Source organism: Malurus melanocephalus, unplaced genomic scaffold, assembly GCF_030028575.1.
Source record: "Malurus melanocephalus ecotype Western Australia unplaced genomic scaffold, MMel_1.1 scaffold_111, whole genome shotgun sequence".
Classification (NCBI taxonomy): Eukaryota; Metazoa; Chordata; class Aves; order Passeriformes; family Maluridae; genus Malurus; species Malurus melanocephalus.
Window position 1 is genome coordinate 1,181,682 of NW_026623343.1, and position 101,479 is coordinate 1,283,160.

General features: G+C 39.6%; 1 protein-coding gene and 1 long non-coding RNA gene across 4 annotated transcripts; one reads left to right on the forward strand and one right to left on the reverse strand.

Moving 5' to 3' along the window:
- Positions 1 to 25,429: 25,429 nt before the first annotated feature.
- LOC130575537 (uncharacterized) lies at positions 25,430 to 57,162 on the reverse strand. Of its 3 annotated transcripts, XR_008965577.1 has the most exons (5): positions 57,062 to 57,162; positions 55,738 to 55,848; positions 44,383 to 44,463; positions 39,886 to 40,084; positions 25,430 to 25,841 (listed from the first exon to the last, which is right to left on the reverse strand). It is a non-coding gene; the product is annotated as an uncharacterized LOC130575537 (long non-coding RNA). The 3 variants fall into 3 exon arrangements; XR_008965576.1 differs by lacking the exon at positions 39,886 to 40,084 and having other exon boundaries at positions 25,436 to 25,841; XR_008965575.1 differs by lacking the exons at positions 39,886 to 40,084; positions 44,383 to 44,463 and having other exon boundaries at positions 25,442 to 25,841.
- Positions 57,163 to 57,167: 5 nt separating this feature from the next.
- Positions 57,168 to 91,666, forward strand: MRPS9 (mitochondrial ribosomal protein S9). Its single transcript, XM_057369467.1, has 11 exons — positions 57,168 to 57,273; positions 64,087 to 64,266; positions 72,707 to 72,769; positions 72,861 to 72,891; positions 75,146 to 75,225; positions 81,708 to 81,790; positions 84,475 to 84,550; positions 87,229 to 87,397; positions 88,813 to 88,921; positions 89,778 to 89,947; positions 91,339 to 91,666. The coding sequence occupies exons 1-11, from the start codon at positions 57,184 to 57,186 to the stop codon at positions 91,428 to 91,430; spliced, it is 1,143 nt and encodes a 380-aa protein (XP_057225450.1). The 5' UTR covers positions 57,168 to 57,183; the 3' UTR covers positions 91,431 to 91,666.
- The last annotated feature ends 9,813 nt before the right edge of the window (positions 91,667 to 101,479 follow it).

Sequence of the window (101,479 nt, forward strand, 5' to 3'; positions counted from 1 at the left end):
TCCTCTCCTCTCCTCTCCTCTCCTCTCCTCTCCTCTCCTCTCCTCTCCCTCTCCTCCAAAAGAGTTGTATTTCTGTGGAATATGAGATTACATGGTTGACCAAAACTCACAGTAAAACTTGATTGAATCAAGGGCAAAAATTTATTGGCACTATAACTAGGTTTGTATTGTAATGAATTCAGAAGTGATGTGCGGACTCAGAAAAAGCCATGGTATTTTTTTTTTTTTTTTTTTTTGTAATTAAACAATTCCTGTTAGTTAAAATACCCGTTAAAAGTCAAAACAATGTCATTTTGTATATGATCACAATTATAAGCACATGCTATAAATATTGAATAAAGTTCTATGAGGAAACAGCCCCCTTGGTATACATATTTCTGAGTTACGCCTCTAGGTTTAACAGTAAATTAGGTGAAAGGAAGTACTGGCCAGCCATTGAAAACAGAGTGTTAGGAGTGAGTTGTTTCTGTATCTCGTCCAGTTACCAGTCCACTCTGAATTTCAGAAAAGTGATTTCAACTCTCAGTATCTGTAAAATCAGAAATGTGCTAATATTTTCTGTCCTTCTGGGCCCACAGAGGGTTCTTTGACAAATCCACAATACACTGGCATACATGTAAACCACAGCTGTTGAATAAYTGTGATCAGCATGGCAATAGACCTTTGAAGACCCGAGGTAAGTTGGCCATTAACCACATTTCAGTCAACCATCTCTGTCTACTCAGAGACCACCCTCCTTAAAGGGGTTTGAAGAGCATGTTTCAACACCCTGGGAGGATGTTGGCTCCCAGGGCTGCAGCTGAAGGGCTGTACGGTCCACAGGGTAATGTGTTGCTCTTGTCTCTTCTGGCCCACCTGAAGAGAGGCTCTGGACAGCTGCAGATGGCTGCTGAAGAGTGAATATCAGAAGTTCAGAGAGGCTGAGTCTCTCTTTCTTTAACTTTAGCTTAGACATGCCACTGCAGCTTGATGAATTTTATTTCCTACAAGTGGCTTCAAAAGTTTCCAGCTGCAGGATTTCCCTCTCAGCATTCTCCCTAGACAAAACATTAACCTACCTATTTTTACTTTTAAAGGCTGAGAAGGAGAAACCCAACAGAAGAAAAAATCCACCCGTCCATATTGACTAAAAAGATACTGCTTCTGGCTCAGCTTGTTCTCTAGCTGTTAATCACTACAAGCTATGAGAGTGTATCAGAGAACAACGGCTGCATTTTTTGGCTTTGTAATTTTTCCYAAACATCTGCTATTAGTCACCATCAGAAGCAAGAGTCTAGAGGGATGTGGTATTATCCAGTATGACCATTCTTACATTTTGATATTACATTCTGATAATTTGGCCTTACACAGCCTCAGGAAGCCAAGCCATGGTAATATCTGGGCAAAAGGGSATGAATCAAACATTGCTGTCAAAGMCCATTCACTAATATTTTGGAATAAGCACATAATAAAAATGATGAAGAATCCACCCTTCAGCTTGGCTGTTTGCAGCAAATATTATAAGGGTATTAAACTAAACAATGGCTTGTACTCATCTGGCTCTCCAGATGTTTTCTATGACTCTTATTTTCTATCAATCAGTTAACCACGGTTTTTGCTTTCCTTAGCAACGTATTTCCAAATCACAATCAAAGAAACGAACGGCAAATAATAAGGGCTAGATTGTATTTGATTGCTGCTAGTTGCTCATGGGAAAGGAAACTGCAAGAAACACTGCCAATCCTTCACAGTGGCAGACCAGCCAGGAACACTTCCAGCCCCCCTGACTGCCCCCACAGTGCGCTCCGTGCCAAAGGGGCTGTGCAGCGGTCGCGTCTGATGGGGAGACCCTACGGCTGGCAGTGGAGGGAGACGTGCCTGATTGCTATACAGGACAGGAGATACAGAATAATTTATTTCTCTTTCCACTCAGTCCTTTATTACATCCTGCCCAGCACACTCGGAGACAGAGCAGGCTTCAGTCATTTAGAGTTTATCAGTGGGTGTTTTTAGCCTGGTTCCATGAGGAAGCGCAGTTCATATAATTGCTCTGTATGTGTGTGCATGGTTGTCTAAAAACTTTTGTGCTTTTTTACCTATTAGGTAATTGTAGCTGAACCTGGCAGAAAGGTAGAGGCTTCAGAGATAATCAAGTTGGTAAGTTTTCACGAATATAGAAAACTGAAGAGTTTTGCTACCAATGGAAAGGCTGCAGCCCACRCTCAGTTTTTGTTTGACACAGAGAGAATCCACCTGGGAAAGAGACTGGATGYATGTGAAGGAAAGCTTCAGTCAGAGCTTATACCTTATTAGATATAAGGGAATCCACTCTGCAGTCAAGGCATCTCTCCCCTATGGATTCTCCAGTGTCTGATAAGGGCAGAATTCACAGTGCAGCAATAGTATAATTCATTTAAAATGTCAGTCAGTCATGAAACACTAACTCCATTGGAAACTAGGCTTCCGCAATAATTCTGGTATTCATGGAAATACTTGTTCCCTCACATACTGCAAAGCTCCAGGAGGAATTATGGGTGTTCCTCCATTGCTTCTAGTCTCCAAGCTAGCTCTTTCAGCACTATCTCTGCCCAACAGTAGACTGGGTCTTTCTAGTGCCCACAGCCTCTGGAGGCTTCAGAGAGGAAAGCTGTACTTCACTTCTTCCCTCAGAGCCAGGCTCATCAGGCATAACTTGTCTGAAGAATCTTATTCACAAGACAGCTCCTCGTTCCCTTTTAGGCACAGAGAAGGGGAAAAAAAAAGGCCAGCTTTCTCAATGGCTTCCTGGCCAGAAAGAATTGCTGGCTGCTGAGCACTTGTGGAAAAATGCTCTATTGAGAAGTGTAAATGAGAATGGAATCTTTCTGAAAATCTGGATCCAACAGGGGACTATTGGCACTTGAAAGTTTGGCCCTCATTTCTTTTGAAATACATAGCTCTTAAATGAGCAAAATCAGAAGTGACTTTTCAAAAGTCTCCCGTCTTCATTTCCCCTTATTCCCAGGTAGCACTGAAAATACTTGTGGTATTGATGTCAGGCATTATGCTCAAACCAGAAAAAAAAAAGAAAAGGACACATTTCAGTTGTTTGAGTGCTCAGGTTTCCTCTAGATACTGTTTTAATAACAGGCTCATTAGGAAATTCCCCAATTWTTTGTGTTGTCTTCCCATGTTAAAAGACAGAATGTGATTTCTTAATTTCAATATTGTTATTGAATAGGGATAGCTATTCCCTGCAGAATGAATGGATTATTCCAATCCACTCAGGGATCAGCATTATTTCTGGCTGCTACATTTCCCTGGGAATGCATACTAATGCCATGATAGGTATTTGACAGTGGTATTAAAAAAATATGAAAGGAGAGAGACATATCGAGTCATTCGATTAGTGATAAGGAATGAGTGGGAGAGCACCTAGAGACACATGCGAGCTCTCCCATCAGAGAGAATCCCATGTAAAACGTAACATATATGATGCCTGATCTTAGCAGAACGTAAGTCAATGCTGATTTGTCACACATCTGCATAGGAGCAGGGCTTCAATGACAAAGAAAGCAAAATTTATTTMCCATATAGCTACATAGTGCTGTTTGACTTCAATAGGCTGTGCAAATACGTGCTGGGAGTTAGACCCTGGCTCTGCTAAAAGTCAGGGTTGCAGGAGATTGCACTGAGATTGTAGGCAGGACAGATCAGATACTACACAAGCAAGAAGGAAATACAAACCTTGCAGAATTAACATATATTGTCACATTCTATTAAGGTTTTCTGTAGGGCCAGATCAGATTAAATACATTGAATCACAGTCATCCTGCAGCATATGAAAATATTGTCATGGATAGAATTTTTCATTAGTGAATAAAATGCAGAATAATGAACAGTAGACAAAAAAGAGAGAAGATGTAAAGCCAATCAAAGGAAGGGCAGATGTTTAAAAAGTCTTTTGCTATTCAGGATTGTGATCCAACAAAAGCAATTATGTTTCTGCTTTCTCAATTTCAAAACAGCAGAAAAGAGCTTTGAGGTTTTTCCAGTGCTTATGGCCTATCTCCACACCGTTAACTGAACAGAAGGTAACATAATACCAAACATAGCCAAAGGCAACTGATTCCATGCAAAGCTTATAATTTGGGACATCCACTGAGTTAAAGGGGATCGTAATCAAGAAGGAGATAGATATATATATTCAAAAATTGCCAAAGAAATCTATAAGAAGCCTAATTAAATTCTCTTATAAATCTGGAAGAGGACTCATAAAAAGAAAATGAAATCACCGCCTACAGGTGGAAATTTCACTTGGTAACTGCCCTCTGAACTCATGAGAAAGATAATGTGTGGAATTCTGTTGAGGAATGGCTGGCATGTGACTGCAGAAAAACTGTAGACTCTCCTGGCAAAATACTGAATATTATTTTTGCTCAAAATGTTATTGTATTATTTTTAAATGGATAAATATCTGAGCTGTAATTTTAAATACAGTCCACCACACTTCTCCAGTATCCTTAGCCATGCACCTAAATGAAAGTAAGTGAGACTGAATATGGGAATCTTCACTGAATGCAGTATATGAATGGCCCAATATGCAATAGAACAAAGAGGAACGTGCCAGTCATTCAACACTGTAAGAGAAAAACTTTCTTAATAAATTATTAYACCTGTATTGCCTGATGCAGGTCTGCTATAAAGAGATGTTGCTTGCTAGTCAGAGTAGCCCCCTAATAAAAATGGTGAAGGTCGCATTCCACCCTTTACAGTAGTTGYGCACCTTACTGAGACTGTGCCGTTGAAAGGGGACTGTGGTGAGGCACAAGGACATGCAGCCATCGAATGGAAAGTTATTGAAGTCTGTGGAATTTTTGCCAGGGACTTCAGGGGAGCTGGATGTTTCCCWCAGAGTTTGTCTTCTCTGACTCTTGTTCTGCTGTGCTACTCAAACAATACACAGTACCTCTTTCTTCCTCGGCTCCCTCACCAATGGAGGAGGAGGACGCATAAAATCTCATTTTTGCAGGTAAGCAGGCAGAACTTCTTCAAGGCACTGATGAACCTGGGCACAATCCCAAACAGCCTCTTATATGCCTAAAATGCAACTTAGGCAAAATGTAGGTGCATAATGAAGGTCACACAGGAAATCCTGCAGATAGTGACTAGGTGTCTCCAAGACATGTATGTTGCTGGGTGGCATTTTCTTAGGTGCCCAGTACAGTTCCACTGAATGTGTCTCCACCCACAGCCACTCCCACCCACAGCCAGCTCAAGTAAACAGAAGTGTAACTGTCCTGCCGGCAGAGGATTTGGAGGCTTKCTTTCCTATGCAGCAAAAAATGCTAAGGTACAGTGAAAGCAAGGACAAAGCCTGGAGCAGGACCTGAGGGCTCAAGAGAACAAGACTCTTTGCCTTGCCAGAGAAATAAAGAACCAGAGGCACCAACTGCTGCCCCAAGACACAGGCTTCTGTCTCATTTTCCTTTACTCTATCTGAAGCAAAGTAGTGCTATCATGTTTTTGTTTTGGTTGGGCTGGGTTTAGGGTTTTATTTTGCATCCTGTGGCAGAAAAAGCAATAGCCTGCTTGTTTTACATCTTGAACTGCCCTGCTACTGGATTACATAGTTGAAGCATTCCTATTTCCTTCCACTAGCTGGGCCTCCCTACCCATACCCTGTTAGGTCAGAACCAACAAGGTTTGCCCCGAAGATCCACAGGACCATAACATGGGACTACTCTGGCTTTTGACAGCAGTTGAGAATCCCCCTGCTTGTTTTCTGGTTGCTAGCTAGAAGCTTTTGAACATGAAGCAGTGTAGTTTCCTTACTCAGGATCAGCTTACATTTAAGCAGTTCCCCATCTGGCTTGGAAAAAGGACAAAACAGGCTCACCTTCATCAGCAAAAGACCATGTCAGCACAGTTGCATACACTCGTGTTCTCAGCATTCTCAGCCACTTCCTTTCAAACACGACAGCTGCTGTCTACCCTTTGTGCAATYGCCTGGCAGCTTAAACGCTTTGGGAAGTAGAAGCTTTCAGTTCTCTTGGGTTTGAAGGTCCTTACAGAGACTCTCATCGACAAAGAAGTGGTAGTAAGGAAGAGGACCACATCCTACTTGGCACCGAAATGTACTACAGTGCAGTCAAGGAGTCTGTAGTTGCAGAGCTAAATAGAGCAAAGGTGAGGTACTGCTTTTACATTGCATGTAGACAGGCATGGGCCAAACTCCAGGGTTCAGGGCTTCTGATTCTCAGTGAGAATACTTACTACCTGCACCACTCATGGCACTCCTTTCTGCTGCCTCTGGCTCTATGCTCTATCCTTTCTGCTGCACAGCGACCCAGCTAGCAAGGAAAACAGAAGCACTCATCACTATTCCCACTCTCACCTATATCCTTCGGCTGGAACCATTTACTACTATACATTATTGTACAGTCTGCTGAGATAGAGGTGGAGTCCCACTTCTGAGGTACATATTCAACTGGCTATTAGCTAAAAGCAATATCACCATGAGCCTCATCCTGAAAGAGAAAAGAGACAAGCCACCTCTCTTCAAATATGTAACTAAGATAGCTGAACAGAGGACAGCTTTGTTCAGAAGCTGACATTCAAAGGCACACTTAACTAWGGTTCTGATGGGGAGCAAAACTCCCCTTACTGGAATTTCTTATTGGCTTCAGCAGCATACTTAGCTTGCCATGCCCATGCTTAGGGTATAGTTACATTGGTGAGTATGGACAGACATGTCTGCTCCATCTGTGATCCAGGCCAAATGAATATATGGCATTATGGTCCAGGAATATGGTCTTGTGAGCCTAGGTCCAGAACTGTAGCTGTATGGGTATCCACGGGAGCAGGCAGAGGTGTCACTGTACCCATCTTCATATGGTTACTTTTTGAGTGCTAGATTTCCCCAGTCAGTGTCAAGGGAATTTAAGATTTATCTGCTTGTRTGTTGCCTATACCTTCACCAATGCTTGTGACGTAACCCAGGAATTTACTCACTGCTGATATTTAAAGGCAGAATGCCACTCCCTAGGCTGGATCTTCAAACTGTTGGGTCAGTGGAGAGGCAGCCTATGTAGACACGTTTGAGTTCTGTTGAGGCCCAGCTGTTAGCACAAGCAGAGTGAGAGTGAGACTGACCTTTGCCCTGGTTATAATGGTCTATTATAAGAGCCATTTAACCTGTTCTATGTCCTTGAAGGCTAGGCTGTGTGATGACACGAAGTGAGAGGTCAGAGTATACATCAAGGAACCTGCTGCTCCTCCAAGGATCAGCAGTCATCCCCCCAGTTACCCAGAGACAGCAGCATCCAAGTATGGCTCTCCGACATCTTTTGCTTCTTCCCCTCCCCTCTTACAGCTTGAAAAGCCCTGGAGACCTGGTCTGCTTTCCCTTCCTTGAGGCAGCAAACCTGGATTCTGGGACACTGCAAAGCACCTTGGTTTGTCCCATGCATAGTGTGGTATGCTGTCATACTCCAAATGTGCCAGTCAGAGGCTTGGACTGAGAGACAGAAGCAAATATCTGAATGGTGGTGATAAAAAAAAATACAAAGAAACAGCATGTCAAGACTCTCCCCCAGCACACAGTCGCCACCTCAGTGCTAAGATAGGTTGATTCTGTTCCTGTTTCACTCAAGGGAAAGGGGGACCATGCTTCACCACCATCCTGCCTGAGAAGGACGTGCTCCTACTCTCAGGTGACAATGTAACAAGCGGAGAAGTGGTTTAAAAAGCCATCCCTTACTACCTCTCAGGTAACAGTTGGTGCCTCCAAGCAGAGAAACCTGCCAGAGCATGTGCCATTTGGATCACAGCGTCAGGAGAGTCACAGAGCTCATCAGGACAAATCCATAGGCAAACATCCAGTGTACACAGAGCTTTAAGGGTCTTGCTCAGCACTGTGAATTTTGATTCAAGAGCTAAGCACCCCTTTCCAGGTATCACATAGCTGGCTGTGGACCGCTGTTAGGTGAGCTCGTCTGACTTCTGATCAGGGTAAAGAGGTGGATGCACTCAGCTGTGTCCAGAAGTTTGAACCCTTTCCCCTTTTCCCCCTTTCCCCAGATTTACTGTTCAATCATTTTTGCAATTTAACTCCTTGTCTGATTGTTTCTTGACKTCCAGAAGGTGATTCAGGTAAAAAGAGAAGAGCCTTCAGAGCCGGTCTTGTCTGCATTGCTTCTTGGATTATCCTAGGCAAATTGCGCTGGGTAAAGCTCAGAGGAACAGCTAGAGAATTCATTTTAGCTTTCTGTTTCTGGGATTCATGCTGCACTGTAACAGATTAGCTATTGCCTCCATGAGGGTCTTGAAAAGGGAGAAGAAAATACAGAAATACTTCAATTGCACCCCTGCTCTGCCCCCACTAGGCTCTTCTAAATGGTTTCTGCAGGAACAGATGGCACAGGAATTGGCTCTGTCAGCTTTGTATGAGCTAGGAACTCCCTCGTGCCAAGGGAATCCTTGAATGGGGAGATTCGGCAGCTCCCCAGCTCTTCCGAAGTGGGTCAAAATGATTTAAGAATCTGGCCCGTTGCAGCCTCATTTATTCTGTAAATTGGACTAAATTGAGGGGATGATGGGGTGGTGAGAAGATAGAGAATAAAATTTCAAAGAGGATCAAAATATGCCATTTTAGCTTTTGTAWGTATAAACATGCATAATATGACATTTTGTTTAGACAGTTATTTAAAAAGAAACTTACAATCTTTTTAATTAACACAAATGCARAGGAATAGGCTATAAATATGAACACAGGAAGGTAGGAGTTGACAGCACACAGCCTTCCAGACAATCTTTTTTTTCAGTTGTTACGGGGTATAATAAAATTTTGTTTTCCTTTGCAATTTTTCCGTAATGTTTATGTTTGTTTTAGGTAACAAATTAACTGCAGGTGACATTTTTTTTTCCCATATATCATGTCATGTGTTAGAAGCCCTCACCTTACAGCTAAAGTGGGAACACTGRATGAGACTAAAGGATGAAAGAGAGAGTGAGATCACCATATGTACCACCATACCTGAGTGATGGATGCGTTATACCATCTACATTTATGCTGCTGCCACTATTAAAACATCTCCAGCACTGTCTCATTACCTTACCTCACCTTACCTCTGCCATTCCACTGCTGCCCACATAGTTTTACCTCTGCTCCCTGTCTGCCTGACTCGTGAAATGCTAAACAAGTTTTGATATTTACCTGTTTATGATTAAATTGCAAAATGATCTGTTTAGTTCTGTTCTAAATTAAGGTCTGCATTAAATGTCATAGCATTTATCTTTCATAAAACGAGACAGCAAGGACACTAATTTCCCAGGCACTCAATCACTGCCCGGTGCCACCGGAGAGAGTGGCTGTGGAGGCGCGTGCCCGCCGTTCACAGCCGGCTTGACAGCGCCCAGGCGGAATCATAAAAGTCAATTAATCATTAAAAGCTGTTACCAGCCCATATTGAACTGCTGTGGCACAAAATGTTAATCAGCCCCACATCAATACCATAAATTCCTGCAAATTGGAGCGGTCGATAACGCCGAGGCCCGGCTGGTCGATGGGAGGGCGCGAGGCCTCTCCGCCAACATGGCAGCCGGGCAGCCGCCCTGTCCTGGCCTGGCCCGCTGGGGCCGAGCAGGTGCCGATGCATCACTGCCCTGATGGCTCTGTCAATAACACCGAGCAGGGGAGGGCAGCCCTCACCGTTTAATCGCTCCAGGCGCCGTGTGTCGCTGCATATGTGGCAGCTTATAAGCAGGGCCAGGTCAGTGGCTGCCCTGGGACRGGATGGGGCGGCTGGCGCCGTGCGCCATTAACCCGGGCACTGCTGCGGAAGGAGTCACCTGCAGCTCCCCAGCCTAGACGACTGTTCTGTATTGAGTTATAATGTTACTCATGAATGGCCACGGAGTTGTTCATTAATCCCCTCCAAGCCTCAAGACTTTGTTTTCCTGCAGCCTCTGATGCCCTGCTGCCAGGCACCCATGAAAGGCCGCACATGGARGTGTGGGCAAAAGGAGAATGTCGCTTCTGCGTGGGCACCTGCCTAATGCTTTTCCCCACATTGCTGCTGCCATGGAAGCATCAGCAGTACGAGCAAACTGCCCCTGCAGAGGAGAGCTGCCCCTCTCAAAGCAACCCTGCATCTTTTGGCCCTGGCTGTGCCCAGACCTGAGGTGGCTGCTTTGCCACCCTCATCCCCAGGGCCAAGGAGGACTCCTGGCCCTCCCACCCAGATCTGAAGGGCAGAGTGGGACAAGAGGAAGAGCCTCCAGCAGAGAACTGAGTGCCATGGGAAAAATTACATCCCAAGGGAGAAGGCGTCAGTWCCCTGAGTCTGTCCCAGCAATGCCACTGCTGCCTTCTGCTGCTGCTTCTCCGAGCAGGGGAGAGACCCCTACCTACCATCCATAGGGCTGCCAAAGGCTCAGCTGAGCSAAATCCATTTATCTGCTGTTACTGTTATTAAATCTGACCTGCAGTGGGGGAAAAATAGCATTTTTAGGATTGCAGGATATTAAGAAGCCTCTTTAGAGATGGAAGAAATGCCGGATACCATTACTCTAGGGAAGGATTGTGTTCCACTGGTTTCATTGTCATTTAACGTAGAACATAAAGGTTAATGCTGAATAAAATAATACCCATGTTGATTATTTTAATAGCCTCAAAGTATTACTTTTTCCCTGGACTGCAGTTATCTAATCCATGTGCTGTACATGCACCAGCAGTATTTTGTACTTTTTCATGGCACAGATATGATGGTTCCATTAAGTTCAGTGCTGAGAAGCTATTGTGTGTATCTCTAATGCAATCATTCCATACTCTATGGAAAATGGAAAATATACGGATCTACAGACATGCTAATTCCCAAGATTTGTACATTTTTAAAGATTAATAAAAAAGTCTATCTTATTATCCGTGTTATAGGAAACATCAAAATAAATTAGGAATCCTGGTGCAAAGAAATCCCCTATTCAACATATCGAGACAGGATGATGTTATGAGTGTTCAGACAAAGGTAATACAGTCCCTCTATTTAATTGCCCTGACACCTTGCTCAGTTCCTCCAGCTATACCCTGAGAGCTAAACCCCCCCCCCCCCCATTGTTATTAATTGTATTCCTTTTTAAATGTAATRTCATATTGCTGTGGACTGAGCTAATGAAACATACCCGTATTACCAAAATAGGTATATTTCTTTTTGTACAATACATTCTATCAAAACTGTCTGCTAAAGACATTGTGTTAAAGACCTTTCATAGAGCTTTAGAAAGAATATCTCAGCTACTTCAACATTTCTATTACATGATCATTAAAATGCCCAAGAGGACTAAACAATATAGTGTGGATCCAGTTATCATTTAAGACTTTAGAAATATTGTTAATTCCTGCCACTGATTTATGTTAATACTAATGCTAGATTACATGCTATGGCTACTAAACAGCCACTGAATACCAATTCACACAAAGACAGTCCCCATCCTCTCTGTGAAAGCTGCACTCTTCTATTATAATGAGAACCTGAATTATTTATCTCTCTTTACCCTACAGTAGTTCACTTGGCTACAATCACTTTCCCCCCACCCCTGTTTCTACCACACATAAAWGCATGTAAACATGACATAATAACAACTATTATCTTTGCCTATTTCAGCCACATGAGATCAGTCAAAGGATGGAAGCAAAAGTATTGCCCAGTGCTGAGCAGGTATRAGGATATGATGTTGCCTTAATAATACCTTCCCTGAGCTGTCTTCAGTATTTTTAAATAAACGTCCAGTGTAAATTACAAACTGAGCAATTAAACTTCCTTGCTGATGGTTTCCACTGCTGGCAGATTGTCTCAGGTGCCCACTGCTTTTCGCAGCTCTAGCTGGGTGTGAACAGCTCCCCCGCAGCACGTGCACGGGCTCTACMCTCTCTCTCTCTGAATGAGACTCCAGGCAAAGCCAGCAGCGTGGGTAGGATCAACTGCTGGTCCATTTTGGATGTTCATRCAAGAAATCAATTGCAGAATATTCTAAATCACAGAATATTCTGATTTGGAAGGCACCCACAAAGACCATGGAGTCCAACTCTTAAGTGAATGGCCCATACAGGGATCAAGCGCACAACTATGGCRTTATAAGCACCATGCTCTAACCAACTGAGCTAATTTCATTTTCTTCCTAATCAAGAACAGATATGTGGCCAAAGCTCTTCTACATGAGGGGTGAGTACTGCATCCACARTATTATTGAGCAGTCTGTGGCATTTCTGTGGGAATAATTTTAATATGTCTATAACCCCTGTTCTGCAGTCTTTAGTGCTGGGTTTATGCATTATTTGTTGGAATCTATTTTGCTCCCTTCATATGTGGCACATGTAAGTTGAATTCCCTCTGCGATATTTTTATGTTGCAGCCCCTTCTTCTGTCTCATTCGGCACTTTGACTGGCCTTGGCTCATCCAGAGGATGGGAATCCAGCTCTGCTGAATTAGTTCTAAGGATCCTTCTGGAGAGTACTTTGGGGAGGGTCTGTTTTCCTGTTTCCAAAATAAAGAAACCCACACTACATCTAGGACACTTCTACATCAGTAAGATGCCAATAATCTCCCCAGTTCTTCCATGTCTTTTGCAAGCAGAAGTGAAAGTTATGTTCTTGGTCATGGCAGCCATCCTACAAGTATCAACGTGGGGRCGTGCAGATTCCCATGTACTGCTCTGTGACCAGGCTCCAAATGGAGTTCACAATTGCATGCTTCTTGCCATAAGAAGTTACAGAATGACGTTTTACCTGGTGGCAGGACAGGTGTGAACTTGATCTGAGCTGCTAAGGACCAATGATGGCAAAAGAGTTACCATGCTGTAAATGGAGGATGATCAGCTATGGAAAGAGGGAAAAAAAAAAGCATTTCATGTAAATTTGAGCCACATCTCATCTGGCAAGGAAAATTACTATTGTKATTCTCAGGAAATGCTGAGGAAAGGGTTTAAAAGGTTATTTAGAAATGGACAACCTAAATCACTTTTGCTAGACAGTTTCAAATGGGAATAATGGAAAATAGCAAGATAGTTCACAAGCTGGCATGTGCCATTTGGAGTGCTCTGATACTCTGCTACCTGTTGGTATCAGATGCAAAAACCTTGGACCCTATCAGAGCTTTTAGAGGACCAATATCACAATCTTCTGTATTCTTGACCTCTCCGTTACAAATTAGTTGAGAGGTATGTTTTTCCACTCTGCTTTTAACTGTTGTTCACTGAACTGTTTCACTGCACTGCCAGTGCCACTCTCTAATAGGACAGCCCACACTAGGTTTTCCCACTGCCCTTTCTTGTCCAAGGCTCTGAGGGTACCTTGGTTGTCCTGGCAGAGAAACCTCTCAAGGTCAACAGAACCATCATGTCATCCACTATCCATCTTAGTGACTCTTCCACCTATATTTCAGCCACCATCTAGAGTGCATAAGCTTTCACCAGAAAAAAACTGGAGTAGAAATAGGGTGTGATTTTTTTCAACATCCCTTCCCCCCCCTACTTCCTTTAACGAGATTGATTAGGCACAAGCAAGTATGACTGAGTGGATGTTTGAAACCACAGAAGTGGGTATATGTGTGTTATTAAAAGCCGGGGTCATTGTAAGGACTTGAATTTCAACAAGAACTCTGGTGGTAAGCTCTGAAATACTTCCTTCACTGGAACGATGAGAAGTGAACAGGGCTTTCACTGTTKGGCCACAGGAGAGGGGAGATCAGAGCCCAGGTGTGGAATCTGAAGATGGAGACTGTTTGGCTGTGCTGCTGACCCACACTAACTCTATCTTGCCTTTTTCTGCATCTGGTTTACTGTGCACACATTTTCTTGGTAAGCTAGTGATATCTGCTGGCTAATGACCTGAAGACTCCGAAACTGAAAGGGAAGGGAGCAGGACATCGCTGACAGGGGTGCAGAAATGAGTGAGGAGGGAGGAGCAGGAGTGGCCCACAAACAGTATGGCTTCCCAGGTCTGTGTGCATGGGAAGACTTCAGAAGCAATGCTGACCATATACTGTGAACCAACTCTCTTTTATAACCCAGGAAGCCTAGCCCTGCACTATAAAGTTAGGTTATTGATATGGTGTCTCAGAGGTGGACCCTGAATTCCAATTAATTGTAGTAATATTAGTAAAGTTCAGTACCCCAAAGATGGTATTTTAATTTAGGAAAACAGAAGGTTAGATTTAATGTATTATAAATTAATATAACTCCAAACCCTTCAGTACTACAGTATGATTTCTATTATCTGACACACTAGTTTTGTTTGCAGTGGTTTCCATGACAAACCATTTTTCTTTTGGGGACCAGAGGTGTAGAGGTAGACTTTAACCTTTTATGGCAGTCTAAATCTGGAGTAATTATATTGAGTTTGAAGTATTTACACCAGATTGACAGTGTAAGAAATGAGGTCAGAATCAAGACAGGAAAGCAGCTCCATTTAGCATCTATCAGATTTGATGTGGGCTTACCTTGTAATATTTAAAACCATGGGTATTTTAGTCAGATAGGGAAATGCACTTTCAGAGTCCAATTTAACAAAGTCTAATTTCAAAAACTAAAGCCCTGTTCTCCTAATCTGAGTGACTTTAGATACATATGGGAATATCAAAACATGATTGCCCTGAAACTCAATCTTCTTCTTTTTAATTAAAGAAAGAATCCTATCTTAGTCACCTGAGAATCTGAAAGATAGTCTAAGTATTTGCCACTCAGAAAAACTTTTAACAGATAAATTATGATGACAAGACAAAAACTACCATCAACAGTAAAAGCAAATTTAAAGTAAAATTAAGGATGCTCTAATAATTTAGGAAAAAAAGCTAATCAATCCTGATCTTCAAATTCTCCCTTCAAGCCAAAAATAAACGTGTTGCAGGAATTAATTTAAGTTATAAAAAGTCGTGACTGGATCTCAACTGTTGTAAATGAGCAAAGCTCCACTGATTTCAATGAAGCTGCACTAAGATAGGTTAGATAAGAATCTGACCCTCAATTGCTTTGTAACTTTTTTCTTATCAACAAACAAAATACTGCTTTTAAGTTAATGTAGAATCATAGAGTCCTAGAATGGTTTGGGTTGGAAGGGACCCTTGAAGGCCCTCTAGCACAACCTCCCTGCAATAAGAAGGCATCTTCAGTTAGCTTAGGTGACCCAGTGCCCTGGTCAACCTGACCTTGAATAATTCAAGGGATGGGGCATCTTTAAGCTGTTCCAGTGTTTCACCACCTTCATCATACAAAATGTCTTCCCTGTATCTGCTCTGAATCTACTCTCCTTGAAGTTAAAACCATTACCCCTTGCCCTGTGGCAACAGGCCCCACTAAATAGTATGTTCTCATATTTCTTGTACCATCTCCTTTAAGCACAGAAAGGGTGCAATAAGATCTCCCTGGAGCCTGCTCTTCACCAGGCTGCACTACCTCAGCTCTCTCAGTCTTTCCTCATCGGAGAGGTGCTCCAGCCGTCTGATCATTTTGTGGGGAAGGGTCTCATTGCAATGGAGCGGAGCAGCCCATGACATCATTGGCTTTCTGATCTGCAAGCGCACCTTGCCAGCTTATATCCAGCTTTTCGTCCACAAAACATCTGTCTTAAACCCTCGTTGTTCCTCAGTCATAACCTGGTATTTCTATTGTAGCAGTTCTCTCAGTTTCTCTGTTTTAACAGTTTTAGAAGTAAGAAAAATCCTAGAGAAAACACTTTATTTAAATCAAGTTCTGCAACCTTGACAAAGTATGTGTCTTACAACACAGCACCAGCTTCTCCTGGCTTTGAAGGAAGAACTAGGCASTGCTAAAGGATTAATCTTCTCYATAATTTTTCTGGTGTCATTCAAGCTAACACGCATAGCAGTGCACATGCAGTCACATACCCTATATTGTTTGACAGGCTTTTGCTGGAAAAGTTTTACTGGACGCATCCAGCTTTTCCRTTTCTTAAGTGCGTTCACCCCCAAGAATGTTGTATTGAAAGAACAGAAATGGAATACAGCTGAAATAAATAGATCACACTAATACTAACACTCCTCTGATCTCTGCAGGCAAAAGCTGAAAACACATTTCAGGCTCTGGGCTGATGCTGTGAGTGTTGTGCAGAGACTTGTGCTTCCAAGGAGCAATGACTGATGCAGATCATAGTTCCTCAAGCGGTCCTTCAGTGCCAGGACTGGAGTCCTGGTCAGTGCTGGCAAAACTGCCTCCACAGCCAAACAGCGAACCCTGTGCGGGATGTAAGATCAGCTTTTTCCCACCASATGAATTCCCTGAACTGCTGTACTTCATGGCCGCATAAACACCTGGCTAAGCAAAGCATTGCAATGACGTGGAGCTGGAAATGAGTAGTCAAGGGGCTGGAGGGTCAAGAGCTACCTAAGGCCATCTAAATAACACCAAATTTGTCACCAAATAAGAAGCCACACAATCTGCTACACAATCTGCCACACCATACCACACTAAACTTTCAAGAGCCGTTCCACAGCCTGAATTACAGACGAGAAGCAAACAGGAAGCWCAGACAAATGGTGGAGCTCTGGCATCCTGTGCCAAACCAATTAAGCAGTCAGGCCCATCGGTAAAATTGTCTGGGAAGCAAACAGCTTTGTGCCCTTCCTGAGTACAGCACAAAGAGAACTGGGAATACTGCAGGGCTGGAAGGAGACCCAAGCCAACCTGCAAATTGCAGTGTGCTGGCTACACTGAGTTCTGTCCCCTCAGTCCACTTGGTTTTACAGGTGTAAAGGTCCCAAAATAACTTCCTAATAATTTTTCACTAAATGCAATGAAAATGAAACCCATGTTATTTTTCTCTCGTTGAGAGTGGAGCTTTTAAAATTTGGGCATATAGATATGCAATCCTATTTTGTGCTATATTCTTTTCCTCTTGCAAGTCTGGTTTATGYTCATAGCAATGGTAGGAAAAGGATAGAATGTCCCTTATCTTTTAACCATCAGGCTGCCATTGTGAACATTAAAGAGCATCCTGTCTGCTTCAAAATTAAAAGCACCAGCAAATATTTAATGTTATAGAAAAATTAGGAAATCTGGAATTGTGTCTCATTCGTTAACCTTAATCATATCAACCTGTTCACATACATGAGTGTATCAAATGCCAAAAGCCTGCTGGGAACCCATCCCTTTGCCAGCTGGTTTGTACTGATCGACTCTTTTTTGTATGGGAAGCAATGAAAGAGCACCCACAGCCATTTGACAAAAAAGATGAAAACCAGCAAACACAACTGGAATTTTCAGAGAACAAGCACACACATTGWGTTTTCATTAGTTTTCCCACTAACAGGGAGATAGACAAGAGGGTGCAGCCTGTGAAAGCCATGCTTATCTAGGACAATATCACTGAGGCATAATACATTACAGCAAAGAAAGCACATGTACTTCCAGTTTTCACCAGGAAGAGAAGCTAACAGTCTGAGTACACAGAGCAAGACACATGGATTGACAAGGAATTTTGTTACCAAATGTTCATCACCCCTTGAAGAAGTTGTGCGCTTTGCTGCGCAGGGATGTTATTTTTTTCCCCACAGAAAATGGAAAGAAATTCATTACAGTGGAGGAGCAGATCAGTAAGCAAGGGGCCCAGAGTTATGCCTACAAATGTCCTCTGCAGCCCTTGAGAGGGAAAAGGGAAAGGGGGCCTGTTAATGCTGCTTGCCTCATTATACATTCTTTGGGCCATCCTGTTGAATGCTTTTTCTTCCTGTAGCTGAGTCATTTGATTGAAAAAGGAGTAAATTTTACACTAGAAATGTTCTTTTAAAATACAACATTGGTGAAATACAAGTGGGATGACACATGTTATTATTAGTCCTTCAGTCTGAAGTTAAATTTAAACACACGGGCTTAAATTTTCTTCTCACTTTACTGATCTTGCTGCTTTCAGCTTTGCCCGCTGATTTTGCTCCTGACCAATATGCCAGCAGCTATTTCCCTTCTATTGCTGCTTTTCCCTGGGTAGGTAAAGTGAGGTCTCTCTTAGCGCTGAATTCTGCACTAAATAAAATTCTGTCTTTTTAATAATGAATCCTTCCTATTGTCTCAGGGGCCATGCACACAATTAAGAACAATATRAAATTTAATTAACACAGGATAATAATGAGGGTATGAATGTCATAGGGGGCTCTGAATACAGACCAGCCACAGCAAATAGTTTGGGAACTAGAGTGAAAGCCAACTGCTAWTACTCAGGTCCCAGATACCCAAGTGGCATTTCAACACCTGACCTCAAGTATCAAGGTACTGGAAGGAAAGAAAGGATGACTACCAAGCAATTAGAACCCAAGTGCTACAGATCTGTATAGGGTAATGTTATAACAGGGATTTATACCCGTAGGTGGTGACGAAGGGACTGGAGTCTGGGCACTAAGAACTCTGAATGCCTGCAGCCTGCCTGAGGCACCACCGGTGGGGGCACCACGGGTCACATAGAAGGAACACTTCTCAAAGGGTAGTCCTGTGCTAGTCACTRTGATGGTCATAGGCACATCCTTTAAATTGCAAAACACACTTTCTGGTCACATAAGGTGTAATCTGTTTTGCCATGTGTRTCTATGTACAGAGTGTATTCTGCAGTCCTGGAGCACCTTCAGACATTATTTGGGAGCACCAAAGAGTRCACATTAAGTGGCATCACAAGTACAATTTTTATTACCAAAACAAAAAGACAACTACAAGATAAAAGGGTAGTGTGCAGAGAAAGGAAAGAAACAACTGACTACAGAGAGCATTTCCATTAGGGGAAAACACTCACTTGCTAAGATTTAGATAAATCTTCATTACAAAATCCAAGCACAAAGGTAGATATCTGAAGTGTGGTTAAAGTATTTCCATCCTCTTGCTTCTCCTGTCTTTTTCCCTCTCCCCAAGGAGCCAACACAGCTCTGGCAGTGCACACTGGCTGAGAAATGGGCTTCTATTCCTTAGACTGCAGTCATGTGCATGTGTCTTCTCATTTAAGCTCTTCCATTCTGTTTCTTTCAGAGGCTGAGAAATCTGCTTTTGGGGAGAAGAAAAAAAAAAAAAAAAAGACGTGGGGAAGCTCATTAGCAATTTGTTTAGAATTTGAATGTCAGCATAGTCACTTATGTCTAAGTGACTAAAAAATGTATGCGAGTACTCTGACTTTCAGCAAGAGATACAGCGTTCTAACATCAGAATGAACAATATAATTACTGTGTGTATGAAGACATATTGGTCTCCGTATAATGAGGTATTCAAATCTGCTCCACTTGAATCAGATCACAGAGATATATTAAACACACATGGCGAAAGAATTCAGTGTAAGGGTAACCATGTGTTCTGCCAAGTCTTTCTATGCATGAATGGGCTGCCAGGGCACCATAGGCTACAGACAAAGTACAGGAGAGCTGTGTTCAGAGGTAGGGAAGTGAGGTTGCAAAGGTATTTCCTCTTCAGTCGTCCCTCGAACATGTGAGTGTCTCCCATTTCTCTTCCTCTTTCACAGGCTGGTGCACCTCAAAAGCAATTCCACCAGAATTTACTGTAACATTACTGTATCATGGTTCCTTGGTACGGTTTATTACTGTGTATTTACAGCACCCAAGAGTGAGCTGGCTGCCTGAGAGGGGTAGCGATTGCAAAGGCTATTCGCAGTTTCGGTTGCAGAATTGTTTTCACGAGTTCGCAACATTGTGGAAAACATGCCTCCTTTTCCAGCGCCGCTGCAGCTATTTGCAAGCTGAGGTGCTTGAACTCGCTGGCTGGCGGCAGCGTGTGTGTGCCTGATAGGTGCTGAGGATTGATTGACACTTTAGGAAGCCAAGGCTTGGGCCCCTTGCCGCGCCTGAGATCATGTATTACAGAGTATGATCAGGAGCAACCATTGTCAAAGCATAAAATGTCAATTTTTTGGCAGTGTTATTTCAACATCTAGATACTATGAAAAACATGGTAAGATGAAAACAGTAGCTGTTTTGCTTACTCGTAGAATTGTTTAAGCGTGGATGCCATAGCAGATTGAGTTACACCCAGCTGCCAAAACAGACACGGAGAATGTTTCTGTGGGTCACGGAAAAGACTGAGCATGCCGTTCCTTGGGTGGCTGAGCTACTGCAGAGACCCCAGTGCGACAGATCAGAAAAACACAAATGAATCAAGGCAGTGATTTCAGTCTCTGCCACTCACAAGTGAGCCTGTGGTTAGACAGACAAGTTTCTCTGCTCAGAGTGTTGACTGATTTTAAAGGAAATTTTGTCTTGCTTTTTGTTCCCAGGGCATGTGTGATATTTATGATGTACTAAAAATGCTTTTCCTTGGCTACAGCTGCTCATATGTCTGTTGGGTACGTGGGCATTATCAGAGGGTGCTTCTATTTTCCATATGTTGACAGAGGCAGAATTTCAGGGTGGCAGGAGCAAGCTGGGAAAGCMGGAGGAGTCCAGTCTTGGCAGACACTGTCAGTGCTCTGCAGAGCACTTACCAAGATGAGGAGGGTAACTCACACAGAACAAAGGTTCTGGAGAGAAAACACCACTTCATGTGGCTGCCAGTAATACAAACCTAATAAGAGATTTATCAGGAGAAGCCTGTCCATTTTTAGGAAGGGAAAACTCTCTGTTTTGAAGCAGAAAAGAGCGTGAGACCTCTCTATCTCCTCAGGGCACCATGGCTGCCAGAAAGAAGGGGCTCAGATGTGGTTATCAAACCAAACACTTTCAGAGGTATCAGTGGAATCTGGGGAAGGGGAAGAGTGGAAATGGTTCAATGGGAATAGCATATTACAACATCTCTTAGAATAAAGCTCAGGCCTTGTATTTTATTTCACTTACAGATGTACTACGGAGTTTATTTGTGCAGAACTGGTGAGTTAAAGCTGCAGTTTTAGAAAAACCAAACTGGATGGTTCTTTTGTTTTATACCACTCATTGAAGTTCCTAGCTCAGTTTTTAATGCACTTTTGAATTAATAGCTCAAACATGTAGAGCTAGACTACTGGAAACCTTTYTTCATAGAAATATTCTAATATTGAGATCGGCTACAACCCTATAACGCAGCTCCATTGAAAGGAAAACATACACTGCTTTAGACTGAAAAAAGACACATTCTTGCTTTTTAAGAGCAAATGTAGTAACATTTATTTAGCACAATGGTAGACTTCTTCTTTCCATGGCATGAGGTGGCCTTTTAGTTTCACCACTTGTATCTGAAGGGTGTGTAAAATCAAAAAGAGTTGAATAAGCAGACAGTTAAGCTGGATGGGTAGATTGACTTCATCAGAAAATGTTTGTCTGGCTAAAAACTCCCTTTCATCATTTAGTCAGTTCATATCCTCACCCTGTGGAAGCGGTTAGCTTTTAATTCATTCAAGAGATGTTATCAAAAAAGAAGGAGGTATTTTTTACAATCCCAACCCCAAAATAATACTGCTAAACAATACATAATTCATATCTCTTCAGAATTCTGAATGTGGTCAGAAATAAATAGCAGCACAGGCATTTAAGATCTATTCTCATTGAAAAATGTAATTAATTGGTGTTATGCACAAAATATTTCTTTGAGGGGGGAGCAGCATTGCTTTAATTACAAGTAATTGTTCTCAAAATCATGCAGCTCATAAGTTTTGCAGGCTAGACAGTGATTATGCATCAATACACTAATCTATCACCTTCATTATTTTAGTCATCTGGGTATGATCATCAAACTTTGGAGTGTAACCCAGACAAGAAACCAGACATATCTCATGCTTATATTCTTTCCAAATCAGTTTGTTTTAGAAGCAGTTTGCACTGGCCATGCAAATTTCAATGCTTTTGTTTCAAATAAAGATGGGAAATTAAATTAAATTTCCCTTTGTRTGCTATTAGATGATGACAAAAGAAAGGATATTCTTGTGACTGCACTATGGCCTGGAGGGCATACAGGAGACCCCAGTATTACTACATTTTGCAACAGACTGTCTTTGTAGCCAGGATATTTCACTTTATTAATTTTGTTCAAACTGCTCAGTGAACATAYAGGGAATCAGCTACTAGAGAGATCAAGCAAGCTGTCCAGCTCATTGCTCCCTTGATCTTAGACACCACAGTGGTGTGATCCCCTCACTGTCCATATTTAGGTGCTCTGTCACCCTGGGAGAATGACCCAAACCTCCTCCCAGCTCAGGAATACAGAGAGCCTTAAATCATTTGTGTTTGTACAGCTTACTGTATGATCTATTTAAATGAAAGTAGCTACCCAGASTCAAATTATGGTTGCTACCATTATTGCTATTAACATTATGAGATGAATGCAGAGCTGAATCTGTTATTAATTGAGGCAGGGCTCATCCCAGCCTTTAGTCATCCCTACCCAAGATACCACATAAGCACCCATGTAAATCAAAGTTAAGCAGAGGATTAAGTGCTGTCCTGCATAAAGATGGTTTAAGTACATGTTTCCTGAATCAGGGCATAAGCTGTTATTTCACTGCTGTCTCTGCAGTACTGCTTTTTCTACCTCATTAGAATGAGAAGATGCTTGCATAAATTCCTCATATTGACACACAAGCCTATGCCTGTCTCCCTGAGAATTTGGAGATTTCTTTCCCTTTCCCCCAAATTAATAAGTGCTGTCACCTGCATCGCTAAACACCAATTTGCTGCTTACCGCTAACAAGACCTCCACGTAATGTAGCTAACAGTAGTATTTCAAAAATAGAKCTCTCCTGTTCCCAGCATGTCTGACAAGAATACATTAGAGGCACCTGTCCCTGGCACCAATATTTTGTTTTCTCTTTCTCCACATGGGAAGAAAGAAGTCTAATTTGCCTTGAAAACAAAGCAAATGTGAGCACAGGAATCTGTTTTCCCATCCTGCATCCCCTCTTTCCATCCTCTCCAATTGTATGGAGATTTTCAGAAGTAAGTAAACACTAAAAACATATCCATTTGAGTGAAAAACTAAAACTATCTCTTTCTTAATAATTTTAATTTGAAAACAATTAGGAAGCAGGAAATATTTTAATTACRTTTGAAGCCATGAGACTGGCTTTGTGCTTACCAAATCAAAGATATAAATATTGCACTACACCACAAATATACTGAAAATATCATCAAGCTTAAAGCAAATCCATCATACTAGTTATTTATCCAGGTCAAGATCAATAATAATGGTACAATAGAAACTCAGAACTGTAAAATCTAGATGTTCCTCACCTCAAAGAATATGAAATGGCGCAATGTGCTTCTATATCCTTTCTCTGTATTGCAAGAGTAGTTCTTGTCCTGGTTTAAACATGGATAGAGTTAACTTTCTCTCTGGTAGCTGTTATGATAGACTGTGGGATGGGTTACTTCAGCCCTTAGCTTCAGACATTTGTCCTGTATACTTTGACACCTGAGGGAGATTCCTTGGATCCCTTCAATGCCCATAGAAGGAAATCAGTGCCTTGAAGACTCGATTCATCTAGTCAGATGTAAATGCCAGCCCTAGAAGATTCTGAGTAGGTACCTCCTAAAAAATGCCTGGTTTTATATATTTACTTCAAAAGGAGCCTTAAATGATGTAAATGTCTGCATGGAAACAACTGCATTTAGTTAGATGAATGCCAGGATTCTGGGTGCTCAAATGAATCCTCAGACATGTCTGCTCAGCTGCTTTTAGTAGGCTCTACCTTTGTCCATCTGCATTAATTTTGTTTGGATGTCTTGTATTAGAAAACAACTGGTTTGTGCTTTAATCCCTGTGACAATGATGCTGTAAGCTGACAAAGCTTACTTTTATGACATGAATATCTGTCCTGTCTWGGATGGTTTGTGAATTCCTTCCAGCACTTGAGCAGCAGATTTGAATAATCCTAGACATGGCTTTAATGCTAGATCTGACTCAGTGGGGTTCCCATTAAAAATACCTAAAACATGTCCATTGACCAACAAGGAGACTGTATTGGGTCTCTTAAGCATGCTATCAAGAAGACAGCCAAGGCAGCACTGTAAATCAATAATATTCATTTCGATGAAATCMATTGACAATAGCTGGGAATATAGATGTAAAACTGTTTCCTTTCTTATTCATCAGAGAAATTTTACATGCTATACAAAAGATGGGAGTACCCAAACAATATATTTGTGGGGGTTTTATCCTATAATTTTTTTGGTGTTGCTGTCATGTGAAGAGACAGAAAGTCTCCTCATTCTCCTTATGATTTATGWGATATTTCAAATGGGATCTCTTGTTTAATGTTCATTATTATCCCAATCMAATGTTGGGATACAAATAACCATTTTTAAAAAGAAGCAGCAAAACATATTGACTAATAAAATCTTCCAAAAAGAAGTGTTTAACACTTGTTGCAATTAATTACTATTTTATTATACATGTTTCTGCTCAGCTTTCTAGTCGGATTTTCAGACACGTGGTTTTCATGAACCTGGCAGTCCTAAGACACTGCACAAATTTTGCAGAGGTAGGTCGGATAAATCTTTGCAAGGTAACTATGTAACAGAATGACCTCAGACTGAAGTTTCCTTCTTGCCTGTTTTCTTGAGTAAGGATCTAAGTTTGAAAAAGCTGCCTTGTTTAAATGAGGAGTTCACTTTATAAATAATAAGGTTGTATCCATTTTCTTCTACCAAGTTAGTCATCCTTTGACTATTTCATCTGCCCCTAGATCATGTAGCAATAAGGAATAAAGACACTTTATGGACCTAATTTTTCAAACACTTACCTCACTGTACAGCAGGAGTAACKGCCTTGTAGTCATTAAGTCTGATTTCTCTCATACTTCATTCCTGCTTAGCTTCCAAAAAACATGRGGCATGGGAAGCGGCTGGGGAGCTCTTCTGTGCCTCTCCTTCTCAGGCTGCTTTAASTTGTGGCTCACAACAGTGTTGCCAGCCTAGGGGTGCACACAAGTGGAATACAACAAGCATAAGGAGCCCCAAGCACTGGAGAGTTCCTTTCTAAAATTACATACATGTTGTACAGTAACGTTAAGTCTCACTGTGAAGAGAAGAACCCCACCAATTGAAATTGGCACTGGTTTTGTTCATAATCTTTTATGTTTGCAGTTTTTAAAGAAAACAGGTCAAGTCTTCGCAAAAAAATGTTTGCTGGGAAAAGAAAAAACCACAGTGAAGTGACACTTTGATTATAATTAAAAACTTTTCAGTTTGTTTAACCATTCACTTTAGGCATTTTTTGAGCAGTGGAAACAGCAGTGCTTCAAAGATAATGAACATTGTATGATTGCTAATGAAATCCACATATGCATATACATATATATACATTATATTATATGTATATWTGTACACATTCTATAGATATATACCCAAACACACACTATATATATATTCTTTATGCTATACATTTATCTATCTACTACACAGATATAAGCTCTTATTCCTTAAAAAGGAATAAAATCAGAGGGAAAGCACATCTTTGAAATGTGTCTCTAATTGTCTTTTTAGAATGTTCTATAGATCATTACTGATTGTTTACAAACCTTGTGTGGAATGACATTATGGCAATAGAGGGGGTAACATACCTTCATTGTTTATAAAATGACAGCTCCTAATGGACCATATTAGCTTTAACACAAACTATTAAATCCTTTTCATTAAATTATTCTGCACTCTATTTTGGAATCTTGTTAGCTCTGGGAAGTAGGTGCAAACTCCTAAGGAAACATGAGCACACATTGAGACTATTATAGATAATGTTTATTAAATAAGCCTCTGAGGATGTTTTTCTTGGGTTGCTCTCAAGCATTTTGAAGGAGTCGTGTTCCATGTTTGAGGTCCCATGTTTCTTCCTCTTAAACTATGAGCAGCTGTAGCACATGACCTACTTCTGTAGAACCCTGTAATGATTTCCTTCCTTCAGTGGCTTCAGGAGTCCCTCTTCTGCCCTGTGAAAAAAAAAGGGACAAATATTTTAATCCAAGCAAAATGCTAAAGCAGGTTTTGTTGGTTTCAGGGAAGAAACTCAATACAGCTACATCACCGAGCGTAGGCCTCAAATTGGAACCATCTGGCCTGCAGAAGCACCATGAGATCTTTGGGAAAGGCATGGATATTTTTGCCTTGGGCTGTAACACATACACCTGCAGAATGGGTAGACATGTTGGCAGACAAGCTGGACTCGTGTAGCAATACAAACCTTCCCTCAAAGCGCTGTGGCAGTGCCGGAGTTTGGAAATTACCCTGACATGTTTAATAAATGCAATCCCTGTACTGCATGCTCTCCAGATAAAAAGTATTCATCTGTGCTTGCCATTAAGTTAATTCAGACAGGTCTGCACTCCAAGGCCCCTGTCTTTTTGCCCTTCTTGCACAGATAGTTCCTTTGAAGACAAAATAAGGACAAGGAAGAAAAGATGGTAAGCACAAAATCATGCACTACATSTTAAGGCTGCCACTTACAGGAGGTAGCCTCATGTGATATTCATGTGAGCTGGATTAGATTGAGAAGAGATTCTTGTTGGTAAATATTACAGCTCTTGCAGAACACAAAAGAATGCAGGACTCAGAGTAATCTGGCCCCCTTGGTGGGAGATTTGTAAAATCTCTAGGCTGGATGTAGAAGGAACAAGAAGCCACACACAGACTCTAAAGGTCACRACTCCAGAAACTGTCAGAAAGAGGCAGCATCCAAGCCCATCCAGAAAATGAAAATGCATTTCACACAAGCAGGGGGACATACTCCTATGACTGGAATGTTATTAAACAATTAGGATCACAGGTGTTACCAGAGCTCTGCACAGTGCCCAGTTTTATGCCTGCGGGCTGGTGGATGGCAGAGCAAAAGACCAGAACRTGGCATTTGCACCTTTGTGATCTGTAGTTGCAAATACTATTTTGCACCTGCAAWTTTGTACCTTCCCCTACAGGCACTCTTCAGACAAAACTCCAAGCAGTCCCTGGGGGCTAAAAGGTTAAGACCTATAATAGCTGGACATTAATACCATGTTATTCTTCTTTCAGCAGTATAATGTGTACACAATATCCAAGGCAGAATATCTGCTGCTGGGTTAGAGAGCGCGGCTGCTCACATTACGCAGTAAATACACCACAGGGGAGCAGGTTTCCCCTGGCTTGCTCTCACTCCACCTCTCACTCCATGCTGACTGTCTCAAACTTTCAGTGGGGAAAGTTTACACCCYGAATCTCAATCTGTACTTTCCCATACTCCTGAAGAAGTCCAAAGAGAACATTTTGGCCCAGCTCTGCTTTCAATGTACTCTATATTGCTAGCATCTGGAGTCATGTACGTGGGCTATCCCAACTCTGAGCCAGGGAATAAAATAGACAGMATGTGTGCAAGATTGCAGTCTAGTCCTTTGCAACGCAGAATTCTGAGCACTGCTAGTTCCCTAGTTTTCTTCTCTTTGGGAGATGCTGAAGTGTTTTCAGAGATAAATCCTCAAGGTGACTTTTTAATTGTTTCACTGAGAGTTAAACTGGAGGAAGAGATAAAAAAAGACTACGTCCAGTGTGTAAATATCAGGTATAAAATCTCTAATTTGCCTCTCCTGCACTCCTCTGTAAATGTGAAGCAGCTTTATGGAAGCCTACAGAACAGTGCCAGGGTAAAAGAGATGGTGAAGGGAGCAAAATATTTCTTTCTGAGATCTACAGAGACATTATAGAGATTTGTATGATATGTCAAATATAACAGGAATAAAGGTGGAGCTGTCTCAAAGGATAGCTCTGAAATGGCCTCCTTAGTTTACGACTCACTCTTGCCTGATTTTGGAAAAGAAATCTGACGTTATGTATTGACACGTAGGAAGGATGGGATACAGTATGTATTGCTGTGGACAAACTTCCTTCTGGAATCATATTTTATTTCCTTTTGCTTTTCACCATTTCACCTCAGSTCGCAGCAGCGTCTCACTGCCATCCACACAGGCCAAGGCAGCTTTGCCTAATACACATCTCCAACAGTTTCCAGTGCTGTTTCAGCAACAAGATGAGAGTTAATGAGGCTCAACACACTTCCTACCATACTTTATGGGGAAAACCCCTTGAGTGAGAGCAGGAAATCCATCTTGTAGGAATTACAATGTGGTCTCAGTTCCTCAACTAGAAGCTGAGGAGAATATTGATACTTTTCAAAATATCAAATAGTAAGCATGGGGGTTCTGCAGCCAAATATCCCTTTGGTTAAACAGGGYAATTTTTCATTTCAGTGTCATTTAGATTTCTGAAATAATTTATTATATACTTGAAGAATATTGAAAATTTCYCCAAAACAGATTCTACTACCTCTGTTTTTGCAGGCTGTGCATAGACAATCCCACTGCTAACAGGAAGAAAAGGTGCTGTTTGCTGGGAGGCAGGGAGGAAAGGATCAAACCCTTCTTAAAAGCCTTCTGAAAGATGGGAAAAAGCAAGAGGGCCCAGATTTCACCAAGGGCATTTTGACAAATAACTAAACTGCCTTGTGATCTCAACCAGTAAACCAGGCAGGCTTACCACAGCCCTGCTGAATGCCTTTAACAAGAAGAAATTCCTCCATCACATTCTGGGAATTACAATTAAAAAAAAAAATAAATCTTTATGAGAGGAAAGCAAATGCAGCTGTGAACTTGGGGGCCAGGTAAAAGGATTTGCAAGAATATAAAGAGAAAAGTACTTTCTCTTAGCAAGATTTTTCAGCCATCTGGCTCTTCCTSCTCTCCCCTCCCCAGTCCTGGGGGTGATGGTCCTTGCAGTACACTTTTCCAGACACACACCAAACCTGACACATGGGCTGCAGCCGCAAGCCAAATGTCTGTTTCCAGATGTGCCTGCCGGCCCCAGTGGAGCTGCTCCCCCATCTCACAGCTCGCGACCCCAGGTTAGCAGCTAAACTTTCCTGGGGTACCGAACAAATAAGTGATTGCCCAAATCCTGATCCTTCTTTAGCCCTGCCCCGGGTCCAGTTTCAAACAAACATGGTAGAGGTGTTCCCTGCCTGCWTCCATCATATTTTACAGCACTGGCTGTCCCCTTCCTGTCCAGACACARGCATTTTCTTCCCATGGAAACCACAGCACAGGACAGGAGAAGGAKGATCTATTTAAACACAGGTCCTATCCCTGCACACAGCCAGATGTTGCCAGAATGGGCAGCTGAATCCAGAAGCCGGAGACCACTTGTGGTCCCAWGATGTAGATTTGTTCAAATGCTTCTAGAAAAGTCATGTGTATGCAGTTTACAGAAATGTGRCTTTTTCATGAGATATTTTTCCTTTTCCATAAGTAAAAGCAGAAGAGATCTCTTTCTCCTCTGGAGTTTCAGGCCTTAGAGTTAATTTTGAAATGTTCACAGTCTTTAGAGACTGACAATTTCCAGCWATTGATATTCTTGACTTGTTCATAAGTTAATATTTACCATAAACATCTCATTGAGAAAATTAAAAGAAAAAGCATATTTTCAAAACAGCAGAAGCTGGTGAAACAATGAAGCAGACACAATTTTAAATGAGATATTTTTAAAAACATTAAACCTTCCTTCCCTTTTTTAAATTAGTGGCAAAAAGAAAAAATGAAAAACAAGTGCCCCCAAACCAGAAGRGTGATAAGCAGTTTTTATTGTTGAGTTCATTACTGTGGTTATTTTTGGGAGAGAAGATGTTTTCCTCTTAATTCATGAACCAGAAATGAGCTCTTTGGAGGCTATAGTAAAAAGATCTCCTTACAAATGACTATGAAAAGATGACTTTGCTAGAAAATTCCAGCTGGTTCAACCATATCCAGATGCCTCAGAAACTTTATTATAGCTTGTCTAACTCTCGCCTACCCTCATCAAAGAACAGCCAAGACCAGAATTTCCCAAGGCAAGGATCCCACCAGCAGCAGCAGCAGAGCAAGTGAAGCATGTGATGGGCTGGGGCACGGTAAGCAAAGGCAATGGCTTTGGCTGTGGTGAAAGGCTGTGTCCAGCAGCTCAGCTGGTTGTTAACACAGGGCCCTGGCTTGCTCCCTTCCAACCTGCAGAAACTGGAGCTCGGTTTGTAGTCCCCATGTGGAGTTTGCTAGTCTGCTGCCCTGGGGTCCCACACTCACTTGTCACCATCTGCTCTGGAAATGGCAGCAAACCTCACTCACCCCCTTCCCCTCTTCCCAGCCCCTTGCTGGGGAGAGCTGCCGACAAACTCACCGGCAGCGAGGGCAACGCATGAAAGAAAACACAGAGCCGACAGAAAAACGAAACGCACATGGCAGGGAATAATATTTCATTTGTGCAGTAGTGGCCCTGCTCAAGCAGTGTAAATAAAGCAGGTTACTGAGACGTGAATATACCACTGTTTATAAATACTAGCCCTTCTGCCCAGAGACGTGCGTGAGGAGAGCTGGACACTCGTGAGGTCACCCCACCACATTTTATGATTTACATAAATCATGTCAACACTGCGAGCAGGAACGCTGGGTGAATGGGGCCGCATGAAGCGAACCATTCAGCCTCCTGTCACAGGTCTTAAAACAGGTAGAAGCTGTTAACGGGCCCACCAAATCTCTTAAAATGCAGAGGGGATGAGGGATAATCCAGCCAAGGAAAGAAGGCATGCACCCACCCCATGTGCCTCAGCTGACAGAGACTTCCCCGAGCTCTGAGGAACAGAAAGCCAGCCAAAAMCAGAGTGCTAGCAAAGCCCAGGAGCTAAACTTGTGATTAATATGCACCTTCACAGAGGGTAGTGTGTCCCACCGAGCAACTGCTCTAATGAAGAAAATGCCTGAGCGCCTGGGAAAGGTGAAGAAAACGCCCCAGGTTTTGCTGCGTGAGGGACACTTCCTTCCCTTATTTACCAAGCACATYGAAAATGTGATTTTTCTGGCAGAAGAATCAATATTCTGGAACTAAACGGAAGCCCCTCTGTAGGTTTGCCTTGCATCCAAGTAYCTGTGGTTTGGGGGCTGGAGAGGAGGGCGGTGGGGACAGACGCAGGAAAGCAGTGTGCAGCTTCCCGTGAATTTCATTCAACTCCCCATGAGCTCTGTGTCTAACTGTGATCACACGATAAAAGGCCAGAGCTGCGGCTAAGGATAAAAGCAGCAGGGACAAACAATTTCCTTTTCCTTGCCACTTCACAGCCATATATCTCTCTGGGGTTGTCCTAATTTCAGTGGACAGTAGTCCCTTTTAGTCCAATTTGCCAGTCTCAGGAGACAGATGATGGCATCAGGGTGGGTGCCTGAAACATTGAGGATCTGGCTTGCAGTCTTTAACTCTGCCCAAATTTCAGCTCTAATAGCATGTAATTATGTAAAATAATTGTAAAAATTACAATCACACATGAATCGTGTATAATTATGCAAAAGAAATGTAAAAAATGTAAAAGCGGTACAAAATCCTTATGATACATTGCTAGTATATGGACATGTGCTATTCACTACCCTTAAATACAAGTTGATTTAAAAATATTATTTTGACCACAAATCAACCGTGTTCTATGTGATTCCTGTTGATCTACAGCTGTGACACGTTCTCAGAAAAGAGCAGATGTAAATATTAGAGAATTGGGAAGTGTTCTGGGAAGTGTTTTTCACTGGAAGATGAAGATTTGTCAAAATCAAAGCCTTAGGGAGGAGATGAGATTTTTTTAAATGAAAATGCCATATTCAAATACAATTGGAAAGTGTTTTTTAAAATTATCAGAATATCCTCTTTCTATAAATTTCTAGAGAATTCTGTTTTGAAATCTAAGTAAGATTAGAGCAAAACCATTAGGAAAAAATATTTAAGTCAAAATAATTCAAGGCTTACCAAAAATCAGCACTGCAGAATTTTTAATCTGATATAAATTTTTGCATTTTATTGTTTAAATTATTTTTAAGACCTACACTTTTGCACATGCAAAAAAATGATAAAATTTATAAGTGCGTAAAATTATTTTTTTTCAGCTCTGAAGATCTATAAAAAATGTGGTTTTGGCAGACTATAGACAGATCACACAAGCTTCAGTACCTTTTCCAGAGAAGATTCACCCATCCATAAGGCGGGGGTGGGGAGGAGAAATCTTGTCCTTCAACCCTAGGGGGCAAAGAAATAATTTCTACTCTGCTTCCCCAGTCTCATTCTGGACACTGGCAAAAGCATTTTTTCCCAAAGGAGAAATGCAGAGGTGCCTTGCAGCTGGTGCCTTCCCCTTCTAYGTAGAGGTGGCACTGCGGTGGGACCCTTTCTTGCACAGGCAGGTGACCTCTGTGTTCTAGTCTGGTCAAGGTCACAGCTTGGAGAAGCAGGTACCTGCTACCTGAAATTAAGCCCTGAATGAAAACTAAAAGATTTGSGTTTTGATATTGTGCCTTCCTGACAGTGACATTTTTTCAGGGGCAATTAAATGCAAAGCATCGGTCTGTTAAATTTAGTGGCAATTTCAGTTGTAGGCGGCATCAAGTCAAGGACAATTTAAATTTCAGGGCAGCATTTATTTCATGTTTTGAAACTGAGAGTGCTTTCTTATTCAAGAGCAGCTTTCATTTGGAATAATATAGCCTATTTTTTTCTCTGTGGTCCTGATCCTGCATCTCAGAAAGCACCTCACTCACAGTCAGAATCCTACTGATAATGGGGTGTTTTCAGCAGAGAGACTGAAGTGCCCTAAGCACAGGTTGGGACCTGCTGTGCATGTCTGTCTTAGTGTGGGGAGGGTCTTTAAGAACCAGGGGTTCTGTCCCTCTAAGGCCCCCAACACAGACCTCTTGGCAAGACCCTTTGGGAAAAGAGTCACCTACAGGATTTGACTTTGGATGCAGAGCCAGATCAGAGGTTTGCTAATGCAGAGGCATTTGGTTCAGGCACGTCACTGGGGTCCCTTTGGGAGTGGGTGTGTGCACCCACTTATTCATGTCTGCATAGCCATACTTCATCTGTCTACAGGCAAGAGCTTCCTTGATTTGCCTTCCTTAAGACTCAGGTTTTATATTACCAGGTAAATTTCCCTTCGGTTTTATTTGCATGGTGCAAGAGTGACATTCTGTGGCCAGTTAGATTTATGGCAGCATTTCCTCACTCTTTTTCCCCTCCCATAAATACCTCAGGGTATAAACCATCCTCTGGTAGTCTTTTGTTTCGTTTGTGCCTCCCATCACAGTTTGTGAGAAACAAATAGAGAGGAATTCTCAAAYATATTTCTGTGGCATATAATCCTTAGGGACTGCTTTACCATGAATTCCTGACAAATTCAGATGTCTATGTACTGACTTCTATTTTATGAGAGCAATGCCAGATTATAACGTAAGTAACCAKAAGCATGAAGAGACTATGACATGTTCCTCGGGCTCCACTCTAGCTGGCTCAGCCTGTTGTACTTGGAAGAGATGAGGAAACCATGTTCCAAAACCCCATAAAAAATGAAGCAGAGTGCTGTTTAAAACAAAGCAGTGGGCTTTTTAGGCACTTATGTGCTCCAGATAATACACCAATGACACTAAATTGAACTCATTTAGCTGTAAACATGATATTACATTTGACAGCTTCCAGTGGTAAAATACCAGACAGTCCATGCTGAGCAGAAAAGGAACAATATGGAAGGAGAAAAACTCATCAAAAAGGAGCCACAAAAGGGCCAACAGGGGAAAAAATACCCAGCAAAACCCCAGCATTTTTCAGTGGTTTCAGTCGTAACTCAACACAGACATGCATGGTACCAAAAGCAACCTGCCTGGTTTAAACAGTGGAGAGCAGGCACTGGAGTTTATGTTGTTCCCCTGTTTATTAAAAACGGATGGGAGCACTTGACAGAAAAATCAAACTTCTGGTCATGGCTCATTAATCTCTGTTGTATCTGTCAGATATGTGTGTCTAGAGTTTCAACAAGGCTCTAGAATCAAGATTACTGCTGAGCTCTGTTGTTTTCTCTAATTTTGAATGAGGGGAAATGCTGCCAATCACCCTAGGCAAAAGGCGAGCACGGGGCCATGGCTGCAACCCTTTGCAGGAGGCATCTCCCTGCCCAGTGGTTTGGATCTGATTTCAGAGGCAGCAACCCCTCTTTCCCCACCTCACCACAGCCAGTTTTGGCTGCCTGCCTCCTCTCCCTTTCCCCTGAAAACCAGATTCATTGCTTGCCACCAAAGCACATGCCTGCCAGTGTTAAGGTGACAAYGAGGTTGATCTGAGGCAGTCATGGATGATCCTTCATCCCTGAATTCTGCTCTCATACACCAAAGTGTTAATTGCATTAATCCACTCAAGACAGTGGAGCTCCTCCTGTGTAAAACCAGGGTAAGTGATGGGCTCAGCAGGCCTAGAGTGGGCTCAGCAGGCCTGAGATGAATATGGTATGAAACAATTAGCTGCAGATGGTATAGGAATCTCGTTTTCTGGAAATACAGATTTTGCCTGGAGATCTTTCTATATATATTGGATTTGTCAAACAGATAATGACTTGAACATTTGGAGAGAGAGGATAACCCACCGCAGGGCCAGATGCAGCTGTGATAGGGAGGATGGAGGATGTATATTAGCCTCAAAATGTGTCTGTCTCCCCATCACATTGCTATGCCAATCTAGGGCGGTGGGAGGATGGATGGGGCCCTGACTAGAGCAGGGCAGAGGAGCTCACCCGCTGCCTCCCCTTATGCCGTTCCTTTCCTTATTTGCTTTTGCCATTGCTCATTTCTTCACTCATTCTTTTCTTCCCCCCTTTCTTCCTTTTTAAATTGTCAGCAAAGCCGTTTCCAGAGCTAGAAAAACTGATGGGCACTTAGAGGATGAGGCACAAGATTTAGATGTTGCTTCATGTAAGTGCAAAACACAGGCAGTTGTGAGAGGAGGTTTCCAGCTCTGTCTGCCAGAGGACAGGCTGGGGATTCCTTTCAATCCTGATGCTGCTAGAAAGGGTTCCTTTTCAGACAGGAACAGTGGACTCACACAACACAAATATAGACACAGACAGAAAAACAGCAAAGAAAATCTGATGTTTTATGACTACAGGTACACCACAGGCAGGCAGCCTGACCCTCAATGCTCACCAACTGTAAATGGCAATAAAAGACTGTGCAAAAGCTGTGTTTGCCAGCTCCCTTGTCAATGAAACACATGGAGGTTCCCTCCAGGGGATGTCTCTCCTGCCTGCCAAAGTCTGCCCTGAAGATCAGCCCTGCCTGCTGCGCCAACTGCAGGATTGCAGGCACGGCTGCCGCATGGCGTTTCAGATCATATGGAAAGCCATATTCCTGGGGATGTTCAGAGATGCTGGAGAGCCTGTCTGCATGGCAGTCAGCTGGACTGTCAGTGGGCTAGGCAAATGGCAAAGAGCAGCACTTACCCTCCTCTATGCTGCAGCTCGTCCTRTGTTTCAGCCCTAGCAGTGCCTGCCCATGCAGAACACTTCCCAARACCATTTTGAAGACCAGATTTATAAAGCAAGACCTACTAAGAAACAGAACATCTTACTAAATTTTAACAAACAGAGTGAATCCAGTTGTCTGCTAATCTGCCTGCAATGTGGCGGACTCTTCTAATCCCAAGAGTAAATTCCCATTGTTGAAATGTTAGCTCCTATCACTTAAAATATTTTTCCAGTGGGTTTTTAGGAATCTGGACTACTGGGCCAAGAAATCTGGGCCTCTTGATCTGTTTATTCTTGCAGACATGTGAGTGGCTGTACTAGTTGGTATAACTTGTTGTTGGGCAGAGAATATATATATATATATATATATATATATATATACACATATATATATTTGCAGCATTTCTGAAGCTTCTCTGTATTTAACTTAATTTAAACACCTCATTTAACATTTAATTTTTTTCAATAAAGCATAAATGACATAGGAACCATTTTCAACAGCCACATCAGCACTTAAGCCTGGATCCTTTAAGCTATTCAAGTACTTAGATATCTATACCTCGGTGGAAGTGTTTCCGACATCTCCGTGGATTAGATGAGTAGTTTCCACTGAAACCTGCCCCCAGTTCCAGCTTCCTCTCAGTTGCTTAAGTTGTTCTTTTGGGATTTAGATACTGAGATGACAGGTACCTAAAATATTCAATAGCTGGATGACATGCATAAGGTGAAGGTGGGTGTGTGAACACTGTAGGATGCAGGATCATCTTTAGCTGAGTGACAGCTCAGGAAAAGGCCACGTGGCCCCCTAGGTATCTCCTGGTCATCAATAGCTCTAAAGTAAAATTGCCAGGCAGTAAATGCTGACAGGTATCTTGTTACATGCTTGGGTATGTGAAATTTCTTGTGCAGACACAGAASGCACAAGCAGAGGGAAAATCTCCTTGCTAGCCAGCTTATTGGGAGCCAAGTCATAGCAGTGAGCCTCTCTATTGAGAGCAGCGCAGGTCAGCTTGGATGTAACTGAGAGGAGAGAAGGAACCCATATATCARCCTAGCAGAAATAAGGGCTTGAAAGCGTGGGGGCATTTTTAATGGCAATCAGTGAGGAAGCTGGATTATATTCTTCAAAAAGCTGGTGCAACTGCTGCCAGGCGGGCAATAGCTCAGTGTGCTTGTTGGGCTGTATTACTTCCTGACTTTGTGCATTGGTCAAAGTCACCAACTATGAACCCAGGATTTGTTAACCTCTTCCATCCTTTTGAAGGCAAGCTTTTTTTCTAGGAGACACAGAGAAACCTGAGGTAATAGAGCYGCTCCAACTCTACTCCTATCTCCATGACAGAGAAGATACAGAAGACCTTGAGGTCCCTTACTGCATGGTGTGGCAGCAGCATTCCTTATATTCTCAAAAAGACTTTTTGTGTCTCCTTGGAGAGAATCACAGCATCATAGAAGGGTCTGATTGCAAAGGACATTTAAAGGTCATCTAGTTCAATCCCSTACAATGAGAAGTCAGGAGGTTCCCTTGGGTGATGTAATTTGGTACCGCTGTGTACCAAGAATAATATTTTTAAGCAGCCACCATGTCCTTTGCCTTCACATTTTCCTTTYGGCCCTTTATTGATAATAATTTTTTTTGCACACATCTGTTATTTGAACAAAATAAAATATTTTCAAGTGAGTAAGTATATAAAATCAAGTTACTTGTTGTTTGCTGGGAAGGTTAGTGGAAAGCAATTACAAATGTTTTTATGCTTAGCAAATGTAGCTGAAGATGTTWTTTGCTTTGAACTGCAAAACCAGAAAGTGCAAACCCTTTTGTTATTTGAGACAATGCGTCACTAAATAAAGAATCATTTTCTGAAGGGAAAGCTAAAAAACCCRATGATATTTTATTCAGTTACTCTGAAACTGCAACCTTTCCCTCTGCATGTCGGTTTCTACCACTAGCCATAAAAAGCCCTTCTTCTTACTACAGAATATATCAACTGCAGGTCTCCAGTCAACTCATGTGTGAAATGTGCTTGATACCAAATGAATGGATGATCATAAAAACGGCGTTCCTTTTTCCTGGAAACAAAAAGCAGTGGTGATACATATTGCTTCTGTTTTCAGCCAAAGACTATAGTACCAGATGGCTAACACGACTGTAACAGCTAGCTGCATCTGGATTAAAAAGTTTGAGGGGTGTGAGCTAATCTTTAAAAAATGCCAGATAACTTTTGCCTCTTTAAATCATGCTACTGCTCACGCCATCCTAGGATGGCTCAAACATGCCTTAGTCATGTTCATTAAGYGCCATTAAACTGAACAAAAGGCTAGTAACAATCTTTGTCAAGTCAGAGGTCAGCTTTTGGGATATGATCCAAGATCCACTGAAGGCAAGGGAAGATGTCTCACTGATATCTGTGGCCTTGAAGCAGGAGCCTAATAGTTATTTCTCCTTGTCCACATGGATTATGGCTGCASATGAAACTTATACCATTAAGGTTATTCTCCTTTCCAACATGTTTCTTTGTATAAAATTACTTGTATTTTCAAACCCTAATGTACTTTCTCCCATGAAAGCAAGATGTTTGGGGAACAATGTTTGTAATCTGAATATTGATCAACAACAGAAGAAATATATCTTTTTGCTCTAGATGATTATGAGGTATCTGAAATAATAACTTGTAGAGAGGCCCTGGGTTTACCTACATGCTAGGTAACTTGCATTACAACAGTCAAGTACCATTTCAAATTACTTTTATTTCAATATCTTTCATAATCAGCTAGAAATGAAATTCATATACTGTTGGACAGGAGAGTTGTTGGCAATGGCTTTACAKAAGAAAGCATTTTTATTTTGTGAACAGCAAGGCCAAAATGAGTGGATGAATGACTAGATACAGAGCCACTGTTCTTTTTTTCCAGATATTGTGCCAGGCTACCAAACAAGGTTCCGAGTGCTAGCTCTTAGGCTGGCTTTGCTTTTCTTCCCTYTCCCATTTTCTTTCCTGTAATGGCAGCAGCATACCTTAAAATTCCACAGTTTCCCTTCTTTGCTATATTGTCAGACRCTCAGTGGCAAGAGTTTCACAATTGCTCAGCATTCCATGGTGTTAAAATATCATAACCATTCAAGTATTTTTTTCACACAAAAACAGCTACAAAACTTCATGACTGACCCTACCAGGACAGAGAAAGAGAATAGCCTTGCAATACATTATGCTGTTTCTCAAATGTTGGCTATCTTAATGGGGTCAGCGCTGACATTTGTCTTGAAAGCCATGCAGCAACAGAGGGAAGTTCTCACACAGTCTTCCTCACAGATGGTGAGACCTGCCAGCAGTTTTATGGCTCAGCAGTGAATGGCTCTGCAGCTGTAGGGGCATACCTGCTGGAAGGCTGCCCGAGTGATACAGACAACACGTGCGGCAAAAAACCCCAGCGCCGCTGGTGGCTTGCTTTGTTTAATCTTCCTCCAGCAAACAAAAGTGACGTGGCTTCAAAACAATGGGAGGGAGGGAAAAAATAAGGGGAGAGGGTGCTACTGAAAGATTTAGTTAAGGTCTATTCTTCTCTGGTATTTCTCAGAGTAGGGGTCAATGGTTTAAGTACAACAGGCTTGATTCACTGCCTGGATGAAGCAGATGGGGCAAATCGCCAGGCAGCGGCTTCCAAATAAAAGCTGTGGAAGGCAGCTTTAACTTTTCTGGCAGACCAAAGGGCCATTATTACAGTGAGAAAGTGGGACCTGACCTGACTCAGCCTTCACTTCCATCTGCTCCAGAGAATCCTTTATGCAGCAGTTTGGGGCAGAAGGACCACCTGAACTATCCCCTTTCCTCCTCCACCAGCATCCTGGAGATCCAGTACATGAACTGACAATCTATCTGCACAGGGGAACAGAGTGATTGTCTGAGACAATCAGCCCCAGTGTRCTGACTGATACTCTCACCTACAACCCACATTTTACTGCAAGAAAAAGTGCTGCACTGGCAACTCACAAAAGGTCCTATTGACAGAAAGAGGAGACAGTCTGAAAATGAAATTAGAGACAGCAGTTTGAACATGGACCCTGAGAGGGAAATGCAAAGAAAGAGAGAGCTGACATTGTTCAGCATTGYGGCCAGCAATCTAACTGTTGCTATATGTGTTGCAGGCCTTGAGATGCTTTTAAAGCAGGGAATGAGGTAAGTTTACAGACATCTGCTGGGAGTTCTTCCCGAGAGAAAAATGAGTGAAGGGGTGAAAGTACTTATTTGGAAGTGTAATAAGTGTGTAATAACTGTGGTTTCATGGGACAAGGATGTAAGATTCAAAACAATACTAGGCAGTGAAGATCCAAGAAACTGGAAACAAGCAATTTATATCAGGAACCAAGATGGAAACCCAAAGAGAGAAGCAAAAACATTAAGTCAATCTGCAGTCTGGAAGAATTATTTTTTCCAGCAGAAATCAAAATACATTTTTGTGGCACTCAGATTTCCATGATTTGGCTAGGATGCTTGTATCCAAAGTTCCCTTCCCTTCTCAGACCTGGGATAGACCCAAAGAAATCCCTCAGCAACCTGATAGAGGAGTACCTGGAATTAACACACACAGAGAGYTACTTCTTATTGAAGTTTTTAGCATCGGTGGTCTGAGCATCACCTTCAGCGTACAGAGGAGTCTCTGTTTCGTACCTTTTCCAGACTTTTAGAGACCTTGACTTTGAGTTAGTAGCAGGCATGTTGTTTTCCCAAGCTCTTGCAAAGCTTGAGTTATGAGTGTGCATAGTAATGCATCTCTGATGGGTATTGTATAGATTTCTATCCTGTGTATGGAAATGTGTGGATAAATTCTTCCATGTCTCTTTGGGCTCATATGTTATTAGCAGATAGTCTGAAAGATAAACAGATAAAAAGAAATAATTCAGCATATTGTATGTCCAGAATATTCTAGTCAGCAAAGTAATATATATTCTTATAATTTTTTTTAAATTCACTGATTCATTTTTTTTTCAATTCTTTCACACTAACTTCCTGTTTCTCGGATCTCTGAACAAGCACAGCATAATTACCTTTCATATGCCCAATATCTAGCACTGCCTTTGCTCTCTGCCACAAAGTTTCCTAGACACCAAAACAAAGCATTCTTCTGTGCATGTTCAAGAGCTTTGTTCTCATGCATCACAAGCTGGGCATTTAGTTCCCACATAGTTCAGTGCTTTACTAATGCTGAAAAAAACTATTCTTGCCCAACTCCAAAAGGACTCTAATTYGGAATTCCTGGTTTCCATGGGAGTCATGCATGGACCAGGCTACAGATATTCAGCCACAATGTAGGGAAAATGTGCAACTACATCTACAGGAGAAGAGAGCCATGATGAAGGAGTTTGATTCCATGGTCCAGGGACAACAGAAATACTAGAACTAGGTAAGTCACCATTTCGGCCTTCTGGCCTCTCTCTGAACCTTATCATCAGCATATAATTCTTCAATTACCCCCAGACTGCAGTGATGAAACCTTGACTATTGTGACTTCAATGGATTTTGAAGAACTAGGTCAGAATGTATGCATGGGAGATAATAAGCCTTAACTGTAAAAGCAATAAAAATGCGGAAGACATTATCTGTGTAATACAGTCCCACTGACATATCACACTAGAAATCTTAATTTTGGAATTTCCTGAGGTAATTTTAACTATGCAGTCTTCATATTACATTAAGAGTTCTCCTTGTATAACACCCAGGGTGGCACAGCAAGTATAGCAGGAACTGAAACGTGGGTTTTTGAGCTTAGTGACTTTAACCTCCGCTGCCTGAGCTTAAAGATGGCAGTCAGGAGAGACATAGAGTGCCAGCGTGGGTTACAGTAGCATATTCTTTAGTTTTCAGCTACTCACACCCTTGTTTTCACAGCAGAAAAGGAAGATCAACAGGCCTGAAGGAAATTGGATGGAAGCGTTCCTGGACTCAAAATAAAATAGTAAGATTTATTTTGAGTATTAAGACACATATGCATATATGGCGTTTGGGAGTGAGGAAAAGAAAAATACTCAGCATGGGTGTTAAGGAGAGAAAAACAGTGTCTGCTTTGACAGTTAGTATTTGGTGCCCTCTTCTGCACCCATCCATATCTTTAAAGTTCTTCAGAATGAGGAGAAGAGCATCTGTCTGTCGTCCATTTCTACATAGCAGTGCTTTGATGCAAGGGGCAGGGGGTCATCCTAGCAGATGTCAGCCATCGTGGTGATGGGAAAAGTAGAATCTTTTTTTAGGTGAGAGGAATGAGTGTGTTAATAGAGAATAAAAGGCTGTGAATAGAAATTAAAAAATATTTAACTGAGATTCCAGTTATGACATCTAAATTATTATATTAATAAAAGTAGGTTGCATTTTGATTGTGAATAAGAAGCATACCATGTATATAAGGTATATAATCAGTTTAATCACATGCTGATCCCAGGACAATCTCATCCCAACATTTTATGAAATTACAAATAATATATAGCACACACTATTCTTCATAGTAATTTAGATGTCACTTCGCTAAATGAACTTGAAGGCAGATTTGCACTTCTTGAATGCAGAATAATTTCAATATTAATTTCTATTTTTTTTTCCATTACTGAAAGATAATTTTATGCTAGAATTTCAAATACTTAAAACCAAAAGGTTTGTTAATTCTGGTCTCAGCTTTTGAGTTTCAGTTTGAGTTTCAAATTCAATTGGCAAGTTTCATCACTACCTTTTTCTGTCTACCTTGAACTGCATTTTATGCTCAGATGCACAAAGCATCGCAAATGTCTTACAGCAGTTCTCTACCAGTCTGCCACAGCCTGGGCAGCTCTTGTTTCTTGCAAGATTATTCATTCATTTCAAAGAGGAATTATACCGAGGTTATCATTGTGCCAGCTCTGAGCTCCTCCACTGAGAACTGAAGAGAGCAGTATCTGAATCATAGATGTTGTTATGAAAATGACAAGCCTCAGGTTCCTGTACAACAGTCCACCTGAGCCTCTGACCCCAGGCAGGGTTGCTCAGAAACATCATCTGAGCAAGAAATAGAAGACTGAGGTCTGGTTTTACCCTTCCAGGTATGTCTCTGTTCCTGTTTATTGCTAGTTGACTTCATGAGAAGAAATCCATTTGACATTTTAAGATTTTCTTTCTTGGATACATAGGTTTGAGCAGCTGCTGCTAACCTCCCCTACAGTTTTGAAGCCAGTTTGTTTTCAGTCAAGTTAAACCTTAGAGCCAAAACTGTCAAACTTGGGTGACTACATTCCACAGAGAGACATGAAAGCAATTGGCCAGATTTTTGAGGATGGAAAACATTCTGAGTTTGGATCAACTTAGCACCTCAAAAAGTCAGGCCATTCATTTAAGTGAGCAAATACGTATTTAGATTCCCAAACATAGATTTTTCARTTTGGAATAGCTGGCTAGTATTTTCACTTTCCCTCAACAGTGAACTTCCATTCTCAGTAACCTGCTGTGAAAACTGTTACCTTCTTTCTCAGTTTCTAATTTAGGAGTAGAGAAGATACATCTTTAGTGCAAGGACTAAGTTTTATACATATGTCAGAGGATAGGTAGAATGGGGTATATCACAGAAAAAGGTTCAGGAAAATATGCAGACTTTCACTCTGAGGAGGCACGCAACCTCAAAAGCAGGCACAGACACGGTGCACCCAGGCAAGCTCATCCCAAATCTGACATATTATTGTCACTGAGCAGATATGAGCAAYATAAGGAAATCTTGCTACCCTAGATGTGCACCTTACTGTGCAGGAGTGCAAGTCCCAAAGGCGAGAACATCTCTACAAAGCTAACTTTAGCCTAAATGTTGCCCAAGTTTAACCAGCATCCCAAGTTCAGCATGGTGAAGCCTGYGGCACTAACTGGCTGGCCCACTAATGGATGCAGTCTAACAATTGATCTCCCTGTAGCAGGGGCATATGCTTGCTCCATGGGAAAACTTCAAGGGTATACAGTCCTTCAGTGCMTTCTGCTCGTCTAAAGAGGTCAGCCTTTTCTTATAAACAATCAGCTGGGGATGTTTTGTTTTGTTTTGTTTTGCAGCTTGCTCCAGTAAAGAAATCCATAGGATGCCCATGCACAACTGTTAGTATTACATACAAGCATAGCGTGGACAAAACAAACTCCAGYGTTATTTAACAGTGGGGTTGCTTTCATGCAAACAGAGCTTATACAAACAGAGTAATTCAGGCATGGATAATTCATGTTAACTCTTCACTGAAGACACATSCATCAGTGGTACATAGGAAGTGATTTTACCCTTGCTTTGTTTTCACTTAGGTTGCTAATTAAGAGAAGTTAATCTAAAGAAGTTTGAACTGGATTCAAAGTGTCAGCCTCAGGGATTATTTTTATAGTTTACACAGATCAAATAAAATTAATTGGTGTAAACTTTTGGAACTTTTCTAGTGAAGACAAGATTGTGTGTAGTAGGAAATATGGGAATAGACTSCAAAAATAGATTCCAGAGCTTACAGCACCTCTTTTTGTGATGCCTTATACTTTTATATCACATGACCATCTGCAGCTAAGTGGAACTGGCCATTCAACAAAGGAACTAGTCATGTCACTGAAATATGGGGTTGCCCTTTGCTTGTATTTGGATAACTCTGATGGATAAAACATTGCTGAACATTAWTCAGGAATGACATCAAACATTTTGCCTTTGTACACAAAAAAAAGCCAGTCTAGACTGAGAGGAGGCTTTCAGCATCCTTCTTTTCTACTCTACTTTGTAAAAATATTTTTWAAATTAATTATTAAATGAAGGCATTAAAAAATAACAAACCAAAGCTGCATTTAAATCTCTAACAAGGATAAAGTACATGTGGAAAGAGGAAGGACATTTTCCTCCTTTTACCATGGTACCCTCAGTTTTTGAAGGTGATTAACTGTTGAATGCTCTAATATGAAAAAGATTCTTAAAAGACATTTTATTGTGAGGATTCCTGATTTAAAGAGGTGCTTCAGGAAGTAATCAGCTGTTTTACTATCCTGTTGAGATAGCTATCTCTGACACTGTAAGCTCAAGTAGTACTCATACCAATGTAAGCAATGTTATGGCACACAATTTCAGAATAAACTGTGTGGAAAGCAGCTTCTAACGTTGCATCATCTGCATAGTAGAAATAGATGCCATTAATAGAACGTACTTACAAAGACAGCAAACAAATAGCGTGGATAGGCTGCTTAGGAGAAACAGGCTTCATCACCATGTCATCATCATATTCTTCTAACCTAATATAGCAAAAATAACTTTAATGAGTCAGTTAAGGACATGATTTCAGAATAAAATCACTGGGGTTTTCTTTCTCACTGTCAGTCTGTGCCCATTGGATCAACTGCCCTGGCATTTAAACTGCTTGCCTCGTGCCACACTGCACCAACCAAAACAGGCAGAGGGACTTGTGCTAAAAGCCTCTTCTTGAAAAGGAGAAGCCTTGCAGGTGGTAAATTTCAGAGAAGTTATCCTGAACAAGCTGTTTTMTCTAGGCTATTTTCGTTTGAGTCTATCCTTACAGATTTCAGAAGATAGTTTTTCTACTAGACCGGAAAACAAGGCCCTGAAAAAAACCCTTTTTAACTCAAAACATCATGTGGTACATCCAGAATCTAAAAGCTAGAGCAATATTCTCACCCAAAGGTTATGAGGAAAACACTCTGACCGGCTACCTAAGGCAACTCAGCACAGATCAAAAACAAAGGTCCATGAGGAGAAACACCTTAATTTATCTAATTCTAAATCTATAGTATTCTTCTTACATATACTGGTAAAAGGATTGAGTGCAAAGCAAAAGTGTCTAGTAGCTGCATACTGAGAAATTAGCTTGGATCTCAYCTGAATAGGGTGAGTTCTGGAAGTGTGCGTTGTCACACAGCTCCCCACAGCTCAGGGCAAATGTCACCTTATTTAACCACCTCAGTCCTTCAAGGGCGACTGTCAACCCCTTCCAAGCCCAGGCCACCCAGCCTGCCACATGTGGACATCTCCAAGCAGAGGTAATATCTGTGAACAGGGAGCACAGTGTCATCATGAATCCTGAAATCGGTAGAGGTTTTCTCCCAAATGTCCAGAAGCTAGGGCGTAGAAATCAGACTCCTTAGCTTATGTCTACAAGTTTCTGGAGACTCACTTACTGATCCGATCTCTGGGGTTATATCCTGCTAAGTTAAACAGTGTCAGACAAAGTTCTGGGGTAGGGGAAGTCCATCAGCTCATTCTGACTGTAAAATTACGGTTAGAATAGTTAAGAATAGTTGGAACAGTTACAGGCACAGCTTTGGTCTGTGCCACATGGGACTTTGCCAACCATAGCTCAAACACTTTGTTTTCAAGGGTGCCAATCCTGGCACCACTTCCAGCAGGTGATGTGGTTGTGGATGCCCTTCACTGAAGGCTAAGACTTTACTAATGCAGTTGCAAGTACTCTGTGACAGCTGACCATAGTGCCAGAACAGGGCCCCAGGATGCTCTGCTTACCACCAAACATAGTTTAAGCACTTGTCAGCTGAAGACATACTTGCCCTCTTCACAAATTCAGGAYCAGATGTGAGGCATTCTCCAAAGGTTTGGAGACACTGGGAGAGTACTGATGAACTGGACCACTTCATTCACCATCAGAACTCCAGGGCACTCTCTGATACACCTCTGGAGAGGAACAGCTTGTCCATGTGGGCTGCTGTTAGCCTGAGTAACATTTGTTGATGAAAATGAGGCAAGTATTRCTTTTCATGGCTATCAGAATTGGAAATGGAAGTACCACAGAGCACAGGTTTGCTGCTCTTATAGGCAATATAAAAATGGAAAGGGTTGTACATCTTCCCACCTAGGTGTTCATTTCCAGGTGTTGTAATTTTCWGATGAATGGGTATGTCCTGTTGCAGTCTTAATTTCCAGTAAACAGAGATATGGTTTTTAATAAATGCATACTGTGGCCCATAGAAAGAACAAATCATGTCCCTTCCTACTCTGCAATAAACCTTCTGGATACCTGTTATTTAATTAATCAATGCATGGTGAGATTTTCATTTTAACATTAAGTCACTCCTTAACTATTAGAGCTCACTCCCTGGAGAGAAATGTCCCCAATTATCATAATTATCATATAGTTCAGCTCCTGCAAATTTTATATTATGCATTTAACTTCTGGCATCATAAAATGTGAAGTGCAAAGTACACATGATGTGCCTTTCTTCGCAAMTTAATAGTAGCATCTTCTGCTTCCTAGCTCTGCACACTTTTTTTACTTTTGACATGGAATTACATGAACATTAGCCATTTTCTCTGCTGCTAAAGTAAAATAAAGCATTTCTTTGCTTCAAAACTACTTGCTATAGACTATTCCTCCATTATAGCAACCATTCAAAAACTGAAAATTTGATTTTTAGAAAAATTCCTGGAGAAATTTCWAAAATCATCCTAACAGGCTAGTTTGTGACCTTTTCTTTCAGACATTATATGCATAAAAAATTCTCAAACAAGTCTTCTACCTATAGAGAAATTTTTTCATCTTGTCTGACTTTCTCCTCACTTATCTTTATGAGGTAGGACCTGTCTCTGTTACAATGGCACTGATATACCAGGACTACTCCCAGCAATAGTGATGTATTAAATGCTTTCCAAAAAAGATGCTTTCTCTGCAGTGGTAGTCTACTTGCTATATAAGTTATCCCAGAAATCCACTATGTGAATATACTTATTCTTCTGGGGTTTCTTTAGAAGTTTTTCTMGACATTTACTTGAGGAAAGATCAGGATAGGTCATACTTAGAGATTTGAAGATAATCTTGTCACTTGAAATGTTGAGTTGCATTTTTTAATTAAAAACAATTCATCTGTGTTTTGTACTTTTTATATTAGATGCTTTGAATCCTTGGTTTAGCAACCTAAGGATGTATTTAACAATTTTTTTCCTGTGCATTTAAGAATAAGAGCTTTTATTCTCAGCCTTGTTTATTTAGGTGTTTTGGACACAAACTACAGCTACCTTTCTGCCACAGGCTTCTGTCCCACCATCATCATTCATTTATTTTTATTCCTAAATGCATTTTTGGAATTGTCACTTAAGAGAAAGTATATTTTGTCAATGTCCTTCTCTGTTCTACTTTACACAGTTCTGTTTATTTTCTTTCCATATCTTCACTTCCATTTCTTTAAATATTGACTTAGAAATTCTTTAAATCTGAACTAAGAAAAAAGACTGAATTCCTTACTGGTTTGTGTTAGAATTACTCACAGTGTACTAGATATGCCCATGCAATAAAACAAACTTTAAAAAACAGATTTTGCTCTAAATCAAGAAAAATCTACCACAARTAGAACTGTAACAGCTTGTTAGCAGACAGTGAGAATATTGCTATGGTGCAAAGGTTTCTAGATTTTTCTGAAGACAAGTAAAACAATGAGACAGTTGTATGAAAAGGAAGAATCTTCAGACATGGATTATCAAAGAAGGCTCAAGAATGTAGATTCACTTGGAGTAAAAATATTAYCATATTCCAACAGTAATATTTTTATAGATTAAAATCAAAAGGATAACTGGCATTCTAAGGAGAAGTTATTTTGAAAAGCTGAACCATCTTATTATAAAATTAGTTTTGAATCTTTGAAAACATTTGGCTTCCATCTGCTACAAATTATAAAGCAAACAGAGAAAAGGTGCAAAAGAGAGAATATKAATTACTTTTAAAACTATTTTCTTTTATTTATGGATATGATCTTGTTTTAGCATAAACACTATATMTTTTGGTGTTAGGAGCATATTTTTAAGTAAAAGGAAGATATTTCCCTGCTCCTCTTTTGGGTCAGCTTGTTCAGACATCTTCAGCAGGGTTTAAAAAGGATGCAAGTTASATGTACATAACTTTATATTGCAAATCAGCTATTTATTGGCCAGAACCCACAAAGGGTAAGCAGGRTTTAATGTTTAATCACTAGTGTGCTTTCCATCCTGACAAAGCACCTGAGGACTCTCTGCTGGCAAGGCAGGCCCCACACACGGSGAAAAGGTCAATCTCCCGGGCTCCTGAGGATGGTCCCAAATCAGCCATCTTCTACCTCAAGTGAAAAGCTCCTGGCCTGAAAAAGTTCCATTAACTGATCATGGCAATTCTTAGGACCTGGTTTTGAAATTCCTTCTGGCAGTGCATGGCACTGAATAGTGTGCCATGAATGGCAATACCTTTGTTCACCAGCTAAGAAGTTCTTTAAAGAAATATGGCAGCAGAATCCAGGCCTTGGGTCAGTTCTAAAACGAATTTGAAGAGACTGGAATCCGCCCATTTTTGCAAATATTTCCAGGTTCAAAAAAGGCAGGGCTATTTGCATTCAATTTACTTATAATCTTCCATTTTACACTCCTATTAATTTGCTTCACTGACCTTAACTTCTGAAGACTCCTAAATTTTACATTTTTCTGAACACCATGTTCCTGACCAGTAACAGCACTGCCACTACTCAGTGATAGGGATAAGCTGTTCTRTGTATTTTATCAGCTAAAACACACATAATCTAGAATTAAATCTTAACTGAGATATTTACTGAATACTGCAGAGAAGACTTGAGAATTTGTGAAAGTCCTCTAATATTTGAAAGGAGAAGACTCATTCAGTTATGTTGATTCATTTTGCCGGATTTGTTAGACTACTGGAGTAAAGAAACAAAATATTTATCATCTATTTTCTGGCATGAACATGAGAAGACAAAAATTTGATTTTTCTCAAGAATTTCAAACTGTTCCAATTTTGTACAGAAACTATTTGCATTAATCTGACAAAAAAAAATCTGAAGACCAATGTGTGTTTGCAAACCTTTTCAAAATAATTAGAAGGTACTTAACTACCATATGCCATTAGAAAGCAAAAACTTCTTTCAATAAACTTAAATAAGCAATTTAAAGTAATAATTAAACTACATATAATTTGCAGAAAAATTAAAACAGAAAAAGACAAAAAAATGTTGTTTCCCCAAGTCTGTTCCTCATTGCAACACCAAATATTTGCAGGCTCCAATAAGGTGTTTAAAATGTGATCTGAGCACTATCCTGAGTATACTTTACCAAATAATTCCTCATTTAATTTCATGTAACAAAAGAGTTACATATAGTTGWCTCCTCTCTCCTTTTATTTTTAGTGTTTGAACCTGTAATTTGTATTTTGAATAGTATCACATTTTTACTGACAACCTCACTCTTAAAAAAGACATTTTCCTGAAGGCTTCTTGCATTTAAAAAACTCAGAACCTCTATATTACAACAGAAACTCTAACTGAAATTCCAGTTTCATAAACTGTTTTTTATGCATCCAGAAGAGTGGAAAACTAGCAGTTATATCCCAGGGGACAGTGAAGTCCTTTCCCAAGAGATGTTTAACAAGCTTATTCACTTTTCTCTGCTTTAAAAAAAATGATTTCTTTTTTAAGTAAACTGAAATAATGTAATCTRGTTAAATCATATTGTATCTATAAGTACAGATTGACCTTTCCAAGTAACTTTACAAATGACTGGGAAGGCTTGGCCAAAGAGACAAAACGTCTGGCATCTTTAAAATATGCTGGAGCCTACTTACCTCCACAAGGTTCAGGATAATATGCTGCCAGACAACCATGTCCGGCTGGATTGTGGCAGCACATTATAAATTATGCGTGACTTATGTCATCAATAAGTAAGTAAATCAGTCATCTTTTGACTGTGATCACAGAAGTTAGTTTCCTTCTCTTTCCTCCCTCAAAATCTGCAGACTTTCTCCCCTTGTTCACCTCCCATTTAGAAACAGAATTATCATAATATGAGAAATACAGTTGCTTGCTGCAGATGTTCAGATTTAGGCTGACATGCAGTATTGGATTCTCACATGTAAGGAGGTGATGATTCAGACAGTTTCTACTGATACTTACAATAATCTAAATTGCATGTGCTATTTCATGAGTGAGCTCCAGACTGTACCATTTACCCTCTTAARTGCTTTTTTTGATGGTTGAAGATGGCAGAGCAAGAGATGTCAAAACAGGGACTGCTTTCCCACCTGTAGGTCAGGTTGAGAAGAGAAAGTGTTGATTAGTGCATCCTACTCTTCTCTTCAGGATTATTCCACAGYTGGAACTTGGCTCAAAGGGTCAATGTCTGACAGGTTCTCCTGGCAGGCACAAAACATCTGTAGGTAAAACTACTTTCTAAATAGTTTTGGCAGCGTAGTTCTCAAAGAGCAGAGTACTATTTCTGTATTTGGGTTAGCTCTTGCACTGATATGTAAATACTAAAGAAGCATTCCATGCTTACCTCCCTCTCCAACCATACCCACACAAGACTTTTGTGGATTAAGACCTTTACTTGTGCAGCAGAACAACTTCCAGGTGTCCCATTGACTGGATTTTCAGTACTGGCACCCACAGCGCAGACTGTAGGTAGTGCCTTGTTGTAGCAAGAGAAAAGGCAAAAGGAATGATCAGTTCTTTACTCAGAACATCCAGATATGACATCTGCAAGATGTTAGATAGGTGTGTTTGCTGGACASTTTATAGCCTTGACACAGATTCAATACAGGGACATGATTTGCTTGTTTCTGTAAAGAGTTTTACAGCAGACAACTGCAAAATACTTTCTTCATTATTTGAATATAATGGACAGAAAGTAAGAGAAGTGATTAGTGGGTTTTTTTCCCCTTACTCCAGATAAAATTTGTCAAGCTCTTTCCTTGTTGTTTATGGTAAAGATGTACTGTATGTATTTCTTTAGATTTGTCAGTGGAAGCCCTGATGACTCAGAAGCTTCTGCTGCTACAGCTGTTTTAAAACCTGAAGTCACCTAAGTCATAATTTCTTGTTCTTCATTATTTCAGAGTCTGGTTCAAAGCCTATTAAAGCTAAAGCTTCCTTCTCAGCTCTGAATTGGATGGTATTTTGCTCATTAGTTTCATTTTGAGGGGAGAAGAAATTTAGTTCTGAAAAACCACTTGGTCCTCTTTAGAACATCTCTAAGAAGCATGGGAAAGTGCAAGGTTCTGRATCTGCCATTTCCAGAACTCCAAAGACCCTGAAAGGACCACTTCTATTCTCAAACTTTTCAGCTCCCATCCAGTTCTCAGAACGTCAATGCAGTCTTCTGTAGGACTAGTTTGTGGTCAAGGTGACCACATCTTCCACAGCCTTGTCTCCTCAGCAGGGTTAACTTAGTGTAGGGAACCACAGCACTCCATGGGACAGTGTTTGGTCACTGATCATCATGCACCCTGCATGAATTTTAATCCAGCAGGAAAGATGTGAAGCCACTGGAAGACACATGCTAGTCTTCAAAACAAAAGAGACCTTGCAGTCTCACAAAGATACAGATGGAGTTCACAACCTCCAGCAGCATCCATAAACTGTAGAATGGCCAATTCCTCATGTTATCCCAGAAGGACGTGCTCTGAGATGTATTTTCTGGTTATCTGGTGAGGGGGACAGGACTCCCTTCCTACAAATTAATCTTGAGAAGCACATACAATCTGAAAAACTACTATTTTTTCACCTACTTATTCTGAATATATGCTTATATCCAGCCCTTAAAAGAATCAATAATGAAAAGTTTATAAATCTGAACAGGTTCAGTAATGGAAATAGCAATATATTTCCCTCTGTGTGATCAAGGGATAAAACTACTACTGCTCTGAGTCTGGATGAAGAAGATTATTTGTATTTCTGGTTCTATTTTGGGGTCTTCCAAGCAGCTGTGCTGTAAAGGGAAGGAAGCCCTATCAATGTTGATGTGACATGAGTGAGGTCACTTTGTCTCTAGGCCAGTCCTTAGGCCTCTTTTATTTGGAAGCACAGGCACAGCTTCYGGATGTAATGTCAGCTCTGACTCAAAGATGCTGCTAGGATCAGCAATGACATTAGTCTAATCATACTGAGACAAAAAAGTCTGATGCAAACTCTAGTCTAAAGAACAGCTCCAAATGATTCTATTATTGAAATACTGAATCAGCAATAGCAACAGTGATAAACATATGGAGGCAAAGTGTATGGTAGACAAATGACAAAGACACATTACATAGTCTAAAAGCACTTGCCAACTAAAAATAGGCCTCGACACTGCATTTAGATCTCTTTGGGCTGACTCTGGCATTCATGTGGGATAAAACTATCTTCAGATGCCTCCAAATTACATCCATATAAGTTCTCTTTCTTTCTGGAAACTGTTTGCAAATTCAGTGGGGTCTACCCAAGCACATAAATTATGGCAGAGTTGGAACATAATACTGCAGGCAAGAATGTTCCCCAAAATGCCTTCTAGTGCTCAATGATACCCATAAACTGTGGGGGTGTGGGGGAGGGGGGGAACCAACCAGCAACCCTCAGACCACAAAGAAAAGACAAAACAGATGCGAGGCTGTGATGCAAAGCACAGTGAAAATCTGGGTAACACCTTCTTTCATGGAGAAGGAAAGCTGTGGTAAGGAACAAAACAGGGGACACTGCTTTACAAATCAAGATCTCTGGCTACTTTTGATTTAYGTTTACTAATTCTATGCTCATTCCAAACCACTTCCACTATAAAATGAAATATGATGCCTTTGTATATGGTGTTGTCATGTAAATTTGCTTTGTTTTTATAYTTGATAATGTTGGAATAAAGATTCTTGAAATCTCTCTCATGAAAGGCTTSACAGACAGCCCCCTAAGTGCTGTGCCTTTTACAGTGTAACATAATTGACAACCCTTAGGTAGCTGGCGTATGCAGTCTATATAATGAAGTGAGCTCATTCCACATTTGGAGAAAAGTAGGAGCAATGAAATTGTTGTTGTTATTATCAGCCTTTTAAAATAGAATTTATGTGTTTGCACTAAAGAAAGCATGACTTTTGGATATATCAGCCTCAAGCCTTTCAATAGTAAAGATCAATGCAAAACAATTTCTGTGTCAAAAAGCACACACATGTCATAAAATATCTGGAAATTACTTAACTGGAACAGAGTTAAAATACTGCTGAATTGTCAGCATTTTTAGCATGCATTTTGGGTTTTTTCCAACACATACTAATCAGCTTCTGAAGCACAAAGCTTTCTGTCAAGCCACTCTTCTCCAGTGTTCTCCCTAGCCAAAACCTCCATTTTTTTGCTCAACACTAGACTTAGGTGTTCCTAAACTTCCCTGAATCTGAAGAAAATCCAGAAAGTGCTCATGGATAACCTCTGAGAAATGCTCTTTGCATGCAGATACTGTAACATCCTCAGATTTTGTTACCCAGTCAGCCCCTGGATGAGCACTGGTGATTACCGTCCCTTATGGCACATCTGGCCCAGAATTTCAGCAAAAGTACTTACAGCTTAAGGAAGAAAGGCACAGAAGAGAACACAAAACATTATTCTTATTATTCTTTATAAAAAAGAATAACTTTAGTTCAGAATTCCAAAACAAATCTGCTTCTTTAGTTCTGTTTAGGGAAAATGGGAAAATTTAGAAATGGATTTGGATTAGGGTATCCTGCAAAGTTTTAATTCTCCTACAACTATTTGCATTATGTTCTGATACGTGGAATTCCTCCGTCTCTGCTGCAGGTTAGTTTGCTCTGTTGCAAGGCAGCAGATCCTGCTACATCCTTCATCATGTTCTGAACCTCTTCTCCTCTATGAGTTTCTTTCATATCTAATCCTAAAATACACTCTTCAGCTCATTACCAAYTAGGAAGACTTTTTCTCTGTATGTCTGCTCCACCTTTATACCTCAACACAGTCTACCACCTCCTCRTGAGGGCAGGATGAGGGGCAGACACTGATCTCATCTCTTTGGTAACCAGTGACGAGATCAGAGGAGATGAAGTTGTGCCAGGGGAGGATTAGGTTGGATATTAGGAAAATATTCTTCACCAGAGGGTAGCTGGGCACTGGAACAGGCTCCACATGGAAGTGGTTACAGCACCAAGCCTGACATAGTTCAAGAAGTGTTTGGACAGTGCTCTAAGGCAAGGTTGTGAGTCTTGGAGATGGTCTGCAGGACCAGGAGTTGTACTCAGTGAACTGATGGGTCCCTTCCAACACAATATATTCTGTCATTCTGTAAAATGAAGCCGTCAGGCTCAATGGACTTTTGGGCTGACCCAGAGCCATGCCATTGTTCTGACTGCATCTCTAGGGCAGTGAGCTGGAGAGCATGCACACATCTCCATCACTGCCACCGACATACCTGTTTCTCAAGCAACTGGTTTTCACACTACCAACACCAGTAATCTGAACTCATGCTATCTACAAATCCCATCTCTGAATACAAAAGAACACCCCAAATCTCACTTCAGGACTGTCTGCATGTAGGCTGGTAACATAAGCAATGAGCAACTTTGGACTGAAGCTCAGCCTTAGGTTTGTGCTTAAGCATTTGCATATACTACAGACGTGCCCTTCAGGCTGTACCCATACCCATGCATGTGACAGGCTCAGTCTGGCTTCCTTATTTTGCTTTCAGTGATTTTTCACTTCAGAAACCTCAAGCTGCACACAGAAGCACCCTTTTCCTTAAGTCAGGCCATCCTCAAAGACAGCACTCCAACGCTTTGAATTGTCCCAAATAATATGCTTAGCCCTCATTTTCTGTGTCTAAAACCAAAAGCAGGTAATGTGCTGCAGGCAACAGTCCCCAGTTCTGTGACTGCACAGGGCATGAACAGCAGGTTACATGAGAATATGGGTAATCAGGCTCACAATTCAAATAGGTCCCCACAGCTAAACATTTCCCAGCTGGGCTCAAAAGGAACATCCCTGCCACACAAATGACTGAAGTTCCTCAGAGGGCTTAGCAAAGCACTGGGGTAGTTTGCATGGATTAGGTAAGCATCTACAGTCTGTCAACTAAACACAGAGACAGGAAGAGAAACCTTTTGGAGTTAATTTTGGGATAAGTAGATTAAACACGGTTTTCTTGCATTTCCCTCCACCTCTGTCTCAACAAATTTTGACAGAGGGATGGGGTGCAGGTGGTTGAGAATGTAAATAACCTCTGCTCATTTTTATCCTACCTTCGTTTGTGCTAGAAACTGATTTTGAACTGGCAAACCCAGACCCCTGCCACTCAAGCAGAAGTGGCAATCTTTGCACTACAAGGAATCTTTCTGTAACATGCTAGCCATGCCTACCACAGAAGTACATTTTCTTCAAAGCATCCCAAATAATAACTTCATGCACTCCTTTATAGGTGGCCTGTTCCTCAAGATTAATTGATGATTAATTATATGTGGGGAATAAAAACTGTTCACTCCAGCGGCGCTTTGTTTCTGTAAAGCTGACAGGGGTGAGAGGTAACAATTGCTCAGCACAGTGAGGACTGAAGAGCTCCTCTGCAGCTGAACAAAGCCAAGCAGTGGGGCGACAGATGGCAGATGYGATTCACCATGGGCCATGAAGAGGCTGTACCCATCACAGGCATTCTCCACCCCTTCAGCTCTGCTGGCTGCTCCAGAAGGTGGGTCAGTGGGACTGTGACCCTAAGCCAAGCCCCTTTTTCTCTTTTAGAGAAACAGCTGGTAACTAAATGCCATCCCAACATACCTTGTGAATGAAAGTGTGGCTGCAGTTCCCATTGCTTGGCCAGGTGTGAACAAGAGAGACACTTCACTGCTCTACTTCAGTGCAGTGTTCATGGCAATCATTTGCACATATCTGTGTCAGTGAAACAGTTGATGTTTTAATTTTTATAGCCGGCAACTCCAAGAATAAATGCAACTTTCCCGGCAGCTTCTCCCTGACCTCCCCACATGGATAACTTCGTTTGTCAATGCCCAGGTTTTTTATAACCTCTTTTATAACTCAGAGAGGAAATCATACTTACATCTGCAAGGGGGGAAGCAAGGGCCACTTGTGAAAAACTTAACAGAAAAACAAACCTGGAAAAGCAGAGATTAATTTCCAGAATATCCCCTCAAACAGTAACTCCTATTAAAAAGAAGGGTCCAATAAGTGTAAAGAAAAACTTCTTAAAATTCAGTTTTTAACTAATTTCCACTTTTCCTGTGGTAGAAAAAACAACTGACAAAAATCCAATCACCTGTAAGGGTATATCCTATGTAACTCAGAGAAATGACGAACACTTAAACTCACAAGGTTTAGCGTCCAGATCAGTATCACCTTGGGAGATGACAGGATTGACACCAGCCTCACCTCAGCAAGAGATCACTGCTGAGTGTTTAAAATATGTCACCCAGAGAAGGGCAATGGAGCTGGTGAAAGGTATGGACCACACATCCTATGAGAGGCAGCTGAGGAGGCTGGGGCTGTTTAGCCTGGAGGAAGCTCGGGGTGACCTTATGACTCTTAGAGCTGTCTGAAAGGAGGCTGCAGCCAGGTGGGGATCAGTCTCTTGTCCCAGACAACCAGAGACAGGACAAGAGGACATGAACTTAAGCTGCACCTTAAGCTGTAAACTTAAGGTTTACACTGGACATTAGTAAGACTTTCTTCACAGAAAGGGTGATTAGACATTGGAGTGGGCTGCCCAGGGTGGTGTTGGAGTCACTGTCCCTGGAGGTGTTTAAAGAAAGACTGGACGTGGCACTGAGGGCCATGGTCTAACGGACATGGCGGTGCTTGCTCCATACTGGACACGATTATCTCAGAGGTCTTTTCTAACACGATTATGCGATCCCTTGATTTTTTCCATGGAAAAAACCCAAGCAAACCAGGGCTAGGGTGAAATCTAGTTTTTGCTACAAATCTCCCGAGCAGTGCTGCTGCACCAGACACGCTGCASATCCCAGCGCTGCGTACTCAAACAGGAGTCCGGCTTTCAGCGCMGTCCTTCGGAGGTGGGAAGCGGCGCCAGGGGTCTCCTGCTGACCTGATGGCCACCGTGACCGTAACCCCAGGTATAAYCCACCACTTTCCCGACGGGGCTGGATTTCAGGAATGCTGAGGCGCCGTTGAACACCGAGCAGCAGCCGGGGGCTCAGCGGCGGGAGCAGCGCGCAGGCGCGGCCCCGCCCCCGGCCCCGCCCGCCAATGGGAGGGCGGATTGCCGCGGTCATGGCGGCGGCCGTGGGGCGCGTGCTGCGGCTGTGCCGCCGGTGGGGCGCGGGGCCGCGCGCGCAGGTGAGAGCCGGGCCGGGCCGGGCCGGGGTGCGCGTCCCGGGGGAATGGCCCCGCCGGGAATGGCCCCGCCGGGAATGGCCCCGCCGGGAATGGCCCTGCCAAGGCGGGAACAGTGCCTGGCAGGCACCGGTGTGGTGCTGTCCCCCTCCTGGGCCGGCGGGGCTGTGGCAGGGCTGGGTGGGGAGTGTTGGAGTCTGGCGCCGCGTTCAAGTCGTCTCTTCCGTGAGCTGCGTTTGTTTGCCTTGATGTGAAGTAGAGGAAGCTTGGTTAAGCCTAGAATTAACAGAGTGGTGTACAGAGAAAAGCCAGTGCAAACGATGGCAGGTTTTGTGTTGATAATTTTGAATGATATAGTAAAACACAAGCAGTTCTACCTCAACATGAGGAAGAGCTTCTTTACGTTGAGGTTGACAGGGACTGGGGCCTCCCTGGAGACATTCCAAACCCRCCTGGACGCGCTCTGTGTCACTGCTCTAGGTGACCTTGCCTTGGCAGTGGGGTGGACTGGGTGATCTCCGGAGGTCTCTTCCAACCCTGCCAGTGCTGTGTTTCTGTGCATGGTGTTCGGTCAGCAGGTGAGTAGGTCATGAATCTCGGAATCACAGAAAGATTTGGGTTTGGAAAGGACCTTAAAGACCATCTAGTTCCACGCCCCCTGCCATGGGCAGTGGCTCATCCCACTAGACCAGCTTGCTGGTCAAAGACTCAAGTCTTTGAGTACCGGCCGTGGAGAGAGAAATGTTCTCCACAATTACCTTCTGATTAAACAGAATTGCTTTGTTTTGGGAAGTAGGGGTGTTCAGGTGATTGCAATTTATTTAAAAAGTTTCGCTGCTGTCACTATTGCTTGTGCTGTTGTATTTGATACACCTGTATATATACATTTAATCAGTGCCCAGCATGTGAATGAAAAGGCTGCTGGTAACTTTCAAGTAACTTTCAAGTTGCTGAGTAATTTAGGATAACAAGGGCTGAAGAACTGTTTGTGACTGAACTAACCCAAACCATGGGGTAACAGAAGAAAGAGGCAGTAAGGAAATGGAAGGTGATAGTGGGAGGAGCAATTTAAAGTTTATATTGATTGCATCTAGATTAACTTTAGCCATTAGGGATAGAGGCCTTGGTGCCCATGTGGGTAGTTCTTCATGCAGTAGTYAGGAGTACATTCACTTAAAGTATACAAGGAATGACAAAGAGAGTAAGGCTGAAAATATTCTAACACTCTATTTCCTTCTCAGTTGGAATAGTTGCTTTAGTTATCTTGTATCARAGGTGTGATTGTGACAGTAACTTGGTTTTCCTGGTAAGGCACATGCTTGAGTTTTAGCTGAAATTCGTTGTGTAAATGAGGGAATGTTCTCAAAGGAGGAGTCAGTGAGGAAGGTAGGGCTGGAAGGGGCCTTGAGGGATGGTTTGTCTATTCTCACCCCCAGAGATGGGATCAGTACCTAAGCCTGTAGCTATATACAAATTGTCTAGCTGTCTGTGAACCAAAGGGTATGAAGGGAACTAGTGGAACACAGGCCCAGAAACCTTAGAGACTCTTCATTARGTGTAGTGGAACTGTTTGGTGAGAATGTTGAGGATAGTAAGCATTTACGTGAATACAAAAATCAGGTTCAGAAACTTGGAAGAAAATTCCACTGAGGATCCATAAAAAACAAGATACCGATATGTCTGAGCTGCAGATTGCTGGAAACCAGGCAAGTGCCCTGCGAAAATTATCACTACCTGTTTGTCTTGGGCTTGTGCCTCTGATACAGGCTATGATTGAGGACAGGGTAATAAGTTGATGTATCCATGTTCTGACCTGCTATAACAAATTCTTACACTTGCATGTCTTACAGAGCAGTTACCTGTCCTGACTGTTCAGAAATTTTTTAATGATGCTTGTCCTAAAAATCCTTTGCAGTTGTTTAGTTCATTACTTCTTGTCTGTCTTAGTGGGGGGGAAAGTTCAGTGTCTTAATTTTAAAGTTTCTTGCATTGAGAGAGGAAATGGGAGAGCAACTTYAGAGTTCTAGTTCCCTTAGTACCAGCTGAGCAGCAGGTGTAGTTTCCTATTCTTCCAGTAAACAAGTGGCAGAGATTTAGTGCAATTTATAAAGAAAAAAGGATCTAGCTTAGTTACTGTCAGCCACTGTGATGTGATTGAATAGCTGTTCTCAGCAGAAGAGTTCAGATACATCCTATTTAATTTGATTGGGTTGAGTACTTTAACTAAATCACTKTGGATGTTATATGTACTGATATCAGAAAGAGATGATAGTACTTTGGTGACATTCTTTCAGAACTACATACTTGAAATGTAAGAGAAGCCTTTGTGGCAGTTGTTAACTTAGAAACAATTGAAAAATCTGTTAGTACTTGAAAAGTTGTGTCTAAAAATGTCCAGATCTGAATTCTGTTCCCTGTTACATGCATCTGACTTTTGCCATGTATTGATACATTTAGAGCTGTCTTTGATTTCCCCAGTATACAGCAAAATTTAATGTGTAGATTTGGTCAAACATGCACAGAATGTGGGTGTGATGAGTGGGTGAGATACAGTTTTATAGTTTCCTGCCAAAGGACTTAATTTTGAGAAAGAAATTTCTTCTGATGAAATACTTTGTGAAATTGGGTATAAAAAAATAACATAAAATCACTTATGCGTGTTTGCTGACATCTTGTGATACTTTCTGATGTTTTACAAAATGCTTCTGAAACATAAATTTGAAACATAAATTTGATAATTAGTTTGTAGGCCAAGTGAAATCAGAGATTATATCAATGTTGCTTAAGTAAATCAATTAAAACACATTTTTGTGAAACAGCACTCTAGAAATCCAAAACACACTTATTGAGCAGAAAGCAATTATTTAGAAGCTGGGATGACTTTGAGCATTTATATTCTGTATAATTGCTRTGTAAAAGATGCTTTTTCTTTTGCAACAAGTGATCAAAGGACTGTCTGGGTTCAGCAGCAGCTGTGCCAGTAACTGGAGATTGGACACTGGGCAGCTTTAGTCCTTTGTACTGATGTGGTTATACAGCTCCATTTCCACATCTTTTAGTGAAGTCCTGTCCTAGATATAACTTTTTACTACAAGTTTGTTTGTGCACTGTGTGGTTTTGGAAAAGGAGCTGGTTGAAGTCTGGCAGCTTGGAGAAGAATCATGAAAATGATGTGACAGTGCCAAATGCCATGTCATTTGGTGTCATCTTCTGTCTCTGTAACTGYGTCTTGTTGTAAAATGGACAACTTTTGGGCTTGAATTTAAATCTCCTGACTCCGATTCATCCTTCCCCCATTCCAAAAGTACAGGAAACTTGATTTTTCTGTTAGTTGGTTTGGTTTATATCCATGTAACTCCAGTGAAGCAAAATGAACAGGAAAAGTAGTCAGACAGTCCTAGTTTCTTTTCTTCTTGGAGAAAAAATAGGCTAGAGAAGTTGAAGTTGTCTGAAAATGCTGATTTTTTTCCTAAGGCAAATTTAACATAAGCTGCTTTCCTATAAGTTTATGGTCYCCCTGTAAAATCGGGATTTGCCAAACAGTTTTAATTTTAGGTTGCTCAGAAAGGAGTTGGGAAGGAAGRGTTAATCACAATGAGTTGTGTCCAGAAGTAAAGGCTTTCCCTTCTCCCAGGTTCTGGTGGAAGAGCATATTATTTCATGAGTACTGTTAATAAGCATTACTGTTATTTAACAAATGGTGAGGCTGCTGTCTGCAGTAATGCTTTATGAAACGTGTAAGAAGTGAATGCAAACCTCTGTGGTTTCCTCTACAAAGTAGATGAGCATGCTTTCTTGTTTGACTGAAATGCCAGAAGCATTTAGCCGTGCTTTGCAGTTTCTGCCTGTGCCACCCATGAAATAGTGCTCTTATCCCAGAAGAGGTACCCAATACAATAGATATTAATTTGCATAAGAGGCTGTTTTCTAATTATGAACAGTTTGTGTGTCCAGGGACTTTTGATTAGTGACGAATTGAAACTAGGGAAGAATATGAATAGCTTGAGGGAAGAAGGACAAAAATGAGAAAATTACAATAGAAATTGACAGGAATAAGATGAAAGCAATCTTTTTTAAAGTATTCTGTTTAAAGCATACCAGCGAGAAAGCTATTTTGGGCCAAGTAATAAGGAATCATATGTTCATTAACAAGAATTACAAATAATTAGCTACTGTTAAGACAAGTAAGACAGAAGATGAATTGAATTCTTTCCTGAGGAGTAACTAGGAGAGAAGAATAGGGAATACGTGAAGGTACCTCTGCTTTACTCACTGCTTTATAAGGAAATCACCAGAGCCTTGCCTTTAAATGTGTACATTTAAAATTTTGATTATTTTTCTTTTAATTCTGTGTATGTTAATGTAACCTCACAGGAAACATGAATATTGAAAAGAAAAGAAAAGAAAAAGGAAGGGACAAAGCAGGATAAGCACTGTGCGCAAGATGTATAAGTTGTGAAGAAAATGAAACAACAACAGGCTCTTCAGCACCAAATTCTGCCTTGGACCTGTTTTTAAATCTTTTCTGGCAGAGGTATATGCAGCTTTTCTGAGGRGCATACTCTGAGATGCAAATCTTCATCTGTTAGGTGAAAGCATAGAGGGTCAGTACTTTTTGACTTGTTTCAAAGTCAAAGATTCTGTTAGATTCTTCTATATCAAAGCTGATTGAGTTCATAGGACCTATCTTGCAGCCTWGGCATGGGCTATATACATGTTTAAGGCAGTGTGTTGTAGTCCTTACTTCAAATCAAAATTTCAAGTGGGGTTGTTAAGTTTTGTATATTGAAGACTGAGACAGGCATGTATTGGTAAACTGGTCATGGTTAGCTTTACATATGTGCAGCAAATCAAATGAGTTGGATCAGTCCATCCTGGACTGCCAGATGTCCAAAATACCAACCAGGCTCTGTGAAAGTACAAAGAAAAGCTGTGTTTCATTTCCTGTTAGTGTAGGACTTGAYCATGTAATGCAGAACACCAAAAGCTTCTTGTCACCACACAAGTTCTTGTAAGCTTTACTAACAGAAGGTACAGGTTTGATCTGCTCTTGTGTTTACCTTGCAGATATAGTTATGTAATCTTGTTTTGATGAGATGTGTTTGTATTGTTGTGGTTCTAACTGGGTTTTGAGATTACTGTTGTATTTATGTTAGTTACAGGAAGGTAGCAAGTGTTTTATTTTATTTTTATTAGTTGAATTCAGAAGGATGAAATTCATCAAAATGCTCAGCATTTCTAAATTGTGCTCTTGAAGAAGACAATTCTCTTGACTTGGAGAACATTGAATAATTGYAAATACTACCTTTGTTCTGTTTCTTGTAATCAGAACCCTAAGTAGTTCACATTGATGAATTTGTTTGATTTTTAATGTTTTGCTAAAGGTAGACTGAGGCTGCAACTCCCAGAGCAACATGGACAATTTAATAATTTGCTCAAGGAAGTGAAGGTAAAGAAAGGACTCCCCCTCTACTTTCTTCCTCTCAGTTGTGTGTTTCAGTCATCTTCTTGTTCCAGTTTTGGCAATTCTCAGAGTGATCTCTGAACCACTCAGACTTACCACCTTGGCTGAGAGTTGYCCACTTGTTGGGATGAGGCAGAAGYTAGTGTTCTGGCACATGCAGGGAGCTGAGTTGGCTTGCAGAAGAATCCAGTGCCAGAGGTGGCACAGGGYGAGTAAAGGGTGTGGAATAAAGAATGCTGGCAGGGGTGGACTGTGAGATGGGCACTCTCTGCCTTGTGAAGTTGCACTGTCTGCTCACAAAGCCAAGCTGTGGCATGTTGAAGGGACAGGGGTGAAGTCTTTCAGGGTACTATCTGCATTTTTCTGAATCCGATGTGATTCTCTTTCTGTCTTTGCTTTTCTGTCTCACATAGCTTTCTTTTTTGTGATTCCCTCCCCCCACCCACAGAAGATTACACAAATAATCAGTTCTCATTCAGTTTGTAGAATAATTAAGCTGCAGAGAACTTTAATACTAATGTTGGAGAGCCAAAATAGTGCATAATATTGGCACTAGGCCAGAATCAAGACATTGCAGCTCTGTCAGTGTAGCTCCTGTTTGTCTAGCAGAGTGTTTCACTGAAATTAGTCATCTTAACTACTGATTGTCTTGAGAGAAGTAAAACCAAACCTGTGTCCCACAAAGATCAGAAGGTAAAAGTGTCCCCTGAGTTGTGACCTGAGCTGGTACACTGCTTGGTAGTATTTTATGCTGGACTACCCTACTAGTTTTCTTATTGGTCTACTTGAGACAGTGAAGTAGCTTATGAACCATTCTGGTGCTGCGAACAAGGAAGGAGCACTCCATGGCCTTCAAGAGCCTTTGGCAGTATTTGGTCAGTGGCTTCTGAAAAGCCACTAGGGAGCTGCCACACGTGTTCTTACCATACTTTATTGTGGGGTGCCCTTTGGTGAAGGCAAAACCTGCTYATTTGCTGATGGGCTTTTGTTTTCTTTTATTATGGGATCTGTTTATCAGTGCTGTCCTTTGCTTTTGCTGGACGTTGCTGACACAGGATATATTATGTTTCTTTCCACAAAAAAATTGCTAAGTAAATTTTAATGTATGAAAATGTGCAGCTTTTAGAATGTGTTTATCTGTTCATGGACATTAAACCTTTAGACAAAAATGATTTAATGAGTAATATTCCTTTTCCTAAGTTATTACTGTAATGTGTTGAATCTTGTTAAAGGTATGAATAACTTGCTATACTATTCATTTATTCATTTTCTTTAGAGTTCACTATTCTAGAAATGTAAAATAAATATCTCACTTTTTTTNNTTTTTTTTTTTTTTTTTTTTTTGTTATTAGACGTTAAGGCTGATCTGTACCACTACAGCTGTGCAGAGGAAAAATGTAGGGGCCTCAGGACCTGAAAAGTACACGGAGGCATTTATTAAAAAACAGATTGAAGAGTTCAACCTAGGAAAGAGACATTTAGCCAACATGATGGGAGAAGACCCAGAAACTTTTACCCAAGAGGATATTGATGTAAGTACAGTTGCTCTGTTGGAGAAGTAATTTACTATAGAGTTTCAGATATTGAAAGCACTTTACTTCAGCATGAGCCCCTCAGCTCTCTGTGAATTTTAATCAAACTGTCAGAATAAGGAAGAATGCTGCTATACATTGCAAACATTGCAACTGTGACTGTGAATAGATTCTATCTCTGCTACCATGTGGGGTYAGACATCACAGTATAGAGCTGTATGCTATATCTCGCTAAAGCACAGTGGGTTCTTTTTAAAAGTACTAATGGATAATCCCCTTGATCTGTGGTTATAAGAGGCACTGTAAAGGTTTATGTAGCATTTCAAAATGTTTACTCACAATTTGACCTGCTGCGTATATTCAGGGTTTTCTTGTGTGATACTGTGGTTGCTTGTATTGTATATTAAATTCTATAGGATATTTTATAAGTAACRCACTGGTTTAGCTTGAGGATTTTAGTGCAGATGAATTTAAGCTCATATCAGTATCTACAAACATACTGTTTTATTGTCAATCCCTCCTGTGACTGGCAGATGGGTGGCCTCCTCTTTCTCTCTGTTGTTTAGGCTCATGTAAAGATAAGCTCCCTTTCACTCAGAAAAATGTTTTGTTGCATGGATTTTTCTTTCTTATTCTTTTTTTTTTTTTTATGTCTCACCTGGCCTTCACTTCTGTCAATTCTGTCTTATTTCATCACACATCAGAGGTAGGAAGGAGAAATGTCATTTGGTAACATTCGCTTTTAGGTGAAGCTGGATAAAGTCTCATGGCTGAAGTTTTCATTGCACAACAGCAGCACTACAGCTGTAGCCAAGGCAGCCCAGTGTGCCAGCAGGGCCCTTGGGATAGAGGTAGTGATGTAAGTGCAAAGCAAGAGGTGTCCATGGTTTTGTTTTTTTTCAGACGAAGAGGTTTGTTTGTTGCCTCTCAGTGGCAAAATTCTGTCTGCATGGCTGTGTCCATTTGAGAGGTCTTGGCAGTGTGCATATGCCAACAAAGAATCTGTAGGTTTTGAGACAGATTGATTTCAGACATGTTTGATGGGCTTCCAAACTGAGTTCTGAAAATAGGCAGCAAGGTAGAGAGATCCAGAGTAATGGCCTGTTGAGAAAAAGGCTGAAATGAGATTTGACTTTTATCAGGTATCAGAAAATCCATAAAGGCAGCTTGGGTTCAGGTCACAAATCCATAGGAAATCAAGCTTTGTGAGTATTAAGCTATGCAGTGATACTGTGTCTGCTTTCATTAGGAGATGTAGGTACTGCTCTGCCCTTCTACAAACAGGTGCCATTGCAGAGACCCTGGCAATCTCAGTGTGGAGTGGGTAAGGTCAACAGCAGAAGTGTTCATTGAGGTCAGCAGTATTAGCAGGCTGTTTCTTTACATTGGGTATTTTATTTCTCTGCAAACTATAAATTTCCCTTTTCATGTATTTTTCAGGTGTTCTTTTTCTTTAATGACATTTATTTTTTTTTTAGTTCCTTTTTTGTAGTGTGAGCGTGTGGCTATCTACCACTGGAATACCTCCTGTGTTAATACAGTACAGTGGTGATGCTGCTAGTTCAGTTTGCCTGAAAGGTTAATGGTAGGAAAATGCATTAATCTGTAGTTTGGCTTCCTTCCTTCCTTGATARGGTCTAGGGGGAAGGCTTCTAGAAAGCAAGACTACAAGAAATGCAAAATGACCGTATCTATGCGGTGGTTTCTTCTTTACGAATCCACAGCTCTACGATCATTTGCACATTAACTAAGATCCACCATTACTARAAGCAGATTCATTCTGGAAATTAGCTGTTACAAATGCATGCAGGTGACAAGTGTGAGACTGCTTTGCAGACTGTTTCTGAAAAGATGGAGAAGTAGAGCCAAAAGAGTAGAGTTTTGCTTGGTGATACCAAGTATCTGCGGTACATGTTTGATTTCTTCATGTTCCATCAGGTGTTGGGAAATAATTAGAGTGTGTAATAGTGTCTGCTATGCATAATTAAATTTCTGTTATAAAAATATAAAAGCTCCTTAAGCGCTGGCAGGAGAATTACCAAGCTTTACATTTTGAGCAGCAATAATTCTTTCTGATGTGTGCTTATGTACCTCCATGTCTTTTGCTGTTAATACAATCTTTGCAGTGTATTTCAAAAGTAGACATCCTAGGATTCTGTCCTTCACTGGAGTTTTAGGTAGAGTTTAATAAAAGCTAAACCTTGTGAAGTTTTAAAACAGGAAAATAAGTTGACTTACTTGCTAATCCTCGGATGTTGTGGAAGCARAATTGCCTCTTACTGATGCTTTTATTTAGGAATGAAAAGTTAAGCTGTGCATTACAACAGTATTTCTGGAGGAGAAAAAAAAATACAGCAAATTAATATATAACTCTGCACAAGTCTACSAATTGCTTTTTAATTGGTATTACAGACCTCACTCTGAAGCTAGGATGTTTTATTCTCCTACGTGTGAATATGTGCTATGAAGTTTTTCTAATTGATTTGCTTTGCCCATTCCATTTGATGTATCATTTTTCACAATATTTCATAATTTGTGCTCATTTCTAATGAACAGAGTCGTTAGGACAGGCATGTCTAAGTACAACTGACAGCTAACATTAGGTGCCAGATGCAGTTTATAAAGCTATGTAGAACTGCAGAGAACAGTTTAAATAAATTAGCACCTGTACATTAGTCTCACTTGCTGGTAATTTATAAGCGAATCAGTAGAGATGACATTTAGGTAAGTCATTGATCAAGTTAACAGCTGCATACCCACTGCCCAGCTGGGATACCTAATTAATAGAGATTGCAGTCCTGACCTAGTGCTTTTCCCCGTTTGAGTCTGTAATCCTTTTATTTTGTGATTTAACTTTCAACTTACGGTTGTAGTAAACAGCCCACAGTCATTTTCCACTGTCAGTTCTGTGATATTGCACTTTAAAGTCCAGAAATCTAAGTAAGATTAATACAAGAAGAGCATCTTAAGCTTCATGACCTATTTATATGCCTGTATTTTTATTATTCATCTTTATGCAGTCACTAAATGCTCTCCCAGATATGAACTCATCATAAACTAACTCTTTCCCTGTAGGAGTTAGTAAAACTCAAAAGCTAAAGATCTACATTCATTTTCGCTTGTTTTCTGGCTTATGACCTGCTAGATTGTTGTCAAATAGATAGAATAATTTGAATATAAAATATGTTTTCCTCTAGTAGTATGTATGTTGTTGGAAAAGTACCAGTAAGATCAAAAATTGTGAGAATGTTAAATGTTGAAAAAAACTTAATTCCTCGTAAGGTATAGTTTCTTCCAAAATACTGAGACTTCTTTCATGAAAAACTGCTTGTATTCAGTTGCTTTTGAAGGTGACTCGGCACATCTCGTTTCTAAATAATGTTCAAATTTTAGGAATGCACTGTATTAGAAATGAGTGAATATTGGCAAATGTGAAATGTCAGAAATGTTATTCAGAACAAAATGTGTTTCTGAACTGTCTGTTGTCTGCAAGAAGGGTGTCTTCTCCAGTATTGCCCTTACAAGAAATAATGGATTTTGAATTTATTTAAATAGTTGAAACTAGAATGCTTTTTTCAATTCTTAATTTTTTCCCCAGAGGAAGCAAACTCTGCATCAGTATTTTTTTTACTTGTGAGCCAGTGACTGCTGTATTTTTTTTTACTCTAATACTGTTCCATGTTTTGAAAAAATGAAATGAAGATAGAAATAAAGACTGTTTCTTTAAACAGACTTTTTTTGGTCTACAAGCTCATGACAAGACATTAATTTTTATTTTGAAAATGATTGCATAGTATAAAAAGAATGTAATATTACAAGAAGGTGGGGTTTTTCATATAATGCCAGTGGATTGTTTATCTTGGTTTTGTTTTTTTTTCAWGTGATAGTTAAAATGGTATGTCGCTTTGAACTTGAAACTTCTTCTGTGCAAGCTAGAATTCATCTTTAAATGAGCTGTTATGGGGGTGGTTTCAATAAATTTTAGTAGTTGTTAGAGAATGGTTTTGTTTGTGATATAAATTTAGTTGTGCTCTGATTTTTTTTTTAATTTTTTATTTGTTTTGTTCTAAACCTTTTCTTGTTAAATAAAAAAATTTCAGCATTAACATTTTGTGTCCCATTTTTTGTTTCATTTGTTCGTGGGTTTATCCCAAATATTCTGGATTTTGGATGCTGAATACTGTTAAAGAATACTGCTAGGGTGGTTAGAAGRAAAACAGCTGTTCCAGAAAACATCTCGGTCTGAGAAGTGATGAAGCACAGTGACTAAATGATGTGATTCAAGAGGCACAGTTTAAGAAGGGAAGTGGCTCTCGTGTGATCAACTTGAGGAGTAGAAGCTGAAACAGCTTTTGCTCAGGTGTTTCATTAAAATGTTATGGCATAAAGTGTCACTTCTCACTTCAGTGTTTTGATGATTAAAATTTCGTGTGTATTTAAAAAGGAATGAGCTGGATTCTTGAGTCCTTTGCCAAAAAGGGTGCTGCTGCAAAGGAGCCCCAGGGTAGAGGTGGTCTGTGTTTGGGTTTTTTAATTTCTTTTTTTCTTTCTTCTTTCCTTTTCCATAAAATAGCTTTCCTCTTTGGATGTTACTTAAATAACTATCTTTGCACATGTTTTGAGCAGTGGAAATTAGTGGAATATTTTGTGTTTGAGCTTCAATAAAAATGTGTCAAGACACTTGGGCAAGATCAATTTTAGARCTGAACTGTTGCAGTCTCCCCAATATGACTCGGTCAAGTCTGTTTGAATTAAAATGCTGAATTCTTAGTTTCTCAAGACATTAAGGGGAAAAAAGCAAAAGAGAAAGTAACAATGACTGAGCTGGACTTGTTTTATTCAGAGTTACTCCCTGATATGYGAGAAAGTGAGCAAACAAAACTTCTTGGCTTGTAAGGAGGTGGGAAGGGAAGGGGGATCGGATGCCAGGATGTGCCACATCCACACAGAAGAGGAAAGRTGAGGGTGTTGCAGATACACTGAATTTGCACAACATTCCCCAGTGCTGGATGGATTATTTAATGAATTGGTTTACATGTTTGAAGGACTGACAGATGGTTTTTTTTTTTGTTTGTTTTGTTTCTCTGGTTTGGGGGATGGAACTTAATCACTTAATAGGGATGGAAGATTGTTATCGTTATTGGGACTGGCTTGAATTCAAACTTAGAGCTGCTATGGAAAGATACTTTGGTCCTGTGAGCAGTATATTGACTCTTCTGGTTCCTTAGCAAGTGATCAGATAAAAGGATTTCTTATAGCTTGGTACAGGAAAAATTAAGTTTACCAACTGAGCAGTTTAAGAAATGTCAGGTGTAAATTCTCCTGTTACTGGCATGTGCTCATTATGATCTGCTGTTTTTAAAGGTGTGACTACTGGGTGTTTTATTTCTCTCTGTATGGATCAACAGTGAAATTGAAAAACAAAGACGTTCAAATCCTTAAAAGACATGACTACTTGTTTTTTTTTAGTAACTCATAGCAGAAGCAGCCTGTATCCATTCCACCTTCTTTAAGTAATTTATAAAATTATTTTTGGAAACACTGTTGTGTTACCAGTTACCAGGATTTTTAACTGTGAATCTGCTAAAGATAATTGTGCATGTTTCATTTTCAAAAGCTGTGGTTTATTTCCAAAGACGGTGACAACAGTGTTATTTAACAAATAGAATGTGAAATAGCAGCCCAGAACCTGTGGAGTCTAGAGTGGAGTGAATGTATCTTATGTAGCTGATTTGATGACATTGACAAAGTTTTTCTTTAATTTGGCTTCTTTAATCTGGAGTTYGAGTCCAAATAAGCACTAAAAAAAGGGTACAGACCAGGACTCCTGAGTGGAAAACCACTTCTGGAATGGGAAACCACAGTTAAATCTACAAGCTTTCTTGGGAACTTTTCTGCTAGCATTTATACCTTGATTATAAAGTTTTGAAGAGGGACATTCACCTGCTTTTTCTGTTCAGGAAAATGCAGAATGTGCAGTTCATTTTCTATGGAATTTTTGTTCGAGACCTGGAGATTCCTGAAAGGAAACTGTGTTCCATATCTGAAGACATTTTAAAAAGATTTCAGGAAAATAAATTCATGGATATGTGCTTCAGCTGCAGTTTGGAAAGACTAATTCTGATGTAATTTTTCAGATTGATCCACTATATTTTTATATTGCTAGTAAAGGACTTTTAAAGAATGTTTCTTCTCAACAAAAATAAAGAAACATTTGTACAGACAAAATCAGCTTTTGTATATGAAGTTCCCAAGAGGCAGTCTGACTTGCTGTGTAGTTGGTAAAAGTACAGCCTGAGGACACAGCTATGTAAAATTAAGAAGAAACTTCTGAATAAAGTTTAACTGGAGTCTGTTGCATTCCAGGATAGCTCATCATTGATTACATTTCCATAAAAAGAGGGAAGTCAGGAAGACTATTTCTGTTCATTGTGGAGCAACAACAAAATTAAGCTTATTAAATGGACCATTCTTCTTTGGTTATTGTGTGGAGATCTGAGAGTAGATGCTAAGATTTCTTGATACAGGATGTGTTTATGCTGTAGTGTGAAAGACATGAGTATGCACTTAGCAATAAAATAACTTTCGAAGAAGTAGAATGTCTCAGATGGCAGCTACTTTGTTCATTGTAAATGTTAAATTGTTTTATTTGGCATTTATTAAGGTGTCATAGTTACAGTAACTGTTTTGGCTGAGATTCTGGAAATGCTTGTATAAAGATTATGTCTTAAGTACACACACAGTCAGGATCCTGTAATAATTTCTTTTAATATATTATATAAGGTGTTGGTTTAACATCATTTGGCTCACAGCAGATTTCTCTCTTGTCATCATAATTAATCCCCATTTGTTCATAAATAGGTGTTCACCTACTGTGTGTATGCATAAAATGCCCATTGACTAACAAATGGGAATACAGTAGTCACTAAGAGAAACAAAATTACCATTTTATAAAATCAAGTTAAGCCTTTTGTTTGCTTCAGAATTCTCAAAATTTCTATTCAGAATGCCAGTAGGGGATTAATGAAAGTAATAGGTTAGGTCTTTTTACACTCTGTGCATATTAAATCAGTTGAAGCACTGACAAACCACTCGGAGTCTATGGAAAAAACTATCAGTGAGTAATAGCCCTAAGGTAGCCTAACTAACAAAGAACCATTCTTCTTGAGAGAGGATTTTAAACTCAGATTTTATTGTAATTCTCCTTTTTGGTACTGTCTAATGGAAATATAAATGAGACCACTGCCAGAGGGGTTTATTTGGTTGATCCATTTTACTGTACAAGCGCAAGATTTCTGTCTGAAGCTCTACTACCCACTGTCTGAAGTTGGCTATGCTTGCGAGACCCCTGCATCTGGGAGCTTTTGGTGGCTAGTTTTTTCTGGTTTTTGTTTTTATTCTTTAAACAAATGAAAATATACAACTCTGAGAAATGCATATTTTTGCATTATAAAATTATGGTTTAGTTACATGTTGAACAGAACTGTGTGTCATAGGGCTTACCATTGTAAGGTGCTTTGCCTTACATTTTGCCAGAATGATCTGGAATATTGGTAAACTAGCTTCATTTGTTGGAGGCAAATAATGCTCATTTTATGCATCACATAAATACTGGTAGATATTGGCTAAGCAAAGGTAAACTATACCTGGTATTTAGTGAAAACAATGGTAAACAATGAGTGWGTAATGAATGTCATACATTTTTCTAAAGTATTTTAGCAACCCTTTAGCTATCTAAGGAAAAAAAAAAGATGTCAGTTGAGTCTTCTTTGAGCAGTTAGTTCAAGTTCAGCAAAGATTTTAGTTATTCAAAGTTATTTCCAAATGCTGTGATCAATTAAAAGCTTATTTAGGCTATGTAAATTATCTTCTACTGCTACAACAAACATGTTTTTTTTAGACTTGAGAAAACTATGTCTGAGTTATAGAAAGTGGGATTCCAAATATTTAAAAACTGACTTTTTTCTGTGTCTTTAAATTAAATTTCTCTGTTTGGTCTGTCAGTAGACACTGTTAACAAGCACTGATATTTTCAGAAAGATAAATAGATAAGTGTTGCGATTTCCTCTAAAAGTCACAGCACTTGAAATTTTACTGGAAAATCACTGTGTATAAAGGTGGTCTTTGCACTTGAGTAATTCTGGCAAGTTATGGTAAATGCATTCTGTAAAAACTTAACTTGGCAGAAGAAAGTCCACTCATTCTGATGCAGTAGAGTACAGCATTCAGAAGGAGRTTTTACATTTCCTGAAGATTCCAGAGGAAGTGATCTGCTTTTGTTTTCAGCACATCACGTATGTGGCGTATTTTCTTACTGATTTAGTTGCCTACTCTGCAAAAGTTATGCAAATTTTTTTCATAGCAAAGTACATAAGAAATGTTTTGATGATGCTTTTGTGGAAAAAAAGGTCACATAYAAGATCTTTCTTCTTGTTTTCAGAGAGCTATTGCCTATCTCTTTCCTTCTGGCTTATTCGACAAACAAGCCAGGCCTATGATGAAGGTAGGATTTTTTTGTTAYGTTTCTGAATAACTGTAGTATGATACTTTGAGTACCTTTTTCCTTTTGCTGATATTTGTTTATTTATTTACAGCATCCTACTGAAATTTTTCCAGAGCAGAGGAGTAAGTGTTCTTAGATATTTATTTCTTATTTCTAAGTATGAGAATTGTTGCATGGTTAAAATTTCTTACTTTTATGGATTGGCTCTTTTTCCTGTGTTCGTAATGACTGCTAAGACATGAACAGTAATAGTCTGATCTGATATTCCATRTTTTAGGATAAAAATTGTTGGTCTATTAGGTAATACCACTGATCTTCTCAGAAACTGTATTAATTGACTAAGATAAATGCTTTTCATTGTTTAAAAATAAGCAATAAGTAGAATGATGTGTAGAATRTCTTGAAGTCGTGGGAAAACATTTTGTTAAATTCAGTAGCTTTTTGTCAGAGCTGTCTGTCACCTCTACAAATATTAATTCATCCTATTTTAAACGAAAAGTTTTCTTTGTAACTTGGTTGCCCTAGAAGGTTAGAAATTACAGCTTTGAATTTGTTGAAAAAATAGGCAGAGTGGAAACTCTACTAATCAGGTCTTTGACCTGGAAATCTTCACTCTGCATGTTTGTTCATAATGACTTTGGTCTTGCTCCTGAGAGTGCATAAACTCCCTGTTGTCAGTGATATGCCRGTTTGTTGGTCAGTTCACTAAAATCGATAGTTTCATTTTACATAGAACATTTAAAAGATAACATCAAAGCCATTGTCTGTTTTTGACTAACATTTAGTATGAGCTAGTAGCATGGGTGTGAAATTCTACATTCACTGAGCTATCAAGTCTCAGATGAACACTTCTGATTATCATTAAAATCTTACTATTTTCCTTCCTTTTTCCTGCTGCAGGAATAATTGATACTTGTTCTTTGGGGGACTTTGTGTCTTGCTGAAAGCTGTCTAAACTATCTAAAATTTTGGAATTTCAGCTTTCAAATGGTATCATGCCTTATTTTTTAACTCTCCTGTATTGTGAAGTTAAAATTAGAAAGTGAAAWGGTAGGAGAGAGTTAATCATTAAGCAATTTTAAAATCCAAGGGCTGTTTTATGGAAGAACTAAGCTCTATTCTATATGCTTTCAGGAGTTAAGAATTCTTTGAAATGCTAGCTATATCCTGAGGACTGTAAGAACAAATTAGTATAATTGTGTAGTTTTGTATTTACATCTAAAAATAGCACTTTCAATAAGTATCTCTTAAGGCAGCCTTGTCTTGTCTATGTATTGCGTCTTTGATACCTTTGAAGTACAAAAACTTAAATTTATACYTTAGAATGTTCCCTGAACAGTAATTTCAACAAAATATGCTTTCACACCTGCATTCATGGAAAATCATGCAGTCCACTAGTAGAATATGTGGGTAAAGTCCTTTGTATTCTTTCTTTTCTGCTGAGTTTTGCATTTTTACATTCAACTTCTGCTGTGTTATATCTTGATGTTCCAATACAATATACATTGTGCTTATCAGTCAGGTTTTTAGAGTCTTATCTTTGCCTTTAGTTTATAGGTAGCTTTAATTGAACTTCACTGTATAAAATGGCTGGGACTTTCTCTACAGTTCAATTTGTAAAAAGCTCTCAGGTTTTTAATTTTTGTAATTTTTCTTTGGGAGAAATCTTTATCATGATATATAACTTTGCCTTTTTTTTTTTCTCTGAATTTGAAATTTACTTGTCCTTAAATAAGATTTTATAATGAATAATGTACACTGGATGTGCTAAATTATGTGAAACATTTCTTTTCCTCCTGAACTGATTATGTAAACTGTAGGATAGGTCTTTGTATTTAAATATCCCAAGCATAATATTGGGTTCTAAAATCACCCAAGTTCTGAATATGATTGTTGCCCACAAAACACAATTATACAAATACTTAGTTTAGCTTAGACGTATTATGCTAATAAAAACCTTCTTTTTCAAGCACTGTTTTCCAGAACTGCTAGTCTTTCATCTTTCACTTTTCAATRTAGATTTCAGTTGTCTTTTACTTTGTACTTCTTTCTACTCTAAAATGTATACTTCATTTGTAATACCTATACAGTTTTTTAAAGTTTAAGATATACACAAGGGATTTCCTCATATAAAATGATATTTACAACTATGATGTTAAATATTTGGTTATAATTACRGAKGGAGATTAGCTTTAAACAAGATTGKCTATATCATTAGATTTCCAGGTAGATGGAACACCTGTAAAATATCTTTGTTCTCTGGTATTTAAAAAGACAATCAGTCTTGTTAAAGAGGTTTATAACTGCAATTAAATACAAGGGATTTTTTATTAACAAATGTATATTGCTTTCTTGTCTAATCTTGCTTTCCATTAGAAATCCAGTGGGGAGAAGATGGCCGACCATTTCACTTCCTCTTTTATACTGGCAAGCCGTCATATTATTCATTAATGCATGTAAGTATGTTATCTGTAATAAATAATGTCAGCTCCCAGTMAAGTACATGTTATTCTAGAGGTGCCTGTCAGGACCTCCTGAGTTTAGTTATGTTTTCACAGTAGGCCATATCACCACTGAAGCTAAATGCAATGTATATTTTTGTGTCACAATATTAATTATTATGAGTATTTTTACGTCACATTTAAAAGAATACACTACATAATAGTTCTTGAATTTTTGGTTCATTTTATAGTTTTGCTATGGGCTGGTTTTGAATAGTATGATCACTTTCTTGTAGGCTCTATCTAGTTGGTAACAAAAGATTAGTAGTGGAGAAGGCACATACAACAAAAATGGCTAGTTCTAGTAAAGTTCATTGTAGAATAAAAAATAGGGGTTTTTTTTTTCCTCTGTGAAGGGCAAAGCTATAGGAAATGTTATTTGTGCTGACATTTAGTGTGAAGAAAATTTGCATTTAAACTGCTTAATTGATTTTTCTAAGATGGTTCCATTCATGCAAACTTAAGGCTTTTTCTGATTAATATGGTTCCAGGAGTAAAGGATCTGCATCTTTTACCTTTATGAAAAAAGCTGTATCTAATAGAACATCACTAGACCCTGAGTCTTAACATGGTTATGAGCAGACCTTTCATATCTGTGACCATCAGTGGCACAAGYATTATCTGCATCTTTAGAAGAGTTTCTGTAGAAAGACGTTCATGTTTCTTACGTGTACTTAAAGAAGACAAAAGCATTAACAATGTATAATGTAAAAATGCAGAAATGTTTAATTGGATATTCGTGTCAGATTTTTTTTCCTCATTAGATAGTCTGAAGAAGTAAGTTCTGTGGTTGTCAAAAAACTAAACTTTATGGTCACAAATTCAGTGCACAGCTTTACTGAGTATAGTGTTTTTATTAGAATGATCTGATATTTATTTGCGTTCTGTGTACCCAAAGGACAAAATCTCCTCTTGTCAGGTACATTTATTTCTTTGGGAGAATAAAAAACACCCCCACTCTTTTTTTTTTCCCCTTTTTTTTTCCCTTTCTTTTTTTTTTTTTTTCTTTGTTGACCTTGGGCAAATGAGCTTCTTGCCCTGGCAGAAATGAAATGAATGATAAATGTAGAGAGTGTCTTTGCTGAGTAATGGAGCTGCAGCATAGGCTTTCCACAGAGGTTTTCTCCTGCACAGCCCGAGGCAGCCCGAGGACCCCTGCTGTTCATTTAAATAGGTATGTCAAATCTGCCTCGAAACGCCGCTGGTTTGATCTGTGGTAATATTTGTGAAGGTTCCATCCATATGGACTTGAGCCCCCTGCAGTGCTAAGAAATAATGTACAACGCTTCATGGTGCAGACGCAAATTTTCTCTGAAAAGGGATGCAATGCTGCGTTTTAGCTGTCGGAGAGGATGATGGAGCTGACGCGCTAGGCCTGTCAACTTGTTACACGGATGGGTTGCACGCAGCAAGGCTGTGGAAAATCTGTGCCTTTTAACTTTTCTACTTAATCACGGTTGTAGCATTGCCTTTAGACTGTATGCTACATTAATTCTCTTCCTGCCTTCTGCCTTTCATCCCAAGTTTCACGGAAAAAAGTAAAGCATGCAGGTCTTGTGGAGGAGCCTTATCAAACAGCTGTCATCTGACAAGCCATTTGCATTTGTTTTGGCTGAAACAGAGCAACCCAAGGGCAAGATGTTTTGTTGCATTCCATCATAATGAAGAAATTACAAATTTTACAAGGAGCACAAGTTTATTTTTAGCTCTGCCTAACAGTTAGAGTATGCTAGCTTGCCTTGGAAATCTCTGAAAGTATACGCCTGTTTTGTTTCTAAGAGTGTGGCCACCACCTTCAAACAAACGGCCTTGACAAATGCATTTTTTATTAGTCTGGGATCCTTGTGTTCTTCAAGTGTTTCTGAATACTTTCATTAAACAGGCCTCCATATATGTAAATCCATTAAGTGAGGTTTAACAGGGGTTTTTTTAGTTGGCCAAATGAAAGCTAAAATCTGCATGAAATTCCCASCATTGTTTTGACCACTTATTAAACTAATGTGTATTTAACAAAACATATTCTTAAGTCTCAAAGCTAATTAATTTGTTGAGAAAAGAGTTGTATGTTAATACAGCCTAGTGTAAGTAATCAATCCCATTTGAGGATGTCTTTTAAATTGCTACATTAAATCTAATAAAACGGATAAACATATTATTTAGCTTAAACTTGTATGCMACTAATTGCTACATAAGCTCATGTGGAACTTGAATTTTATTAATTGTTAGTCATATAACTGGCCATAGCATTATTGTTTACTTAGTGCTAATAAATAATATGCACTTACTGAAAATAAACTGTATCTCTGTGTGCATTATAATTGCCAGTATACATGTTTGACTTTCAATATGAAATGAACTTTCATACAGGATATTCATTACACGCATTATTGTCTTTGTTTTGTTTGTTGAATAAAGTTTAGCTGTAGGGTAGAGGACAAGTTTTTTTCTTCTGATACACAAAAGAATGGTTATTGTGAAACACCATTTYGCAAATGTTTAATAGTACATTTGATCATCATTTAACTTAGAAGGTTTTTAGAATAATATTTTTGTAATGTGGAGAACAAGACAAAATGGTATCTTATACCACTTTGTATAGGAAAGTAGTAATTCCATGTAATCATGCTTCTTGTACTTGTTTARAAATATCAGGGCTTGTGGATTGAGGTAAATGCTCTAACAGTTGAGCATTTTAACTCAAAAAGACTTCAAAAGTTAAAACCCCTCAAGGAGTATGCTGAAGTCAAAACAGAATAAACAAGATAAAGTCAGACTGAGGTAAAATGTGGTTTCTGCAGCATATTTTAACTAAAATGTTAGTAGAATATTTTTCCCCATAAAATTATTTTAGGGTTTAATTTGCTGATTTCTTCCCTATTTTTTAATGCAGAGTAAAATAATTTTTTATTATTTTAAATGTCCTTGTAGAGATCTGAAATTTGATCTCTCTATTAGAAATGAAAGCATTTCAGACATAGTTGATCTTGTAAAATCAGCTTTTTTGATTGTGTAATAGCTGAGTTTACAAGACACACAGATGTGTACAGTCATGAATTGGACTATTGAATCCTCAAGTGATTAGTAAAATCTTCACCTGCCAGCTTTGAAAAAGCAAGTGTGTGTTCAGAAGCTTTCTTTAGCTGTTGGGAAGTGAAGATTTGTCAGATAAATTATTGGGCATTACATGTGATTCCTGATTTTGCAAAGGCTCATCCACATACTTTACTTCACACGTGAGTGGTTCTTTCAGTCTGTTGGCTTCATCTCTATACAGAGATTAGATACACRCTTTTTTTTTTTTAGTACTTTAGACCAAAATTTTATAAGAGTTGCAAGTCCACTTTCATTGCCAGAAATATGTAGGAAATTATATTTAACATTTCTCTTAAACTTGGAATTACTTTAAAAATGCTACTTTTTAATGTTGTTTGACTTCATCTTCTGCGTAAAGGGTTCTTTGTCTGAATAGACATGATTGCTGTAATTTAACCAGAACAGTTTAAAGAGATCATTTTAATTCTTAAAAGTGCATGTTCTTAGAACTTAAATAGGCTGTGGAGTGTTGGTGTTCTTTGGGAGTACCTAGGGAGGATCTTCAGAAAATCTTACTGTTGCAGCTGTTCTAAAGCTTTTTGTCATGATAACTATTAAWTTCTGAAGCTAAAAAGTGGTGGATGGCAACCTATATATTGTTTTATTTGCCTGTGTTTATCAGTAGTTTTCAAATACAACAAAATCCTTAAGTATTCTTTTAATTTGTGTCATGTTACTTGAAAACTGCAGTTGGTGTTCAGAAGCAGTTCTGACTGTAATCAGTTTGTCCTACGGTAACAACTGTGGTTCCCTCCCTCTGCCCTTTTTTAGGGAACTGTGATGTAGCTGTGCTTTCGTTGAGCCCCTGCTCATGTATTTTTGCTGACCATACCAATACAAAAATATGTGTGCSAGAGTGTATTGGAGATGGGTAGGTGTTTGTGAGGAGGCAGACTCTGCAGGTAGGATGGTGACACCCTCTGCCCTTTGAGGCAAGAGTAGCTTGGTGAAAGGTGAAAAACCTCCTTACACATTTGTAAGACCTAGTAACYCAGTAGCTCTTCTAATCATCTGACACCAAAATATCATCTTCATGCGTGGTTTGACTTTTTCCAAATGCGGAAACTCCTGGAGCTCATCAGAATCATTCTCCAGGACTGTTCCAGCTGAGCTCACCCCAGCTTGCTGAGGGATAGCCACAGCCCTCCTTCCCCTTCTCTTCCCCTTCTCTTCCCCTTCTCTTCCCCTTCTCTTCCCCTTCTCTTCCCCTTCTCTTCCCCTTCTCTTCCCCTTCTCTTCCCCTTCTCTTCCCCTTCTCTTCCCCTTCTCTTCCCCTTCTCTTCCCCTTCTCTTCCCCTTCTCTTCCCCTTCTCTTCCCCTTCTCTTCCCCTTCTCTTCCCCTTCTCTTCCCCTTCTCTTCCCCTTCTCTTCCCCTTCTCTTCCCCTTCTCTTCCCCTTCTCTTCCCCTTCTCTACAGTCCCAAGCAGAAGCTTCCATACTCATTCTTTTCCTGTCTTAACTGCAAATGCTAAAAATTGCATGGTGCAGGCGCACCTCATGACCTCTAATCCAAACTGTGCCTGTGCTTTTAATGTATAGGCAGTAATTTTTGAACCCTAATAGTCAGCTCTGAATGGAGTTGTTAAGATTACTGGAGTGAAATGACATGAATCTTGCCCACAGTAGTGATACCGTATCTTGTTATCTTAGAGAACTATGGTTATATTTTTGAGGTTTGCAAATACTTGAAAATAGATTTCTGCTCTTTTATGTAATGGTTCCTATGTTTGAGGATGAGTACACTTTAAGTTGAACATTTTTCCTAGTTCCTATCTGATACAATTATATCAAGAAAAGAAAGGATTTCTGAAAGGCTTATTATAATGTATGAGTCCTCATCCTGTCTCAAAAGTAGATGATTTTGTACTTCTAGATTTTTGAATGTGGAATTATTTTAAAAATATTTTTAAAATATTTCAAGATGCCATTAAAAATGTCATCAGTGACCTGCATCAGAGACGTCAGTGAATTGTCCCTATTTAAATGCTTTCAATGCAGCTCAGATAACAATCTATTCTTTTGTTCATGCATTTTAAGTACAAATATTTTTAGTGTATGTGCAGGTGTATTTTTTATTAGTGAACAAATCAGCTTGAACAGTAGGTGTTTATAACTAAGCAAGGGGCTTCTATTTTGGGTTGGTTTTTTTTAAGCTGCTGCAGAAATTTYGCTGCATCCTGTTGTAAATCCCAGTTTTATGTTAAGACCTAGTATTTCATTAGTTAATTTCTTGCAATACAGAGTTGTCTCACATTTTTTTCTTTACCCTTTTTTTGTAAGTAATACAAATTAAAAAAACCAAATCTTGTTTCTTGTCCCACTAATTCTGCTGTTTCTCTCTAGTATTTGCTAAAACTCGTGTTAGTACAGTATAGGAAAGTTACTATGAACTTTCTATTTCACTTGTAAATGGAAGTAAATTACTTGGCATATAAGTACTTGGTTKTAGTCCAATGTCCTGTTGTTTCAATATAATTTATAATTATTTCTCCAAATACTTCTATTTAACTTTTGCATTTGAATCACTGTTGTAATTCAGAGTATTAGATGTAATATTTTAGAGTGAGTASTCTCCATAAGTTTCTGAACTGAAAAAAAAAACCTTAAATACTTTATTTAAAATGTGTTTCTTCTATAATATTTTTACTATGACTTTTTTTAATATTTTCTCCTTTGTTGTTGTTGTGGGGTTTTGTTGTTCTTCTTTTTTCCTGAAGTGATAAATCATTGTCACATCATTGTTTGAAAATAATAACATAGTTAAGAATTTTGAGAAAACTCTTTAAAAACACTGAAAATTCAGAGTAAGTATATCTGTACTTTTGAAAGAACAGAAATTCTTACTATGATAAATGTGCAACTTTGTGTCCATGTAGACATTCCAGGGTAAAAAGTTCTGACTGATAGAGACCACCAGTAAACCTGACACTTCTACAAGTACAAAAATCTTAATTAAATGAAATTAAATAAGACTTAAACCTTGTCTGTATTTTGAGGAAGTCATACCAAAATGTGAATGCACTGATGAAATTGTTGTGCAGTATGTTTTGGAACTGTATTCATTATACAAATGTAGTTGTCTTTCTGTGTTCAGTTGAGAACGTCTCTTTTTTTTTTTTTTTTTTTTTGCAAGCATATGTAAGAAGGCAAAAATCAATGTTGCAGAATTCAAAATAAATTATTTTGAACTGCCTATGACTTTTTTTTTGTCAGAGCTCTGCATTTTAAGTGTTTGAAGAGTAAAACTGCATAAACGTGTTTTTTAAATAGCAAAATTTAAATATTAAATTAAGATATCCATTTAAATACTTTTACCATTTTTCCATTTTTTCCATACATTTAAGGAAACATATGAGAAGTTGCTGAATGTTCAGAAGCATCAAGACCAACTGACAGTTCAAGACCTTCCTCTTCAGAAGGAAAAAAGGTAAGCTTCCAATTAGAATGAATATTGGTAGAAGTATTCTTAATGTGCTTTCATATCCTATTTTGACACTTCTGGTACTTCCCCACCCTACCTGCCTTTTATTCCACCAACACATTTTCAGACTTTTGCTCTCTTGCCTTGTGTAATATTTGTATGGTAGTTTCAGGTTGAAAACTCTTACCAGATRTGCATGGAGCACTCACTTCTCACTGCTACAGTAGAGAAATCACACCTATTTCTCTTATTCTGTCTGCTCTTTTCAATATTCTTTCCTTTAAAAAAATTCTGAAATGTGATTTTAAAATAAACAGAAAATACCCAGAATTCTATGTTTCTGTATAAAGCGTATACACATTAGTATATATGAATGTGGGTTTATATATATATATAAAAAATACATATTCTGTATGAATTTTTCTGATAATGTGAAAAAAGGAGCTAAACTTTTTATAAGAAAACAAAGGCTTTTAACATATCAACTATGTTGTTTCTGATGAAAAAATCCTGAGGCATAAAACTAAGCTCTTTAATAGTCTTTAATTACAGTTTTTGAGTATTTTAACTTACCAACATTTACGTTGGAGTATCAAAATACTTAATTTCACTGKTTTTGTTCTAATGGCTTTGAACAGAAATTGTCAAAACTAGTAATTTTAGAAAATCTCATTTGGCTGAATTTCATTAATTATCACCATTATTAGTAACTGAATTTAGTTTCTTTCTTTCCTTTTTCACTTCTCCAGTGTGCACAGCAATCTCTCAGCTAGTTAGTCACTGGACAGGAAAGGTCCATGTCCACCAGAAGCTATGGGTCATCTACAGTTGTTGGTTCTTAATGAATGCAGTCAGGATATGCTTTWAAGTGCTGTTTGCTCCTCTTAGACTGTACTCTTGTTTTTTTTTTTTATTTCTTGCAAGGATTTTATATTAGAATATTAAATTAAGTAAGTGTTTGAAGGAAATGGATACAGCTAGAAAGTTTTGGTTTTGGCATTTACTGCTTTTCTGTGTAGTTACTTTTTTCCCAGTCCCCAGCTGTTTTAATCTTTGTTCTTGCTGTGTGTTTTCTAGCCAGATATATGCACTGCTCCAGGAGCACATCATGTTAGTTTGTCACTTCTTCATTTCAGTCATTTGTTATTCATGTTAGGAAGAGAAAGGATTAATTTGCTGAGATTATTTCAATTTATTAAATAACAGAAGTTYTTGTTTCTTCATGATATAAATAGCATTCTGTGACCCACTGAATATTTTATTACAGATTCATGTTCATTTCTGAGCAGACGAGAGAACAAATGAATTTWGTTTCTTGGTATATGCTGCTGAAAAATAACCTGACTCCTTACAGAGCTCAGCCAGTGGATTTACTGATGTGAAAAATGACCTAAAGCTAGTCAGAGATGAAAGGTTTTTTCCCTGTTAGGTTTGTAAAGCTCAGAGAATTTAAAGGATTTTGAGACTTACTTTCCACACTGAATATGGTACTTCCTCTGAGATTAGTCCGGATAGGATAATTTATCTCCTAAGCATAGGTAGAGGGTCAGTAGGAAGTGCTGGGTTTTTTAGTTTGAGGACATTGGTTTGGTTTGTTTTTTTTTTCCTCAGAAACTAATCTATTGTGAATGCATTCTGTCATATTAACTATAGGGCTAGGACCTGRTCTGTTCTACTTGAGATTTATAGCTTTTCACATATAAGAAATTTTATCCAGCTTCACTGGAAGTAGCAAATAATAATATATAAATATAAGTATATACTTGAGGCTGTCAGGATTGGAAGCTTTTTAAATCATTGTTAAAATCTGCATTGTTTCTAAGTAATCATTTCTCATGTCCTGACTCAGAAMGCATTAAAATACATGCATGAGAAGTAGTATTCCTTAAAAACACCTTCAGAAGGAGTGTTTTACTGAATCACAGCTTCCTTAATGCTGCTGAAAACGCTTRCTAAAAATCCTGAGTTAAGAAGCTAGTTACTTCTTTGCCTTAAATTTACSTGAAAATGTTGGTATGTGTATTTATGGTGGCATTCTGTTTCRCTGATTTATTTCAGATTTGTTTCAGGCACTGATTTTTCTTTGTGTTAGCATTTCTCTGTGAGGCTGTTTTCTTAGAAATTTCTGCTTTTGCTATCATGAGTGCAGTTTCTGTGCTGAGCAGCTCAAGATTACACAGTAGATAGAATACAGTGTGTCACTGCTGCATTAGTACTGTGACTATGCATACTGCTAGTGCAGTTCTTTATATTGATCAGAAAAGTAAAGACCAGAGGCAAAAGAATTTGATTTTTACATKCTGCCTTTGATTTTATTCCTTGCTGCTGGTAAACCAAATTTTTCCTGGCAGCAGGCTTTTAAAAGTAAGTCCTAAGTTGGGAGGAAGATCACTTGCTATTACAGTATTAYTCTAATTCAATCTCAGACTTCAATAATATGAATAATGCATAGCTGATACTCATAATGTTCATGTGGTTAATTCAATACATGAAGTTACCATACCTTTCAAAAGGCRTATCTTTTAAAACCAACGTAGACCTTCTCATGTTTACTGTAGGAATGTGATCTGCATTCATTTGTAATGGAAAATGTATTTCTGAACGAAGACTGACTGTATGTGTGGTCTTTTGTGATGTAACTCTAATTGCACRGTTAATTAAAGGAAGAATATATGTGATATTTTAAACAGAAACCTGGCTGGCAGCAGATGGCTGACTAAGATTGAATTGGAAGAAATGTTGTTAGAAAAACTGTCAGATGATGATGTAAGTAATTAATCTTTCAAATCTTAAGGAGGCTTGTATCTTAAAAATATGGACTCTGGGTACATTTTTGGATATTGGAAAGGTATTGTGCAGAAGCAGGTGCTCTCCAAAAGAGTTTTGTGTCTTCTGATGAAGAATATATATGTTCACAGCATTGTCACACTCATGCTGTCTTGAAGTGACTTGTGTTGGTAATTTTTATCTAGCACAATGCAGAACTCTTAAGAACCTTCTGTTGTTGCTAACATAATTTAGTTTTTTCCTGGTAATGTTGTGAGACCTAGAGCACTTGTTCCTTGTCATCTAATTATGTGGTCAGGAATGGGCTACAGTAACGCTTCATTATAGAAATAAACAGTCATTTATTGTAGTTACAGATGAAAAATGGACAGGGCTAGAACCTCTGTTACTAACTGTAGGAAAGKGGTAAATATTCAAGAGGGGGAAACRTGATRGCTTTGTACAATGATAAACCASCACAGAGTTTCTGATTATTTAATCTTAAGGATGACATGGTAATGCCAGAAAAATCACAGAGGGTTTATTAGAAGTAAGGAGTCCTCTTTCTTAGTGATTGGCTACMGAATCAAATATCAGATCAGATATATCAAATAATAAGACACAAAGCTGTATAGATCTATGATTTGATACAGATATCTCCTGTTATATTCTCCTTGATATGGTGGGAGAGGGGAAGGTTTTGCAGTTTCCTCAGTGTCTGCAGATTGTATCACACTGTGGGTTTGGCGTCATCCTTTACATCTATCTCTGGGAATAAGACTATTCATCCTAATAGTCATACACTTTTTCTCACTCAGAGCTTTTCCCTACAGTTCCCTGAAGAGCATTAGGTTCTGTAACAGCAGGTTCAGTCTATGTGGCCAGCTTTTGGAAGCTTGGTCTTKGATATGACAGTACCAGAGAATGTAACTCTATTTGTCTGAGCATCCCAAAGTGTGTTCTTACCCAGAAGTAGTGTTCTTCATTCCTGCCTGTCCTGTGGATTACAGCTTTGCAAAAATATCATAAMAGCAGAAACATGCCCTTTGCTCACTTGTCATCTGACCAGTAGCATGTGATGGCTTCCTTGTCTGTGGTGATGTGAAAAGGTCTTGAGCAGATTGTGGTCCATAACCGTAAGTTAGAAGTAGTTGTTGTAGGTTCTCCATCCTGGTAATACCCAGGAGGCTTTCTCTGTCTTGTTCACAGTAGTGTTTTCAGTAGCTCTTGCATTTGGGATTGCCATTTTTCCTCTCCAGGTGCCAGGTCTACTTGTACAACCAAACAGTTTGGTGTTCTTCACTGCTTTGTTTTAGCACATTCTACATCTCTAAAGGTGGATTTCAGTTAACTTAAAAAACCCCAAGCAACCAGAAACCAACACCAAACTCTTCTATACTGGCCTCTCACATGTAAGACCACAAAGCCTCAGCCTATAGGAAARAACATCCTTTAAATATATTTGAAATGTCTTGGTATAGGCTGCCAATCTTACCTGCTCAAATTCTTATCTTTTGCCACTGCAGCAAAATTTTCAGTGGTGCTTACATTATTAAACTAAATCAGAGCTATTGATTTTTTTTTTTCCTTTATGCTCTCTAAATGAAAACTGTTGGAAGCTTTCTACTTTTATAGTCTCTATAATTTCTACATTTTTGTTTTTTTCATATTTCTGCTCTTCAAAGGCTTTACCACACATCTGTGTCATATCATTAGGGAGAAGTAGTTTTCAAGTGATGTCAGAGTTCCAGGGACTATTATTAAGTTATAAGAAAAGTAGTAATTTTGTGCTAGAGAAGACTGGTAACAGAGAAAAGAACAAATGCTTTCAATAACCACTTGTAAGTRAAAAAACCTTCAAAAATCAAGTTGATATCTATATGAAAAATCCATTTTTTGATGGTATAATCCTTTTTGTCTGGTGATAGCTGTCTGGTGCCCCACCAGTAACACTTGGTAACAGGACATCCCAGCTTTTGGCACAAATGGGTTAACACAGTGGTGTGTATTCTTTAATCACATGTTGAAGAACTTTGGAGGGAAGTATAAGGGGGAAGGAGAACCACACAGTAGCGAAGGATAATTTATTTCAAGAGGTTGCCCTTTAAGTCAAGTATCTCTTGAATTTTTAAATACCTTGATTGTTCAGTTTTAAAGGAAATCATAAACATTAAAGTAACTCAGCTTGAACAGCCAAAGATAGATAGGCATTTTTTGTATATGTTATGAAATATGATCATTTATGAGATTCAATTCAGTGAAAAAATTATTTCCAAATCAGTGAATATGCTGACTTGCTAAAAATCAGGTAAAAAATCTTTTCCTTTTGCTATTTTAATAAAACAGTCATGAGATAAGTAAGACATCTCTCCCCCGATGTTTTTTTTTTTAAGTGAGATGGACTTAATTCTAATACAATAGTCCTTTGTTAAAAAGGGATTGGTTATGCTTTGAAGTAAAGTTACACTGTTTTATGAAGAAAGAGCTTGATGTCTTTAGTCACACAGAAAATGATGCAACTGCATGCTGTTCTTAAATCAGYATGTAGGTGCAAAAGTGTCATCTTGTCAGAAATCATCAATAAAAGTGAAGTAGGAAAAATCCATTATATAAAAATAGAAAGTTTTCAYAAATGCAATTACACTTGCATCCTTTAATGAAGTCTTGTTGTCTTACAGTATTCGAGATTTATTCAACTCTTACAAAAATTGGTGGCATTGCCATGTGCTGACATCGAGGAGGAGTACATACAGAAGTTTTCCAAAGAAGTTCCTGCGCAGTTGCAGAAGGTGGTTATTGACCCCTTGCAGTTTGATGAGCGAGGAGTGGCCTTCAGCACTGGGGAAGGTAATAATTTCAATTTGATTGGTAATGATACAGATTTTCTCCCTCTTCACACTGCTTTTTTATAGTATGTACAACACTTCTGAAAGTGTCACTGCTTCATTTTATATGCTTATATATAAATGTATATATATATGTATTCTGCATGTATAGCTGTTAGTGATGTTATGAAACACAGAATTACAGCATGGTCTGGTCAGACAGTGCAAGTTTTTGGCCCAGCRTCTATCAGCTGTTTTTATATGTATTTCTATATGGTGGTACCTCTGTAGAGAAGACCCCATTGTGTTACAGGTTGTAGGATACAAAAGGACTCTTATTTTCGGCCAGAGTTGATTGCTGAACATAAAGAGTGCAGGAGTACAGGAGCACAAACACATATGAATATTTCTGTGGATATAACAGTGTTGTTGCCCAGTATAAAAATGGCATGCTTGGACTACTGAGTAACCTTTATCTTGACTTCTGTAAGCAGTCCAGCAAAGGGCAACTTTGAAGATGCAAAGAATAAATAGCAAGGCATTTGGATATTTACAAACAGCCTAGGAAAATGTGAAGAGGAAATTTCCAAATATTATGGGACTCAGGTGGATAATGGGATATTGATCATTCACACCAAGATGGAGGGGATGTTAGAAAAAGCCATGAAGGTCTCTGTGTCTTCCAAACACAGGCTGTTACATTTTCATTGAAGGGATACATAGTTAAAGGAYAATATGATGCAGGATATGAGGGATTGCATAGAAAAAATAATGTAGTAACAACTTGTAGAAAAGACTTTCTGGTCAAAGCACGTGTGCACACATTTTAAGCTGTGCATTTAAGAAGAATCTGAGAGATGATGGGTATTATGCAGTAGGCAGCAGATGATAATAATAACAAAGGTCACAGAAAATTTGAGGGTCAAAATGGCTAGAGAGCTCTGCTTTACTTGGGGTGTCTTCAAGATTACATGACAACAAAGACATGTAAGAGCACCAAACCRTGATTTAATTCGCATTGGCTTTCAGTAGTATCTTCAGAAGACTAGTTAATAAAGTTTGMTGAGCATGCAACCTGTGTGATTTAAGAAAAATCACCAGGTTTAATAAGTGCAAAACCAGTCTTGTTTGTGCCCCATCACCCCCAAAATGAAGCAGAATGTCTTAATTTTTTATAATTCCTTTATCAGAATGATTGCTTCCTTTGTGCTGAAGGAGATTGGTCTCCCCACACACACTTCTCTCCCTCTTAATAGACGTTGATTAAAATATATTGAAAGATAGTTGTTCTTTGTTTGCTTTTTTTTGTTACCTCAGYCTGTAAAACCAGGCAGCTGGCACTGTATGAATGTGCTGAGATTTGTTTTAACTACTTGAGTACTTGAAGTTCTGTAGAATATTGAAGCCTCATAATAGATTTGGTTTAATTCCTTTAAGGTAAAAGAAAAACTGCAAGAGCTACTGCAGTAATTTATGACAATGGGTCTGGAAAAATTACAGTGAATGGAATTGACATTTTACATTACTTCCCAGTGCTGCAGGACAGGTGAGAGCACTATGAATTCTGTTTTTTTCTGAATTTTTACTGTACTTAAAATATTCCAGCAGAAGTAATGCCATACAATTATATATTGGTGCTGTGTTCCATATTGTTGAGTCTGTGTTCTTGTTTCTGTATAACTATCTGTTTTATGAAAATGAGTCTTGCATTTCCTCCTAATTTTCTGGAGTTTACTGATAGGTAAACCTTGCTTGTGCTCCTTGTCTCAGCTTTTCTGAATGGATGCAAAAACCAAGAGCAGACTGTTTGGATAGTTCAAATTTTAGTCCTCTTAGAAAGGGGACTTGAAATTTATTTTAAGTAATAAACATTATTAAGTGTTTCCCAAGAAATTTGCAAATAGCACGCATGTGTAATTAAACTGGCATTCAGTAATATAGAGAAAGCAAATAAGGTGAAGGACGTCATGTAAAGCTTCAGATTTTGGAGGATGTGCACAGTCTCATACAGAGAAGACTTCTCATAAGGCTGACATAGGGTTTCTATCCCTAATGTGATTTTTATTTCTATTTTATATTGTGATTTTTACGCTCAAGAATAGAGAGTGAGGTTGCTCTGTTTCAATATCCAGAACTGGTGGATCTTGGCTTCTATAGAGAAGTAATAGGATAAAAGTAATTTTAAAACTGAACTGAAAGTGCTTACCACTGGCAGTTGGAATATGGACCTAGCTGCTAATTTCCTATTGATTTGAATGAGATATGAATGCCCTTTTGGATCTCTGCCTGAAAGTTAACTATGTTTTTGTATATACAATGATGAGAAATGTGCATAGTATGTAACTTTATGCACATWAWTCTTTTTAATTTTTCTTCTTTTTTTAATTTTTTTCTCCCCTTAGGGAACAGTTGTTGTTCCCTTTCCAGTTTCTTGGCAGAATTGGAAAACATGATATGGTTTGCACAGTCTCTGGTGGAGGAAGATCGGCACAGGCTGGAGCAATACGTTTAGCCTCTGCAAAAGCCTTAAGGAGTTTTGTGACAGAAAAGGAGGTGGAATTCATGAGGCAAGGTAGGAATTGAAATTATTTCAATGTTTCTTAATGTGTTTCTGGTAATTAACAGAATTAATACAAGGATCATTAAGGATCAGATTTGAGTAAATAATCCCAGTGAAACCTTGTATATTGTATGAAAGGGATCTGCATTTATTTATAGATTGTTTTCACTTGTTTCCTAGCATCCTTTGTGTACATTTTGGATGACTTCTCAAGCGTTTTTCCATCTGTTCATGACCTCTTCTAGGTCTATTAACCAGCTTCTATTGCCTCAACATATAATCACAAAACATGAATGTATATTCACTACTGAATAAATCTGGATAAGACTTTAGTGAACTGTAAGGTACTGAGATTGTGGTTTGTTTTACTTGGCTGATCACATCTTGTTCGTGTTTTAAAAAGTTTTCTTCTCAAACATAAATGCTGGAGGGTTGGCTTTGAAGAGAGAGTAATGAGCATAAAAGTACTACATGCAAGTAGCCAAACTGAAGGAGCTTCTTTCCTCTCCTGCATTATTTAGTATTTACAAGTTACCTAGGATAAGATAGGATTTATTTAGATAACTGCAGGATTTGATRCTTCTCAATGATGAGATGCCCATACTGTTTCAGCAAATGCAGAGTTATGAACAGTGAACTTTTAACTATGCTTTTTCTGGACTAGTAGCAAGAATACCTGCCTTTATTAGTGGCAGAACAGCTGTGATTTTTTTTCACTCTCTTGCCAGCCATGAGACCAAAGCTATCTTCATGCTGCTATCTTTGCAACAAGTTTCTTTGACTGTACCTTTTCAGTACTGGCAATTGTGACTTTCTAGGATATATTTGTAAATAGACATTGTRATGAGTTTGATATCTGTGCTGAGATCAGTGTAATTCTGAACTTGGGACAAGTGCCCAAGTGCCAAATATACTTTTAAGTGTATTTATATAGATAAATATATTTGTATTTATAAATAAGTAYACCACAAAGCAGTGGTCTTCAGAGTGAGGAGTGTGCAACTGACCCACTGGGATTTAGTAAGAATGTGTTGTATTTAATTTATAAATGAGTAAATAAATATATTTGGGAATACATGSTCACAAATAGTTTTCTGTTAGGACTGTGTGATCCAAAAATTTTGGAGACCACTGTTCTAAGACCTTAAGCAATATGGATAGATAAAAAACAATGTGGGATTTTTTTAGTGGTTTGTAAAGGAAAATGTGAAGGAAGTTCAGTTACTAAAGAGAAGTTAAAATCTTAGAGGATCTTTCAGTGTTGTTGTGGTTCTGAACTTTTAGCCCTCTACATGTTACAAATCGTATTGCTAGTGAAAGTCAAAGTTACTGGCTCACGTATAGTGTACCTGTAATATTAACTAGCAGCAGCAAATAAATGGGTRCTTTTCTGTGTTTTGCAGCTGGATTACTCACAGCTGACCCACGTGTGAAGGAAAGAAAAAAGCCTGGTCAAGAGGGGCCCAGACGGAAATTCACCTGGAAAAAGCGATAAGTCTTGAGTATTTAAARAACGGCAAAGTGCTATCAAAATTTYAAAACATACTGATTTATGATTTAAAACTGTTGTATTAATATGTTTAGTAATAAAGACTTTTTTTCCCTTTATAGTTACTATGTCTTCTGTTTAAAAAGCAGCGAACAAGTCAAAATTTATTTAAAATTGTGGATGCAATTTGACAGAATGCTAGATGTAAAATAGTAGCCCAAGTGCCAGTGAAGTCAGTAACGATTCATTAAACTGTTGGTGGATTATAACTTCTAAAAATCAGTGTATTTGTTTAATGATCTGGCAGTTTAAATTCGGAAATTAGGCAGCTCCTAACCAGGTATTTGGACATCTTCAGTGTGCCTCCCTTTCTGTCTCATGGGTATCTGAGGGTAAGCAACAACTTCCTACCTGAACTGTGGTGGAGTTGAGAAGCCAGTGAGAATAGTAGTGACAATTGAGGGGAAGTTAAGAGAAGAACTGTCACAGGGGATAACCTTTGCCTGTGGAATTAGTTGCCTCCAGGATGCTTCCCCAGGTTAAGTAGGGAGTGATTCAGAACRAGTACCTAAATTAAGGTTCTCTGAATCATCATCTGGAGGAGTCACTTTTTCTGTTCTTCCCCCAAATGCAGAAAGAGCTGGAGGGATTAAGCTGAAGTTGTCTTTTAGAGCACTCCTCTCCACCCCTTAAATCTCAAGGGGCCTGTTCAAGGAGGCGTGTTCCGAATATGGCTAATGCACAAAGATAGCATTGGACTCTTTGCCAAATACAGTCATAAGTTTTCTGTTTTAAAATCAAAAGCAGGAGGTGATGACAGTGCTGCCCACCTTCTGTCTATAATTGTAGCCTTCCAAAATAGATTAGTGGTTACAGCACTCACCCAAAAGCTTAAGGYTTTGGTTTATTGCCAACTTCCTTCCTGGGATAGAGGTCAAATACTTTTAAGGAAGAGCATATCCTTCATCTGTCCTGTAGGAAGTGGCTACAGCAAAAAGGAGGATAAAGCTCACCTCACCACAAAAAGCAGAAAAAATTCAATTCAGTAGTTCTAAAACCAGGGCACTTTCTGACTTGCTTTTCATTTAGAATACTTCAATACTTGGAATTCTTCCTCTCCATCCAGATTTTTTCGAAGTGCTATAGTACTTGTTTTGCTTCTTATTTGCTGTAGATGGTACCAAAAGCTTTACACCTCAGAGGTCACAAAAGATCCCAGCAGATCACTGCAGGKGGTAAGCAGCTAAAAGTGATGTGTACGGGTCATTATTTTCCCGAGCAGCATTCRAGGGAGACAGTGAGTAAATAGGTTTCAGTTGAGCAAAATAGAGAAGGTCAGAAACTGGGCATGCATCCTTGACTGACATGTTTGTGATTCCTCACTCCCCAAAGCCTGTGCTTCTTTTTAACTCTTGTTCCCTGAGAATACTGGGTAAGCTTGAACAAGATTTCTCATTGCTGAGGTAGTTCATCTCAATCAGAATATGTGACTCTCAAATTACCTGAAAGGACAKTGTAGTGCGGTGGGTATTGTTGGCCTCTTTATCAAAGTGGCAGGTGGTGGGATGAGAGGAAATGGCCTAACTTTGTGCCAAGGGAGGTTTAGATTGGAGAAAAACATTTTCAAAAGAGAAAAAAAAAAGCCAGAATTGTACAGTTTGCTTTTGGTTTTTTAAAATTTTTCATTTTTATGAAGTTCCTCTCAATCATCAGTAATACATGTCAGCATTTAGAAGTTAGGAAATTAAATAGTTGTATTAAGAAAAATTATGTCTGTAGTGTTAAAGCTGATGAAAAGGTGAAACTACCATTTTTTCACTTTTTTTGCAGACACGAGAACAAATATCATGTGAGAGACCCAAATAAGGAAATTTATCGGGATTGTTAATTGTCATTTGTGATAGCAGTATAGTAGTAGATTCAGTTCAGGAGTTTGAATAATCTGTTTTAACTTCTGTTCCTCTTMCTCCGTTTGTGTTTCCAAGGTTATTGAGAGAAGCAGTCCTGAGCACCTGGCTTCTGTGTTCAAGCCAGGCTTCTTAGGTCTCMGTTTTGAACACCTGCAGTGTGGACCAACTTGTCTTGCCAACAAGATTTCACAGTTTAGTGTCCTGAATGTGACAGGTGCTTATACACTAAACRTTAAAATATTTTCTGAATGTAGGCAAAGAGAGAAAAGCCCTCCGTGTGTTTTGGGTAATGCATGTTGTGATTTATCCAGGCTCTTTTTTTTAATTTTTCCCCTGTCCACCAAACTGATGTTTTTTCTTTGAGCTAAGATACCAGAATTGCCTGTAAGACAAATGGAACATGTCTATGCCATGGATTTCTGGTGCTCGTCCCGTCTCCTCGGTGAGCASGGAAAGCTCGGGGCTGTCCCCGGTGAGGTTAATGCCGCCGCGGTACCACGAGGTGGCGCAGTTCGCAACCGAATGCAGAGCCTTTGCCGGSAGTGGGATGTGGATACTTGGGAGGGAAATGAGGAATCTTCCCCWTAAACAGTGCTTCGATAACAGCAGATTAATATGAGAATAAATGTATTGGGTTTCAAAAGGGGGTCATTGGATTGTCTTTCTAGGACTTTTTTATAGTCTCATGACAAGAAAAAAGGTTTTAGTGAGAAATAAGAAATGTCGGTTAATGCTAGTTTTCAGCAATCTAATTTCAGTGTATAAGTAATACCTTCAAATTCATATTWCATTATGCTAAGAAATGCCAGATGCTCTTTGAAGCTTGGAAATGGTACTGTAACATAGTGTCAGTCATTAGAAATCACAGAATGGTTTGGGTTGAAGATACCTTCAAAGATCATCTAGTTCCACTCTCCCTGCCATGGGCAGGGACACCTTTCACTATCCATAATTGCTCAAAGCCTCCTCCCACCTAGCCTTGAACACTTCCAGGGATGGGCAGCCATAGCTTTTTAGAGCAGCCTGTTCCGGTGTCTCACCACCCTCATTGTGAAGAATTTCTGCCGATGTCCAAACTAAACCAACTGTTAGAAATCTCATACCAAATCTRCACATAGCATAATAAATATAATTATTTTAATAAAATGCCAGAAAGCAGTTTTGGCTAAGGGGAGGGGGGTTTGCTATTGAAATTGCGTTTTATCTGTACAATTTCAAAATACCTTGTAAATATTGCAATTAATATTCCCAATATTTTGTGATATATTATATGGATAACAATTCAGGGGCTTGAATTGGAAGCAAGTGTATTTTTGATACAATGCTAGCATGCAGTGGGTATAGGTTGTGGTATCTTACTAAATGTCCAGACTAACACGTAAATATAAATCACTGCCTGCATACCTGCCCACATAAACAGTGTGGGAGCAGAGCAAAACAAGCCAACAAATGGGCAATAATGGATTTAGACTTYATGGTGCTTAGCAACTGCCCTCAGCCACTGCCTCRRAAATCACCTTCACCATTASTTTTCAGTATTAAATACCYRAATGTTGAAGTCTTTCTGGTGGGCTTCCAGTCCACCTGCCATTTCTCTGCTAGTTACACCCACATCAGCTGTGATGGATACTCTGCTTCTCTGCTGGGAATTTGCTCAGTTTGCAGGAAGTGCTCCATTCACAGCACAGTGTATTTCAACACACTAAATCTTTAAGGCATTCAAGGTGTGTCTTGACTATTCATTCTTTCAGTAAATGTCATATTCAGATGCTAATGATACTGATATAATAAACAATGCAAGCAGAGTAGTGTGTGCTTATCACATGTCCTGAGCAGACTAGTACATCAGGGAAGCAATTTCAGACCAAGAGATAATTAGCAGGACCTACAAGATGGTTAAGTCTTTCTGAAAGTGCTGGTTTGCCTTTGAGGCCAACAAAAGTAAACTCTCCYTGTTTCCAGAACTGGTCCTGACACTTTCCTGCTTGTCTGGTTGCACTTCACCGTATTAACTGTTGTAACTAACATAATGCTAAGAAAAAATTGTTTACAGTAACAGTACCAGGGCAAAAATTATTTAAAAAAATAACAGCATATCTTGGTCCAGTCTTTATTTCAAGTCCCAGAGCAGCTCTGCAGGATTTGGATTGGTGGCACCACTAAAACTTTGGCTGTATATACCTAATTCCTTGAGTGCTGGATCACGTATGGGTACCGGCAGCTGTAATGCTTTTGTGCTGTGGCGATTATCAACAGGATATATCTGTTTGTTTAAACCTGTATTCATATARCATTTAACAGAGGCTTTAGAGGAAAATACTGTACAAAACAAGGAGTATAGATGATCCATTGCCAACGATAAAATGATAAGAATATTGTTACAAACTCTGTAACAGAGAAAGAAGAGGTCATTGCTTTGTAAAGGACCTCGTGTCTCTGCCTTATAAAAAGCTTTTCACACTTGGTCTGAGCATGACATGCCCATCTCTGCAAGTGTGAGGTGAGCCAGCAAAATCCTCACCGAGGGCTCTTAGGCAGGAACAACAAGGCTCTGAGAAGGCTGTGACACRAATACTGACAGTGCTGTGTGAGACAAAATGTCTGCTGCCTTCAACTTCGTTGCAGAAGAGAACACGTGGTTGCACAACATCCTCCTCGCTCACCTCACAAATAAAATCATAGGGCAGCTGGACTGTCAGGATCTTACACCTTCCTGCTGCACATCWCCTGTCATGCTCAGCCTGGACATGCCCATGTCAGTAATAAACTTTGGGGGCAGCTGAGGAAAGCCCCAGGCAGCTGCTGCAGTGTGTGGTGCAGTGCCAGGGGTGCTGTTGGTGTGTTTGCTGTCTGGCTTTGCTGTGAGAGGGAACTGAGGCTTGGAAAGATCTCACCAATGTTCTAATGTTCTAGAGGGGAGGGATCCCAGCACTGCTGAAGGAAGGGCTACCCCSGATCATGTAACAGGCATCTGTGATCTGTTATTTAGTTAAAGTTCACTCACAGATTACATCACCTGCAAGGTAGAGAGGAATTTGCTTTTCTCCTCGCTCAGCTGCAGTGAAATTCTCAGGTATTAAAAAGTGTGTTCTTTGCTGAGACCTTGAAGTGAGTGCTGACATCTCTTGGATGTTTTTGTGCCAAGGCCACAGGGGTCCCTCCTGCATCTTTCATCTGAGATATCTCTGGTAGCTGTTGCTTCTGCTAGGAGAGCTGATGAGACACACAGGTTTAGCAGTCAGCGTCCCTCAAAGAGTTTCTTTCACTCTGAGAAAGTCACTTTGAGATCTATTCTAATTCCTCCCCCAGTATTACCTCTGAACTCTATTTAATTTCAGAGGTYAAGCAAATGGGYAGATTATTTTCTTGTTTAAGTCATGCTTCCAAGGCTGAAACACTCATTTGTACTCAAGTTGYAAAGATTCCTTAATGATTTTATTTGACTGAGGCAAAATGAGAAAGGAAAACAATATTTAGAAAAATGCATTAGAAAAACATTTTCTTCTTTATTTCTCCAACAGCCAGATTTCTGGGTGGTCTCTGCCTTAATTCATGAGGGATAGCTGGTTGCCTCAGGTATGCTGATGGAGCTGATATTGATGGGCTGAATGTGCAAAGCATACACATTGCCTGCTGGAAGACTCGTGCCTCAGACCAGGAGTGTGCAAAACAGCTGCCCCATGAAGATACTCCAAAGTATGAAACAAAAACTGGGCAGGCAGCAGAACAGCTCAGAGCAGCTGCACAGAGCCAGGGGAACTGAAATTCCAAGATACTAGTCCAACCCTGGCAATTGCTGAAGGCTGGGCAAGCCCTGGGAGAGGAGCTACCTCAGGTGGTGAATTGCTGTTCAGTGTGGAAGCTGTGGCACTGACTGATGCAGTGATTGTGCCCAGTGCTTCAACTGTTTGGGGTATCACCCTTCATTCATGAAGGATGGGGTTCCAGATCCCCCCCACGTGGCAGCTGGGCTGCTCTCATGTTGGCAGGACAAAGTTTGGGAAGGGTTCCACTTGTTTGAGAAGGAGGAACTGCTAGCTGGAACACTCACATTGTGCATGGGCAGAGGATGTATCCCTTCCCTACGGCAATGCGGCTGATTTTATTTGCCAATAAAAAGGGGATGCTAGCTGTGCTTCATGATCACTGTGAGCTTATTTTTATGTTAAGGAACTTACCATTTAATATAGCACGTTATGTTAGCATAAAGTTTATCAGATGTTTAACATCAAAAGTCAAGACTTCATCCACTGCCTGAATTTGGCATAAATCTGATTGGTTTCTTTTGTAGAAAGCCAATTTAGGAATCAATTATATATTGTGACGGATGTGAAAACAGCTCTTYTTTGGTCATTGTAGTAGATTGCAGCTTGTAGTCTGACATCACTTAACTGCGTAGCAAATTGTTTGAAATTGAAAACTCCTATTAGGACACTTAAAAAAATTCTGTTTCAAAATGACTACTTAACAACCATTAAAGCRTCTTTATAGAAATGTCACTACCCTCGTTACATCTGTACCTTTGGTTAGTTTCTTTCCCCTTTTCTAATTTTCTTCCAGCATCTTGCAGCTTGCCTATTATTTGGATGTATAATTAGAAATCTATTATTATGTTTTATGGAGATGTAAAGAGTAGGAAGAAAGCTGCATAACTACTTTTTACATACAGCATGCAAATTATCCACCTTGTGTATTTTGGCTCTGAATGTTCCGCAGATGTAGTTTCATTTCCCTTGGATCTCTGTTTACCCATTTTTATTGCTAGTCATCAAGTACAGAAGCAGAAAAATCAGAATAGGAGGGGAGGAGGGACCTTCCCAAAGAAGCAGTTTTGCATGGCCCCRTCACAGAGCAGTATCAAAATTAATGTGCTTCACCTACACACTTCTGTGCATGGCCATTATTTATAATAGATGGTCATGGAAATGGTAGGGGTAATCAACATCTCATGAGAAAATGGTCACTGCCAAAGCTGAGTAGTTGGGGAAGTGCTTTGAAGGATATGATTTAAAGTGTTCTATCCAGATGCTGTGTGTGCTGAGAAATGCTGTGGGATGGGGGTTTGGATGTACCCCACAGCACAGGATGAGCAGCACCTTTTTCCTTAGCCTGACTCTTCCAGGATCTGCCAGTTGTTCTGGTATTGTCTAAGGATAGTATCCCACTGTGTGCTGCACTCAGGACTTGCTCTGAAATCGTGGAAACCTTTCCATCAGGCCCTTGAGTTTTTGAGGATTTAGGATCCCTGTGGTGCGCTCCTGTCAATGCCTATGGCGCAGTGGGGTTTGTGGGATGCACTACTTCAGATTTTCCAGTCCACTGGAGAGTGAATGAGGTGGAGGTTTGTCCCTTGTCCCTCTCCATCCTACCAGATAGAAATGTCTTTAGCCAAGAGGCTCCTCCACACTCTGCAGTTGTTGATCAGAGAGGTCTGGGGAGGCCTCTGTAGCTGAGATCGCCCATTTCAACATGGCCACGGCTCCGGATGCTGAACGCCTCGAGAGAGAGCTGCAAGCCYTGCCCTGCCCTTTGGGGGTCCCCTGCTGGATCCTGCTGGTGGTTCCCCAGGTGGGAGAGTGTCTGAGGCCGGGGGGAGGCCTCATTGCCATGGCTTTAAAGCAAAAATTACTGTAAACTGGCGTTGGATGTTGGGTTTGATACYGATGCATGAGCATGGCTCTTGGAGAGGGTATAGGATCTTTCTTTTTTGGGGAAGAGCTGTCTTTGCAAGAGGGAACCCTCCTCAGTGGGGGTCTGGCAGAGCTGTGATGTGTGAATTCTGATTACACATAGCTGTAGSGCTCCATGGTTTAGTGGCTCAGTGTAACTTTTGAATATTAAATTTTAAATAAGGGCAAAGTGCACCAAATAGGTGTGCATTTTAAGAAATATATTTTRTTTTATTGAATAAAATCTAATTCATTTAGTCACTGACTGGACAAAACCAAATATGACCTCTCTACAATATACAGATTTTTCTTTATTTTGAATTTTTGTTGGTGTTACTTAGCTTTTCAATTGATATAACTGGCAAAGTATATCAATATATATATGACATACCAAGAGTATCAACCTCGTTTAGTCACAGTAAAAGCAGAAAATGCTATGGTCTACCAGATGTTAACACCTAATAATAGTGTTTGATCAGTGYATTTTATGCATGTATGCACAGACATATTTGCATCCAGGTATTGCACACTTACATGTATTAGAACTAGGTGTAATTCTTTCTGATTTAAATAAAWAAATTATTCCTTGAACTAATTTGATAACTGCTGTAGCTATGACTTAGCTGTAAAAACTGGAACAACGCAGAATAAAATTGCAGTTAAGAAGCTGTTAYAATGCTGGGCTAGCGCAGGGTTCAGCTCCTGCTCCTTTCCAAAATTTGTGTGACTGTGGAGAAATTGGTTACTGCCTGACCGTGAGCTGCAAGAATTTGGTAACACCTGAGCAGAGGCAGTGGCACAGGAGGTTCATTTAGCTCATTGCTGTGTCCATGCTTTCAGCAGAGAATCCAGAGAGGAGTGTGCTCAGGTCAGTCACCCTGACCCTGTCTGTCCATCCTCATGGCTTGCAGGGAGCCTGCAGCTTCTGCTGCAGCCCTTGAGCCGTGTCCTGAGCCAAGTCCTTGTGTCTGATGGCACCAGAGAAGCTGCTCAGAGAAGAGCAGCATTATCTCCGCAGCTCCAAATCTGCCATGAGAGCCCCAAGGGCTCAGTTCAACCAGCTTTTGGGACTTACTGAACCTAATATGGCTACACAGCTTTTAGCTGGTGCTCAAAACTGACCTCTGGCTTTTTGGAACTGTAGATGAAACAGAATTGTCTTTCTAGAACGAGAGGCTGAGCTACAGCAGGGAGAAAAAGTGGAGCCGGAGGGCAGGTCAGGTGTTTTTGTTTCTGCTGCCATTAGCAATGCTGAAGAGATGCCATGAAAGACCATTGCTTTGGGGTGGCAGTGTATCATTCCTTTAAACTCAATGATATTCTTTCTCTGTGTCCTCACCTCCTCCTTGGTGTCAGCTGAGCTGGCTCTTGTGTTCATGAAAGAGGCACCAACACTTTGGCCAGTTTGTTGCAGTGAGAAGTTTCCTCCCACAGGTGCTGCTGTGCCTAAGGCTCAGCTGTCCTGCTCCTCAGGCAGGAAAGAGAAGCTTTGTCCAGCCGARGTCAGCCACAATTATTGCCAGAGAGCAACTCGGCTGCATTTGTACAAACTTACGTGTTTTTCATTTTAGGGTTGCTGTAACATTTTATCCTTGCTTGCAGGACAGGGTGGGATTTTGAGACCAGTTGGGGTTGTTGCTTGCAGTATCAGTTCAGTGATGAAGCTCAGCCAGGTATGGACCAGGAAATCTCTGGCTCAGTCCTGTCCCATTTATGGCTTGTGTCTCGCAGGTCCAACAGCTGTAGAAACTTTTTTAAATCACTAGTTTAAGAAGATATATCTCTGGTTRCACCCAGGGAGAAGATCTGTTGAGGAAGCAGGTGCCAGTTTTCCATAGTTACTTTTAAGAGCCAAATTGTGCCTTAGTGCTGATTTTTAGTTTTAAGGCAATATTGAGAATTCAAACACCCTTCTTTCTTTTTTATTATTTTTTATTTGATCCAGCTGGAGCTCATACTTCCTCTTTAACTTTTTCTTTTATTATTTAAAATCCTTAATTATCTGAGACAAAATTGGTAAGAAAATCTGCAGAATCTAGGGATTCCACAGAGCTCTCTCTATAAACACTCAGGCTATTCACTGTTGCCAAATAGACATGTGCCAACTCTGAAACACCCACCCACTCCCTCCTTCTGCCGCAGCAAACTAATAAGCACATTGATTACATTCATTTAAGGCAAAACACTGCTCTTTTAAACTTTACATCCCGCGTGCTTTAGATTTCTGATTACGAGAGATATCCTGTTTATCACACATCATGTGGTGAAAAAGCTACTTGACACACCTCAACGCATTAGATATTTTCAAAGAATATTTTATAGTGTACCAGCAAGTGGTAGTAGGAGATAATTATCATTTCCTGCAAGCTCTTGTACTATTTGCAAGATGAACGAGAGGTYTCTTAAATGTGATTTTTGTAAAGGTCCCTTAAATGCCTTTAATCCCCCCAAACAAAAATGTTCACATGCAGTTTCT

What these genes read in the sequence shown, in the direction of transcription:
- MRPS9 (XM_057369467.1), top strand. Translation starts at nt 57,184, where the DNA reads ATGGGAGGGCGGATTGCCGCGGTCATGGCGGCGGCCGTGGGGCGCGTG. An exon ending in AAGCCAGGCCTATGATGAAG is followed by an intron (nt 72,770 to 72,860) that starts GTAGGATTTTTT and finishes ATTTATTTACAG; the next exon opens with CATCCTACTGAAATTTTTCC. An exon ending in TTCCCAGTGCTGCAGGACAG is followed by an intron (nt 88,922 to 89,777) that starts GTGAGAGCACTA and finishes TTCTCCCCTTAG; the next exon opens with GGAACAGTTGTTGTTCCCTT.